The 144,179-nt window shown below is 39.2% G+C and overlaps 1 long non-coding RNA gene across 3 annotated transcripts; it reads right to left on the bottom strand.

Annotated features, from left to right (window-relative positions):
* Positions 1 to 46,183: 46,183 nt before the first annotated feature.
* On the bottom strand, positions 46,184 to 130,710 carry LOC109028244 (uncharacterized). Of its 3 annotated transcripts, XR_010130225.1 has the most exons (7): positions 130,593 to 130,710; positions 125,820 to 125,863; positions 120,666 to 120,785; positions 118,356 to 118,478; positions 117,249 to 117,354; positions 49,980 to 50,123; positions 46,190 to 49,093 (listed from the first exon to the last, which is right to left on the bottom strand). It is a non-coding gene; the product is annotated as an uncharacterized lncRNA (long non-coding RNA). The 3 variants fall into 3 exon arrangements; XR_010130224.1 differs by having other exon boundaries at positions 46,184 to 49,093; positions 125,820 to 130,710; XR_010130226.1 differs by lacking the exon at positions 120,666 to 120,785 and having other exon boundaries at positions 125,820 to 130,710.
* Between the last annotated feature and the right edge of the window lie 13,469 nt (positions 130,711 to 144,179).

The raw sequence follows: 144,179 nt of genomic DNA, 5'->3' as shown, positions 1-144,179 counted from the left end.
TCTCGAAAAACTACAAATAATTCTACCATATAATCTAGTAATCTCACCACTTAGAATTTATCCAAAGGAAAGAAAATCATAATATTGAAGAGATATCTGCACTCCCATGTTTATTGCAGCAGCAGCACTACTCACAATAGCCAAGTTATGGAATCAACCTAGATGTCTAACAAGAGAAAAATGGATGAAGAAAATGTGGTATATATACGCAATAAAATACTATTCAGTCATAAAAAATGAGTGAAATCCTGCCACTTGCATCAACATGGATGGAGCTAGAGGACATCATATTAAGTGGAATAAGTCAGGAACAGAAAGATAAACACTGAATATTCTCACTCCTATGTGGAAGCTAAAATAAGTTGATCCCAGAAGTAAAAAGTAAAGAAGAGGATACTAGAGGCTGGGAAGGGTAAGGAGAAGGGAGGGATAGGGAGAGATCTGTTAAAGCAGGGCTTCCCAGCCTTTTTGGCACCAGGTACTGGTTTTGGGGACAACAGTTTTCCACAGATGGTGGGTGGGGGATAGTTTCAGGATGAAACTGTTCCACCTCAGATCATCAGGCATTAGATTCTCATAAGGCACACACAACCAAGATCCCTTGCATGTGCAGTTCATAATAGGGGTTGTGCTTCTACGGGAATCTCATACCACCACTGATCTGACAGGGTGGAGGTCTGTTGGTAATGCTTGCTCACCCACTGCTCACCTCCTGTGTGAAGCCCGGTTCCTAACAGGCCACGGATTGGTACCAGTCAGTGGCCCAGGGGGTGGGGACCCCTATTTAAGGACAGAAAATGACAACTAGATAAAAAGAATGTGTTCTATGCCACTGTAGGATGACTCTAGTCAACATAATATATGTTTTCAAACAGCTAGGAGGATAGGAGGATATTGCATATTTCCAGCAGAAATAAATGATAAATGTTTGAGATGATGGATACGCTAATTGTCCTGATCTGATTACCATACATTATATGTATCAAAATGTCATTATGTACCCCATGAATATGTGTGACTACTGTCAATTAAAACAAATAAACAAACAAACAAAAAAACAGACGAACAAAAACCCTTTGGAAACAAACCTGGAATGATCTATTAAAGTTGAAGATAACACATATCCTATGACCCAGTAAGTCTATTCTTACATATATACCCAACAGAAACCCATGTAAATGTGCAACAGGACACTTGGACAAGTAATCTATTATAATTCTTTCTTATACAGTAAAAAAAAGGCAAATCTAAACTATACTGTTTAACAACATGTAGGAGAAAAAGAAAATAAGGACCACAAAAGGCAGGATAGTGGTTACTGATGGAGAAGAGAGATGAGGTTATCAGCAGGAAAGGCATAGGGGAGACTTCCAGGATGCTGCCAATGTTCCTTTTTCTCATCTAGGTTGGGGCCAGCATATCAGTCAGGGTTCTCCAGATAAATGGAAATAATAGAATATCTATCTATCTATCTATCTATCTATCTATCTATCTATCTATCTATCTATCTATCTGTCATCTATCTAACTAGATATGGAGAGAGATTTATTATGAGGGAATGGCTCACACATTTATGGAGCCTGAGAAGTTCCACAATATGCTGTCTGAAAGCTGGAAACCTAGGAAAGCCAGTGATGCAATTCCAGTTTTAATCAGAAGGCCTAAGAAGCAAAGAAACTAATGATGTAAGCATCAGTTCAAGGATAAGTGAAGATGGATGTCCCATCTCAAGCAGGCAGGCAGGAAGAAAAAGGAACAAATTCCTCCTTCCTCTGCCTTTTCTGTTCTATTCAGGCTCTCAGGAGATTGGATGATGGCCACTCCCATTGGAGAGACCATCTACTCCTCTGAGTCCACTGATTCAAATGCCAATCTCATCTGGAAGCTCCCTCACAGATACACCCAGAAACAATGTTTAATCTGGACACCCTGTGGCACACTGAAGTTGACACATAAAATTAACCATCACAGTCGGCAAATTTCTTCTGAAAAGGGTGAGGCGGTAGTTATTTTAGGCTTTATAGGCCATATGGTTTCTGTCACAACTACTCAACTCTGCCATAATAGCCTGAAAGTAGACATAGACATTATGCAAAAGTATTGGCACGGGTGTATTCCAATAAAATTCACTCACAAAAAATGGCGGTGGGGTGCATTCAGCCCATAGGCCATATTTGTCAACCCCTGTTAAAGGTAATGTGGGTGTGCTGTATGCAATTTGTATATGACATATGTCACAAAAAGAAATGAAGGACTCAGACCTAAGAAAGAAATTTAGCCCAAGTGCTACGCTTGAGGGTTGTAGAGTCAGAAAGCCAGAGGGTGACTTGTGCCTTATCTACTCACATTATGCCTTGGGCATAATGTACACCTGTGAACTAGAGTCATGGTAGCACCCATCTGTTTTGAGGATTAACTGATGAATAAGGTTAGGTGTTTAGTAAAACTCCTAGCACATATTAGCTCAAGATTTTTTTTTTCCTCTCAGATAAGAGGGTCATTAAAGTATGTTCAACCATACTTACCAAGACTTTAAGGACGTACTAGTTTCTTGCTGTAGGCAAAAATTAGCTCTTACAGAAGAAATTTATGGAAGAATAGAAAATATACATAATCCCTTCTATACATAACGTGGAAAAATCACAAGTAAACATAGTATGCTGCCTACTATTTCTTGGAAAGCATTTTTTCCTTAGCATACTTAGGGTGCTAAGCAAAGGACTTGTAAAAAAATATTAAAATGTATTCCATATGTAAATTATAAGAGGAGAAAATAGTGTGAAGGGAAAAGTTCACTCCTGATTCTCAAACCAGAATGACTATGCTTTATTCCTCAGGGAAGTCTTATTGAAGGGGTAAAACCTGACCATTTACAAAAGGGTAGGCTTTCATAGTAGGCAGAATAATGGTCCCTGGGGTTTCCACATCCTAATTCCCTGAAGCTGTGAATATGTTACCTTAAGTGGTAAAAGCTGTAATTAAGCTAAGGCTCTTGAAATGGGGAGAATAGTCTGGATTACCCAGGTGTTTTCAATGTAATCATAAAGCTCTTTATAGGTGAAAGAGTGACGCAGAATGCTTGGAGCCAGAGAGAAATTTGAAGATGCTATGCTGCTGGCTTTAAAGATGGAGAAAGGGGCTCCAAGCCAAGGAACATAAGGTCTTTAGAAGCTGGAAAAGGCCAGAAATGGATTCTCTCCTACAGCCTGCGTAAGAAACACAGTCCTGCAGTCATCTTAACATTAGCCCAGTAAAAATCATTTCAGACTTCTGACCTTCAGAGCTCTACCATAAACATGTGTTGTTTTAAGCCACTAAGTTTATGATAATTTCTTACAGCAGCAATGAGAAACTAATAGAACTATATAATGGATAGTGTGTTCAGTTGGGCTAAATGTAGCTCCTGAAACTGCCCTGCCATTTTATTGTGCATTTTTATAATTTATCCAAAAAGTGCTTATTAATGACCTCCTGAGTAACAGGCACTAGAGTTATAAAGATGAATAAACTTAGCCCCAGTCCCCAAAGAGCCTACAGTATAGCAGAGTTGGAAAACTGTCTAGAGTTTCTGCACATCTTGTGAGCAGAGGTACTGGTTGCCTTTGTTCAAGACTATCATTTCAAGGATTTCTGTCTGTATAATGAACAACTTTGAATTGTAAAGATAGTATCTCCCTCCAGAGCAAAGGGCAGACATGCTTACAGTTCAATGGGAAAGCTTCAGGATCCCTAAGCTCAAGGTTCCTGTCTTGACAGGCAACCTTGACAAGACTTGTGTGAATATATCATCTTGTCCTCTTTGTGTCACCCTGTGGAAACTGGGATTGGAAAATCATCTCAAGAGATTGCTGACACTCTGGCTGCTGCTATTGCTGCGTAACAAACTTCCTATTTTTCTCTAATCCAGCTATTTCGTGTCTTCTTTTAGCATCCATGATCTGTAGTAGGTTAACTTGTTAGTTTGCAAATGGAAAAATCTCACATCCTTCACAGTTCTTAACAAATAGTAAACAAAACAATGCACACATCTTTATGAACGTCATGGGTCAGGGTCTCCTAAAAATGTTTATAACAGAAATGGAAAAGAAAGAGGTACTATGTGTATTAGGTACTTTATACATATCCTTATTAAGTTTTCATACTACTCTGTAAGATTTAACAGCCATCTAGATATCCTGTTTACTTATGATTCAGATAAGAATGGCCCACCACACTCCAATTATCTCCCCCATTACATGTCCTTAAGAAAATCCAGGGCACCCAGAAGATTCCAGAGCAGTGGTTTTTTAAGGGAAGTAATTTACCCCCGATATGGTTTGGATGTTTGTCCCCTCAAAATCTCATGTAATGCAATCCCCCATGTTGGAGGAGGGGCTTGGTGGGAGGTGTCTGGATCATGGCAGCTGATCCCTCACGAATGGCTTAGCCATCCCCTTGGTGATGAGTGAATTCCTGCTTTAGTAGTTCATATGAGATCTGGTTGTCTAAAAGAGTATGGCATCTCCTCCCTTCCTCTCTTGCTTCTGCTCTAGCCATGTGATATGCTGACTCCCCCTTTGCCTTCCACCATGATTGTAAGCTACCTGAGGCCCTCACCAGGAACAAATGCTGGTGCCATGCTTCCTGTACAGCCTGCAGAACCATAAGCCAATTAAACCTCTTTTCTTTATAAATTACCCCATCTCAGGTATTCCTTTATAGTGACACAAAAAAGACAACTACACTCTCCATTTGGCAATGACTGAAGATGCTTTTGATAGTCACAACTTAAGGTAGGGGTATTAGTGGTATCTAGGGTGTCAGGAATACTGCTAAACATCCTACAATAACTATGACAGCCCCCATAAATACTCATCTAGTCTGAAATGCCAGTAATGCAGAGGTTGAGAAACTCTGCCCTGGAATAATATCATCTCTGACTCTCATTTCTGCCTCCATTGATATCTTTTGCCTGGTTTTTTATCCACTAATGTATTTACCTCATCTTGGCATGTATCCAAATTTCCATCTCTCCCTCCCTAAAATAAGGTCATTACCAATGTAAGCCTATTGCATGGAGGAGAAATTTTACTAAAGATTTATAGGTATGAGGTAGGAGGTTACAAAATTATATCAAAAGCAAATAAATTGAAGAGCATATTAGACAGCCCTGCTGTTAATGTCCTATTACTCCCTGCACCTCTGGACTCGGGCTTTCTCACTGCCCATAATAACGGTTGCCCATGTCAACTCATGCAATGCCTTAGGCTTTCACCATCTTACTGGTTCCAGTCTTCATATATCCCCTTCCTAGATTGTACCTAGGAACTCCAGGTTCCTCTCACTCTATTATGCAGCAACTATTCAATTCTCTCAATTCTCTGCATCTAAACTCAGCTTGAAGCCTTTCTTTAGGCTGTCCAGTGGTTTTCAAATTTGAGCATGCATCAGTCATACACAGCTTGCGGGCAGGGGCAGATTTGATTCTGTAGGTGTGGTTGAGAATTTGCATATCTTAAAAATTTCCAGGTAGTGTTAATTTCTCTGGTCTGGGACAACACTTTTAGAACCACCATGAAACAAACAAACAAACAAACAAAAAACAAACAACAACTAAACAAAATACACAAACCCATCCAAACAATAGAGCCATTATTTCTGTAGCAGGATAAAAAAACCCTGCAGAAAACTTGACATGAATGCCTTTCTCTTACCTTGATCCATGCACTTCAGAAGACAGTAGTAATTCTGTATAGCATTTGCCACCCTTCTCAGTTATACACAGAAGAGGAATTGGGGGCTCAGAGAGGTTAAGTAACTAGGAAACTATGACCCAGAGCCCAGGTCTGTTGGATTCCGAAACTCCTGCCTTTTGTAAACGAAGATTAGGTGTTTGCAAGTGGTGAAATGGGATGTGAGAAACATTCCCCACTTAGGATCACGCACAATTTGTTCAATGGTATGAAGCAGGTTTGTGGTACAATTCACAAATATATCTCAGGAGTTTATTTAAAAATAGTTCATATTCAGTAATAGGAGTATGAACCTTCACTGCAATGTTTCATTATAAGTAATTTCTCAGGAAAATTATGATAACAATGCCATCAAATGAATGGCACTTGACAAGAAGCTGTGAAGTTGTCCTCAATGACAACCAGTAAATCTATATATGCTACAGCACACAGAATACCTATAACTGGTAGATCTATAGATGTTAGTGTGTGGGAGAAACCCGGCCTGAGATGATTGATGCCCCTACAAAACCTTTGGGAACTGAGGCATAATTGCCCTCACAATGAAGACTGAAGGAGTTACAAGATGTCGAGACTTCAGGTGTATTTTTCAGAGAAAAGAGCCTACTGATGCTCCTTCCTCTTGTTCCGCGAAGAAACAAAGGTGAAGTTTATGTTTGCTACTGGAGCTTTAAGTTTACTACTTGGCTAGTGTGGTCTAATCCTGGCTGGGAATGCTGCTGGTGAGATCTCATCTTCACAATTCAGAACACGGTACTTCTTGGAAAGTACTGGTTTCAGAACTGCCTGAGATGTTGCTTGGGGATTGTTTTGTCTTTATTCCTGACAGATTGCTGTATCAAATCAAGCTTATACACAATGTTGACTGCTAAGATAAAAAGCAATTCTTGTGATCATAAAAAAGTCTGTCTGCTGGGCAGAAAGTAAAACAAACAGCACAGAGGTGCTTGATGATCACAGACGATGGCCAATAAGTGATCATTTGTATGAAGTACAGAATGCAGTGTATTTGATGAACATGATGTTCTGCATGCATCCGGCCATAATTTAGGAGGTATTTGCTCAGGTATGACTTTGGATGTGCACTATATGCTACATAGAGTCAAACACACTGGCTTTGGTAAGGCCTGAAATATAAATTAAACAAAAACACAATGACTAATAACAGTGATGCTCCCAACAGGCTTTCTTCTTCTTTGGAAATTTCTTAGGGTCTGGCTTATTTCGGTGAACACAGTGACCACATTTTCGACTAACCAATAAAACCCAGAGCAGAGGAGAGGATTATACATGAGTTTCCATGGACAAGAAAAGTCAGAGATGAAGTACGGTAAAAAAAAGGCATGGAAAGATAAAAATTGAGAAAAGTTCAGGGTAGAGGTGGGGGCATAGTATTTTCCTGTGCTTGCCATAACACAGTACCACAAACTGGGTGGCTTAAGCAACAGAAACTGTCTCACAGTTCTGGCAGCTAGAAGTCTGAAATCTAGGTGTCAGCAAGGGAGGTTCTATCTGAGGGCTGTGAGGGAGAATCTGTTCCATGTCTCTCCTCTAACTTTTTGTGGACCTGGCCATCTCTTGCCCGTTACATGGTGCTTTTCCTGTGTCTTCACATTGTATTCCCTCTGTGCATATCTCTGTGTCCAAATTTCCCCTTTTAATAAGGATGCCAGTCACATTGGATTAGAGCCTATGCTAAAGACTTTATTTCAACTTGATTAACTCTGTAATGACCCTATCTCCACATAAGGTCACATTCTGAGAGACTAGGGGTTAGGACTCCAGCATATCTTTTTTTTTTCTGGAAAGTGGTGGAGAATAGAATTCAACCTATCACAGGAAGAAAGAAAGAACTGTGGGTAGGCAAAACACTGAAGTCACACTGCACCTTTGTGCAGTGCCCAGTCTGCACAACTGAACCCTACAGCCCTACCAAAATGGTTCTTTGAACTCCATGTCCCCAGTTTCTTATAAGACAGAATTCTCCTTTTTAAAAGCTGGTAAAATAAATGGAAGTGCCATGAAGAATTTGCTAGGTTTTGGGTTACTAAAATTATTGACCTCTGCAGATTTTTATTTTGCTTTGTATGTAGCCATAGGGGACACCATTAAATGAGATGAACAGTACTATTTACCCATCAGTCTCATTTCCAAAAGTAAAAAAAAATAAGCCAAATTGACAGATTTTTAACATTCATAGGTCCTATCATCTCCTATATGGTAGACATGTGTATTAGGTCATTCTTACATTGTTATAAAACCTAAGACTGGGTAATTTGTTTTTTACAAAAGAGGTTTAATTAGCTCACAGTTCTGCAGGCTGTATAGGAAGCATAGTGGCATTTCCTTCTGGGGATGCCTCAGGAAGCTTCCAGTCATGGTGGAAGGCAAGGGAGAGCAGGCACATCACACAGTGAAAGCAGGAGCAAGAAAATGAGGGAGGAGGAGCTACACGCTTTTAAATGACCAGGTCTCATGAGAACTCATTCACTACCATGAAGACAAGCAGGATGGTGCTAAACTATGCCTGAGAAATCCACCCCCATAATCCAATCACCTCCCACCAGGCCCAACATTGGGAATTACATTTCAATATGAGATTTGGGCAGGGACACAGATCCAAACTACATTAACATGTAAAATGAAGAGAAGTCTGGGATTCCAAATTAGCTCTTCTTGGCTCCCTGCTTTTCAACTACACTGCAAAAATGGAGAGAATTTTATGGAAAAATAAATATTTGTTTTTAAAATGTATTTGAAATAATTAAAAGGGTCCATAACCTGACTGAGAGCCCAGACTGAAATGGTAGAGCCACACAACAGAAAATAATCTTCCTCTCTAGGTTCCAAAGGAAACATATGTGAAAGAGTGCAAAGGAAACAGCTGAGACCAACCTAGGTTTGTCAAGCTTTTCTTGTGTTTGTTTTATTTTCCAATTTCTTTGTAAAAATTACTAAAGTCATAGATATTTGTTGCAAAACATCAAACAGAACACTTGTGTCAATGAAAAAAAAGCAATTTTTCTTCCTCTCTCATTTTTAGTCCATCTTCCCAGGAAAAGATCACTTTCCCAGGTTAGTCCAAATACTTCTAAACATTTCCCTGCAAAATCTATATATTATACAGGTATGCAATTTTGTGTTTTACAAGCGAGATCATGATATATGTATCATTTTCTCGTGCCCATTTTAGAAAGTATGGCTAACACCCTAAGAAGAAAGTAAGAGTAGAAACCTATCCATCCCCTACACTATGTCCCAGAGAAAACCCAGTAGTGGTGGGTATATTTTCTCATTATCTATTCTCTGTTCACACACATTTGTTTTGTTTTACTTATTCTTGATCCTCTCAAGTGCTATCCTTTTTTTTTCTTGTTGTACAAGTAATATATGCTCATAGGAAAAGTAAAATTTGGAACATGAGCAAAAGAAGAAAATAAAAATCATCTCAAAATCTACCTTTCCTAAACTTTAGTCGTTGTTTACATTTTTGTGTATACCACAAAGACATTTTTCAAGTACTTCAATTTAAACAGAAAAGGATAAATACCACGAACAAATCTCAATAGATTTGTTAAAAGCTCAATCCAGTTTGGGTTATGTATACAAGACATCTACATGTGGCTTTATTTTTGTCTTGACTCAAAAGGGGAGAAAGGGTAGAGGAGTTTTCACAGCTTAATATCATCACAGAATCAGCATTTAGGGAAATTTGTCATTTTCTTCCCATCTCTTCACTTCCAGCTCCATCATCCCCTTCCCCCCTCCAAGAGCTTTTCAGAGAATGTGACATTTGCTGCCTTTTCATCCCTCAGAGTTGTTTAAATTTGTTTTTTTTTTTAAATCAGATTAAAGCAAAACGTACTTAATAGCACTTCCAGATCAGAAGTGCAATTTCTTGCTTGAGAGCAGGGTGTTTGTCCTCACTGGCATTTAAGAGTCAGATCTCTGTTGAGCCTCTCTTAACACCCAGAATTACAGTCTTGAATTTTCCTCACACATCTTGTCAGGAAAATGTTTCAGGGGCATTAAATAATTACTACTGATTTACACCAACATTTTTCTGGCTATAAATATTTGTTACTTAAACATTTTCGGAAAATAAAGAAAATATAGGAATGAAAATCAAAGTCATCCATAATTCCACTTCCTTGTGATAATCATTGTTACTTAACATTTTAGTGTGTTTCCTGTCAAACTTGTTTTTATGTGTATATATATATACACACACACATTTTAATCACAATCTATACGTGAGTTTAACAGCTATGTGGACTTTTATGTTATAGCAACTACTATTGTGAATGCTATTGTTTAAATAAAAATTTTAAAACTCAGCCACATTAAAAAAATCTCTCACCAAGTATTAACACGTCTTTCATCAGTTTATTCCTATCCTGATTACCTTGATTCAATTATTCTTATGCTCCTCATCTTGGCTTGTAGCCAAAACCCTAGAGCCCCCAGGTAGGGTTTCAAAGACCTCAATAGACTCTCCTTTCCATCTTTCAGACACAGACTTTGATTTTTTGTTTTTTGTCTTACTCACAGTTTTGGGAGGTTCATTTTGTTTTTCTTCTGCTTTTTAGCAACACCAGCCAATCAAAGGTGTGTTTGCCTTTGCAGGGGTCCCATTAAACTTCTAGTTCCAAAATGGACTGCCTCCCTGCCATGACCTGCAAGGTGGCAGAAAATATGGAAAGCTTAGCTTATCTCTGGTCTCTTTATCTCTCAATTACCTATTTAATCCCAACAAATTTTATTGCGTGTCTATGAACCACAGGTTTCTGTAGGCACTGGGCTACAGCAGTAATTAAGGTCCCTACCAGCCTAGTGCCTCTTGTCCAAAACGCTGTGCTGCTTATTCCACTGTAAGCTGCTTAAAAGCAAGATCTATGTCTGTCCCATCTGGGCATCCATCAGCTCCTGGCAAAGTTCCTCTGTCACGGTAGTAACTTAATTCAACAGCAACTGGCCAAATTAGGGAGTGAAAAGCATATTGCTTAAGAAAATAAATCAGTTGGGCCGGTCACAGTGGCTCGCGCCTGTAATCCCTGCACTTTGGGAGGCCGAGGCAGGTGGATCACGAGGTCAAGAGTTCGAGACCAGCCTGGCCAACATAGTGAAACCCTGTTTCTACTAAGAATACAAAAATTAGCCAGGTATCGTGGCGTGTGCCTGTAATCCCAGCTACTCGGGAGGCTAAGGCAGGAGAATCGCTTGAACCCGGGAGGCAGAGGTTGCAGTGAGCCGAGATTGCACCACTGCAGTCCAGCCTGGGCGACAGAGCAAGACTCCGCCTCAAAAGAAATCAGTTTTGCCACAGTCTTCATAGATTTATTTCTTTGACTGTGGGCAAATCAGTTCTGGTAAAAATACAAACTTCTCTAGCAGGAGTAACATATGAAAAACGTCTCAGCCATTAATAGGTTAGTGAGAATACATTTTCCGGCCAACTGACTTCCAAATTTGAAATGGGAGAGAAAAAGGAGAGAACATCTGCTTTGGATCATGAAGGGGTGTTTGGGACAAATATGGGAGTAATTTGGGAAACCCAGGGATCAAAATATGGTGCCTATCAGGGTCAAAGTGAGGGACAAGAGAACTTAAGAGAATCAACTTTACAAATTTCACAATTCTATTCTATTCAAAATTCTTACAAAAAGACAGAAACCAGAAAATATGAGATATGTTTTCAAAGAGCTTCCAGCAGTAACTAAGGAAGTGACAAATCACATGCCTGGATCCATTTGGGAGCTGGGAGACAAAGACAAAGTGAATGAAGTTTCTTCCCCTCCAATCCCACTGCAAAGATCCTGCCCTACAAACACATATCCTCACATTGTAATATATTTTCAGATTTACAGAAAGTAACCTAGTGGGAAATTCTCTTTTAAGCAATATTTAGTTGCTTGAAGTCTTGGTTTTATGAAAGCCAGAATGTTGGCAAACTGAGAAATATGATCAATGGGGTAGAAGCCACAGCTTGGAGGTAAGCTGAAATGTGATGGCCTTTTAAATAGTCCCTGTAATTTCTCCTTAATTGAGATCCTATTTGTTAATCATTCATGTAAACGTTAATGGAAAACATGCAGAATCAATTTGCAAGTACTGGCATTCATTTAAAAATCTATAAAGGTAATTTTACTATAGTGACAAAAACACACAATTCGCAATTACAGACCCTAAATATATATAGTTTTTAAATTTGGAACTGAATTGACGTGAGAACTAAGAGTATTTAAAAAACTAGGTAGAACAAATTTCAGCCCATATCTGGTAAATTTCCAGAGGATTTATTGACTTGCCAACTTAAAACTGGAGTTTCTTAGATTTTACGTTCCTTTTGGAAGTTTTTGACCGTCTTTGGCTGGTTTGTAGCCTTTCGTTTCAAGTGGCCTTATCTCAGTGTCCAAAGCAAGAAAACAGATAATGAAAGAAAAGCAACATCTAGAATTTTCTAGAAGACATATATGCATGTACATTCATTCACATAGGTATGATAGACAAGCAACACAAATAGTTTTATATTGCATTTATTAAAATAACTTAACATAGTTTAAGTAGGGTATCTATTTAGAGCATCAGACTATCTAAAATTCAAATTTAATTACTTTGTTTCCCTACTTTAAAAATATAGGGATCCCCATTGAATTTGGATTAAAGTTTAAATAAATGGCATACTATATCCATCATAATCTATTATTTAGCCTTATCTCCTAGGCAACCACCATCCTCACCATGAGCCCTAGGTGCCCTTCTTTTCCTGGCACAAAGGGCACTTCCTTCAGAAAGTCTACAGGAATTTCCATATTGGGCCTAGGGCCTCTTCTCTCTATTCCCCCATTACCGTCTGCATAGCTGTCTTATTCATTAATGTTACTAATTATACTATAATAATAGTAATTAATATTATTTAATAGTAATCTGGTTCCATGTCAGTCTTTTTCTCCAAACTGTATGTTCTCCAAGTATGTGGACACAGCGGCTCTAGGACATAGCCCCTCACAGTGTAAGTTCAAAATAATTACTTGTTAAACTGAATAGAACTACATTTATTAAAACACTTATTGTATATAAGTGGATAAACACTACCCAAGTGGAGTGGACACTAAGACGATTTTCCCGACACTGGGCAAATTCTCATTTGGATAGGCCACCTGTCAACATGTACACCTGAGCTAGAATAAAGAAGGACTGGGGACAGGGCAGAACTGGAACTGACAGGTGCCATGTTTTTCTGTTTCTTCTCTTGTGTCTTGCCCTTTTATCTCTCCTGCTTCCTGTACCATTTTTCACCTCAACACACATGCACTCTCAGGTACCCACCACGGTAAAATGGTCAACTGCTCATTAGACCAACTCTTGTCTTGAAAGTGGGAAGGATTTAAAGGCTGACTGGCTTATATGCAGAGCTGGCTTAGATTAGGGGACACATTTAAATACCTTCAAGAGCTAAGGAGGAGAGGTAACTATGTGAAGAGTATTTGTATTAGTCCATTTTCATGCCGCTGATAAAGACATACCTGAGACTGGGCAATTTACAATAGAAAGAGGTTTAATTGAGCTTACAGTTCCACATGGCCACAGAGGCTTCACAATCACGGCAGAATGCAAGGAGGAGCAAGTCACATCTTACACGGATGGTGGCAAGCAAAGAGAGAGCTTGTGCATGGGAACTCTCATTTTTAAACCCATCAGATCTTGTGAGACTTATTCACTATCATGAGAACAGTGCAGGAAAAACCCGTCCCCGTAATTCAATCATCTCCCACTGGGTTCCCCCCATGACATGTGAGAATTGTGGGAGTTACAATTCAAGATGAGATTTGGGTGGGGACACAGCCAAACCATATCAGCATTGAACTCAGATTAAAAAAACAAAAATGTTTGCAAACCAAGCCAAATAGGACTGACTGTATTTCACTGGCTGGCTGCTAGTTTGGGACCTCTGGCTTTAACTATTAGTGAAGCTCCAACAGTGGACTCAGGAGCCAACGGCTGGGAATTCACATCACAAATGTAAAGAATTTTAAGGCAGAATGCATTGAAAGAAAGAAAAATGAGGCCCTGGCATAAATATGGTTGAAAAGATATGCCTCCTACATATCAAATAACCTTCGATTGAAGGTGGTGGTGAAACACACACAAATACATACCATCTCAAAGACCAAGGCTTCTGGGCCCACATGCTTGTAGATCTAATCATGCTGGTTCTCTATTTTGTTAATTCTTGATTGTCTATGTTTTTTTATAGGGCATCATATGTAAGCTGAATGGGCTAGATACTGGGGTGGAGAAATGAATAGAAATGATTACTGTCCTCAATGACTTAATGGAATTGTAAAGGAAGACAGACATTTATATTTTAAAATGTACTAAAATGTTAGAGGGAATAGTAAGGTCTACAGAAGAGTGTCATTTCCACCTTAAGAAGCCTCCCTGAGGGGATAAGCCTTCTGCTGAATTTTTACAGATGAATGAAGTTTACTAATGAGATGGGGGGGAGGGCACACAGAGACAGAAGTTTGAACACAGTTGCTTAAGCATGAAAATGCCTTAGAAGAATGTGGGGGAACTATGAATAGTTCTGCAGAGCATTAGAAATATAGAGAATGATAAAAACTAGAAAAGCAAACAGAAAACAGATAATGCAGGCCTTAGAGGTCAGACTACAGATTTTGAACTCTATTCTATTTTTTTTAAATGAGACTATTTGAAAGTGTGGCAGTATAATTTTATGATTATTAATTTGCATTTTCTATTTATACCTACCCAATCCACTGCAGTCTCCTTTCAAGAAGACAGCCTGAGCTTTTCTCTTCCCTTGCCCTGGAGCTTTGGCAGGGCCAAAGGAGAAGTTGTTGGAAGAACAACGTTCTTTGTGCATGTGTTCAAAGACTCTGTCTTTGGGGGAGATTGTGCTCAGTATCCTGGCTGGGGAGAGAAGAGAGAAGAATGCCTGGGAGGGAGAGACAGGAGAGAGAGACGTTTCTTCAGGTAGAGAAAGGACTAAGGTTGGCAGTTCACCAAAGAGTCAGGGATGCAAACCTGGTGACCTAGATCGTGAGAACTCAGAGAGGTGATTCAGAGAAGCCTACCCCAGGCACTGCTGCTTCTTGCTAGGCAAATGCCTCAGTTGGCACAGTAGCTATAGAGATGTCAACATGTCAGATGCCATGTAGGTTTGGAAAGTGAGGCTATCAGTGGCATCTATGACAGCACATTAGAAGCTACGTTCATTTTTTATGGGCATCATGTAAGGTTTCTGGACTACTCTAGGCAGAGGGAAGAACTCCCATTAAGTACTGATGGAATTTTCTGCCAGCTATAAAAATTGGGTCTTAGAGTTAGATTTAATTTGATTTTTAAAAATGTGATATCTTTAAAATCTGTAGGATAAAATGTATGTATTCACCACAAAGTCTTTTATAAAGGAAAATAACATGAATGGGCTTGAGTTGTGACAGGATAATGTTCGAGAAAATTCACCTGGCATCCATGAACTTTATTGCAATTTGGGAATCAGATTTTTCCAGAAACTGAAAAAGGTGGATGAGGGACCAAAGATGAAATCCACAAAAGAAACAGAACGTCAGTCTTTAAGAAAGGTCAGCCCCTCCCAGATGGAAGAAGTATATTCTAAAGTCTGTGCTTAAGGAATGAGAGCTCAGAAATGGAGACCAGCATTGGTCCCACTCTCAACAGCTAAGGAAATGATGACACTAGTGCAGCCTTCTCCACATCAGTTCAATCTTACAGATATCTGCGTCCACTAAAATACATTTTAAAAGTCTTACATGTGATAATGGATCTAAAAAAAGCACCACAGTGTCCTAATCTATTTTCTGTTGCTATCACAGAATATCATAGACTGGGTAATTTATAAGAAAAAAAGTTACTTAACTCACATCTAAAGACTAGGAAGTTTAAGACCATGGTGCCTGCATCTGGTAAGGGCCTTCGTGCTGCATCATAAGATGGCAGAGAGCACAAGCAAGACAGCCAGTGAGAGCTCACTTTTATAACAAAGTCACTCCTGTGATAACAAAGCCATTCCTGTGATAGTGACATTTATCCACTTGTGAGGGCAGAGCCCTCACTAATCCACTAATCCACTCATGAGGGCAAAGAGATTAAGGTTCCAATACATGAACTTTTAGGGGACACATTTAAACAATAACACTTAGTATTATTGGATCCAATCCGTGCTTTCAGGGATAAAGTACTGTTATTCCTATTTTACAGCTAAAAATATGAAATCCCAAAGAGATTACAATTTTTTAATTAAATTATTTTTTCAATAAATATGGACTGAGCTCCACCATATTCCAGACACTCTGATAAGAAGAGTTAGGAGAATTCTAATGATGGGAAACAAATATATAAGTATTGATAAGTGGTATAGCGCGTCTTGTACTTTTCCTTTGAAGTGTCTCTTCCCCACATAACCTCATTATCTCTGAGAACTTTTCACTCTCTGCTCAGTACTGACCTCTGGCAGACATATTTTTGTGATTTAATGCAACATTCTTCTTTTAATTGATTGTGTCTGGCATCATCACTAAACTGAAGAGTGGCCAGCTAAATTCTCTCTTCAGGGAATTTAGAATTGGGCTTGAGAAACAGTCAGTCTGAGCTGGTCTCTCAAGTCAAAGACAGTTCTAGTTAATGATTTATTTCTATGAATTTCATCAAAACTTTTAAATTAATCACATAAAGTTGTTCAGAATAACTTATCTTTTTAATATCTGTAGCATCTCTGGTGGTGACCTCTCTCATTCCTAATATTGGTTATTTGTGCCTTATCTCTTTTTTTTCCAGATTGCCCTTGCCAGAGATTTGCTAATTACGTTAGCTTTAAAATAAAACAACATTTGGTTTTTTCATCTTCTTTATTTGTTTTTGTTTCTATTTAATTAAATTCTGTTCTTATCTTTATGATTTCATTTCTTCTATTTCTCTGGGTTTATTTTACTGTTTTTCTTTCTGAAGTTTTGAGATGGATACTTTGCTCATTAATTTTTAACCTATCTTCTTCTCTAATACAAGCATACAAGGCTATAAATTTCTAAGTACTGTTAAAATTGCCTCCTGTATGGTTTGAAACTGTTTTGTTAGAATTAAGTTGAAAAAGTTTCTAATCTCCCTTGTAGTTCTGCTTTGAACTTTGGGCTATTGAGAAGAGTATTTCCTAATTTACAAATATATAGAAAAATTTCCAGATATCTTTTTATTACTGACTTCTGGCTTTATTTCTCTCTGGTCAGAAAACACAGTTTTAAATGCTCGGAAATTTGTGAAGACATGCCCAGACTATGGTCAATCTTTGTGAATGTTACATGGTTGTTTATAAAAAAACAAAGGTATTCTTCAATTCTTGAGTACTATATTCTATAAATATGCATTAAGTCAAATTTCTTAACCATGTTGATCTTCTATATAGTTAGAGCTTTGCTTTTTGCTTTTTATTTTGGTCCTTTTTGTTTTGCAAATTCCCAAATGAGGTGTAATGTTAAAAACCTCCTAATATGATGATAGATTTGCTTATTTCTCTTTAGATTTTGTTTTTTTCTGTTGGGAACAGGCCCCTCAAAATCTGGCCATAAGCTGGCCCCAAAACTGGCCATAAAAAAATTCTCTGCAGCACTGTGACATGTTCATGATGGCCATGATGCCCACACTGGAAGGTTGTGGGTTTACCAGAATGAGGGCAAGGAACACCTGGCCCACCCAGGGCGGAAAACCACTTAAAGGCGTTCTTAAACCACAAACAATAGCATGAGTGATCTGTGCCTTAAGGACATGCTCCTGCTGCAGATAACTAGTCAAACCCATCCCTTTATTTTGGCCCATCCCTTTATTTCCCATAAGGAACACTTTTAGTTAATCTATAATCTATAGAAACAATGCTTATCACTGGCTTGCTGTCAGTAAGTACGTGGGTAAATCTCTGTCCCAGGCTGTCAGCTCTGAAGGCTGTGAGACCTTTTATTTCCCACTCCACACCTCTATATTTCTGTATATTAAATCTATATTTGATTTAAAGATAATTTTGTCTAATATGAATATACTTACACACTTTTTTCTGATTGTTGTTTATATGATACATATTTTCTATTCTTTAACTTTTTAACCTTTCCATATCCTTTTATTTCGGGTGCATCTCATAAATAATACATACTTGGATTTTATTTTTTAGTAACCCAGTATAACAATCTTTCTTTTTTAGCTAAAGTAATTGGTTCATTTACAATTAATATAATTAGTCACATACTCAGATTTATGTACCATCTTATTGTGTGTTATTTATCTTCATCTGTTTTGTTTCTTTTTGTCTTCATTTCTGCCTTCTTTTGTATTAACTAAGCATTTTATTCTTATTTCCTTTTGTTCCTGAACTTCCTTCAAGGTTATATACTCTACTCATTTAATGTGTAGGCTACAATTTACAATATACATATCTATTTACCTTATCAAAATTAAATTTAATCAATACCTTTACCATTTCCCTTACAATATCTTGGAACTTATTAATTCAAGTAAGTACTACCATCTCCCAACTAAAATGTTATTTTATATAGTCAATTTTTTTGAATATTTTACATACTACTACTTTCTTTTCTATTCTTTCCTACTTGCATATAATACTTTCCATTTTAGATCACTGTTTTCAGACTAATGACCATCCTTTAAAATGTCCTTTAGTGAATATCTATTAGTGACAAACTTTCAAATTTTTGTTAGAATTAAGTTTAAATGGTTTCTAAACCTTTTGTTAGAATTAAGTTGAAAAGGTTTAAAACCTTTTCAGGAGGTGAATTAGAAACCTTTTCAACTTAATTCTAACAAAACAGTTTCAAACCATACAGGAGGCAATTTTAACAGTACTTAGAAATTTATAGCCTTGTATGCTTGTATTAGAGAAGAAGATAGGTTAAAAATTAATGAGCAAAGCATCCATTTCAAAACTTCAAAAAGAAAAACTGTAAAATAAACCCAAAGAAATAGAAGAAATGAAATCATAAAGATAAGAACATAATTTAATTAAATAGAAACAAAAACAAATAAAGAAGATGAAAAAACCAAATGTTGTTTTATTTTAAAGCTAATGTAATTAACAAATCTCTGGAAAGGGCAATCTGGAAAACAAGAGATAAGGCACAAGTAACCAATATTAGGAATGAGAGAGGTCACCACTAGAGATGCTACAGTTATTAAAAAGATAAGTTATTCTGAACAACTTTATGTGATTAATTTAAAAGTTTTGATGAAATTCATAGAAATATATCATTAACTAGAACTGTCTTTGACTTGAGAGACCAGCTCAGACTATCTCTCAAGCCCAATTCTAAATTCCCTGAAGAGAGAATTTAGCTGGCCACTCTTCAGTTTAGTGATGATGCCAGACACAATCAATTAAAAGAAGAATGTTGCATTAAATCACAAAAATATGTCTGCCAGAGGTCAGTACTGAGCAGAGAGTGAAAAATTTTGTTTCCCTTACTGTTGAAAGACATTGTAGATTGGTAAAGAATTCTAAGATTGGACATTATTATTTTTCTGCACCTTAAGGACATTGCTCCACTGTATTCTAGCTTTGATTTTTATTCTTCCTAGTCAGCTGTCAGTCTGTTACTCCTAGAGGGTAATATATAATTTTTCTCTGGATGTTTTCAGATCTTATCTTTGTCTTTAGTATCTTACAGTATTTCTATGCTGTGCCTTAGTGTAGATTTATTTTTATGCATTCTGTTTGGAACTCACTGGGCTTCTCAAAAACAAAAAAAAAACTATAGATTAGGCATTCCATCAATTGTGGAAAGTATCCCATCATTATACTTTCAAATATCGTCACTATCAGATTCTCTTTCCTTTCTTCCATGAAATAGAATTAAAAATGTTTTTTATGTATTTTAAGCTTTCTTAAGTTTTTCTTCAAGTCTTTTAATCTCACCTTCCTTTTCCTATTTTATATTCTCTCTGTGCTTCATTGTGGACTTTTTTTTCACATTTATCTTCCAGTTAATTAACGCTCTCTTCAGCTATAACTAATTTACTGTTTAACCTGATGACTACGTTTTAAAATTTCAAGTATTATATTTTTCACTTCCAGAATTCAGTTTGGTTCTTTTGAATATATTCTTGGTTATTCTTTATAGTTTTTTTGTTCCCTATAGGTAGTCTTAATTTTATATCTTATAATTTAATCAGAGTAGGCCTATTTATTTACATTGTGTCTGTTAATGCCAACATCTGAAATATTTAAACATCTTTGCTGTTATTGCTGTTCTTCTTTTTCATGAAGCATTATTTGCTTATGTGCTTAAATTTTTGTGTTTGTTGCATACTTTCCTTGGAAAATTCATTTCTAGGAATTCTTTTAAGATTGTGATAAAGGCACATTTTTCTCAGAGAATTTGCTTTTCTTTTGCTATGAATCCGTAAGTCCTATCAACTTGAGATCTTTTTTTTTTTTTTTAAGAGGAAGATAATGGTTGTGATTTCTTTGGACAACCTGGGTGATTTTAGGCTTTAAATCTGCATAAAGTAGTTTACTTCTTACCTGTTCTTATTTGAAAGTATAGTCATTGGGCATTATAGGAGATTACACATTAGACTCCCTAACTTGAGAAGGTCTGGCCATTATCTTCTATCCCTATTGTATGTGATCTCAAAATACTTAGACTCAAGTTTATTGTATGTGGAAAGTGACATCAGCGAAATGGCAGAATATTTTCTCTGGCTCCAGTCTAGAGAAATTGAACTAGCAACTAACCACAGACAAGAGTACCTTCGTGAATATCCCTGAATGTGTGAGAGAGGCTGAGACACCCACTTGGACCACAGAACTGAGAAAGGTACATTCAAACAGCAAGAGTTTTCACTTTGACTACATCATCTTTCCCTCAAGCCAGCACAGCATCACCCAGCACATCACTCCTGGGCCCATGGTTTCTACAGTGGGAAAAGAAAGTGGGAAGTAGAAATTCAGTTTCCTCACCATTCCCCCTGTGAGAAACATTGAAAGTTTTGTTGGGGCTAGACCAGGTGGGCTCAGTTAAAAAACAAAGAATAGGGGTAAGGCTCACAGCAACCAATGTGCAAATCTTGGCAGTGGCTCTGCATTATGGCAAAAGAAGGCATTCCACTAGAAAAACTAGCCAATAGCAGCACTCCACAAGAAGCACAGCTGACAAGTCTGCCAGACTCCAGTCCCTACTTAGCTTCTCCACCCAGCCCTGGTGCTCTGCATAAACCTTCTCTAGATTGGGGGCAAGTGCACATTCATGAATATCTGTAGAAGGGAACATCTGGCCATGCCAAACTCCAGTGGCTGAGCAGCAATCCTACATACCTCTGGCGCTTTTCTTAAGCCTTCCTCAGGCAAGGAGGCAAGTGCAGGTCCTGGAATATCTGTGGAGGGGTGCATCTGGCCTGAACAATGCCAGTAGCTGAGTAGCAACCTCACTCAGCCCCCAGTGCTCCCATTAAGTCATCCCTAGGCCAGGAGGCAAGGGCAGATTGCAGATTAGTGACTATCTGTGGAGGGAAGCATCTTGCTTCACCCAACCTCTGGCCCAGCACATCCCAAGTGGCCAAGGGACAACACCATCAATCTTCAGTGCTCTCTTTAAGCCTTCCCCAGACAGGGAGTCATGTACAGGACCTGGAATATCTGCAGAGGAAATCATCTGACCCAACATAGTTTCAGCAGCTATGTAGTACCCCACCAAGTATTGGCACTCTGCTTTAGACTTTCCCAGGCCAGAAGGCAAGTGCAGGTCAGCAATTACCTGCAAAGAAAAGTATCTGATCTTGCCCAACTCCAGCTGCAAGCAGTGACCACACAAAGCCTCAGTGTTCTGCTTAAAGCTTCTCCAGGCCAGGAGACAAGTATGCATATATGCACATCTGTGGAGCAAAGCCTCTGGCCCAGTACATCCCAAGTGGCTGAGCAGTAATCTTTTTTTTTTTTTTTTTTTTTTTTTTTTGCTTAGTTGTCTATGTACTCATCATTAATCTCTACTCTTAGCCAGTTGTCTAAATCTACTCTTAATACATTCAGACACATAAGATACTAATTTCATCTTCTTGAGTAAACATTCCCTAGAGACTTCCAACCTCTTTCAATCTGGACAGATTGTCCTTACTGCTCAATTGTCCTTTCAAGAGCTCTCTTTACCATTACCCAGTGGATTCTATTTTCCCTCAATCCTGTATGAATCTTCTGTTTCCTAATCTTGTGTTCGTTTTGGTGGAGTACATCTTTGATTAATTTTCTGAGAAAAAGGGCAGGTAGGCACATATTTTGAGACCTTGAATGTCTAAAAATATTTTTAACCTAACCTCATATTTGATTCATAGTTTGAGAGGGCAAATAACTTACAGGTTATTTAAATATTTTTTCAAATATTTGTGGCATTTTTCCTTTGTGTTCAATTCCTATAAATGCTCATATATTTTTGTCTCATTCTTACTCCTAAGGAGTAACACTTTGGGTTCCAACAGAAAATCTGGAGTGATTACTGCAATCTCTCATCTTTGGTGAACTATAACTTTTGTCTCTTGTGACCACATGAAACTGCTAAAAACTCTGCACAGCTTCTCAGCCTCTCAGCTACTTATCTGTACTTAGGTTTTCAACCTTTTAGCTACCATTTTCTTTTTTTTTTTTTAATTACACTTTAAGTTCTGGGATACATGTACAGAATGTGCAGGTTTGTTACATAGGTATACATGTGCCATGGTGGTTTGCTGCACCCATAAACCCGTCATCTACATTAAGTATTTATCCTAATGTTTTCCCTCCCTTAGCCCCTCACCCTCTGACAGGCCCCAGTGTGTGATTTTCCTCTCCCTATGTACATGTGTTCTCATTGTTCAACTCCCACTTATGGGTGAGAACAGGTAGTGTTTGGTTTTCTGTTCTTGTGTTAGTTTGCTGAGAATGATGGTTTCCATCTTCATCCATGTCCCTGCAAAGGACATGAACTCATCCTTTTTTATGGTTGCATAGTATTCCATGGCATATGTGTGCCACATTTTCTTTATCCATCTAAAATTGATGGGCATTTGGGTTGGTTCCAAGTCTTTGCTATTGTGAATAGTACTGCAATAAACATGCGTGTGCATGTGTCTTTATAGTAGAATGATTTATAATCCTTTGGGTATATACCCAGTAATGGGATGCTGGATCAAATGGTATTTCTGGTTCTAGATCTTTGAGGAATCACCACACTGTCTTCCACGATGGTTGAACTAATTTACACACCCATCAACAGTGTAAAAGTGTTCCTATTTCTCCACATCCTCTCCAGCATCTGTTGCTTCCTGACTTTTTAATTATCACCATTCTAACTGGCATGAGATGGTATCTCATTGTGGTTTTGATTTGCATTTCTCTAATGACCAGTGATGATGACCTTTTTTTCATATGTTTGTTGGCTGCATAAATGTCTTCTTTTGAAAAGTGTCTGTTGATATCCTTCACCCACCCTGTGATGGGGTTGTTTGTTTTTTTCTTGTAAATTTGTTTAAGTTCTTTGTAGATTCTTGATATTAGCCCTTTGTCAGATGGATAGATTGCAAAAATTTTCTCCCATTTTATAGGTTGCCTGTTGACTTGGATGATAGTCTCTTTTGCTGTGCAGAAGTTCTTTAGTTTAATTAGATCCCATTTGTCAACTTTGGCTTTTGTTGCCATTGCTTTTGGTGTTTTAGACATGAAGTCTTTGCCCATGCCTATGTCCTGAATGCCTAGGTTTTCTTCTAGGGTTTTTATGGTTTTAGGTATTACATTTAAATATTTAATCCATTTTGAGTTAATATTTGTATAAGGTGTAAGGAAGCAGTCTAGTTTCATTTTTCTGCATATGGCTAGCCAGTTTTCCCAACACCATTTATTAAATAGGGAAACCTTTCCCCATCACTTGCTTTTGTCAGGTTTGTCAAAGATCAAATGGTTATATATGTGTGTTATTATTTCTGAGGCCTTTTTTCTGTTCCATTGGTCTATATATCTGTTTTGGTACCAGTACCATGCTGTTTTGGTTACTATAGCCTTGTAGTATAGTTTGAAGTCAGGTAGCATGATGCCTCCAGCTTTGTTCTTTTGGCTTAGGATTGCCTTGGCTATACGGGCTCTTTTTTGGTTCCATATGAAATTTAAAATAGATTTTTCTAATTCTGTGAAGAAAGTCAATGGTAGCTTGACAGGAATAGCACTCAATCTATAAATTACTTTGGTCAGGACGTACATTTTCACAGTATTGATTCTTCCTATCCATCAGCATGGAATGTTTTTCCATTTGTTTTTGTCCTCTCTTAATTCCTTGAGCAGTGGTTTGTAGTTCTCCTTCACATCCCTTGTAAGTTGTATTCCTAAGTATTTTATTTTCTTTGTAGCAATTGTGAATGGGAGTTTGCTCATGATTTGGCTCTGTGTCTATTATTGGTGTGTAGGAATGCTTGTGATTTTTGCACATTGATTTTGTATCCTGAGACTTTGCCGAAGTTGCTTCTCAGCTTAAGGAGATTTTGGGCTGAAACGATGGGGTTTTCTAAATATACAATCATGTCATCTGCAAACAGAGACAATTTGGCTTCCTCTCTTCCTATTTGAATACCCTTTATTTCTTTCTCTTGCCTGATTGCCCTGGCCAGAACTTCCAATACTATGTTGAGTAGGAGTGGTGAGAGAGGGCATCCTTGCCTTATGCCGGTTTTCAAAGGGAATGCTTCCAGCTTTTGCCCATTCAGTATGATATTGGCTGTGGGTTTGTCATAAATAGCTCTTATTATTTTGAGGTATATTCCATCAATACCTACTTTATTGAGTGTTTATAGCATGAAAGAGTATTAAATTTTATCAAAAACTTTTTCTGCATCTACTGAGATAATCATGGTTTTGGTCACTGGTTCTGTTTATGTGATGGATTACATTTATTGATTTGCGTATGTTGTACCAGCCTTATATCCCACGGATGAAGCAGACTTGATCGTGGTGGATAAGCTTTTTAATGTGCTGCTGGATTCGGTTTGCCAGTATTTTACTGAGGATTTTCGCATCAATGTTCATCAGGGATATTGGCCTGAAATTTTGTTGTTGTTGTTGTGTCTCTGCCAGGTTTTGGTATCAGGATGATGCTGGCCTCATAAAATGAATTAGAGAGGATTCCCTCTTTTTCTATTGTTTGGAATAGTTTCAGAAGAAATGGTACCATCTCCTCTTTGTACCTCTGGTAAAATTCGGCTGTGAATCCATCTGGTCCTGGGCTTTTTTTTGGTTGGTAGGCTACTAACTACTGCCTCAATTTCAGAACTTGTTATTGGTCTATTCAGGGATTCAACTTCTTCCTGGTTTAGTCTTGGGAGGGTGCATGTGTCCAGGAATTTATCCATTTCTTCTGGATTTTCTAGTTTATTTGCATAGAGGTGTTTATAGTATTCTCTGATAGTAGTTTGTATTTCTGTAGGATCGGTGGTGATATCCCCTTTATCATTTTTTATTGTGTCTATTTGATTCTTCTCTCTTTTCTTCTTTATTATTCTGGCTATTGGTCTATACACTTTATTATTGTTTTCAGAAAACCAGCTGCTGGATTCATTGATTTTTAAAAGGGATTTCTGTGTCTCTGTCTCCTTCAGTTCTGCTCTGATATTAGTTATTTCTTGTCTTCTGCTAGCTTTTGAATTGTTTGCTCTTGCTTCTCTAGCTCTTTTAATTGTGATGTTAGGGTGTCAATTTTAGATCTTTTCTGCTTTCTCTTGTGGGCATTTAGTGCTATAAATTTCCCTCTAAACACTGCTTATCTGTGTTCCAGAGATGCTGGTACATTGTGTCTTTGTTCTCATTGGTTTCAAAAAACTTATTTATTTCTGCCTTAAATATGTTATTTACCCAGTAGTCATTCAGGAGCAGGTTGTTCAGTTTCTATGTAGTTGTGCGGTTTTGAGTGAGTTTCTTAATCCTGACTTCTAATTTGATTGCACTGTGGTGTGAGAGACTGTTTGTTATGATTTTCATTCTTTTGCATTTGCTGAGGAGTGTTTTATTTCCAATTATGTGGTCAATTTTAGAATAAGTGTGATGTGGTGCTGAGAAGAATGTATATTCTGTTGATTTGGGGTGGAGAGTTCTATAGATGTCTATTAGGTCCGCTTGGTCCAGAGCTGACTTGAAGTCCTGAATATCCTTGTTAATTTTCTCTCTCTTTGATCTGTCTAATATTGACAGTGAGGTGTTAAAGTTTCCCACTATGATTGTGTGGGAGTCTAAGTCTCTTTGCAGGTCTCTAAGAACTTGCTTTATGAATCTGGGTGCTCCTGTATTGGGTGCATATATATTTAGGATAGTTACCTCTTCTTGTTACATTGATACCTTTACCATTATATAATGCCCTTCTTTGTCTTTTTTGATCTTTGTTGATTTAAAGTCTGTTTATCAGAGACTAGGATTGCAACCCCTGCTTTTTTTTCTTTCCATTTGCTTGGTAAATCTTCCTCCATCCCTTTATTTTGAGCCTATGTGTGTCTTTGCACGTGAGATGGTTCTCCTGAATACAGCAAACCGATGGGTCTTGACTCTTTATCCAATTTGCCAGTCTGTGCCTTTTAATGGGGGCATTTAGCCCACTTACATTTAACATTAATATTGTTATACATGAATTGGATCCTGTCATTATGATGCTAGCTGGTTATTTTGCCCATTAGTTGATGCAAGTTCTTCATAGTGTCGACGGTCTTTACATTTTGGTTTGTTTTTGCAATGGCTGGTACTGGTTGTCCCTTTCTATATTTAGTACTTCCTTTAAAAGCTCTTGTAAGGCAGGCCTAGTGGTGACAAAATCTCTCAGCATTTGCTTGTCTATAAACAATTTTATTTCCCATCACTTATGAAGCTTAGTTTGGCTGGATATGAAATTCTGGGTTGAACATTCTTTTCTTTAAGAATGTTGAATATTGGCCCCCACTCTCTTCTGGCTTGAGGGTTTCTGCAGAGAGATCCACTGTTAGTCTGATGGGCTTCCCTTTGTGGGTAACCCAACCTTTCTCTCTGGCTGCCCTTAACATTTTCTCCTTTATTTCAACCTTTGTGAATCTGATAATTATGTCTTGGGGTTGCTTTTCCTGAATTTGAACGTTGGCCTGTCTTGCTAGGTTTGGGAAGTTCTCCTGCGTAAAATCCTGAAGTGTGTTTTCCAACTTGTTTCTATTCTCCTTGTCACTTTCAGGTACACCAATCAATTGTATGTTTGGTTTTTTCACATAGTCCTATATTTCTTGGAGGCTTTGTTCATTTCTTTTCATTCTTTTTTCTCTAATCTTGTCTTCATACTTTAAGTTGATCTTCAGTCTCTGGTATCTTCAATCGATCTTCTGTTTGATCGATTTGGCTATTGATACTCGTGTATGCTTCACGAAGTTTTTGTGCTGTGTTTTTCAGTTCCATCAGGTCACTTATGTCCTTTTCTAAACTGGTTATTCTAGTTAGCAATTCCTCTAACCTTTTATCAGGATTGTTAGCTTACTTGCATTGGGTTACAACATGCTCCTTTAGCTTGAAGGAGTTTGTTATTACCCACCTTCTGGAGCCTATTTCTGTCAATTCATCAAACTCATTCTCTGTCTAGTTTTGTTCCCTTGCTGGCAAAGAGTTGTGATCCTTTGGAGAAGAAGAGGCATTATGGTTTTTGGCATTTTCAGGCTTTTTGCACTGTTTTCTCCTCATCTTTGTGGATTTATCTACCTTTGATTTTTGCTCTCGGTGACCTTTGGATGGAGTTTTTGCATGGTCATCCTTTTTGTTGATGTTGATGCTATTGCTTTCTATTGTCAGTTTTTCTCCTAGCAGTCAGGCCCCTCTTTTGCAGGTCTGCTGGAGTTTTCTGGGGGTCCACTCCAGAACCTGTTTGCCTGAGTATCACCAGAAGAGGCTGCAGAATAGCAAAGATTGCTGCCTGTTCCTTCCTCTGGAAGCTTCGTCCCAGAGGTCACCTGCCAGATGCCAGCTGGAGCTCTCCTGTATGAGGTGTCTGTTGACCTCTGCTGGGAGGTGTCTCCCCATCAGGAGGCATGGGGGTCAGGGACCCACTTGAGGAGGCAGTCTGTCCCTTAGCAGAGTTCAAGCACTGTGCTGAGAGATCCACTGCTGTCTTCAGAGCTGGCAGGCAGGAATGTTTAAGTCTGCAGAAGCTCTACCCACAGCCATCCCTTCCTCCAGGTGCTCTGTCCCAGGGAGATGGGAATTTTATCTATAAGCCCCTGACTGGGGCTGCTCCCTTTCTTTCAGAGATGGCCTGCCTAGAGAGGAGGAATCTGGAGATCACTTCTTTTTTTTTGATGGAGTCTCACTCTGTCACCCACACTGGAGTGCAGTGGTGCAATCTCAGCTCACTGCAACCTCCACCTCCCAGGTCCAAGCAATTCTCCCACCTCAGCCTCCCAAGTAGCTGGGATTACAGGCACCTGCCATCATGCCTGGTTAATTTTTATATTTTCATAGAAATGGAATTTCACCATGTTGGCCAGGCTGGTCTTAAACCCCTGACCTCAGGTGATCTGCCTCCCAAACTGCTGGGATTATAGGCGTGAACCACTGTCCCCAGCTGAGAAGTGATCTTGAGATCTTGCCTAGTCTCAGAGCTTAGCACATGGCTTTGCTCATCTATAGATTCCAAACAGCAGTATTACCTAGTGAGAGAAGACAATCTGTAACTCTGCTCAGAGTCCAGCCAGTGATCTCATCAAACTCTAGAGCACAGCCAGCATTTCCATTTGACCTCAAAGCAGTCAGCAGTCCAGCCCAGCTAGAGAATCTGACAGCAAGGCCTGCCTGCCAGGACTTGCCACCAGCTGGGCCATCCAGAATCCCAGGCTAGACTAAACAGTGAAGGTTTATTGCTACTGAAGAAAATTAGCAAAGACTGGAAGAGGTAGCCATTTCTTCAAATGTGTAGACACTAGTGAAAGGTTTACAAAGATCCAGAGAAATATCACACCAAAAAAAGCAACTAAAAAATCTCTAATAATGGACCCTGAATAAATGGAGATCTATAAAATTACTGACAAGGAATTTAGAATGATTATCTTAAAGAAGTTTTGTGAACTGAAAGAAAATATCAATGGAAAATTAAATACAATTTGAAAAACAATTTATGAAGAAAAGTGAGAAGTTTGAAAAAGAAACAGAATTATTTTTTAAAATCAAATAGAATCCTAGAGATAAAAAATACAACAACTGAACTAAAAAAAATTAATAGAAGCTTCAACAGCAGACTTGATTCAGCAGAAGACATTATTGTGAGCTTGAAGGCAGGACATTTGAAATTATACAATCAGAAGAGCAGAAATAATGAAAAAAAAAGCCTATGTGAATTATGGGTCACTATCAAAAGAATGAACATTTGCTTAAGATTTTCAGAAGGAGAAAAGAGAAAACAGGGCCCAGAAAGCATATTTAAGTAAACAGTGGCTGAAATTTTCCCAAATCTGGGGAAAGATGACGACATTCAGGTAAAGGAAGCTCAGAGGTCTCTAATTAAATTCAACCCAAAGGGAAGTTCACCAAGACACATCATAATTAAATTATCAAAAATCAAGGACAAAAATTCTGAAAGCAATAAGAGATAAGAAAAATATCAGATTCAAGGGAGTCTCAATACATCTATCAGCAGATTTCTCAGCAGAAATCTTGCAAGCCAGGAGAGAGTGGGATGACATATACAAAGTGCAGAAGGAAAAAAAACTACCAACTAAGATTACTTTGCCTGGAAAAGCTGTCCTTCAGACATGAGGAAGAAATAAAAACTTTCCCAGATAAACAGAAACAATGTCAGTTCATCACCATTAGACCTGTCTTACAGGAATAGTTAAAGGGATTCCTTTAGCCTGAAACAAAAGTCCAAAGTGATATTCAAAACACTAATACTGTAAGGGTGATATATAAAGCAATTTTATCTCTATTACCAGGGTTGTAAAACAAAACTATCAAAAACAACAGTAGCTACAATAAATGGTTAAAAGATACAAATTACAAAAGTATATACATATTGACACTTAAATCATAAAAGTGGGGGAGGCAGTAAAAGTGTAGCATTTTTGTATGATTAAAGTTAAGTTGTTATCAGCCTTAAATAGCCTGTTATAAGTGTAATATATTTTCTGGAAGCCTCATCGTAAACACAAAGCAAAAACCTGTAGTAGTTGCACTAAATATAAAAAGAAAGTGTTCAAAGCATAGCACCACAGAAAATAATCAAACGACAAGGGAAGACAGCAAGAGAGGAAAAGAGAAACAAAAGATCTACCAAACAACCAGAAAACAAATTACAAAATGGCAGTAGCAAGGTCTTACCTATCAATAACTACCTTGAATGTAAATAGATTAAATTTTCCAATACATTAAAATTTCTAAATTTTCCACAGAGTGGCTGAATGAATAAAAGGAAAGAACAAACTACCTATATATCACATACAAGAGACTCACTTTACTAACAAGAACACACATAATCTGGAAGTGAAGGGATGATAAAAGATATTCCAACACAAATGGAAACCAAAACAGGGCAAGGGTAGCTATACTTATATAAGACTGATACTTACATCAGACCAAATAGATTTTAAGTAAAAAAACAGTAAAAAGGGACAAAGAATGCCATTATGTAATGGTAAAGGGAAAAATTCATCAAGAAGACATAAAAACTGTAAATATATACGCACCCAACATTGGAATACCTAAATATATAAAGAAATTATTAAATTATCTGAAGGTAGAGATAGGCCACAGTGCAATAATAGTAGGGTATCTCAGTACCCCACTTTCAACAATTGACGGATTATCTAGACAGAAAATCAATAAGGAAACATTAGATTTGAAGTTTATCAGATTTGATAAGTGCCCTCAAGGCAGAAGCAGCTTCCTCCTTTTTCCTGAATCTCTCTGAGTTCTGGGCTCCCAGCTTCCCTTAGATTTGGTCCTGATAATTATTTTTCCTTTCCTCTTACCTCTTAAACATTTTCAAAAGATGTTTTCTATATTTGATCATTCATTTTTAGTTCTCAGCATTAGAAAGGTTATTACAGATACCGGAAAAAGTCAAATGTATTACCAGAAAAAGAAGTCTCACTTTAACTCTTGAACGGTAATGGCGGCAGTGGCGGACCATCTGTAGCAGCTGCTGCCATCACGCCTGCAGCAGTAGGGAGGCATGGCCAGGGCTGCACACTCCGTGGAGCTGGTGGGAGGTGGGCACAAGTGGGAGCCCCGCCCCTTCCAAGTTGGGGTGGGATGTCCCCTGGGGCGGCTGCAGCCACCCAAACCATGGCTGTAGAGCCGACCTCCCACTCCAGGGAGCAGGCAGGAGCCCTGCCCTCTGAGCGCGGCTGCAGTTGCCCAAGTCATGGATACAGATCCAAGTCTCGCTGTGCTACTGGGGGGCCAGGATCAGGAAGGAGCCCTGCCTTCCCAGGTACAGACGCAGCTGCCCAAACTATGGCTGCAGACCTGGACCTCCCTGCACTTTTGGGGGCCCAGAAGGTCCCCATGCCCTTGCAGGCTCAGAGGTGCCAGCTCCCACTGCCTGGCTTCTCCCTGCTGTCAGTACCTGCTCCATCAAAGCAAAGTCTGGCTCAGCCCAGGTGCCATGAACAGCAGCGAGAGGCAGACAGATTCCTGGGTGGAAGGGGGCAGGTCCCACTGAGGCCCCACCTTCAGGCCAGGGAGGGCCTGAAGGCTGGGGGCTGGGCTGCCAGTCCCACCAACGGAATGGGAGCTTGTGGTGCCTTTTCTGGGCACCGGTGGCTGCCCATGGACCAATCAGTGCACACTTCCTCCCGTCTGAGGCCATATAAACCCTGGGTTCAGCCAGAGCTGAGCAGATGTCAAGATGACCAACAGCAGAGAGAAGCTACCCACTCTAAGGCCTTCTCTCTGCTAAGAGCTTCAGAAACTTGCAGAGACGTCGGTACTACCAGCTGCAGAAAGGCATAACCCACTCCAGGGCCTCCACTCTGCTAAGAGCTAAACATTCGTCAGGACACCCTGGCTTTGGAAAGGAGCTACTCGTTGCAGTCTCCTCTGAACTATTCTATCACTCAATAAAGCTCCTCTTCATCTTGCTCACCCTCCACTTGTCTGAGTGCCTCATTCTTCCTGGTCACAGTACAAGAACTTGGGACCCGTTAAATAGCAGGACTAAAAGAGTTTTAATACAAACAGGGCTGAAACATGCCCCTTCCTCACCATGTTGGGGGCAAAGAGAAGGAGAGAAGAGCTGCAGCCCTTTGGGGAGCCCAGACCTGGGAGCTCCCTGAGCCAGGGATGCGACTCTCTGTTTGTAGCCCTGCAGTTCCCAGCATCTCCAAGCTTCCAAGCACCACTGGCGAAAATGCTTGCAATGCACCTGGTTCTGCTGCAGCCTCACAGACAGCCGGTGCCCGTGCCGGCACCTGGAACTGCCCACACATGGCAGCAGCCGGTGTGTCTGACCATGCGCAGTGGCTGGACCTCATGCTTGCTCAGACACCCCTTGCCATTCTACCACATGGTTCACCCTTGGTAGGCGTGGGATCCAGGCCAGTAGCGTAAGCTGAGTGCAGCCTCTTAAGCTGAGTGGGCAGAATGAGCCCAGCAGGCTCAAGCAAAGGTTGGGTAAAGGCATCACTGGCCACAGAGGTTTCCGGCCAGAAAAGTAACACCCGAAGATCCTGTAACAGTCATTTAGCTGTTATTCCTTGAAGGTAATTTTTTGATGTCTTTGAAATCATGGGATAACCATTATTTCCTTAAAAAATTTCAGATATTACTTTAATATTTGTTTAGTATTTATTTATTGAATTCTATTGTTGCTATGTCTAGTATATTGAAGTTTTAAGGTTCATTACTGCATTCTGTGCTTAGTTGTTCTTAAGATTGTTTATCTTTAAAATTATATTAAAACACAGCTTTAGCTATATCTCCTTAGTTTTATTATTATTATTTTTTGAGACGGAGTCTTGCTCTGTTGCCCAGGCTGGAGTGCAATGGCGAGATCTCCACTCACTGCAAGCTCGCCTCCCAGGTTCATGCCATTCTCCTGCTTCAGCCTCCTGAGTAGCTGGGACTACAAGTGCCCGCCACCACGCCCAGCTAATTTTTTGTATTTTTAGTAGAGACGGGGTTTCACCATGTTAGCCAGGATGGTCTCGATCTCCTGACCTCGTGATCCGCCTGCCTTGGCCTCCCAAAGTGCCTTAGTTTTGATATGTCCACTTTTCATTATTATCCAGTTAACACATTTTCTAAAATTCATTGTTTTTTTTATCCTATGTGATATTTAGAAGCATATTGCTTAATATCAAAAGATTTAGGGACAATAAAGTTATCTTTCATGATTGATTTCTAGCCTAGTCTCACTGCGATAAGAAAACATTATTTAAATTGTTAAAATGTGTTCAGGCTCACTTCATGGAGAAGCATAAAGTTAAATTTGGTAAACAGTTCATACGTGTTTGAAAATAATATATTCTATGGTTGTTGGATACAGTATTTTATACATGCTCAAGTTTGTTAGACTTGTTGTTCATATGTTCACTAATCTAAACTAATTTATCTCTGCTTGTTCTATCAGCTATTGAGAAATGTCATGGACAGTTTCTATTCATGGCTGTAACAATCCTCATCTCTTGGTACTCATGTCCTTCTGTGATCATCTCCCCCTAACTGTGGATTCGACCAGTGACTTGCTTCTAAGGAATAGAATATGGTAAGTGATAGGATGTTACTTCCAAGGTTAGGCTGCTAAAAGACTCATGCCTTTTGTTGGGCTTTTGCTTGCTCAGTTTGATGGACATTGGCCCACCATATGGTGGGCTTGTTTTTGTGGGGGTTCTTATGGCAAAGAACTGAAAAAGGCTTTTGGTCAACAACCAGGGAAAAAATAAGATCCTAAGTCCAGCATTATTCAAGGAGCTGAATACTGCAATAACCACACTGGAAACAGATATTTCCCAAGCTGAGCCTTGAGATAAGATCGCCCTTGGAGAGACCTTAAGTCAGATGATCCAACTAAGCTACTACAAGACTCATGATCTATTGAAACTGAATGATCAGTATTTATTGTTTTAAGCAGCTAAGTCTTGGGACAATTTGTTCTGCGGCAATAGATAATTAATACCAAAGAGATTCAATTATAGAGTTTTCTGTTTCTTCTTTTATTTCTTTTTTTATAAATAACTTAACTGTGGTAAATATTCATAGGAGAAATTTCCCATCTTAACCATTTTTACTGTACAGTTCAATGGTGTTAAGTACGTTCACACTGTTGTATAACCAATCTCAAGAACTCTTGTTATCTTGCAAAACTGAACTCTATACCCATTAAACAATAATTCTCTAGTACCTTTCCCCCCGGCTCCTGGTAACTTTTATCATAGAGATACAAAGAGATGTATTCACATATATACAAAGTAGCAATTCTACTTTGTATCTCTAAGAATTTGACTACAGTAGTACCTCTTACAAGTTGAACCATACAATATTTATCTTTTTGTGACTGGCTTACTTTACTTAGCATAATGTCCTCAGGGTTCATCCATGCTGTAACATGTATCAGAGTTCTTTTCCTTTTTAAGACTGAATAATATTCCACTGTATATAAATACCACAATTTTATGGATATATACTTGTATATACCACATTCATCTGTTGATACACTCTTCAGTTTTTTTTCCACATTCTCATTTTTGTGAATAATGCTGAGATGAACATGGATGTAGAAATATCTTTTCAAGATCCTGCTTTCAATTCTTTTGGGTATATACTCAGAAGCATATTTAATTCTTGAGGAACCACTATACTGATTTCCACAGTGGCTGTACCATTTTACATTTTTACCAACAGTACACAAGGGGTCCAATTTCCCCACATCCTCACCAATGCTTGTTATTTTGTGGGGTTTTGTTTTATAGTAACAATACTAATGAGTGTGAGCTAAATTCTGTTACTTTTTTCTTTATATATTTTGAAAAAAAATTTTTGAAACTGACTTTCGCTCTTGTTGCCCAGGCTGGAGTGCAATGGCATGATCTCGGCTCACTGCATCCCCTACCTCCTGGGTTCAAGTGATTCTCCTGCCTCAGCCTCCCAAGTAGCTGGGATTACAGGCGTGCGCCAGCACGCCCAGCTCATTTTTGTATTTTTAGTAGAGACAGGGTTTCTCCATGTTGGTCAGGCTGGTCTCTAACTCCTGACCTCAGGTTATCCACCCATGTCGGCCTCCCAAAGTGCTGGGATTACAGGAGTGAGCCACCGTGCCTGGCCTTGAAATTCTTAATAAGAGCATACACATTTAAATTTTCATGAATGATTGACTCTTTCATAAATATAAAATATCCCTCTTTCTTTTTAATAATATTTCTTGCTTTAGAGTACGCTTTGATAGCTGCCTGATAGTAATAATGCTATACTAGACTGCTTTTCATTGATGTTTGCATGTATATATTTTTGTATTCTTTTACTTTCAAATTCCCTTTCCTTATCTTTAATGTACAGCAGATAATTAGGTTGAAATTTAAAAAAAATACAATCTGATAATCTTAAACTTTTATAGTTGAATTTATTTTTATTTTTATTGGTATAGATGGGGTTTTGCTATGTTGCCCAGGCTAGTCTTGAACTCCTGGCCTCAAGTGATCCTCCCACCTCAGCCTCCCAAAGTGCTGGCATTACAGGTCTGAGCCAGCATACCCAGCCTCCATTAATATTTAATGCAATTATTGATGTATTTTTATTTTAATCCACCATCTTCTCTTTGTTTCTATCTGTCCATTTTATTTTAAATTTTGGTTTGTTTAATGTTATTATTTTCACAATTTCTACCTGATTCTTTTCCAAATCTGCTTTGTCTTTTTTTTTTTAAATAGCATCCTCTTCTTTCACTATGGATTTTTTGCTTTAATTTTGTTATCATTTGAAACATATTTATTTATAATTTCTTGAAGCTTGCTATCTCAGTTTGGGGAAGTGGTTACTAATTCCCCATCACTCTGTCAATTCTTTTTTATGATAGATGAAGTGTTTCATTATATTATTGACTTTAATGCATGTACATTCATTTAAAATTCTTGTAGTCCTTACCTGCTATTATTTTAACACTAGAAAAATTTATTATAAAAATTTCCTGAGAGCATTGTATTTTATGATTGCATATTCATAAAGTGCTCAGCTCAAGCAGAGTTCTATACAAGCTTCTCTGTTAAGGTATGAGAGTTTGACCAGGCTCTTTGTCTATCTTCCTTTGCAAAATATAATCTCATTGATTATCACAGTCATTAAGTCTGTGTGGAATTATTTCATCTTCTTCTTCTGTGAAGCATATGGTAGGACTGTCATTCTCCTTTTTAAATTTAGGTGTGGCCACGTGGCTTGCTTTGGCCAATAAAATGTGAGTAGATGATATGCCTTTGCGGTGGAAGCTTTAAGAGCTAATGTGTGCTTCATCACATTCTTTCCATTCTCCCACAGAGACTGACAGCATTCCTGGTGGTGTTGCTTTTTTAAGCTTAGATCCCAGAAAGAGATTATGCAGAGTAGAGTTTCTAGTTGATTTACGGTTGAAATGGAGTCTGAGAAACAAATCTTTGTCATGTAAGATTGTTTTTTGGGGCTGCTCGTTATTGTAACATAATGTAGCCTTTTTTGATTGATACAAGGATCAGCGGCACAGCTTATTTCTTACTGTATTCCCACATCTTAGCACAAGGCCTGGTACAGAAAGTATCTGTGATTTGTTGAATCAAATTTGAGAATCAGAGTTCTTCAACGCCTGTGGTGACAATGCAAAGATGGGGGCTGATTTTCTGTGCCATTTGGTCTTGAGTTCTCAATACATTCCATTCATTTTTCCAGCTGGAGGGACGAAGAATGACATTTGACTTAGTCACAAATGGAAATCATTTTGTTTGGTACAAAGCCCATTGGAAAAAGGAAGACAAAGGGCATTTCTTTCAGTGGTAACCTGCTACTGCATTTCCTGTAAACACTAAATATTCTCCTCTGTTAGCCTATGAGAAATGGTGCTAGGTGGGAGAAGAGGCAAGGGTTTTCTTGTTTGTTTGTCTCTTAGCTCAGAAGAATCAGGGGAGAAATCTCTTCTAATTACAGAGTTGTGTGCTTTGGAAGGACTTTTTTATTCATTAAGTCTGCCCACTGCCTATAAGTAATCTATCTTGGAAAAGATGTTTTATTCTTAGAAGTATGAAACCATTTTTGGTCTCTGAAGCAAGATGATTGGATCCACCAATAGAAAGTCATATTCTCTTGGTCAGATAAATATTTTATGCATTTTATTTTTCAAATAAGCAGAGCAGTCATATTATTTACTATCTAAGCATAGAGACATTTGATCATGAAAGAGGGCACTGTTACCATTTATACTAGGACAACTAGCATAAAATGGTATTTTCCTGGGCAAACTATATGAACACCTTACAAATAAGGCCACTTATGAACGTAACTTTCATAACATGTAATCAAGTCATTAAGTCCCTTATTCTGAGAAGAGCCAGCTGACCAGGAGACCAAAAGGCCAAGAGAAGGAATGTCATCCTCAATTAAGCATTTCAGTGAGTAAGTCATGATTCCATTAGTTGATTGTTACTAAACTTTCTTAAGATATGCCCTTAGTGAAACCTTTTACACCAGCGTACAAATGCATGGACTATTTGCCTGAACTAGAAGGTCCTTTCCCCTCAGCAACCCCTGACTATAAGACCCAGACTAAATGTTATTTCCTCTGAAATGGCTTCTTCACCATTCCTGGATGTGGCTAGTCTGTGATAACTAGGTTTCCCCAGCACAGTGTAAACACTTCTACGGTAGTACTTTTCACATTATATCATAATTCTTCATTTATGTCTGTCTTCCCTCATGGGCTGTTCAAGGGTAAAAACTGTGTCTTATTTATTTTTGTGTCTTTCTAAGAAAAGTTTTTTTACTCAGTGTAATTGTTCAATACATTATTGAAAGAATGAATGCAGAGAACTACTTATTTAGAAAAAGAAGTTTATGCTAACAAGGCCTTCCCAGCTTGAGCTTGAGATAAAAGGAATAAAAAGAATGAAATGATTTACCAGCTGTTTCCTGATTCATAAGGAAAGAAATATGGAGTAATTCTGAGGTGGGAGGCAGGGGAGAAACAAAGCATAGTTCATTTTAATTACATTTGGCTGTGGTACCCTTTCAGGACAGAACTCACAAAGCTGTAACTGCTAGGAGCTGTGTATGTATTGCTTAAGGGAAAACAAGATGATGTACTAATCTTTAAGATATTTTAAAAAGACTCTTTTGTGGTACATTGTCTAGAAGTGAATGTAGGTTATATCCCCTCCAGTGGTAACTACAGAAATTAGAGATGCTGAGAAATCATGTGGTCAACCCTCCTAGCATAGTATGCACAACGTCACCTGAGCCATGTTTATGTAGCTCCTGTGACTTCCCAGGAGTGTGCAGAGCTCCTAGCAGAGCAAAGAAGGCTGCTTTGGAAATCTAAAGCAGACACTTGGCTCCTACTGCTAGATGGCCTTGGTGAGGCATTGGGAATTGACAGATGTTAAATTGGCAGCACAATTCTCCAACCTGGGAGTTAAGGCTAAAGCCTGAAGTATTGAGAAGCCATATATATTTATGTAGAGAGCAGGGACCTCTCTTGAGCCAAAAGGAAGTGGGTGGGTAGGGGTTCTGTTTACTTTATTAAGCTGTTTTGCAGGATTTGGGGAACCAATTTCATTGAAGCATGTGTCAGGACAGGGAGTCATTCTCAGTGTCAAGTAGTACTGTCAATAAATAATCGCATGGGGCCAGAGACTGGTGGGATTACTTTAGGTTCTAATTCTGGACTGACACATGAATAGTTAGAAGCATGAAATATCCATGTTTCTCCCCAGGACTAGAGTTTTCATAGCTCTAGGATATAAGGAGGAGTCCTGGTGACTACAGGAGGCGGTGACAGAAGAGATACATAGAAACAGCAACATACATTTCTCCCTACACTGAGTCTGTCTCAGCCTCTACCATTCTTTCACTCTATTCCTTCAAAAATATGTTCTAAGCCCATAGTACTGTGCTTAGCAGTGCAACATTAATGGTAAAGAAAGCACTGGCTCTCAAGATCTCCTGGCCTAGTGGGGAAGGCAGCCACATAAACAGATCACCATCACTCACCATGATATGTAGGCTATTGGAAATGTGTATAGGAGGTTATGAAAATATAATGGAAGGAGTTGCTGATTCTGTGTGGTTATAAGTAGGAAGAAGTAGAGTTTAGGGAAGGCATCACATATGGCTCCCCATTATAAAACCCAACCCTCTTGGCGTGGTATTCTGGCCCTTCAATGTGTGTCCCTGCCAGTTGAAATCTCACCATCCACCATGCCTGACACCAACTCTGCTCCATCCAGAGTCTGCCTGAGTCTCAGCTTTGTCCTCTTTGTTCCCTGGCTGGAATGTTGCATTTTTCTCTACTGACCTAATCTTATCTGTTAAAAGTCAGCTGAAGTCCTACCTCCTCCATAAGTCCTCTTCTGAGTATTCTAGCCCATAGTGAATTGCCCATTCTTGACTCATTGTTTGGAATTCTACCTTGACACTAGATTTTATCTTGCATTGTGACATCTCTTATATTGCTATATAGTGCTTCTAGTATTGATTTAATACACGTTTCTCTTCTCCCAAACTAAAATTAAAGACATTCAATGGCAGAATGCATTATCTAATATTCCGTATATACCAGTGATCCCCAACCTTTTTGGCATCAGAGACTGGTTTGGTAGAAGACAGTTTTTCCATGGACCAGGGAGGTGGGATGGGATGGCTTCAGGATGAAACTGTTCCACCTCAGATCATCAGGTATTAGATTCTCATAAGAAGCACGCAGCCTGGATTCCCTGCCTGGGCAGTTTACAATAGGTTCCCACTCCTATGAGAATCTAATGCAGTGGCTGATCTTACAGGAGGCAGAGCTCAAGTGGTAATGCTTGCTGGCTCCCTGCTCACCTCCTGATCTGTGGCGTGGCTCCTAACAGGCCACCAACAGGTACCCGTCTGTGGCCCAGGGGTTGGGGACTCCTGATATAGGCCTTAGTAGAGTGTAGGACACAGTACTCAGTAGATACCTGTTGAGTAAATGAACATAAAAATTTCGTTACTTGGGAGAGATTCAGGATAAAATTGCCTCTCTCTCTCTCTTTTTTTTTTTTGTTTGCATCCAGATTCAATATGGAGTGTGAAGCCTCTTCCTGTGGCTACGAATTTGGGTAACATTAATTTTTAAGACTATCCATGCATTCCTCCATCTACCAAATATTTACCTAAGAGTTTACTATTAACCACGACTTGGTGCCGAGAAACAGGTGAATTTGCCAAGAGATGGAGTTCTCAGCTGGAAGTAATTTTTCCCCAAACTTCTTTTTTGTTTGTTTTGTTTTGAGACAGAGTCTCACCCTTTTGCCCAGGCTAGAATGCAGTGGCGTGATGGGAATGCAACCTCTGCCTCCTGGGTTCAAGCGATTCTCCTGCCTCAGCCTCCTGCATAGCTGGAGATTACAGGCATGCACCACCATGCCCTGTTAATTTTTGTATTTTTAGTAGAGATGGGGTTTCACCATGTTGGCCAGGCTGGTCTTGAACTCTCAGCCTCAAGTAGTCTGCCTGCCTCGGCCTCCCAAAGAGCTGGAATTACAGACGTGAGCCACGACGCCTGGACTGCCCTCAAAATTCTGAAGGCATTGCCCAATTATTTCTATTAGTTTGGCGCAAAAGTCACTGTGGTTTTTACCACTAAAAGTAATGGTAAAAGCCACAGTGACTTTTGTACCAACCTAATAACTTTCACTGTGACCGAAGTCAAATGCTATTTCTGGTTCTTGATATTTTATGTGAGTCCTCTTTTCTTCCTAATTGATCCTCAAAGTTTTGGGGATCCTCTATGTGTCCCTGGTATCAATGACTCTCTACCTTGGTGTTTTTTTTGTTGTTGTTTTCATTACGGTAAAATACAGATGAAATAATTTACCATCTTAACCAGTTTTAAGTGTACAGTTCAGTGGCATTAAGTACATTCACACAGGTATGCTGTTCATTTTAAATTCACAGTTTTAAGCACTTAGTGGGACCTTTCAAACTGGAGATGTATACTCTTATTTAATAATTTCATCCTCTATTTTCTCTCTTTTCTCTTTCTGGAATTTCTATTAAACAGATGTTTGATCTTCTGCACTACACATCTAACTTTACGTCCTTCCTATCATCTCTTTAATCATTTGTTCGACTTTCTGGGGTTTCTTTAACGTTTTCTTTCAGTTATTTACTGAGTGTTTTATTTCTATATTTTACTTCTCTGTTTTTCTTGCTTTGAATGTATTTTAAAAATAGCATCCCATTATTGTTTCACTGATGTAAAATGTTATATTATTCTCCAAGAATAGTAATCATATTTTTTGAAATTTTCTTATAGGCCCTTTCTTTCTTCCAAGTACCTTTTGCCTTTTTCTGTTTGTTTAGTTTGGGGTCTCTCATTTTAGAAAAGTTTTCCTTAAATATTAGCCATCCCTGGCTATCTCTTCTTGGCTAAGAATCTGTCACTAGGAAGCTGAATGGATGATCTATGTACATTGGACAGGGATGGTTTGATTAGTTAGAAACCCAATAATTTTCTCGGTGAATTGCTTGCAAATATCCGTGGGTTTTCTGTTAAGTCAGGATGTCAGCAATCTGAAAACCCAGCAGGATAGGAACAGAAGTGGGGATCTCACCGTTTACAAGGTAGGCTTTTATTTAATTACTGTGTTTTTTAGCACAGCATTCCACTATCTCCTTTGCCTCATGTGCTTAACTCTGGGAGCTCTCAGGTTCATATTCCCAGTAAACCTCTCACCTCCTCTAAGCATGATGTAGGAAGGGCATCAGGCACCACCCTCTTCGTATATAGATCTTTGACTAATCATTCCCCACCTCAATGTCTTCTGAGGACCCCAGTGCCCCTCATTTCTGAGACTTTCCATATTTTTGCAGCTTAATCAGCTTCTCTCCTCTTCAATCTTTCTCCCCTATGCTAAGTAGGTTGCCATGTGTGTATTACTTTGTATCTCCAAATTTTTTTGAAATCTATCATCTACTGTCATATTCTATTCCCATTTCCTTCATAATTTATGCTTTTTATTATCTATTATTTTGGAGATTTTCTGGATGGAGTTGACATTCACCTGTGTATTTAACTGGCAGTCCTTTTCCTTATATTGGACTTTAGCTTTCCCCTACAGACTCTCCTGAAAGTTCCCCTCACCCTTGTCTTCCACCCTACAGCCAATGCCATGGTATAAGGTTACCATATTTAGCAAATAAAAAAAACAGTTATTTCAAACTTCAGATAAACAAAGACTACATGCAACATAATCTACAAAAAACATTATTCATTGTTTTTCTGAAATTCAAGTTTAACTGGTCATCCTATTATCTTATTTCAACTTGTCTTTGTTCAAGCTGTTTTAACACCATATAGACTGGGTGGCTTATAAACAATAAAATTAAGTTCTCCCAGTTCTTAAGGTTGCAAGTCCAGGATCAGGGTGCCAGCATAGTCAGGTTTAGGGGAGGTCCCTCTTCTGGGTTGCAAATAGTCAGCTTCTCATTGTAACTTCATGTGGTAGAAAGACAGCGAGAGAGCTCTCTAAGGTCCCTTCTATAAAGGCACTGATCCCATTCATGAGAACCACACCCTCATGACGTAATTACTTCCCAAAGATCTCACCTCCTAATGTCATCATCTTGGGCATAAAGATTTCAATATATAAATTTTGGGGGAACACAAACATTCAGTTTATAATATAACTCTTCTTGGAGAGGAACTTCTCACCCTAGCTTTGGCTTCATAGTACCATAATTCATATGTCTATCACACATAATTCTTATGTCTAACCACATAGCCAGCACCTGAGTAGCCCTTCTCTGTTCTCTTACCACCACAAGAAAATAGTACTAGACATTACCTGTGGTTCAAGAGCTTCTACACTCTACCAAAACAAGATGGGTAAAATGTCTGCTCTTCACATTTTGCTTATGCTAAGCTAAAGGCTGTGAACTGCATCATTAAAGCTTTGGAGAATTCTCAAATATTTTCAACAGTAAACTGACTGTTTACTGATCAGATTTGGATTTTTAAAAAATCATGCTGTGGCGTAAAGGGTGACAAGCCTAGGAGCTGAGAGACCTTTGGATGACTATTGTAGACAGTAATTCAAGCAAGAAAAGATAGCATCCTAAACCAGGGAAGAACAGGTGAGAAGGGAGAAGAGAAAATGCAAGGAATATTAAAGAGGTATAAACCACCACCAGATTCAGAAATTGAATTACTGTGTTGAAGGGAAAGGAGGTATTGAGTAAGTGCTGAGTTTCTGGCTTAGGCAAATGATGGTAAGTAGAGCCTCTCACAAAAAAAAAAAAAAAAAAAAAAAAAGAAATTCAGGAGGACGAGAACAGATTTAGGGGAGGAGATTACCATTGTTTCTCTTCTAAATGGTTCTCATTTACACAGCAGGAGGGGGATGTTCTTCCAGGAATTATGAATGTCTTTGGCCTTGTTCCAAACTCCCAGCAAGAAGAAACCACAAAGATACATCCAGCTTACTGAAGTCTTTTTCAAATGGTTGCTCCTATTCTGACCCTGAGCTCAGCTGCTGGAGGAAGACCTTGCATTTCCCACATGCAAGCAAGGGAGGGGCCTTCTCACATGATGGTCCTGTCTTTTCAACCAGGGGGTGACAGCTATTGGCAACTGTCAGCTCAGCAACACTGGAAATAGGCTGTCCTCATTTTGCTCTGGTGCATGGTGACCAACAGGAATGGCAGGGGCTGTTTTGTGTTCAACCTGAGTTGAAGTAACCCATCCTGGACTGAGATCTGATAGCACCAAATGGGATTGACTCTCTGGAGGGACCATTTTCTTACCAATTGAGGAGTTTGCCCCTTTGCTTTCTCTCTTAACTTTCAGATGACATCATTTGCATCAACGTCTCTTACTGCACTATCATCCACTTAGAATAATTGTCAGGAATAGTTCATCAGCTGTAAGCAGCACATCTCACTTCCTGGGGAGCTGGAAATAATGTAAACTCCTCTGTTTTTAAATTTTTTTTGACCACGCCAAATCTCGTTATTGAATCAATTGAGTTGATTGAGAGTTTAACATTAACTTTAATGCTAATTCTTTGCCCTGTTAATAGTCAAGTCAATACAGGCACCTGCTATCTCTGTTAAGCTAATGAGGCAGGAAAAAGGATGGGAAAGATGGCAGGTGAGGTCAGTTCTTCATCCCCTGAGTCTCTGTGTTGTCCAGGCAACTTTCCTGCAACTGTAAATGGCAGTGTTTTGCTTTCCAGTGTTTCTTTCCTTTGTACTGTGTTAGCAGACTGCCATTCCTTTGGGAATGGCCCCTCTACTTTGTCTTTCAAAGAGTGTGCAGGATGAACTCGAGCTAACAGTCTTATGGCAATTCCAGACATAGCTACTCCATCAATTTCTATTGTTGTTGATTCAATCTGTTTTTGAAAAAGTGTGGAGTTGGAAACACAACTTTGTGTGTTGCACAAAGCAACAAACGGTTTTAGTGCCTGGGAAAAGGGAAGGCACAGGTTTCAAGACACATTTAAAGAATGTGGGGGGTGGCGGAAGGAGTAGGCCATTCTGAAACTCGTACCTCTAGCTGAAAAATTCTAATCTAATGAGTCTATAAAGAAGTAAAAAAAGAGTTTGTAAAAATTGTAGCACTATGAATTCAAACAAACATTATTATGCCTAAGTTTGCCTTATCAGGGGAATTGTTAAACTCAAGTCAAAGGACAGGGAAATAATATATAATCAACCAAGTAGATTTTTTAAAGTGGATAGCTTAGAATACAGGATATCAGTGGAAGCAGAGACATTGCACCTTACTTATAGGAATACAGGAGAAAAATAACATTCATGCACCAATGTGGGCTTGTTGCTAGTATGTTTTTTAAACAGCCCAACTTTCATGAAGTATTTAGGGAACATAATGAATTAAGTTTAGCAGTCAAATTCTTTCTCTCCATGTGTGTGTGTGTGTGTGTGTGTGTGTGTGTGTGTGTGTGTGTGTGTGGCGGGGTGGGGAGCAGAATTATTCATTCTCTGAGCCTCAGTGTAGTCCTCTGAAAAGTGGGTGTGATTCAAAGAGAAAAAGCTGTGAAGTACTGAGCATAGTGCCTGGCACTTCCTAGCCACTACATTGGTATTATTTTAGGAAACTTGCCTACAAAGACCATGTCCTTTCTACTTCTTCTGTTCACCAGCTGAAGCACATCACACACCATTCCTGCTTCCTTTGTTTCCTTCTGGGTGGTGTTTCCTAGATCTTTGCCTCCCTTGTTTTTTGTTGCGGGCCAGGCACAAAGCCTCCTGGCTCTGGATGGTGGAGACTTGGTTATTTTCCAGGCTGCTTTGAGGATTCCCCAGGAGGACTATGTCAGAGGTGCTAATGAGTCTCTGTTTAACCATGACTGTGCACTCCCCTGGCAATTGGGACAGAGAGAAACACCTTGCACAACAATTAGCTTTTCACAGCCATTAGCAATTTGCAGTCATTAGCACCATAGAAACACTGCAAATAACACCCAGGAAGCAAATACCACTGTAAGGTGCCACAGGGCTCCTAAGCTGCATCAGCCCTCAGCAAGGCAGGAGTCTGAGAGCCCTAAGGTCCCCTGTGCCCACTTACTCCAGCAAATGGGTTTTGTGATTCAAAGTGCCTCTGTTCCTTCCCGTCATATCTTTGAAAATGGCTCTATCAAGCCCATTATTTGTTTCAGTGGGACATAAATCTTTCAGAAGAAAAGTCCAGAAGATGTAGTGCATAATAAAGCGATTGTGAATTCCCTGAAGACCAAGAATCCTAAAGGAGTCTGGAAGGAGTGGTGTGAATAATTGAAATTTGAGCGGAGTGAAACTCCAACGCAATGCAATGATTTAGCTCCAAAGCTGTTCATGGCAGCATTGCTAAATACCAGAACCACCTATATCTCTAACGGTAGGGATTGGTTAAATAATTGTGCTATACCCATTGAACTGAACATAATGCAGCCTTTAAAAATAATATTCTGGATTTTACAGGCAGATTATATCAAAAGGTTATAAAACTTTATTAACATTATTTCTTTTTTATTGTAAAATATGATATGCACCTTCTAAAATATTAGTGATGATTGTCTCTGTGTGCTGGGAATGGAAATGGATGATTTTGAATTTTTAAATTTTGCCGTTCTATGTTATTCTTCTAAAACAAGTACAGATGTATGTGTAATCCTTTTAATTAGAGAGAGGGATAAAGACAGCAGAGTGACAAGGTAAGCCCTGTCTGGTGTAGTGAGTTTAACATACCTAAAATAATTTTAAGTAAATATTTTATTGAAGCATAACATATATACAGAAAAAAGACACCAATAATAAGGACAGTTTGATGATTTTTCATAAAGTGCATAAATCCAGATACAGAATGAATCTTAAATACCATGATGGTTATGCTTGTGGCTCCACAAATGTCTGCATGGTGAACAATTACAGTAGGAAGTCAGCTGTGTGTTGAGGAGTCAGTGATGCAAGTTCATCAATTGAAAGCTCATTATGGTAATTGCATTAGTCTGTTTTCACACTGCTACAAAGAAATACCCAAGACTGGGTAACTTATAAAAGAAAGAGGTTTAATTGACTCACAGTTCTTCATGGCTGAGGAGGCCTCAGGAGACTTACAATCATGAGAGGAGGAGAAGCAGGCACATCTTACATGGTGGCAGGAGACAGAAGAGAGAGCGTGTGAAGGAGAAACTGTCAAACACTTATAAAACCGTCAGCTCTCGTGAGAACTTACTCACTATCACGAGAACAGCATGGGAAAAGCCGCCCCCAGGATCCAATTACCTCCCACCAGAACCCTCAACACGTGGGGACTATAGGGATTAATTTTCGAGATGGGATTTGGGTAGCGACACAGAGCCAAACAATATCAGTAATGCTGGAAGGAAAGGTGGTAAATCTCCATTTTACAGGTGCAGAAACTGAGTCCCTGGGAGTAAGAGTAACTTGAATCCCATAACTGCTAAATGGAGGAGCTGAGATTTATTCCCAGTCAGGCTCGGGAATCAATGCATTCCCAAGAAGAAAAAATACAGCTGGGGCAACTAGAGAAGGCCAGGGCATCTCTAAAAGCTTGATGACCAGAGAGTAGGAGATAAGGAAGAGCTGTGTCAGGGAGAGCTGGAAGGCTTGTCTGTTAGGAAGGAAGGGCAGAAAATCAGTTCCTGGCAATTTCTACAAAAATCAGACCAGTGGGGGAAACTAATAATGCTAAGTCTGGTGCCTTTGTGCACTTATATTTCATGTGGACCTGAAAGGTGGCCTTGAGGCTGATGGAGCAGAGATGCAGAGCACAAGAGCTCTGACCTCCTTCAGAAGTCATGGTTAACTAAGAAGAATGGGGTCTAAATTATTTTTTTTATTTTATTTTTTTGAGACAGAGTCTTGCTCTGTCACCCAGGCTGGAGGGCAATGGCACAATCTCAGCTCACTGCAACCCTTGCTCCCAGGCTCAAGCGATTCTTGTGCCTCAGCCTCCCGAGTAGCTGGGACTAGAGATGTGTGCAACCACATCTGGCTAATTTTTATATTTTAGTAGAGACGGGGTTTTGCCATGTTGGCCAGGCTGGTCTCAAACTGCTGACCTCAAGTGATCCACCCACTTTGGATTCCCATAGGGCGGGATTACAGGCGTGAGCCACCGTGCCCAGCCAGAAAGGGGGTTAATTTATGTTTTCTTTATATTTACTAATACATAGTGGAGAAAGGTAATACTCATAATCCTCCCACGTAGAAAAGTGGCCCCCCAAATCTTCACTGAATGATCAAACTTCTTTTCCTTTGAAATAGGTGTTCTGGGGGAACCATGCAGAGGGCACACTCTGGGCAAGGGGTGCCTCCGGAGAACACAGGATACATGTTAAGGACCTTAGGTGATGAGAGCAGAAAGTCACCTTCCAAAATGAACTCAGCTGGGGAGGGACCAAGCTTGGAAAGTTTTTATGGAAACCGTTTCATCAAAGATATATATCTAGGAATTTTGTTATCTTAATTAACTCAGAGGTAGCACTATACTATGCTAAGAGGACTGGGTGTAAGACTTGTAATTACCTCTCTTTAGGCCATTAACCCTATTTAGTTACTGTAAGCTTTTCAAGGATTGAGGCCGTGTGGTTGGTCATCTCTATATGCCCAATGCATAATAATGTGCCTGGTAGATAAGAGACATTAAACAAATGCTTACTGAATGCATAAAACATGTGTCCTAGATATTCTAGGCTAATACCACTTTAAATAGTCCACTGATTATGTACACTGGTTTGAGTTCAGAAACATTGATCATCAGAGAGTTAGGTCTGAATGTGACTGATGGAATTTCCGGGAATTTCCAAGAGATACTTCTCAGCAGTAGCCACTATACCAGCCATTTTTCATATTCCTCAATCATTCATTCATTTTAGTAAAGGTAGAATCAGACAGAAATGAAGAATACTCCAGAAATGAAGGAAGCGAGAAATTTATAGAACCTGAAATTGGTTCCTGGTCTTCATATTTCAGCAACTTCAGAATTTTTTTTAAATCATCTAAGACCTTTTTAAACAGTCATTTATTGAAGTCTTACTAAGTAGCAGGCTTATACTCAGTGCTAAGAATACAAAAATCAGTAAGACAGAACACACAGATCGGAAAATAGATAAATTACAATCCAAGTTGGATAGTGTTTGTATTATGTAGGATGTCTTCAGTTGCAAGTAACAGAAAAGAAATAATGGCTAAAAAAAAGAAATTTTTAATCATCTCACAAATCATGAAAGACTAAAAGTAGATGGTTCCACATTGGTCCAGCAGTTCAATGATATCATTAAAAAAATCGAATACTCTGTCTTTTCACTATTCTATCCTTTGTCCTTGGCTTATTGCCTCATGGTCACAGAATCGTTGCTGTAGCTCCAAGTAACATGTTTGCACACAATTGCATTTAAGTCAGGCAGGAAGGAACTTACTGTTTCTCTTAATAGCAGGAAACAAAAATCTTCTGAGATAAGCTGACCAATAGACTTTTTCTTTGGTCTCATTGGTTAGAACTGGATCACTTGCCCATTCCCAAATCAATCATGAGAAAAGGGGAATGGGATTGCCATGGCTGGCATAAGCCAATGATGCTTTATTCTCTCAGGCTGGAGGAAGGGGCTGCATCTTCCTTGAGCATGTTTCTACCACCTAAAAAATTGGATCCTATAACCTAAAGAAGGTGAAAAGAAGAGCAGAGGAGAAGTTAACCAACGTGTTTGCCACAGGGTTAAGCACAGAGTTGAGTGAATCAGTGTACCTTATTTTTTCTAATTTGATGCCAAATCTTCAGCTCCACCTCCCTTCCCTAGCATAAGGCCAACAGCCCAAGGCTACAAGAAAACCTGGCCTTTCCCTGACACTGCCTTGGCCTTGATTGCCTCAGTGCGGAGAGTAAAACAAGCTGTCAGACTCAGCTCCTGTCCTATCTTTGAGCTCTAATAACCTCAAGCTTTTACAATTCCAACCAAGTTTAAAATTCTAGCTTGTTGATGTGAGTGGGAGTTTGGAATGCTGGAGGGGAAGGGTGAAAGTCAGGTCAACAAATGAGATTTGAAGTGGTTTTCCTTCCTCAAACGCAAGCCTCACATCAGGACTCTGAACTCAAATGGCCTCTCCTGAATGAGAGGCAGGGGGACACATGTAGGGAAGGCCAGGAGAGCCCAGTCATGGGTGTAGCTGAATGTTGTTTCAGAGAAAAAACAAGATTTCTCTCCCTGAAGACCACTGGGTACTACTTTCAGAATTTACGTAAGAGAGAAATAAGGTGCGATCTCAATCTGGGGAAGAAAGTTAAGGAGGTGATTGGAGGAGGACTCTATGGAGGATGTGGCTTTGTTCAACACATCCGTAGACACTGGTTTTACAAGGCCACAATTGATATGCTACTGATACATAATAGATGATATGATTGATATGATACAATATGATTTAATGTAATACAGTAGTATAGCAATTCAATATAATGATACCAGTAACTAAAATTCATTGATCATTCACTGTGTGATTAACACAATGCAATGTATTATCCTTACAGGACTACTCATAATCATACTTACAGGCAAGTTTCATTATAATCCACAGGCTGAGCAAAGTCACTCTGTTAAACGGTGGACTCAGGACTCAGGACTGCAGGGCTGTCTGCCTCTAGAACCCTCCTCTTCACCATTTTGCTATTTTGCTTCCATTTGTCTCTTTCCTACCTGGGTGTTAATGTATATAGTAGTGAAAAGACCAAGTGGTGACTACAGACAAAGACACTCTGCAAGGTTAAGTGAAAAACAGCTCATTGGAATAAATATTTCACTAGCTAGAAAAAATGAAAGAAATAACACCAAAAAGTTATTTTAAATGTTCAGAGAACAAAATAGTTAAAAGTTTCTTGTTTTAAAGAGTTCAAGAAAGTAAAAAACATAAGAGGAAATACAGTATTGATAGGAATTATATAAACAGATGAACTTCTTTCTCCATCATAGAATGCATGAACATTTATGTGTGTATTGTCGAGATTTTGCAATTCCCTTGTGGTTTTTTTGGCAGTCATTCTCTAGCCTATATAGTTCACTCTTTTTCTAACTAACTCAAACACTCACTTTATTCTTTCATTCATTCATTTACCTAGTCATCCGTCAGATGTTTATTCAGTATCTTCCACGCACTGGGTACCAAGGAGGATAATGGAAGCTTAAGAATAAAGAAACACTGTCTCCTGCCTTAAATGGGATGGAATTTAGTATGCTCAAAAGGCAATTTTCCCCTTCAGATCCCCCTCAGACTCACTCCATTGCCTGTGAATGGTCCTGTGCAATAGAGAGAACTCCTTTAGCCCTCTGGCATGTGGCATCGCCATACTGCAGGGAGTTGCCTATCTCTGATTTAGGACTGGAAGTGGAGGTTCAGAAGATGAGAAACTGTGGAGAACAGAGGACACTAGATATGTTCCCTGTCTGTCTGATTGAAGGAAATTCTGGTTCAGGAACCCCCTGGGAAGTTCTATGACTTCAATATCCTGTGCGATTTTGAAAACATCAAAGCTTCCTGGAATTGATCAACCCATCTTGGTTCCTTAAGATTTCCCTTCCACCTACTGGGAGGCACTAAGCTAAGGGTAGGGTAGGTACATGGGCCAGTGTTTATTTCCAACCCCACTCTAGAGCTAACCTCTGCTACTGGGTGCCTGAAACCACATGCCTGATTGTAGCCTTTGGCTTGACTCAAGAATCCTAATGAACCTCTCCAGCACATTTCTCTGTGTACTGGAGAACCAATGATGAACACTATTCTTGAAACATCTCTAGAATTGTCCATACTTCTTTTCTGTATGACACCTCTTTTCATTTGGTTGTTTTCTTTTAAATTTTATTTTGCTAAAATTCATAGTGAGGTAGGTTTACATTCTCACAAAATATAATACAGGCAATCAGGAGATAGTCTAGGAGCCTCTGTTAAGGCTCCTATTACACACAGCCCCCAAGTACTGGGACCCCTTCAGACAATCTCATTTTTAGGAGGTGTTCCCAATCACTAACAATGGCCTGTGTCAAAATGGCTCCCCATAGTGATAGCCAACGTCCTGAGAAGTTGTCTATGTCTCGGGCAGCTGGTTTCTGTAAGGGGTATCCAATTATGATGAGGCTCCAGGAAGACGTATATGGGTGTGATGAGAAGGATGATGGAATGGGACCCAGAAGACACCCCACAACCACTATCACCAAAGCCTGGACATTTGTTCCTGCCCATTTCTATGCCCATATTTCCTCCTTTGCAAAATAAATAGTTCAGACTAGAAGAGGCCTCAGGTCCTATCGAGCTTAGACGATTTATGACCTTCTGAGCACTGTAAGTGTTATCTGCTTTGGCAGTTTGCACTAAGAATCGGACTTTAGAGATTTGGCACACTCTGATGTTTGTTCAGTTGGTAAGTGTGCTCAGTTTTTGTGGCATGTGTCTACAAAGCACAAAAGCCTTGGTTTCTCTGGACTTCTGAAGTGCAAGAGATTGATAGCAATCCCAGCCCAGTCCCAGGTAGAGACGCAGAAACAACTCTGTGAAAGGTTACTTTGGTCTCTATGGGAACCACTCTGTGCCCTTGACAGAGAAGACAGCTTGGGGAAGGGAGGCACATCCGAGAGCTCTGAAGCCTGGGCAGAATGCCCCATGGGCCCACAATGCCACATACCTGTGAATGGAGAGAAGGGAACAGGCAGTCCCAGTGTGCATATTTGGAATCCAAAGTCCTATTTGACCTTAGATATTTGGAAGTAGGTGGGACCTGGAAATGCTAACACCCAGAGGCCGTGCAGTGTAGTGGAAAGAGAACTGGCTTTGGAATCAGAGGTTCTGGTTTGACTCTCTGCCCTTACTAGCTACGTGACTTGGAGCAGGTCTCCTAACCCTGCTGAGTGTGGGTTTTCTTGTCTGTCCAGTGAGAAGCATTAGGTCTTTCCTGATGATCTCACAGGGCTGATGTTTCTGGTTACTTTTCCTGCACACAGTGTACAACCCCCGCCCCCCGTGATGTGTCAGTCACAGTCTAACAACAATATTAAGGAAGGATAATGATAAAGTTAATTTTTGTGGAGAATATAACATTGATGATATTGCTACCCACTGTTGCATTCTTAATATGTACTAGGCACTCTGATAAGGACTTCAGAAACATTAATTCATCACCTGAGATCACATGGCTGGTAGATCACATGGCAGAACTAAACTCAGACAGCTCTGACTCCAGAGCCAAGGTCTTAACCCAGTGCGTGGTTCATCCCTCCTAAGCCAACAACCAGATTTCTTCCAGTCCTGGCTTGTAGAGTGAGAAAGATGTACTGGCTTGTCTACTCACATATTAACAAATAAACAAACAAATAATTAAGCAAATCCGTCAAATCCTTTAAAAGAGTCAAACACAGCAACTTTGGAAAATCATATGTTAAGATATTTATGGATCAGATTAAACAAATAAATAAATGTATGAAAAAAATGTGATTCTATTTTCACTAATGGTTAACCAACATTGCTTATTGCCTATGTATGACCTTTTCTTTGGCTTGTATCAAACAGGTATTTGTCCCACCCATCCACCCAGCTAAAAAACAAGCAAAAAAAAGTACTGAACATCTTCTCTGTACCAAATATCCATGAAGTGCTCAGATTTAATGGTGATTGAGGTGTTTCTGCCCTCAAGCATCAGTCTAACCAAAGATACAGACAGAAAATTCAGTAGAGTATGACAGTGCTTTGATAGGGAAGTGAACAGGGTACTAAGGACAGACAGAAAATAAGAAGTTAATTCAGTCTGAATATGTCAGAGAAAACTTCCCAGAAAAGGTGACAGCTAGGTTGAGTGGGAGTCAAACTGTTGGTAGGAATGGACATGGAGAGGAGAGAAGGGGAAGGACATTTGGGAAGTGGGAGTGTCTTATGTGATGGACAAGAGGCAAGAGAAGTGTGACCCACTCAGAGAGCCAAAAGAAGTTCACAGTGGCTGAAACATAGAGTCTAAGGACTGGAGAGGTGACAGCTGAAACACAGGCCATATCATGCAGGGCCACATAGAGTTTTGACTTTTATTGTAATCACACTGAGAATTAATTGAAGGGTTCAAGCCAGGGCCTAAGGAGTGGGTCATAATCCCATTTGTGTGTTAGGAAGATGACTCCGGCCACAGCATGGAGAATGGGTCTGTGAGGGGAAAAAGGGGTGGCTAACAGAACACAGGACTAGTTACAGAGTATTGAAATAATCCAGCCAACAGATGAAGATGACCACCCACGTACTGCCAGTGAGAATGGAGAGAAGTAGATACCACCTGAACACTTAGCAGAACGAGGCACGTTTAGCAATTGAATGAAGGTAGGGTGAAGGAGGGCATGGTGTGAAGGATGCTGTGTCTGCTGGTCCCCTCAGTCCCTGAGCAAAAGGACTGATTTTTTTTTGGTTCCAGGTTCTTTTCTGGTTCAGATGACATTGCTCTCTGTCCCCTAATTTTTGACCCTTCAATCCATACTTTTTGACATCTCTCATCTGTTCTTTTGCCCCATATTTCCTTCCACCTCCCAGTACATTAACTAGGGCAATGTGAACTGCTGTATCAAAGCCAAAACTCAGTTGTTGACACAATAGAAGCATATTTCTTGCTCATGTAAGAGTCTTCTCTGGTCAATCAGAGGCTTTCTTCCATATGTGGGTTTAGATAGGAGGCTTCCTTCTGTTGCATGGTTTGCCATTCCCTAGGGCCTGAGTTCTCAGCATTTAGATGGTAGAGGGGCAAGAAGGTGGAGAAAGTATCTTTATTACTTAAAACCCCACCTACACCTCCATTAATAAGAACTTACCACATGAGGGAGGGAGCAGAAAGTTTTGCTTAACAGCAAGCCACCTCTGTCACACCCAGCCTGCCTAGGTTTTAACTCCTTTTTTTCTCTTGTCTTTATTTATCTCCTTCTCCTACTATCTGACAGTTGATCACTGGAATGGTTGTAAACATCTTCATTCATCTGGTTTTGATATAGAAGGAGGATGACACTTCTCAAATGCATCAACAACAGAGAAAGAATAATTCACAAACTACTTATCACAAGGTAAACCCATGATCATTTTTCTTCTACTGAGCAAAGAACACCTAAGAGACAGGAGACCTGGCTTCAAATTCTGGCTCCATCAGTAACTTACAGCATGACTTAAGCAAGAGACTTCACTTCTATGGACCCCAATTTTCCCATCAGTAAAATGGATGGAGTGTGTTACACTGATATTTCTCCAAGTGTGTTCCATAGAACATTAGGTTCATGAGGTGCTCTTTGAAAAACTCTTCTATGGTCAAATAGATTTGGGAAATACTGTGAACTTTAACCACTGCTTTGAGGACAGCTGAGGCTCATGACAATAAGAGAGGCTCTGATAACTCCTATGCTAAGGAAATCTGCTAGACTTTAACCTGACATTTCCTAATCTTGAGAGGTGAAATTTATATATTCAAGTATTAATCTATGTTATTAAACTGTTTTACCACTCATGAATTGGTCAGTGGTACAGAGAAGCTCAGATTCCAGTGAGAAAAATGAATTATCTCAGTAACTAAGACTCAGAGTAAGGGAAAAAGAGAGAGAGCTGAGGACTGACATGGGGAAAAGGAAACCTTTTATGCATTGAGAAGCTGCAGGAAATCTTTCATGCACTGAGAAGCTATGAGAAAGCTCTGCACCAAGCCAATGTGTCCCTCTTCTATGTGGGTGACCTGCAAACTGCCAGCGACTAACCCATGGAACTTTGAGAGTCTGGATGGAAGTGATGTTTATCATTGCCCATGAGATTCTGCCTAAACCTCTCACCTGTTCCAGATGGACCATCTCCTGTAGACAAGCTACTGACGTAAAGGTCCTAGACACTCATAAGTCACTCAGAACAAAAAAGGGATTTGGCCACCTTTTGAGGGGAGGATGATAATGAGAGGAAACGCCTTCAGATCAAGGTGGGGCAGGTATGGCCAGTTGGAAATTCCCTTCTGAGCCAGGAAAATGGTGGTGATTTCATTTCTATTTATGTTGTTTAACCATGAGACATTGTAGTAGCTAATGTTTCCTTATACCATATTCTCATAATCACCTAGATCGTTTGCAGCTAGGGTGTCAGTACCAGAAGCTGGCAGCTTCTCTCTCAACTATCTCTCTTTTTCTAAGCCTGAGGATATTTTTTTAGCAGAAGCATGTTCTACAGCAAGCAGACACAGTTCAGAAGTGTAGGAAAATTAATACCTCCAAAGGTAGTCTCCAGCCAGAGGGAGATGCAAACTGGTGGATACAAGCCTCCGTCTCCCTGTACTCGTGTAGGGTAATTTTGAAGTATACTCTACTTTTTTCTGAGCATCTTCAGCAGAGCTGAGCTCCAATAGCCTATATTAGTAGTTCAATTTTTATTGCACCTTTCATTGGCTTTTCTCCTTTCTACGTCTTAATTTCTCCATTTCTCCACTTGTATTTCTTGAGATAAACACCCAAGTAAACTACCTGAAGCCAAAACTGTGTATCAAGTTCTGCTTTGGGGGAAACCCTCACAAAAATAAAAACTTTTTCATGTGGCACTCCTTAGGTAATCATAAAGTTCCCTCTTGCCCTAAACTTCAATGCTCACTCCTTTGGTCACTCTCAGTGGCCAACTCTGAGCCAGTCCCCATTTCACCAGGAGTGACAGAATGAAGACAAGTTTGACCACATTTGGATTTTTTTTTTAAATTATACTTTAAGTTCTGGGATACATGTGCAGAACGTGCAGGTTTGTTACATAGGTGCGGGTTTGCTACACCCATCAACCCGTCATCTGCATTGAGTATTTCTCCTAATGCTATCCCTCCTTTAGCCCCCCACCCCCTGACAGACCCTGGTGTGTGATGTTCCCCTCCCTGTGCCCATGTGTTCTCATTGTTCAACTCCCACTTATGAGTGAGAACATGCAGTGTTTGGTTTCCTGTTCCTGTGTTAGTTTGCTGAGAATGATGGTTTCCAGGTTCATCCATGTCCCTGCAAAGAACATGAACTCATCATTTTTTTTGCTGCATAGTATTCCATGGTGTATATGTGCCACATTTTCTTTATCTAGTCTATCATTGATGGGCATTTGGGTTGGTTCCAAGTCTTTGCTATTGTGAACAGTGCTGCAGTAAACATGTGTGTGCATATGTCTTTATAGTAGAATGATTTATAATCCTTTGGGTATATACCCAGCAATGGGATCGCTGAGTCAATGGTATTTCTGGTTCTAGATCCTTGAGGAATCGCCACACTGTCTTCCACAATGGTTGAACTAATTTACAGTCCAACCAACAGTGTAAAACATTCCTATTTCTCCATATCCTCTTCGGCATCTATTGTTTCCTGACTTTTTAATGATCGCCATTCTAACTGGCATGAGATGGTATCTCACTGGACCACATTCTGATTTTAGCTCTCCTTCTAATTACTTAAGGTTAAAAATAGTCTTTACTGCAGTGAACCATTTTTCCAGAGAAGCCCAGAGCTTGTGAGAAGACCAGGGAGTTGTGAGCTGGTTTCTGGGACATTTTAATAACTTAAAACAGAAGTGCACATATTTTATTAAACATCTTCCAATTATCTTTAATTTTTATATATAACAGCTTTGCTGAGCTTTAACAGCTTTATATAATTCATATACAGAACAGTTCACCTATTTAAAGTGTAGAAGTCAAATATTTTTAACATATAGAATAATGTACAACCATCAGCATAATAAATTTTAGATCATTTTCATTACCTCCAGAAACCAATTAACCAAACAAACAAAAAACCCATACAATTCACAGTCTCTCTCCATTTTTCTGCAAGTCTCCTAGCCATAGGCAACCATCAAGTGACTTTTCATCTCTATAGATTTACCTAATTTGGACATTTTATATAAATAAAATCATACAATGTGTGGTCTTTTGTGATTGGCTTGTTTGTCTTAACATAATGTTTTCAAGGTTCATTCATGTTGTAGCATGTATAGTACTTTATTTCTCTTTATGGCCAAATAGTATTCCATTGTACAGATATACCACATTTTATTCATTCCTTCATCAGTTTATGGACACTTCGGTTGTTTGCACTTTTTGGCTATTATCAATAATGCCGCTATGAACAGTCATGTACAAGTCATTGAGTGAACATATGTTTTTATTTTTCTTGGATATATACCTAGATGTCCAATTGCTAGGTACCATGGTAACTCTATTTTTTGACCTTTTTAGAAGCTGCCAGACTGTTTTCCAAAACGGATGTAACATATTCTATTCCCATTAGCATTGTATTAGGGTTTTAATTTCACCCACACTGCTTAAAAATGCCTTTTTAAGGCTGGGTGCAGTGGCTCGTGCCTGTAATCCCAGCACTTTAGGAGGCTGAGGTGGGCGGATCACTTGAGCTCAGGAGTTCAAGACCAGCCTGGCAAACATGGCAAAACCCTGTTTCTATTAAAAATACAAAAAATTAGTCAGGTGTGGTGGTGAGTGCCTGTAATCCCTGCCATTCTGGAAGCTGAGGCAGGAGAAACGCTTGAACCTGGGAGGCAGAGGTTGCAGTGAGCTGAGATTGCACCACTGCACTCCAGCTTGGGTGACAGAGCAAGACTCCATCTCAAAAAAAAAGCTTTTTAATTATAGCCATCCTAGTGGGTATGAAGTGGTATCTCATTGTAGCTTTGATTTGCAATACCCTGATAACTAATAATGTCAAGTACCCTTTAATGTACTTACAGGCCATTTGTATATCTTCTTAGGAAAAATGTCTATTTCTATTCAATTTTTAAAAATTTTATTTATTTATTCTATTTCAATACCTTTTGAGAAACAAGTGGTTTTTGGTTACGTGGATAAGTTCTTTAGTGGTAATTTCTGAGATTTTGGTGCACCCATCACCTGAGCAATGTACACTGTACTCAATGGGTAGTCTTTTATCTCTCACCCCTTCCTACCTTTCTCCATGAGTCCCCAAAGTCCGTTATATCATTCTTATGCCTTTGTGTCCTCATAATTCAGCTCCCACTTATAAGTGAGAACATACAATATTTGGTTTTCCATTCCTAAGTTACTTCACTTAGAATAATGGTCTCCAACTCCACACAGGTTGCTGCAAATGGCATGATTTCATTCCTTTTTAAGTCTGAATAGTATTCCGTGGTACATATTTATCACATTTTCTTTATCCACTTGCTGATTGATGGGCATTTGGGCTGGTTTCAAATTTTTGCAATTGTGAATTGTGCTGCTATAAACATGTATGTGCAGGTATCTTTTTCGTATAATGACTTCTTTTCCTCTGAGTAAATACCCAGTAGTGGGATTGCTGGATCAAATGGTAGTTCTACTTTTAGTTCTTTAAGGAATCTCCATACTGTTTTCCATAGTTGTACTAGTTTACATTCCCACCAGCAATGTAAATGTGTTCTCTTTTCACCACATCCCTGCCAACATCTATTATTTTCTGATATTTTGGTTATGGCCATTCCTGCAGGAGTAAGATGGTATCACATTTTGGTTTTGATTTGCATTTCCCTGATCTTTAGCGATGTTGAGCATTTTTTCATATGTTTATTGGCCATTTGCATATCTTCTTTTGAGAATTGTCTATTCATGTCCTTAGCCCACTTTTTGATGGGATTGTTTGTTTTTTTCTTGCTAATTTGTCTGAGTTCCTTGTAGATTCTGGATTTAGTCCTTTGTTGGGTGCATAATTTGTGAATAATTTCTCCCACTCTGTGGGTTGTCTGTTTACTCTGCTGATTCTTTTGCTGTGCAGAAGCTTTTTAGTTTATTGAAGTCCCATCTATTTTCTTTTGTTTTGTGGCATTTGCTCTTAGGTTCTTGATTATGAAGTCTTTGCCTAAGCAAATGTCTAGAAGGAATTTTTCAATGTTATATTCTAGAATTTTTATGGTTTCAGGTCTTATATTTAAATATTTGATCCATCTAAGTTGATTTTTATGTAAGGTGAGAGATGAGTATCCAGTTTCAGTCTTCTACTTGTGGCTTGCCAGTTATCCCAGCAGCATTTGTTGAATAGGGTGTCCTTTCTCCACTTTATGTTTTTGTTTGCTTTGTCAAAGATCAGATGGCTTCAAGTATTTGGCTTTATTTCTGGGTTCTCTATTCTGTTTCATTGGCCTAGGTGCCTATTTTTATACCAGTACCATGCTATTTTGGTGACTGTGGCCTTATAGTATAGTTTGGAGTTGTGTAATGTGATGCTTCCAGATTTGTTCTTTTTGCTTAGTCTTTCTTTGGCTATGCAGGCTCTTTGTTTCATATGAATTTTGGGATTGTTTTTTCTAGTTCTGTGATGAGATGGTGGTATTTTTATGGGAAATGCATTGGAACTCTAGATTGCTTTTGGCAGTACCTCTAGATTGCTTTTGGCAGTATCTCTAGATTGCTTTTGGTAGTATGATTATTTTCACAATATTGATTCTACCTGTCCATGAACATGGGATGTGTTTCCATTTGTTTGTCTCATCTATGATTTCTTTCAGCAGTGTTTTGTGTTTTGTGGTTCTCCTTGTAGAGATTTTTCACATCCTTAGTTAGGTATATTCCTTGGTTAGGTATATTTGCAGCTATTGTAAAAGGGATTGAGTTCTTGATGTGATTCTCAGCTTGGTCACTGCTGTTGTATACACAGCAAAGCTACAGATTTGATTACCTTAATTTTGTATCCTGAAACTTTGCTGAATGCATTTATCAGTTCTAGGAGCTTTTTGGAGGAGTCTTTAGGGTTTTCTAGGTACACAATCATATCATCAGCAAACAGCAACAATTTGACTTCCTCTTTACTGATTTGGATGTCCTTTATTTCTTTATCTTGTCTGATTGCTGTGGCTGTGATTTCCAATACTATGTTGAATAGAAGTGGTGAGAGTGGGTATCCTTGTCTGGTTCCAGTTCTCAGGGGGAATGCTTTCAACTTTTCCCCCATTCAGTATTATGTCAGCTGTGTGTTTGTCATAGATGGCTTTTATTGCATTAAGGTATGTTCCTTCTATGCTGATTTTGCTGAGGATTTTAATTATAAAGTGATGCTGGATTTTGTCAAATGCTTTTTCTGCATCTATTGACATGATCATGTAATTTTTGTTTTTAATGCTATTTTGTGGTGTATCACATTTATTGACTTGCACATGTTAAAGCATCCCTGGTATGAAACCCACTTGATCATGGTAGATTATTTTTTTGATATGCTATTGGATTTGGTTAGTTAGTATTTTGTTAAGGATTTTTGCATCACATTTGTCAGGGGTATTGGTCTGTAGTTTTCTTTTTTTTGCTATGTCCTTTCTTGGTTTTGGTATTAGGGTGATACTGGCTTCATAGAATGATTTAGGGAGGATTCTCTTTTCTTCTATCTTGTGGAATAGCATCAATGGATTGGTATCAATCTTTCTTTGAATGTCTGATATAATTCAGCTGTGAAATCATCTGGTCCTGGACTTTTTTTGTTGTTATTGGCAATTGTCTTATAATCGTTTCAATCTCTCTGCTTGTTATTGGTCTGTTCAGCATTTCTATTTTTTCCTGGTTTAATCTAGGAGGTTTGTATATTTCCAGGAATTTATCCATCTTCTCTAGGTTTTCTAGTTTATAGGTATAAAGGTGTTCACAGTAGCCTTGAATATTTTTTTGTAATTCTGTGGTATCAGTTGTAATATCTCCCATTTCATTTCTAATTGAGTTTACTAATGTCTTCTCTCTTCTTTTCTTGGTTAATCTCGCTAATGGTCTATTAATTTTATTTATCTTTTCAAATAATCAGCTTTTTTGTTCCATTTATCTTTTGTTTTCTTTTTTGTTTCAATTTCATTTAGTTCTGCTCTTACCTTTGTTATTTCTTCTGCTGGGTTTGGGTTTGGTTTGTTCTTGTTTCTCTAGTTCCATGAGATGTGACCTTAGATTGTCTATATGTGCTCTTTCAGACTTTTTGATGATCATTAAGGAATAGGTTATTTAATTTCCATGTATTTGTGTAGTTTTGAGGGTTCCTTTAGAAATCAATTTATAGTTTTATTCCACTGTGGTCTGAGAGAGTAGTTGATGTAATTCCAATTTTTAAAAATTTATTGAAACTTGTTTTGTGGTCTATCATATGGTCTATCTTAGAGAATGTTCCCTGTGCTGATAAAAAGAATGTATATTCTGCATTTGTTGGGTAGAATGTTCTGTAAATACCCATTAAGTTCATTTGTTCTAAGGTATAGTTTAAATCCACTGTTTCTTTGTTGACTTTTTCTCTTGATGACCTGTCTAGTGCTGTCAGTGGACTACTGAAGTTCCCCACTATTCTTGTGTTGCTGTCTATCTCATTTTTTAGGTCTAGTAGTAATTGTTTTATAAATTTGGGAGCTCCAGTATTAGGTGCAATATATTTAGGATTGTGACATTTTCCTGTTGGACATTATATAATGCCCCTCTTCATCTTTTTCAACTGCTGTCGCTTTAAAGTGTTTTTTGTCTGATATAAGAATAGCTATTCCTGGCCGGGCGCGGTGGCTCACGTCTGTAATCCCAGCACTTCGGGAGGCCGAGGCGGGCGGATCACAAGGTCAGGAGATCGAGACCATCCTGGCTAACATGGTGAAACCCCGTCTCTACTAAAAATACAAAAAATTAACCAGGCGTAGTGGCGGGCGCCTGTAGTCCCAGCTACTCGGGAGGCTGAGGCAGGAGAATGGCGTGAACCCAGGAGGCGGAGCTTGCAGTGAGCTGAGATTGCGCCACTGCACTCCAGCCTGGGCGACAGAGCCAGACTCCGTCTCAAAAAAAAAAAAAAAAAAAAAAAAAAAAGAATAGCTATTCCTGCTCCCTTTTGGTGTCCATTTGCATGGAATATCGTTTTCCACCCCTTTACTTTAAGTTTATGTGAGTCCTTATGTGTTAGGTGAATCTCTTGAAGAAAGCAGATACTTGGTTGGTGAATTCTTATCCATTCTGCCATTCTGTATCCTTTAAGTGGAGCATTTAGGCCATTTACTTTCAGCATTAGTACTGAGGTGTGAAGTACTATTCTATTAATCATGCTATTTGTTGCCTGAATGCTTTGGGTTTTTAAAATTTTATTGTGTTTTTGTTTTACAGATCCTGTGAGATTTATGCTTTAAGGATGTTCTATTTTGATGTATTTCAAGGATTTGTTTCATGATTTAGAGCTCCTTTTAGCAGTTCTTGTAGTGCTGGCTTGGTAGTGGCAAATTCTCTCAGCATTTGTTTGTCTGAAAAAGACTGTATCTTTCCTTCACTCATGAAGCTTAGTTTCACTGGATACAAAATTCTTGGCTGATAATTGTTTTGTTTAAGGAGGCTGAATATAGGGCCCCAATCCCTTCTATCTTGTAGGGTTTCTGCTGAGAAGTCTGCCATTAATATAATAGGTTTTCCTTTATACATTACCTAGTGCTTTTGCCTCACAACTCTTAAGATTCTTTCCTCATTATGACTTTAGGTAACCTGATGACTATGTATCTAGGTGATGATCTTTTTGTGATAAATTTCTCGGGTGTCGTTTGAGCTTCTTGCATTTGGATGTCTAGATTTTTAGCAATGCTGTGGAAGTTTTCTTTGATTATTCCCTTAAATATGCTTTCAAAACTTTTAGATTTCTCTTGTTCTTCAGGAATATCAATTATTCTTAGGTTTGGTCATTTAACATAATCCTAAACTTCTTGGAGGCTTTGTTCATTTTTTATTCTTTTTTCTTTGTCTTTGTTGGATTAGGTTAATTCAAAAACCTTGTCATTAAGCTCTGAAGTTCTTTCTTCTGCTTGCTTGATTCAATTGCCAAGACTTTTCAGTGCATTTTGCATTTCTGTAAGCATGTCCTTTATTTCCAGAAACTGCCATTTTTTAATTTATGCTATCTATTTCACTGAAGATTTTTTCCTTTGTATCTTGTATCATTTGTTTAAATTTCATTAAATTGGACTTCACCTTTCTCTGGTACCTCCTTGATTAGCTTAATAATTGACATTCTGAATTCTCTTTTTGGCAATTCAGAGATTTCATCTTGGCTTGGATCCATTGCTGGTGAGCAAGGGTGATCTTTTAGGGGTGTTAAAGAACCTTGTTTTGTCATATTACCAGAATTGTTTTTCTGGTTCCTTCTCAGTAAGGTAGACTATGTCAAAGGGAAGACCTGGGGCTCAAGGGCCACTGTTCAGATTCTTTTGTCCCATTGGGTACTCCCTTGATGTAGTGCTCCCCCAATTTCCCCAGGGATGGGGTTTTCTGAGAGCCAAAGTGTAGTGATTGTTATTTCTCTTCTGGATCTAGCCATCCAGCAGAGCTACCTGGCTCCAGGCTGGTACTTGGGGGTGTCTGCACAGAGTCCTGTGATGTGAACCATCTTCAGGTCTCTTAGCTGTGGATAGCAGCACTTGCTCTGGTGGAGGTGGCAGGAGAGTGAAATGAACTCTGTGAGGGTCCTTAGTTGTAGTTTTCTTTATTGCACTAGTTTTGTGCTGTTTGGCCTCCTGCCAGGAAGTGGAGGATCAAGAGAGCATCAGCTGTGGTAGTATAGGGATGATCAGGCAGTGGGCAGTGTCCTAGAGTTCCCAAGGAAGCTCTTTGTTTTTGGCTACCAGGGCAGGTAGAGAAAGACCATCAGGTGGGGGCAGGGTTAGGTGTGTCTGAGCTCAGACTCTCCTTGGGTGGGGCTTGCTGTGGCTGCTGTGAGGGATTGGGGAGTGGGGGTGTGGTTCTCAGGCCAATGAAGTTATATTCTCAGGGGGATTATGGCTGCCTCTGCTGTGTCATGTATGTCACCAGTAAGGAAAGCTGACAGTTATAGGCCTCATCCAGCTGCTATGCAGCCCAAAATGCCAGTCTCACTCCCACCATACCCCCTCCCCAACACCACTGGGTTGTTTCCAGGCAGCAGGTGAGCAGGGCTGAGAACTTGCCCCAGGTTGCCAACCTTCTGGCTATGAAAGTGAGTAGGGCTTTCAGGTTTCACACCTCCTGCCTGCCATGGCTTCTGTGCTGTGTCTGCACTCCAGATTCATCCCCTCTCCCAAGTTATGTCCAGGAAACTTTGCATTCAGTTGAAATTGTTACAAAGTTCAGCTGGAAGCTTCCCTCTCTCTGTGGTCTTTTTCCAGTTCCTCTGGCAGCCCTCCCCAAGGACCTCTGTGAGACAAAGTCAGAAATGGCTTCCCTGGGGACTGTGAGAACCCACGGGGCTCTTCCTGCTGCTTCTTCTATCCCTGTATTTTGCTTGGCTCTCTAAAATTGTCTCAGCTCCAGGTAAGGTCAAATCCTTCTCCCCCGATCTGGACCTTCAGGTTCCCCACTGAGGGTGTATGTTTGGGAGCAGATGATCCTCCTTTCACATTTTGGGCATTCACAGTTTTTGGGCTGTCTCCTAGGACTGCAGGAGCAACCTGCTCCCTTCAAAGTGTCTGTGGATCCTCTTGGCTTTCCTGGTACGTTCCTGCAGCAGTTCTTGGAGCAAAAGTTCATGATGTGATTCTCCACATAGTGCTCTGTCTCTCCAAGTGGGAGCTGCAATTTGGTCCTGCCTCCTATTCACCATTATCCTAACCTCTCTGATATGAAGCTTATTTTTGCTGGATACAGAATTCTTAGCTGACAGTTATTTTGTTTCAGGAGGCTAAAGATGGAATCCCTATCTCTTCTGGCTTGCAGGGTTTCTGCTGAGAAATCTGCTGTTAATCTTATAGGTTTTCCTTTGTAGGTAATCTGATGCTTTCGTTTCACAGCTCTTAAGATTCTTTCCCTTGTCTTGACTTTAAATAACCTGACGACTATGTGCCTAGGTGATGATCTTTTTGTGATGGATTTCCCAGGTGTTCTTTGAGCTTCTTGTATGTGGATGTCTAGATCTCTAATAAGGTCAGGGAAATTTTCCTCAATTATTCCTTCAAATAAGTTTTCCAAACATTTAGATTTCTCTTCTTCCTCAGAAACAACAATTATTCTTAGGTTTGGCCACTTAACATAATCCCATTTTTTTGGAGGCTTTGCTCATTTTTAAAAAAATTCCTATTTCTTTGTCTTTGTCTAATTGGGTTAATGTGAAAGCCTTGTTTTTGAGCTGTGAAGTTCTTTCTTCTACTTGGTCTAGTCTTTGTTGAAACCTTTGAGTGCATTTTGTATTTCTCTAAGTGTGATTTTTATTTCCAGAAGTTGTGATTGTATTTTCTTTATGATATCTATTTCTCTGGAGAATTTTCCATCCATATCCTGTATTTTTTAAAAGTTTCTTTACATTGTTTTTCACCTTTCTCTGGTGCCTCCTTGAGCAGCTTAATAATCAACCTTCTGCATTCTTTATCTGGCAATTCAGAGATTTCTTCTTGGTTTGGATCCATGGCTGGGGAGCTAGTGTGATCTTTTGCGGATGTTATAGACCCCTGTTTTGTCATATTACCAGAATTACTTTTCTGTTTCCTTCTCATTTGGGTAGACTATTTCAGTGGAAAGGTCTGCAACTAAAAGCCTGCTGCTCAGATTCTTTTGTTTCACAGGGTGATCACTTGATGTGGTGCTCTCCTTCTCCTAGGGATGGGGCTTTCTGAGAACAGGACTGCAGTAATTGCTATGGCTCTTCAGGGTCTAGCTACCCTGCAGGGCTATCAGGCTCCAGGCTGGTACTAGGGAATGTCTACAAAGAGTCCTGTGATTGATTCGTCTTCAGGTCTCCTAGCCATGGATACCTGAATCTGCACTGACAGAGGTAGCAGGGGAGTGAAGTAGACTCTGTGAGAGTCCTTGGTTGTATATATGTTTAGTGTGCTGGCTTTCTCAAATGCTGGCTATGCTAGCAGTGAAGTTGTCATGTGGACACACTCAGGACCTCTGGTTAGCCAAGATGTTTCAGACAGTGAAATTAGCTATTGTTTTCTCCTTCCCGGGATCAGGGTTATTCTGCCATGAGGTGCTGTAATAGCCTGAGTTGGTTGGCCTCTAGCCACGAGGTGGTACTTTCAAGAGAGCACCAACTAAGGTAGTAGGGAGATCTAAGCTTGCCCTAGGTTGGCCAGGGTAAGTCTTTTGGTTTCTCAGGCAATGGGCTGGGCCATAAGGCTCCCAACAGATTCTATCTTTTATGTTCAGCTATTTGGTCTAGTAGCAGACCAAGAGAATTCTCTGGGTCAGAGCAGGTAGAGAATTACCATAAGGTGGGGACAAAGCTAGGCAGTTCTGCGCTCAGACTCTCCTTGGGCAGGGTTTGCCATGGCCATTGTTGGAGAAGGGAGGTGGTTCTCAAATCAATGGGGTTATATACCAGAGGGGATTTTGGCTGCCTCTGCTGTGTCATATAGTTTGCCAGGGAAGTAGAGGATAGCCAGTAGTGAGAGGCTTCACCCAGCTCCCATGCAGTTGGTGAGGCCTGTCTCACTCCTGCAGCGCCCCACTCAGGCCTTGCTCCATGCTGTCAGCTTCCCCATTGACAGAGCAAGTACAGCTTTTGGACCTCCTCACTCCCCATCTGCCCACTCTGTTGGCAGCAGCTCCTGCACCCATATCTGCAGAAGTTCCTGTTTGTCCCCTGGATTCTGCTCAAGAAAATGTGTGCCCAGTCAAGACTATTACTAATTTCAGTTGGAAGCTTCTTTTTCCTTGTGAGCCCTCCCTAATTCCACTGGCTGCCTTCCTTGTGGGTCCCTGTGAGATATAGTCAGGAAGGGCTTCCCTGAACTCAAACTGGAGACTGGAAGTGCCTTCTAGGCACTGCTTCTACTTATTTTTATTTTATTTTATTTTATTTTATTATTATTATTATTTTTGAGACAGAGTCTCACTCTGTCACCCAGGCTGGAGTGCAGTGGTGCAATCTTGGCTCACTGCAATCTCTGCTTCCCGGGTTCAAGTGATTCCCTTGCCTCAGCCTCCTGAGTAGCTGGGAAGCTGGGATTACAGGCATCCACTACCACACCCAGCTAATTTCTACATTTTTAGTAGAGACAGGGTTTCACCATGCTGGCCAGGCTGGTCTTGAACTCCTGACCTCAGGTATCCACCTGCCTTAATGTCTACTTTTATATTTCATGAGGTTCCCTAAATCTGTGTCAGCTCTAGATAAGGTTAAATTCTTCTCCTGTGATCTAGATTTTCAGATTCCCCAGTGGGGATATACGCTCTGAGGAAGGTTTTCCACCTCTCACACTTTGGGAACTCACAGTTTTTTGCCTGTCTTGTGGAATTTGCAGTGGCCTGCTACTTCTTTCAACTGATCTGTGAATTCTTTCAGTTTTCCTGGTACATTCCTGCTGTCATTCTTGGAGCAAAAGTAAGTTCATGATGTGAGTCTCTACACACTGTTCTGTCCATCCAAGTGTGAGCTGCACATTAGCTCTGTCTCCTATCTGCCATCTTGTCTCCTCACCCTTTGTCTATTTTTAATTTTTTTATTATTGAGTTAAGAGCTCTTTATCCCTTATCAGATATATGATTTGTGAATATGTTCTACTATTTAGAGGATTATTTTTTAACTTTCTAATATGGTTTGGCTTTGTCCTCACCCCAATCTCATCTTGAATTACAGCTCTCACAATTTCCTTGTGTTGTGGGAGGGACCCAGTGGGAGATAACTGAATCAAGGGAGCAGTTTCCCCCATATTGTTCTTGTGGTAGTGAATAAGTCGTACGAGAGCTGATGTTTTTATTAGGAAAAACTCCTTTCACTTGGCTCTGACTCTTCTCTTGTCTGTCGCCATGTGAGATGTGCCTTTCACCTTCCATCATGATTGTGAGGCCTCCCCAGCCATGTGGAACTGTAAGTCCATTAAACCTCTTTCTTTTGTAAACTGCCCAGTCTCAGGTATGTCTATCAATCAACAACATAAAAATGGACGAATACACTTTCTTAATGGTGTCCCTAGTGGCTCAAAAACGTTTCTTTTTTAACTTTTAAGTTCTGGGGTACATGTGCAGGATGTGCATGCTCATTGCATAGGTAAATGTGTGCCACCGTGGTTTGCTGCCCATCATCTAAGTATTAACCCATCACCTAAGTATTAAGGCCAGCATGCATTAGCTATTTTTCCTGATGATCTCCCTTCCCCTGCCACCTCCTCCAACAGGCCCCAGTGTGTGTTGTTACTCTCCGTGTGTCCACGTGTTCTCATTGTTCAGCTTCCACTTATGAGTGAGAACATGTGGTGTTTGGTTTTCTGTTCCTGTGTTAGTTTGCTTAAGATAATGGCTTCCAGCTCCATTCATGTCCCTAGAAAGGACATGATCTTTTTCCTTTTTATGGCTGCGTGGTATTCCATGGTGTATATGTACCACATTTTCTTTATTCAGTCTATTACTGATGGGCATTTAGGTTGATTCCATGTCTTTGTCATTGTGAATAGTGCAATGAATATACATGTCCATATATTTTCATAACAGAATAATTTATATTTCTTTGGGTATATACCCAGTAATGGGATTGCTAAGTCAAATGATATTTCTGGTTCTAGGTCTTTGAGGAATTGCCACACTGTCTTCCACAATGATTGAACTAATTTACATTTCCACCAACAGCGTAAAAGCATTCCTATCCCTTCACGGCCTGGAGAGCTTTTGTTGCTTCTTGATTTTTCAATAATTGCCATTCTGACTGACATGAGATGGTATCTCACTGTGGTTTTGATTTGCATTTCTCTAACAAACAGTGAGGTTGAGCTTGTTTCATATGTTTTTTGGCCGCATAAATGTCTTCTTTTGAGAAGTGTCTGTTCATGTCCTTTGCCCACTTTTTAATGGGGTTGTTTATTATTACTTAATATATAATTTTATGTCTTTTAAAGGAGCTGAGAGAGGAAAAGAAAGCAAGCATATCAACAGAATATACATTCTTCTCAGCACCACACCGCACCTAATCCAAAATTGACCACATAGTTGGAAGTAAAGCACTCCTCAGCAAATGTAAAAGAACAGAAATTATAGCAAACTGTCTCTCAGACCACAGTGCAATCAAACTAGAGCTCAGGATTAAGAAACTCACTCCAAACTGCTCAACTACATGGATACTGAACAACCTGCTCCTGAATGACTACTGGTTACATAACGAAATGAAGGCAGAAATAAAGATGTTCTTTAAAACCAATGAGAACAAAGACAAAACATACCAGAATCTCTGGGACACATTCAAAGCACTAAATGCCAATAAGAGAAAGCAGGAAAGATCTAAAATTGACACCCTAACATCACAATTAAAAAAACTAGAGAAGCAAGAGCAAGCACATTCGAAAACTACCAGAAGGCAAGAAATAACTAAGATCAGAGCACAACTGAAGGAAATAGAGACAAAAATCCCTTCAAAAATTCAATGAATCTAGGAGCTGGTTTTTTGAAAAGATCAACAAAATTGATAGACTGCTAGCAAGACTAATAAAGAAGAAAAGAGAAGAATCAAATAGACGCAATAAAAAATGATAAAGGGGATATCACCACCGATCCCACAGAAATACAAACTACCATCAGAGAATACTATAAACACCTCTATGCAAGTAAACTAGAAAATCTAGAAGAAATGGATAAATTCCTCAACACATACACCCTCCCAAGACTAAACCAGGAAGAAGTTGAATCTCTGAATAGACCAATACCAGGCTCTGAAATTGAGGCAATAATTCAATTTTGTTTGAGTAGCTTACCAACCAAAAAAAGTCCAGGACCAGATGGATTCACAGCCGAATTCTACCAGAGGTACAAGGAGGAGCTGATACCATTCCTTCCGAAACTATTCCAATCAATAGAAAAAGAGGGAATCCTCCCTAACTCATTTTATGAGGCCAGCATCATCTTGATACCAAAGCCTGGCAGAGACACAACCAAAAAAGAGAATTTTAGACCAATATCCCTGATGCGTTCATCAGGGATATTGTTGTTTCTATGCAAAAATCCTCAATAAAATGTTGGCAAACTGAATCCAGCAGCACATCAAAAAGCTTATCCACCATGATCAAGTGGGCTTCATCCCTGGGATGCAAGGCTGGTTCAACATATGCAAATCAATAAACATAATCCAGCATATAAACAGAACCAACGACAAAAACCATATGATTATCTCAATAGATGCAGAAAAGGCCTTTGACAAAAGTCAACAACCCTTCATACTAAAAACTCTCAATAAATTAGGTATTGATGGGACATATCTCAAAATAATAAGAGGTATCTATGACAAACCCACAGCCAATATCATACCGAATGGGCAAAAACTGGAAGCATTCCCTTTGAAAACTGGCATAAAACAGGGATGCCCTCTCTCACCACTCCTATTCAACATAGTATTAGAAATTCTGCCCAGGGCAATCAGGCAAGAGAAGGAAATAAAGGGTATTGAATTGAGAAAAGAGGAAGTCAAATTGTCCCTGTTTGCAGATGACATGATTGTATATCTAGAAAACCCCATTGTCTCAGCCCCAAATCTCCTTAAGCTGATAAGCAACTTCAGCAAAGTCTCAGGATATAAAATCAATGTGCAAAAATCACAAGCATTCTTATACACCAATAATAGACAAACAGAGAGCCAAATCATGAGTTAACTCCCATTCACAATTGCTTCAAAGAGAATAAAATACCCAGGAATCCAACTTACAAGGGATGTGAAGGACCTCTTCAAGGAGAACTACAAACCACTGCTCAATGAAATAAAAGAGGATACAAACAAATAGAAGAACATTGCATGCTCATGGGTAGGAAGAATCAATATCGTGAAAATGGCCATACTGCCCAAGGTAATTTATAGATTCAATGCCATCCCCATCAAGCTACCAATGACTTTCTTCACAGAATTGGAAAAAACTACTTTAAAGTTCATATGGAACCAAAAAAGAGCCTGCATGGCCAAGTCAATCCTAAGCCAAAAGAATAAAGCTGGAAGCATCACGCTACCTGACTTCAAACTATACTACAAGGCTACAGTAACCAAAACAGCATGGTACTGGTACCAAAACAGAGATATAGACCAATGGAACAGAACAGAGCCCTCAGAAATAATGCTGCTTATCTACAACCATCTGATCTTTGACAAACCTGACAAAAACAAGAAATGGGGATACAATTCCCTATTTAATAAATGGTGCTGGGAAAACTGGCTAGCCATATATAGAAAGCTGAAACTGGATCCCTTCCTTATACAAAAATTAATTCAAGATGGATTAAATACTTAAATGCTAGACCTGAAACCATAAAAACCCTAGAAGAAAATCTAGGCAATACCATTCAGGACATAGGCATGGGCAAGAACTTCATGTCTAAAACACCAAAAGCAATGGCAACAGAAGCCAAAATTGACAAATGGGATCTAATTAAACTAAAGAGCTTCTGCACAGCAAAAGAAACTACCATCAGAGTGAACAGGCAACCTACCATGAATGGGAGAAAATATTTGTAATCTACTCATCTGACAAAGGGCTAATATCCAGAATCTACAATGAACTCAAACGAATTTACAAGAAAAAAACAAACAACCCCATCAAAAAGTGGGCAAAGTATGTGAATAGACACTTCTCAAAAGAAGACATTTATGCAGCCAAAAGACACATGAAAAAATGCTCATCATCACTGGCCATCAGAGAAATGCAAATCAAAACCACAATGAGATACCATCTCACACCAGTTAGAATGGCTATCATTAAAAAGTCAGGAAACAACAGGTGCTGGAGAGGATGTGGAGAAATAGGAACACTTTTACACTGTTGGTGGGAATGTAAACTAGTTCAACCATTGTGGAAGTCAGTGTGGCGATTCCTTAGGGATCTAGAACTAGAAATACCATTTGACCCAGCCATCCCATTACTGGGTATATACCCAAAGGATTATAAATCATACTGCTATAAAGACACATGAACACGTATGTTTATTGCGGCACTATTCACAATAGCAAAGACTTAGAACCAAGCCAAATGTCCAACAATGATAGACTGGATTAAGAAAATGTGGCACATATACACAATGGAATACTATGCAGCCATAAAAAATGATGAGTTCATGTCCTTTGTAGGGACATGTATGAATCTGGAAACCATCATTCTCAGCAAACTATCGCAAGGACAAAAAACCAAACACCGCACGTTCTCACTCATAGGTGGGAATTGAACAATGAGAACACATGGACACAGGAAGGGGAACATCACACACCAGGGCTTGTTGTGGGGTGGGGGAAAGGGGGAGGGATAGCATTAGGAGATATACCTAATGTTAAATGAAGAGTTAATGGGTGCAGCACACCAACATGGCACATGTATACATATGTAACTAACCTGCACGTTGTGCACATGTACCCTAAAACTTAAAGTATAATAATAAAAAAAAAGAAAGCAAGCATATATTTTTGGGGGGTTGTTATATTAACCAGCTAATTTGCTATTTCTTGTTCATTTCATCTTTTCCTATAGTTTTCAGTGAGCATATGGTGTCCTTTCCTTGCTATAATACAGCTTTGTCCACCTACCTCCTTTCTGCTGTTATGATCAAGTATATTATATTTCTACATGTTATAGGCCTGCAATATAATTACACACATATTGCTTTATACCATATTTTTTTAAGTAAGTTAAGAGAAAGGAGAAGAAATATGCATTTATGCTATCTTTCATAATTACATAATCACCTCTCTTAGTGCTTGGTTTCTTTATGTAGATTTAAATTACTGTGGTCACTTGCTTTCAGCCTGAAGAACTTCCTTTGCTATTTCTTGTAAGGCCATTTCTGTATTGTAGCAGCTTTAGATAGTGGTTTTTCTCCTTTTCCTGTGCTTGTTCATGTTACTTGCTTATTTATTTAGTAACTTGGGTAGGGTATTTTATTAAGTCCATTTCCCATGCAGTGTGAAGCCTCTGATGACATTATTATGAGAGTTCAGTCTTGGGCATGGGCATAGTCATCCTGGGATGACCGGTTTTGGCAGGCTCTCTTTGTCTCTATTTCTTATCTGTCTCCTAAACTGTATGTCTCTGTAGCACCACATCCAGCTGTTAAGCTTCATTAATTGCTGGCTGATGACTCCATTTTTTAAAAATAATGTGCTGGTGCATAAATTGCTTCACACTCTGATCCAATTAAATTTGGGTGTCTTGGCAGGGCCAGGATTTGAGGGTTTCTCTGACCACAGAAGGACTCATCTTAGAGTTATCTCTTCACCTGCTTCTGTCTGGTAATACAGCTCGCTTATAGTTTTGCTTGTTGCTCTCATGGAGCTACCAGCCTCTCCTTAATTGCTTATTACCAAAATCTCCATGGTCCTTGAGAGTTCCTTTAGGACTGAACTTACCTGCACTTTGTTCCAAATAAATTCAATTTCTTCGGGGGAAGCTTCTGCATCTTATGTTATTTTGACTTGCCTCTTCATCTGGCAAAATCTCTGAACCACTGCTCTGGAGATGACAGCAGGCAAAATCACCCACTTCTCTTGGAATACCATGTTTCATGAACTGAGCACTGAGCAGGGGCAGTAGCCTCTGGTCTTCTCAGCTTGCCTCTTCCAGTATGGAATATTCTCCTTATGAAAAGATTGGGGTTAAGATAATTTGGCCCAAGTTTTATTACCCTTCTGTACCTAGAGTAGAACCAGTGAAATTATAATTGGAGCTGGGTAGGTGAATGAAGTTCCTGATGTCTTGGCTACACTTGCCTGGAAACTAGCCTTCGTAACATGCAGCTAGGAGAGGATAAAAAATGTTGGCAATCTCTTTATCCCAGGAGAATACTTTACCACTTGACTGGTAGCTTAGAGGAAAGGGAGCCCCTTTGGAGTGGGGCGTCTATCATGCTGAGCTTTAGGGGTAAGGGTAAAGGAGGGAGTGGATAGTGGCATACGTGACACAGGATCTCACTGTTACTACCAAGATTTAGTATATTTTATTATTTTCTTCTTTGTTTAATTTCAAAGTACTTAATTGAGAACTAAAGATTATATGTATTCAAGGTGTGCAATGTGATTATTTGATATACATGTACACTGTGTAATAATTGTCACAATGAAATTAATCAACACATCCATCACCACTTAGGCTGTACACTAGATCCCCAGACCTCATTCATCTTTTAACTGAGAGTTTGTACCCTTTGATCAAATATCTCCATTTCCTCACCCCCAGCCTCTGGCAACACTATTCTACTCTCTGTTTCTCTGAGTTTAATTTTTTAGGTTTCACATATAAGTGAGATTATACAGTACTTGTATTTCTGTGTTTAGCTTATTTTACTTAGCGTAGTGTCCTCCAGGTTCATCCATGTTGTCTCACAGATGGCAGGACTTCCTTATTTTTTATGGTTGCCTAATGTTTCATTGTACGTATACATACACATACACACACCACATTTTTAAAAATTAATTTATCTGTCAATGGACAATTGGCTTATTAGGCCAAGGGGATATGCAGAAAACAGAACCCCCTCATGTGTAACCTTCTGCAGGCCTAAATTTTTGTGGGATGGACAAGAACCCCATTGTGATGGTTAATACTGAGTGTCAACTTGATTGGATTAAATGATGCAAAGTATTAATCCTGGGTGTGTCTGTGAGGGTGTTGCCAAAGGAGATTAACATTTGAGTCAGTGGGCTGGGAAAGGCAGACCCACCCTTACTCCGGGTGGGCACCGTCTAATCAGCTGCCAGCAGAGCTAGAATATAAAGCAGGCAGAAAAATGTGAAAAGACTAGACTGGCCTAGTTTCCCAGCCTACATCTTTTTCCCATGCTGGATGCTTCCTGGCCTGGAACATCAAACTCTAAGTCCTTCAGTTTTGGGACTCAGACTGGCTCTTCTTGCTCCTCAGCTTACTGATGGCCTATTGTGGGACCTTGTGATCATGTGAGTTAATACTTATTAAACTCCCCTTCATATATATATATACACACACACATACACACACACACACACACATACATACCTGTATCTATCTCCTATTAGTTCTGTCCCTCCAGAGAACCCTGACTAATACACCTATCCTTAGCTGAACTAAGGAAAAGTCCTGCAACAATATGTTTTGCAAATATTTTCTCCCATTTTGGAGACTGTCTTGTCATTTTGTTGGTTGTTTTCTTTGCTGTGCAGAACTTCTTAGTTTGGTGTAGTCCCACTTGTTTATTTTTGCTTTGTTGCCTGTGCTTTTGGTGTGCTATCCAAAAAACTATTGCCATGGCAATGTCAAGGTGCTTCTCCCTGTTTTGTTTTGTTTTGGTTTTCTAGGAGTTTTATGGCTTAAGATATTACATTTAAGTCTTTGATCTATTTTAATTTATATATATAGTGTAAGATAAGGGTTTGACTTTTTTTTTTTTTTTGCATCTGGATATCCAGTCTGCCCAACACCATTTACTGAAGAAACTTTCCTTACATTGTGTGTTTTTGGTGCACTAGAAAAATATTAGTTGACCATATAGATCTTCTTGAATAAATATGTCTTCATTTCCTGTATGCCCTTAGGAAATTTACAGAGACTTTAAATAGGTGCTAGTTTTAAAAAATAATTTTCACCAGTTAAAGCTGTTTTGTATGGGAGCAGCTTTGAGCTCCTCACACTGTCATTCCAGAAGTCGTATCTCTCCAATTATCTGTAGAAGAAACTTAACTGATTAGGGTAAAATAAACAAATTAATGTAAATGCAAAGAGAACAAACCTGAAGTCTAACTAATTTGGTCATTACTAGTAATTATTATTTACAGATAGATTTATTTGTAGTTCACTAACTGCAAACTTGCTTCATTTGTGTGCTGTAACTCATTAATCAGAAAGCTGCATTGAGTGATGGGACTCTAATGTGGTTTGACTTTTTAAATAAATTTCAAGATTTGAATATCAAATTTCAGTGGAGCATTAAATAAGCACTTTAGGGGATGGAAGAATTGGTGATTATATAAAGCAAATACTTCAGTATCTTAAGTTTCAGTGTGCTTATATACCCAGGTTTTAGTATGTCTGCACTGTACCATATCTTATGTTTGCAGGATTAGCATAGTAAGAAATTATGTTATTTTATAGAACACACAGCCTCTGGTTTAATTAACTAAGAAATATTTATAGAGCGCCCTCGGTCTAGAAATTCAACAAATGTAATACAAGATACCTATCTCCAAGAAGCTAATTATTGAACTGTTAATATATTCTCCAAACACATCAAAAATAATTTCTAAGATATAATAGTTTAAAAACAGATGAGTGGTGCAGATGGATTAAGATGAAAGTGAGGCCCTTAAAAGTTGAAGTATTTTCTGTTAAATCACTGGCTTAAGATTATAGCAATCTTTTTTTCCCCTTTTTGTTGGAAGTCTTCAGTTTTGATGGGGTACAGTGGGGAAGGTTTGTTTCTGCTCCATGCAGTGTTATCTGGGGAGTGGTAGGTAGTGGATAATGATTAACTGATGACTGGAGAATTTGCTTCCAATACAGCTCCCTCATGTAACTATTTAGAATTACTAAGGAATTTCTTGGATTCTACGTGAATCTTGATTTGTTTAGATGCTCCTGTGCCCCACGAAGGGAGAGTCTGAGAGTTTGCATCATCTCATCTTTATATAATCTGAATCCAAATACTTCTAGAAGAGAGAAAGTAGTTTTCTTTTTCTGTCTCCTTGGGAGACAGAAAACCTTAACCTTGGAGATTAAGAGAAGGTTGAGTAGTTCCTGGCTTCAAGCAATTAAAACAAGGCTGAGGGGGCAGCCAACATTATGGCACTGAGTGGAAATTTTCATACGAATTACAGTAATTTCCTCCAAAGAACTATGTGGCTTTATTAATAGTCACCTATTAGGTAGCCAAAGCTACTAGAGACTGTAGTCCATAATGGACTATGCTGATGATTTGCCTCAGAAAAAGTGTTTGCTGCCAAGGGGTTGCATTGATAGGAGAGAAGGCAAGGGGTGTCAGGAAGGTAATTTAGATGAAAGCCACCACTTCTGAGAGCAACGACTACTGAGTACCACATTGCAGGTACTCAAAATATAATAGCCAATATTGTTCTTTCCTGTGTGAATTAGAAACTGATGAAACTCCAAGGCCTCTAACCAATTATTGAGCCCTTGAATTATGTCCTGCCTCTTGTATTCTTCTAGAAATCATCTAGGGGAATGTAGTATGGGAAAATTATTAAATAAGTACTAGAGGCAGGCCCTGTGCCTGTGAAAACCAGCACACTGTTACATAGAGAAGGACTTGGAATCAGTCCTAGCAATTTCATGAGCTCTAGAGACCAGCATTCCCATTTTATGTATTTCCAGTGATAACTGCAGGACACATCATTAATACACTGGTGAAAGAATTGTAGTCACAAAAGATTTGGTTTCTGGAAAAGATTTTCAACATAAGTTTCCTTTACCTCATGTATAAAAGATGTAAGCCAAATTTCTCTTTTAAAAATCCTCTGCTTGGTTTATTTCCCCTTGCCCAGCTCTATGTGTAATAGCTAATGTTTTGGGGGATCACTTTGCAATTCAAAATCTGAGCCTTTCAAAGATGCTTCTTGATCTGATGTTCCAGGTGGCCTGAAGAGGAAATGGACTTCAAGTGATTGTTCGTGGCTTTGAAAGGTCATGATCTACTTCCTGCAGTAGGTTTAATGTGCACCTGAACTTTGGCCCTCACATTTTTCTGATTATGGAACAAAATCATATGACAGTGGCAAGTAGCTCATTCTCACGCGTATCCAATGTTCAATCAAGGCAGGGTTCAAAGCTGATGGGCACTTCCGTGATTGGCATTTCAGAAGTGCATTTATTTCAGTCCTACACTGCATTTCTTACTTAACTCCAGCGTCAAAGGAATTTGAACAATTTGGCTGGTGGGCACAAGGGAAGGTTATGCCTCACTGTATGTATAATCATTTACACACTTAGTGCTCTCAAAAATGTGTCATTCTTTCACAACTCAAATTTTGCATGATTTATCTATAAAAGATAAAGAAATTGACATATTTCAAGAAAATATTGCAAGAATTATGGATGTGAGCATTTGAAGCATCATTATACATTAAAAATCCATAAAGTTTTCAGAGATACTGCTATTTTGGTATAGCATCAAATCATTGTTCTAATAAGGAACACTTTGAACATTATGAAATATTATTGGTATCTAGAGTTTGGTGCAGATAATACAATTAAAATGTTTTTATATTATCATTTATACACTCAATCTCGATGACGTAAATTCTTTTTATTATATATCCTGTTTGTTTTTTTTTATTTCAATAGGTTTTGGGGGAATAGGTGGTGTTTGGTTCCTTGAGTAAGTTCTTTAATGGTGATTTCTGAAATTTTGGTGCACCCATCACCCAAGCAGTGTACACTGCACCCAGTGTGTGGTCTTTTATCCCTCACTCCCCTCCCACCATTCACCCCAAGTCCCCAAAGTCTATTGTATCATTCTTATGCCCTTGAGTCCTCATAGTTTAGCTCCCACTTATGACTAGGAACACACGATGTTTGGTTTTCTAGTCCTGAGTTACTTCACTTAGAATAATGGTCTACAATTCCATAATGAAGTAAATTCAGATGTTTAACTACCAAATATTTATTAAGAGTCTGTTTTGTGTCAAGCCCTGAACTAGCACTGCATTTTAATGAGGTCTCATTCTAGCTGTATGTACAGACAACAAATTTTATACACACAGATGCAATAATTAGATTGTTACACATGCTATAAGGGAAAGAGTGTGCAGGGATGATGAAGTTTATGAGGTGATCTACTTTAGATAGAACAGTGAAGGAAGAACTCCCTAGGACTTAAGTGAAGTCACATATAAGGTGAGAGCTGAAGAATGAGAAACCAGCCAATTTTTTCACTTTGTTTTGTTGGCTTTTAATTTTTGTAGGTATATAGTAGGTGTATATATTTGTGGGGTACATGAGATATTTTGGTAGAGGCAATGCAATACATAATAATCACATCAGGGTAAATAAGGTATCCATCACCTCAAGCATCTATCCTTTGTGCTGCAAACAATATAATTATACCCTTTCAGTTATTTTTAAATGTACAGTTAAATTATTATTGACTATAGTCATCTTGTTGTGCTTTCAAATACTAGTTCTTATTCATTCTAATTTTTGTACCCATTAACCATCTCCACTTCTGCTAACCCCTTCACCCCCACTACCCTTCCCATGGTTCTATGTTTTCTCACATATTATATAGGGGCAATCATAAAATTCACTTAGCATCATTCTGACACTCCTCCTTGCTCATACTTCTGTAGTTACATTATGTAGTTCCTCAGCATGCCAAACTCTTCCCTTGCCATGATTCTATGTTGTTTTTCCTCTGCCTGAAACACTTTTCCTGCTACTCTTCAAATGGCTGGCTTCTCCAAAATATCAATGAAATAAAAACTTCATTTTTTGAAAAGATAAGCAAAATTGACAAACATTAGCTAGACTAAGAAAAAAAGAGAGAGGATCCAAATATGTAAAATCAGAGATGAAAAAGAAGGCTTTCCAACCAATACCACAGAAATTCAAAGAATCATTAGTGGCTTCTACAAGGAAGTGTAAGTCAATAAATTTGAAAATCTAGAAGAAATGGATAAATTCCTAGACACATACAACCAAGATTGAACCATGAAGAAATCCAAAACCTGAACAGACCAATAACATGTAATGAGTTCAAAGCCATAATAAAAAGTCTCCCAGTAAAAACAGGCCAGGACCCGATGGCTTCACTGCTGAATTCTGCTGAACATTTAAAGAAGAACTAATGCCAATCCTGTTTAAACTATTCCAAAAATTAGAGGAGGAAGGAATGACTTCAAAGTAATTCTATGAGGCCAGTATTACCAGGATACCAAAACCAGACAAAGACACATCAAAAAAAGAAAACTACAAGCCAATATCCCTGATGAATATTGATGGAAAAATCTTCAACACAATACTAGCAAACTGAATTCAACAACACATTGAAAAGATCATTCATGATGACCAAGCATGATTTATCCCAGGGATCCAAGGATGGTTTAACCTACATAAATCAATCAATGTAATATATTTTATATCAACAGAATGGAGATCACAAACCATAGGATAATTTCAACCGATGCTGAAAAGGTACTTGATAAAATTCAACATCCCTCATGATAAAAAAAAACATAAAAACTGGGTATAGAAGGAACATACTTCAACATAATAAAAGCCATATATGATAAACCCACAGCTAGTGTCATACTGAATGGGGAAAAACAGAAAGCCTTTCTTCTAAAATCTGAAACATGGCAAGAATGCCTACTGTTACCACTGTTATTCAACATAGTACTGGAAGACCTAGCTAGAGCAAACGGACAAGAGAAAGAAATAAAGGGCATGTAAATTAGAAAGGAAGAAGTCAAATTATCTTTGTTTGTAGATAATATGATCTAATATCTGGAAAAACCTAAAGACTTCAAATTGAGCCTTCTCTACAATTTGACTCTCTCTCAGTTAGGTCCTGGGACTAACTTTTAAGCCAATAGGCCTTCTGCCTATAGTAATAAAGGGTCTCTTTAAGTGCTGTCAGAGAGGTCTTTTGGTTTTGGGTACATTATGTCCTGAATTAGTTCATTATTCTTTGCCTAAAAATATTACAGAGGTATCTCTTGAGGCAGATACTTTGCAAGATGATAATATTCCTTCCTCAAGATTTGTCCCCCTCCCATCATGGCATTAACCTTGTTGGACTGGTTAATATTAACCATAAGCAAACTGATGTAAAGTAACTTTTCAAATACTGTTTCCAATTTCTATATCCAAAATGTTTCCATTGCTCAATACATTTTTGAAATTCCATTTATGAAAATATCTCATATTTGTGCAGTGCTTATGTGGCTCTGAATGTCTATAATATTACTTTTTGTGATGGATGGATGATTAAAAGATTTTTGAAGTCCAGAAATAAGATTAGATTTGCACAGTACTTACTGTGACCTTTACCCAAATAGGTCCTTTCAATGACAGTAAAATTTGGTAATTTAATTCTTAAATGTCCTATTCATGTCAGGCCATTAAGAAGTCATTTTTTTTCTTTCTGACCCACCTCCTAGCTCTGCTGTAATACTGTCAAGGTCTCCTGGGATAGTTGCTCTGTTTTACTTGTAAGAGCTGTACATTTTATTGTTGGATGAAGTGATTCATCCACATGCCAAATACAAGCAAAGTTCTTTAGCATGACAGATGTTACACAAAGAGAGAAAACACTTGGAATAAATGGCAACATACAGGTGCAGCTTCCTTTGGAACTTTTCAAATCCAGAAAATACTGAATTAGGGAAAAAAGAGTTTAGTGCACTCAGTTTGTAGTTCAACCCATTTACTAGATTATCCTTTACTATACCAAATAATATTGAATAATCAATCTGCATAGCCCCAAATGGCTTCAGAGAATAATGGAAACATATGTGGGTCACCTGTGGAGTAACACGTTTCTTAGAATTAGAATTGTCCCAACTTGCTTTGTGAGAGCAGGAAGCACTCAATAAATACTTGGTGAAATGAATCCAGGTCAGACTATGCCCCCAGTGCTGGGATACAAAGGTAAATAAGACACATTCTACCCTGGAGGAGCTCAGAGTTTGGCAGAAAAATCAGAGATGCTAACAAAGGAGGATAATAAAATATGATATAAGCAAGGTGCTGTAGGAATCTAGTAAAGGGGAAGATTGTTAGGTGGAATCAGGGTTTGCAGGAAAGGTGATGCCCTTCAAGATCCGCTAGGTAGAGAAACAAGGGGAGATAGGAAAGAGAAGAGGGATTTCTAGGAAGCAACTATGAGGTTTCAATGAGTAAAAGCACTGAGTATTTTCATGAGATTCTATATAGTTTGGTTTGAAGGAAGCATGAAGGTGCTAAAAGGAGGACAATAAATTCGGTCTAGAAAGCAGGTTGAGGTCAGGTTGTGAAAAGCACCATATATGATTTATGGTGCTTTTGTGACCATACCCAAAGGAGTTTGGATTTCATTTTCCCCATGGAAAAGTCAGTTTTTAAATTTCCATATTGCCTACAGGACTAGGTTTTCCAAAGACTATTCCTGGCATGCTAGTTTTATAGGATGTTAGTAAGAGTTATACCAAAACACCTATGCAGGTTTTAGTTGAAAGGGGAAGGATAATTGTCTGGCACGGGCAGTATGATACAGTGGTTATGAGAAATAACATTTATAGAGAATTTTTTTCTGAAACATGTACAGTCCATCCAGCTCTTAAATAGTGTAAGTTAAGCCAAACTCAACTGCATACTTAAACCCAATAGTCTGCCTCTTCCTAGAATGGATTTTACCATTCTGCTCTTCCACAAGATGAGAATGGCCTATGCTGAGAATTGTAAGAAGAAATGGTTTGATTCAACATTTTTGAGTGCTATCTTCAAAGAGCTGGTTCGTCTTTATCTTAGTGTGTAGGTGCTGTAGTTGATTGTGTATCTGTTTTTGCCATAAACACTAGGAAGCTTAGAGCCAAATTTGTGTCTCCCTACCAACAGAGGATCCTTAGAACATTCATTTTGGGGTAATAACTAAACCCAGGATTTTTCTGACTTAAACCAGTTATATTCCCTTTGCTACAATGCCTTCATCTATTTATTTGATTCTATTGCAAGCATTTTGCAACCTCTCTCTGATCCTTTTGTGGGGGAAAAGCTGAGCTTAAGAAATGTAATGAACATATATCACTTACCACAGCATCTGGCATACAGTGCCTACTAACTAAGGATTTGTTTTTAATATGATGATTTTTTATCAACCCCACCCATTTCATTTCACAGTCCTCCCCTATTGACAGAAGATGAAAAGAAGCATATCTGACTATCAGAAATGTTTTTCAAATTCTACTTTCATGGTCTCAAGTTCCATTAAGCACATTAATAAATAGACAAATATTAGCCAAGCAATTACTGATTGCAAGGCCCTGAGCTTTGTGCCATGAAGGAGACAAATCAATAAGTCAAAGAGGTAAGTGGAGCTTCTGATCTGATTAGGGAGGTATGATATTACTATGTGTCTCAGGATCCTCATCTGTAAGATGGGAATAATAATATAACCTACCCCATGGAGTCACTGTAAGAATTCTGACTTCATACATGTAAAGTGCAAATATAGTGCCTGGCACATAAGTACTCAGTTAATGTCATTTATTTCATTAGTTTTTATTACTGTAAATTATCTTTGTGTGCAGGCAACACCAGAATATGCAATCATTAGGGGCTCTGTGTTCAGACATAGGGGAAATTACTTCCAGCTCAAGCCATTCAGGAAGGCTTCCCAGAAGTGGTAGGATTTGAGTTAGTCTTGAAGGATGGAGAGAATTCAACTAGGCAGAGAGAAACGTGGACATTGATCCTTGTGGGATCCCAATTTAAAAAGGTGGAGGAGGGGGATATCCCCTTGGAAGAGACCTCTCGAAGGCAGGGGATTCATGAAGGGGGCTAGTAGGTGGCAAGCCAGGCAAAGGCTCCTGCCTCCTCTTCCCTAAAGGCTCACACCATCAGCAATGACATCCTGCCTCTTCATGGGCCCTCCCCAACCATCCCCAGAAAGAAAATTGGGTGCTATTTTCTGAAAAACCTCTGAGCATCCTTCTGCATCCTTTAAGTACCTTTTAGTCATTAGGAAAATTACTTCATGGTGTGGTAATTATAGGGCGCTACAGACACCCTGTCCCCTGTCCATTCTCCCACTAAATTCCTACACGCAGACTGAAAAAAACTATGATTCTATTTCAGGCAGGCGAGTGCTTTGGAAAGAAAGTGCAGGAAATGTGAAATGAGAAGGTGGCAGCAGAATTCCCATCTGTGCAGACATTGAAAGTCCTTTATTACAGAATGTGAGAGAGAAATCCGGCAAGTTGTGGCAGTGAAGGCTGGACTGGCTCCAATGTGCAGGCTGCAGAAGGCAGCTGCCAAGATGGCTGAAGCTATCTCAGAGACAAGGGTTCCAGGCTTCTTATCCACATTTATCTGTTTGTTTAAAGAGAGAAAATGTATATTTTTTAAATATCCCATAGTCTGATATTTATAGACCTCTTAAAATTTGGAGGAGAAAAACTTCACCAGCTCAAAGACGTTAATTTGGATAATTAAGCACAATTCTTGTAGCAAGAAGAGGAAAACTACTTTTAAACTGCAATGGTGATATGTGAATCAATAAGGTCTGTGACAGATTTGATTGATGTGTGCAAGCCAATAAGCTTATACCCACTGAAGACAGAAGCCTTAAGAGCTGACGGATGGAGATAACAAGAAAAGAGGAAAATTCCAATTCTAATTTGATTATTTATACCCTGAATTATTCCAAATTATTTGCACTTTCTGAAATTCAAGTTGAGAAATCAAACTATCCAAAGAACACCTGCTGACACAATTGAGCATCACCTTTCTTAAAGCAAATGCTACACTCTGTCTAGGAAGATGGTTTTTCTTTTACTTTTCTTTTCTACCATCCAGCACCATTCTGAGTGGGGAAAAGAGCATCAATCAAGCTGGCGATGGACTTGAGTCAAACTCACACTCTCCATTTCCATCACTATCCTAAACGCCACAGAGAAATATGTTTCACAAAGGGAACTTTCCTCAATTAAAATGTTACAGAAGTATAAAATACAGACACATGCATAAATCATAAACATACAACTTGATGAATTTTTACAGTGTAATGATGTCCATGTATCCAGCACCCAAATCAAGAAATAGAACATTACTGGGGTCCCAGTTGCCCCCTATCAGTTACTCTATACCTTCAAGGTAACTACTCTCATGATTTCTAATACCATGGATGCGACTTTTGCCTGCTTTTGAGCTTATATGAATGGAATTATACATCATTGACTCTTTTATGTCTGGCTTCTTTCGCTCAACATTATGTTTGTGAGATTCATTCATGTTGTTGCATGTAGTTGTAATTCATTCAATCTCATTGTTGTATAGGATTTATTTAAAGTGACATGATTTACTATCCATTCTACAGGTAGTAGACATTTAGATTATATTCTGTTTGGAATTAACTCAAGTAATGCTTGTGTAAACATTCTTGAACATATCTTGCAAATATTAGGATTATACCCATGAGCAGAATTGCTGCATAGAGTTTTGAGTGTTTGCTATTTACCGAGCTAGGCTAGATGCTAGAATAAAACCACAAAAAGACCCAGTCTCTGCTTGCAAGGACCTTGGGATCCAGGGAAGGACAGAGATGACTGACAAATACTATTCCATGTTCATAGGAGTTATGCACAAGAGTATCTTGGGCTGGATGGGGGTACAGTGGAAGGTGGTGGAGTCAGGCGAGGCTTTCCAGTGGAAATGACACTCAAATGGACTTCTGAAGGATAAGGAGGCATTGGCCAGGGCACAAAGTGCAAGGGCAGAAGGAACAGCATGTAGAAAAGCAGAGATGGGTGAGAAAGCAGGTCAAGTCCAGAAACCTCCTGTTATGCCATAGAAAGAGGTGGGAAATGTGTGGTAAAGATTAGGGCTGAGTAGATAAGTTGGGGTCCTATCATGAAGAACCTTGTTCACCGTCTAGGAAATACATACATAATCCTGAATGTGATGGGAGCTACAGACAATTCAAGAGACATGGAGTGACCAGATCCACTCTTTCTGGTGGTTATATGGAGTCTGGACTGGAGAAGGAGAGCCTACAAGCTAGAAACTGACGAGAATGCATGCTTTGTCTGGAAACACGAATGAGGTATGGTATCTTAGCAAATAGAAACTAGGTAATTCTATGAGGAAAGTCTTGCTTTGGCCCAATATCCAAGCCAAGAATCTGGATGGCTTCTAATGGAATACAGAGTGTTGCAGGGAGAGGGGAAAGGAGCAAGGGAGGTGTGTGTATGTGTGGGTGCCAAGTTTCAATGTGCAGAAACCACACACAGTAATTCATGCAGAAAGCTTTTGGGGCCAGCAGGCCACCTGCTGACATCCAGACTGGTGCAGGCAAGGAGCCCTCTGCTTGAAAGCGGAAAGGGAAAGCATATGTGTGGGGAGTTCAAGCCAAAAAGCAAATTCACTACAACATGAGTCTGCAAAGTGGTGCCAAGATCTCATAGCAGCTTTCCGTCCCCTCTGGAGACCGAGATGGAATGCTGAGTGGAGATGAGCAAGGTCTAATCCTGCCCAGCTCCCTGCTGGAGTCACAAGATGATTCTAGAAAGTCTCGTTGTCACTGATTGAAATAATAAATTCAGTAGGAATATTTTATGTAAATTTTCCTAAAGTGGTGGCTTGGTTGCAGCCCAGAAAGTTGATGTTAGGACTAAGAATGGAAATTTGATATAGCAGGGAAGTGGGTAAAATAAAATATGACAGAAATATGCTACTTTATTAAGTTCAATTTTATATTTAAAAAATAAAATTATTTCTAGTTTTTATAAGTATAAAATTGGTAATATATTAGAAAGTATAAAAGTTCATGAGAGTTGAAAACATTTGCCCCAAATTCTACTGGCCAAAGAAAACAAGTTGGAAGAGATGTCTTCTTGCCTGCCTGCCTTTCATCCTTTATTCCTTTTCTTTCTTCCTTCCTTTTTTTCTTTCTTTCCTTATTTTAATGTATACATTCCTACATAGTTGTAATTATAAAGCAACCTTTATCTTTTGCCATAATTGGCATAATCTCATTTTATTAAAAAATTTTTATGACCTAAGTTTATATTTTATTTTTATTAAAATATTACAATTTCATTGCAAAATGTAAAAGAAAATGCTATGCAAAAAGCAAAGAAAATAAAAACCACCATTGTCTCTACTACTCAGAGATAATCATTATCAATTCTCACTACATTTCTTTCTTGATATTTTATGTGTTCTTGTCAACAATTTAACAAAATTATTGTTTTTTATATTTAATTTTGTAATTTTTATTATTGCCTATGTATTACGGACATCTTTTCTAACTGTATCCCATTGTATAGCATCACATTTTATTTAAATAATTCCTATTTTTGGACACAAGATATCCCAATTTTTCATAATATAAGAAATGCTATTCTTGTCCTAATTTTAAAATATATAAATATAAATACACACACATACGTACACACACACACACAGACTTCCCATGGAATTGCTCAGCAAAAAAAATTTACATGAATTTTTAGGGCTTTGGCTACATACTACCAAGTTTTTATCTGGAAAGTACATACCAACTTATACTACCAGCAGCAAAGTAATACCCATTTCTCTAAAACTTCACCAACACTCGCTATTATTAATCATTAAAGAAAAACTATGTGGTATTCTGGTGGGTGACAATGAAATTATGTCCTTTATTACTAATGACGTTAGATATTTCTTTATGTGTATATGGCACATTTTTATTTCTTCTTTTTTTGAACTGCCTGTTCAAAGCATAATTTTTATACTGGCATAGTTCTGTCATGTGGATATACCATTGTTTATCTAAGTATTCTCTATTCAAAGGGGAAAAGCAAAGTATATGTTCGAGGAGTTCAAGCCAAGAAACAAATACATTACTATATGTGTCTGGAACAATATAACAAGATCTTACTGCCTTCCAACCCTTCTAGAGACTTCCAGAGTTTTGCTCGTCATATATAATTCTGGAATGAACATCTTTGAATACAAAGGGTTTTTGTATGTGTATGTTTGGGGTATTTAAGATAGATTCCTGGAAATATTGCTACTAGTTCAAAAAGTATGGCTATTATGAATATACTAATTGTAACCAGTATTACTTTAATGCAGAATTATCCTTTATTATAGCAATTATATAAACAACCATTAGTCTGAGAACAGAGGTCTATAAAGGCAAAGTAGACTAACTTCTGGTACTAGCAGGTCAAGGTGTTCTTTTGTATTTGATATGAAATATCAAATAAGATAGGAAGCATATCTTGCCAAAGGTTCCACAAGCATGGGGTCATTCATTCATCTCATCATACAAACACACAGGATTCTGGAGTTATTAGCCAGAACAACATGTCCTTCAATCCTAATCATGCGTATGTTAGTGAAGACAGAAGCAGAAATGGAACTGTGAGGTCAAAGATGTTTGTACCAACTCCTTTTCCTTGTTCTTTTGGGATCAACTTCTGGCACTATGTAGCATGGTTACTCTAGAAATTATTGGGAAAAAAATGCTTTAGAAATTATCCCTTCATTTTTTTAATGGGAGAGGCTGGGAAGTAAATTTAATTAAAGCCTTGAGATCAGTGTGTGAGTATACGCACATATATATGTGCTTATGTATATGGTGGTAAGGAATAAAAGAGTTTTTGCATTGTATTTTAATGTGCTTTTCAGGTGTTTCTGATGTTTGGTCAGACTTGTCTTCTGGTCGCTATTGTGCTGATGTCCCCTGTTATTCTAATAATTGTCCCTTCATATATCGTCTGTCTTTTCTCTCCACTTGCTCTTCAACTAGAATTCCCTTATCTCCACTGTTCTGCTCTTCATATGATGCATCTAGCTGTAGATTTATATATTATGCACAGGACTCAGTGTGCTTCTTCAATCTGAGAATCTGCTTCTGCTTTTTATAATTTCTGGAAAATTCAATCTGCTTCTGCCTTTTATAAGTTCTGGAAAATTCCCAGCCATTTTCACTGAAAATATTGCCCCTTCTCCATTTTCTGCTTTTGAAATTTCCATTAGACCTAAGTTGTGACTTTTAGTTTAATCTTCCATATCTCTTGATTTCCCTTTTGGATTGTAGCCCTCTTTATCTTTCTCTGCAGCAGTTTGGGTAATTTCCTCAGATACACCTTTCATATCACTAACTCTCTCTTCAACCATGCCTGATCTGCTTTTAAAGTTGGCCACTATGTTTAACTTTATTCATGATTTTTCATTTTGAATTGTTCTATTTGGTTGTTTTTCAGATGTTCCTTTCTTTTTTAGCCCTATTTTTTTCAAGAGAGTTTTTATTCCTCTCTTTATCTCTTTAATGAGTGTAAATATATTTAATTTCTAGACAGTTTTAGATTGTTACATTATCTCAGGTTCTTGAGGGTGCTACTTCTCTCACATGTGTCTGCTGACCCTCCCTTATTTGGATCTTTTTTTTTTTTTTTTGGTTTGTTCTTTTTCATTGTGAACTTATTTTCAGCTAGAATATTTTTTCCCTGTGGCATCCCTGTGTACTTTAAGATGTGGTAGTATCATTTTAGACAAATTTTACATTTGATTCTTCTGGAAACTCCAGTAGTTTTACTAGCTTGAAGTAATTATGACATCTACATTAATATATTCATTTGAGATTCCTGTACTATGCAAATAGTGTAAAATTTGGATTCTATACCTATGCACAGCACAGATTTGTTTTCAGAGACAGAGTCTTGCTCTATCACCAGGCTGGAGTGCAGTGGCTCAGTCATAGAAGACTACAGCCTTGAACTCCTGGGCTCAAGCGATCCTCCTGCCTCAGCCTCCCAAGTAGCTGAGACTATAGGTGCACCACAAAGACCAGTTAATTTTTTTATTTTTATATTTTGTAAGGATGGGGTCTTGTTGTGTTGCCCAGGCTGGTCTTGAATTCCTTGCCTCAAGCTATACTCCCACTTTGGCATTTCAGAGCTCTGAGATTTTGTAAAGATTGGGTCTTGCTATGCTGCCCAGGCTGGTCTCGAATTCCTGGCCTCAAGTGATTCCCCCATCCTGGCCTCTCAAAGCTCTGGGATTACAGGCATGAGCCACCATGCCCAGCCAGCACAGGTTTTTAAATTTCCATTTATTGTGGGGAACTTTTTCTCATCCAGATATCTAATCAGTGAGAATTTTACCAGTTGCTTTCTAGTACACGAACAATGTGTTTTGTAGTCCCCTTGTATGAGGGAAGCAGGTCTTCAGTTCTAAGTCCTCACTTTTCACAGGCCCAAGGTTAAGTCCTTTATTGTGTATGTGTGTTAAAGGCTAACCCATAGCTGTTAGATCCTATAGCCATGTCTAATATCCTCTGTACTGTTCTGGTATCAGCTCATGCATTTACCACATTGACTATAAGATTCTTCCTTATCTGTGGCACGTGGACATTTCCTCTTTTCTTTTTTCTTTCTTTTTACCTGTCTGTCTCTGTTTCAGCTACGTATGCAAAATAGTTTTATTTTATCCAGCAGTTCTGTGTGCCTCAGCACATAGAAGAATTTCAGTATGCTAAGTAGATGGAGCTAGAAAGCTATGTCAGTCAGGTTTGTAGACTACTGACTGGTGCAATAGAAATACATGACCTTTGGAACTGAAACCTGAGACTGAGCTGTGATTTCACCACTTACCATCTGAGTAAGCTGTGCCTAGTCATTCAACCTCTCTAAGCTATATTTTTCTCATCAATAAAAAATAGATAATGTTAGTATTGATCTTCATTACATGGTTTTCCTTATTGCTCTAAATTCACTTTTATTTAAATTCAAACCATTTTCTCCATCCCAATTCCTAGAAAAGCGAGAGAAGATTGCAATTTTCTTATATATCTTATTCAATATTTTCCCTTATTAAACAAATATGTTATGAAGGAATAAAGCAGTTATCGATTGAATGATCTTATTACCTTTCCTCAATGTACTTTTCACATACCAATGGACTGAGAAAAACTCTGATAGAAAAAAGACCTAAAATAGGAAAGAAATGATAAATTCCATTTCTTGGTAAATATGCAAGGATGGGGTTGGGGTGGAGTTACATTTCTGTGGAGTTTCACCCCTCACAGTTTTCATCTCTCTTTCTCTCCCTGGAGAGTGCAAATGAGTGAAACCTTATATTGGTTTAGACGTTCTGCTTGGATACATGTTTAAGAGCCAATAAATCTGTCAGAGTAGATTTCAGGCTGAGACAAGGTGAATGGCCTCACAGTAATTCTGCCAGCACCTCAGGGTACCAGGCAACATAAGCAGAGAGGTCACCAAACGCCTGCTCACCCCATGCCCAGGCGCAGAGATATTCCACATAGGAATATAAGGACCTTTCCCAAAACGTTGTGTTTGGCATGTGGTAAAATTCTTTGTCAAACAGCAGAGCAGTCCGATAAGAAAACAACAACAACAACAACAACAACAAAAAACAGAGCAAAAAATGAAGGCACATAGAAATAACAGGTCCTCTTAGTGATTCTGGTGGTTTGTAAACTCCACGTGAAAGTTATTATTTATCATGGAAGGCAATGTGGAGGTGTACACACCCAAAAGCTATCCACTTTTACCCCATAGACAGACTTACACAAAAACACTAGGTTGTCCATGGCAGTTTAATTTTTTTGTTGTTACTTTCTATAGCTTGTTTCTAGTAATGAAGACCTATAGGTACTGATCTATAGGGATTGCAAAATTAAGAAGCCAATTCCACCAATTATTCCACAGTGTGCCTTATAGGCAACAAGCCAAGTCCTACTGCATAGGACTTCCTATTGGCAATTTTTTTATATCTAACTTTTAAAATATGAACAGATAGCCAAGAATTATCTGACATTTCAAGAAAGCCTCCAGCATAAAAGATAGAGACATCAAATCAGAAGACAGGAAGAAAGGAAACTCAAAAGAAACAGAGACAATATACCAAAGAAGAAAACTTTAATCAAACTATGTTTAATGATCTCAGAGGTATAAGATAAGCTATTTATCCTTAAAGTTAGGGTGCTAGTAAGAAAAAAAGAGAAATAAATGAAGCTTATTGTTTAAAAAATAAAATGTTCTTAGAAATTTAAATATGATAACTAAAATTATGTGTGCATGTGTGTGTAAGATTTGGAAAATAAACGTAAGGAAATATCTCAAAACATTAAGAAAAAGTAGAAGGCAAATCAGAAGAAACTAAAAGTCCAGTGCAGCAGGCCCAACATCCTACCAATAGGATCTAGAAAAAAAGATGTCAAGAGAAAGATTATGGGAAAATTTTTTGGACCTGAAGAACATGAGTCCCCAGATTGAAAAGTCCTATTCAGCAACTAGCACAATAAATGCAAAAAGACCCAGCTCTGTCATAAAACTTCAGTACACCAGGAAGACAGTAAAATTTTCAAGAAAGGAAACAATAGGTCACATACACATGATCAAGAATAAAATGGCAGTCAATACTCAGTACTAGCAAGGAAAAATACAAATGTTTTCTGACATTTAAGATTTAAGAAATCTTGACCCATGCACATTTTCTCAAGAAGTCTTCTAAAGGATGAGCTTCACCTAATGCAAGAAAGACAAAACAATATCCAGAAAATAAGGAATCAACACAGGAGGAAGATGAAAGAAATTCCCTGGACAATAATGAAAATAAGTCTTAATATGATAACCGTACATAGGTTTAGAAAACAAGCAACACAGATACAACAAGAGTCCAGAGACATATGGAGGAAGAGCTCCATTAAAAAAAATTCAACTAATTGGATTAGGTGGTACAGCTGCTAATATAGGTAGTTATACATTGAGATACTGTATGTCTTGTGCTTGAGAACATGAGTGCAGGAGTCAGACTGCCTGGGTTCAAGTCCTGGCTCTGCCACTTACCATCTTATGTGAGCCAATTAATTTCTCTGTGCTTCATGCTTCCCATCTGTGAAATACAGATTATAGTTACATACCTTATAGAGTTATTATAAAAAAATTAAATGTGACACTGATACTGTGATGAAAACAGTGTCTTGAATATTGCTGGATGCTAGGGGAAGCAAAGACAGTAACACGTACAGAGAAAACTAAGTCATTTTTTTAAATGAGTAAACTACCAGCTCTAGGAAAAAGGATAATTGAACAAGAAAGGAATTGTAATGATAGTATGCTCCTTGGCTCAGCAGAAAATATTTCCATTGTTGGAATGATGCAAATCCTGAAAATTGTGATGTAATAAACTGGAAGGATAAAGGAAGGAAAAAGGGACTTAAGGGAGAAATCATTATCTACCATAATAGAAGTGCGCAGAGCTGGTATTCTATTTAGAATATGGAATTCGATATTAAAATAGATGGCTAAAGACATCTGAATTAATCCTCAAGGAACAGGACTTGGTTAACCATGGCATTTGGTTAGCATAAATAAATAAATAAAGAAGGAGGCAAGGAAGGAAGGAGTACAAGCGCTGCTGCAGTGATTCTGAAGCACGAAGTTCTAAGAGAAGCCTCAAGATTGTAGGTCATGGTGGAAGTGCCCACTGTGGAGTCTGCACTGCTAGGAAACATTCCCAGGAAGGGAAGAACCTTCTATTCCACGAACCCGTAACATGGGTCTCCATTACCCTGAAAGGGTTTTTCCTGTCTGGAAAAGGAACCTGCAGAGATAATCTAATTGTGAAGGAGGGAAAACTTTTTGTTTTTACCTCTTCTACCTAGAACATGAGTTAAGTTTGGCTTGACACTACAATCACCCATTAAAAAAAAAAAGAAAAGAAAGAGTACATTTTGGTTTGAAATAGTATTTCCTAAAACAGCAAGTCACAGTGCTAAAAATTGACATTTAAATGCAGGTAACTGACATATAAATAAAGGGATAAATATCCCTATTGTGCTCTGAAATTAAATGAATAAAAAAGGATTCTGCCAAATAATCATTAAAAAGATGAAAGAGAAGGCATGCAGGTTGCCTGCATAAGGATAACACTTAAGTGAGGCCTGAATTTGTCTGAGCTGCACACGATGTTTCAAAGCTATGGCAAGCTGTGAACAGCCTGAGGGTTGTGAACATCCAGCTGTCATGACACTTTTCTACATTAGTGACCCATCACCGGGTGGCGCCTCCATCCTTGGGCAGGACCTGTTGAGGTCCTCAGCACTCACACTGTCTTTAAGGGCTGCACAAAAACCACAAGACAAGCCAGCATGGAGGAAAACAACTTATTAGGCATTTTCCTGTCTGGGGTACAGATGTGTTTGGATTTCAATGAAGGAGCTGAAACTTCAACAGCTGAGCTAGAGACAGCTGTTCCAGAAACCCAGAGGGAGACCTAAATGTCTTATTTTGTGTTGTGTCTTGGCAACACTCCTTGCTATTGCTGACCCGTAGCAAAGGGCCAGTCCTTTGTGATAGGCCTTGAGGCGATCATATTTCCAGCTGTGTCAAGAAGAAGTAGTGTGACACAGTCACAGGAACTCCTTGCTTGGGTCACAGAAACACCGAGACACCACCTAACCATGAAATCTCACACAAAATATAAGCAAGTAGATATTTTATGACAGCTATGGGAAGTGACGATTTTGTAAGAAGCAAAATAAATGCAAATGAATTTTTTTTTTAACATGTAAAATTCTGAGCCAAATGGCTTTGGATTTATAATTCCCAGGGATTTTGGTGCTTTCAGTAATGAGCAGGAGCATGGAGTTTGGGGGGGTTTAAATCCTTTAAGTGTTTCTCTATAAAACCAATTCATGCCATGCCAGCTTTTCTGTCCTAAAAAAGTATTTCAGTTTACTTTCTCACTTTTTCCCCTAGGTTAGAGCAATGTTTTTTTGTTTTTGTTTTTGTTTTTTTTTAAAAAAGCAGGGGCAGGGGAAGGGGAGAGATTGAGGAAGGGAACAAATACTTATGAAGTTCCCATCCTGTGTGGGCATCATGGGAGAAACTTTGTCCACATAATCATAAAAATTCTCATAATTCTAAGCCAGGAATTATTATTATGATACCCATTTTAAACATAAAGAAACTGAAACTCACTGTAAAACATGTTTAAAATCACAAGGCTAATGTGAAGCAGAGCTGAGATTAAAATGAGGTCTGTTTGAATATTAAATCTATACCTTTTCCCCATAACTGCATCCCAGTGTTCATTGCAGCTTTATTCATAGTAGCCAAGAGATGGAACCAACCTAAGTGTCCATCAGTGGATGAACTGATAAAGAAAACATGTTCTATATACACAACATAATACTATTCAGCCTTAAGATAAAAGGAAATTTTGTCATTTGTAACAACATGCACAAAACTCGAGGACATTATATTAAGTGAAATAAACCAGGCACAGAAAGACAAGGCACCATCTCACCTATGTGTGGAATCTAAAAAATTGAAACCCCTAAGAGCAAAGAGTAGAATGGTGGGCACTGGGGGCTGAGGGAAGGGTGAGTGAGGAGATATTAATCAAAGGTTATAAAATTTTAGTTAGACAGGAGGAATAAGCTCAAGAAATCTATTGAATAACATGGTGACTATTGCTATTAACAATTTATTGTACACTTGAAAATGGGTGAGAGTAGATGCTAAATGTTATTACCACATACAAAAAAGTAGGTGAGACAATGCATATGTTAATTAGCTTAATTACCCATTCCACAATTTACACATATTTCAAAACATCATGTTATACATCATGAATGTATATGATTTTAGCATACATATACATACATACTAAAAATTAATAATTATTACTAAAGGAGGTATAAATAAGTGAAGAAAGAAAGAAAAAGAACTATGCTCTTTCCTTTTGACCATGTTTCTTCTCATAAATGTCAAACACAGACCTTTGCTTTCTCTTATGCAGTAAGGCAGCGCTGTCACTAACAGAGGTAACACATTCCTTTTATTCATGTAAGCCATGTAGGATAGTCCATAAATTAAAACTGTGAGAATAATTGTGCTTATCTCCAGTTTATCAGTTAAGATTCCTGCTGTGACATATTTCTCTCTTTTGCCAAATATTCTAAAATCTTCCTTATTCATTGCTTCTCATCTTGCCCAAGTAAAATTGGCAAGCACTGTTATCCTCACTTAATGACACAAGTTACCCAGGGAATAGCCTGGATTAGAAGCTATGATGCCCACAGCTTATGGATAAGCACTCCGAGTCTTCTATCTGGACTCAGTGAAGAATTCAGAGGTCTATTTGGTAGAAATTCAGTTAAGAGTCTGGCAGATTTGATTATTTCAGAGTCACGGTTTCCAGGACACACTACCTTTGCCTGTTTTCCTTCTCTGATTGCTTCTTTTTAGACGGAATTTTCCTATTCCCCTAACCTTTTAGAATTGGTATAACATACAGTTCTGGTCCCAGACTTCTCCCTGATTATTCTCTTTCTTCATTTAGCCAAAAAGTATTTGAGCTTCTATTACATGTACATGTCAACTGCCTTTTGACTTACAGGCCTATTTCAGCTCCTACTGTGGGTCTACCTCCTGTTAAACAACAAGCTCTTCCTTCAGTGTCCCTCAACCCTAAGGGTGATAGCAGCTTCTAGCTGGTACTAATTGCTAGGCTACTCCCTGCTCCTTGTAGGGCTTTCCAGCTTCTCCACTATCCTTTTAACCAAGTATCTGTATTAAATTCAATCTGTATGAAAGACCTAGGAGGCTACTTTCCTGGCTGGATCCTGATGGGCACAAACAGACAGCATTCTTAGTTACAAACTATAGAAACAAACTTTGGCATTTTGGCAGGAAAGAAATGTAAAGATATTGGAGAGCTCAAAGAATCTCTAAGAGGATCAAAGAACCAGGCTGGGAGACCACAAGGGAAGGAGCAGTGCTCAAAAATCTCAAAGTAGAACTGTTCCAGCAAAGCCACCATTACTACCATGCTCCATGTCTTTGGTTGCACCACATGTCACCAACACTGGATTCTGGAAGCTACCATTCAGATTGTTGTATCTTCCACCATCTGTCAACAGAATCAATTCTGGGCTTTCCTACCTCTTCACGACATTAGCTTCCAGTTTAGAGACTGAGGTGGGTATGCCTGATTGGCAAAGTACAGGTCATGTGCCTAATCCTGGCTGCAAGGACAGCTGGAGATGCAAGTGTATCTGACATTTTCAGTTCCTATCATGGGAGATGGGCTCTTCATAGGCAGTGACATTCCCTAAAAATAGTACAGGGATTTAGATGCTTAGGGGACATTTTATTTTGAACAGACCCTGAGACAAGGATTGAAGTATAAATGGAGGAGGGGAGATCCCAGGAATCACTGGTAAGGAAGTGGGGGAAGTAAGACAAAAGAGAAAACAGTCAATGGACAGTAAATTTTTGACCAGGTTTCCACTATGGGTGACTAGAATTAAATACCACTGGGGAGATTCTGGGAGTCAGTGTAGAACACACACCTTGGAGCGGTCCCACCCAAGGGCCAGGGAGCTGGTGTACTTATCCACCACCTGTTATCTGACACTGTTGAAAGCATCTGGGAGGCAGGGTTCATTCCCTCACATTCCCAGCCTCTCTTCCTCTTGCATCAGCTGAATGGGCCTCAACATTGATAGGAAACTTTCAGACAAATAAATGTAGGCACCGGCAGTTGAAAGTTGGGCAGGTGTGATCTGGAAAAGAAAATGGAGGTGGCAGGACACCCGCCACATCTGCTGCAGGAGATAAGATCCACAGGGACCTGGAACCTGGGAGCATCAAGGGTACATCAGTAAGCAAGAGAGAAGCATTCCTGGCCTCACTAAGCTGGTGGCCTCCTGGCTCAGACATGTGAAAAGGAAGTCCAAACAGTGTGAAAGAGCAACAGAGGCAATACAGGGAGCTAGAGCTACACTTCTGCTCTCCAAGACCCACGAGCATAGGGGCAGCATCCTAGTCATTTTTCAACCCCATTGCCTATAGTAGTATATATTCAATACATGTTTTCTGGCCCTACACTGAATTGTCAGGCACATTCCTGATGCATTGTATTTATTGTCTCTGACTATTACCCAATAAGGAAGATGTGCCCCCATTTTACAGTGGAGGAAGTTAAGGCACTCCTAATTCCTCCTAACTGCCTTACTACTAACATCCTTCATATCTCAGCTTTGATGTAATCTCTCCAAAAGGCCTGCCTGCACCATGTGCCCCCATCTCCAAGCTGAGGTTATCTTTATCACAGAACTTATCCTCTGTTTTGTAATTGGCAACTCATTCTCATGAATTTTCATGAGCAGAGCTCTTTAAGAGCAGGAACTGTGTCTGTGTTGTTTAGCAATGTATACTCAGCATCTAGGCTTATGCTGGCACATTTAATTTGCACCAATCATTTTTTGAATGACTTGAATAAGTGACTAAGGCTCAGAGACATTAAGTAACGTGACCAGTCACAAAGCTAAGAGGTGACACAGCTGAGGTTTGAACTTTAGTCTGTCTGACCCCTAAATCTCTCCTACATTTTGCCGAGGGGTAAGCAACTTAATCCATTTACAGCAACCAGAAAATTTAAGTTGGATTAAATGCTTGTATTTTAAGCTCAAAAGTAATGGGTAGGGAGTCTAAGAACTCATAATCATCGGGTTGAGGAATTACCAAACAGAACTCTGGACCCAAAGCTAGAAGAAGGTTCCTAGAGGATAAGACTCCTTATCCAAACTTTGCCTGGGCTGGACAACATTTAAAACTCTCCCTTAATTTAACATTTTAAGATTCTAAGGTTTTTAACCAAATCTCGTGGTAAAAGGAAAATTTTTCCCTCTAGCACCAATAACTAATCGACCTCATCAGCTTACTAAAATAACTTTAAAATATTAGAGATAATTTTAAGGCACCTGATATGGTTTTTTATGCTCCTTTAGACATTGCAGAAAAGTCATCTCAAACTCACACTTGTCAGACATACACAGAGCCACATTCAAAATAAAGAGGATGGGGGAGATACTGGTTTGGAAATCAAAGGAATTCTTTTTCTGCCTTATTTATCCAGACAATATTCTCACTCCTTCATTTTTGCCAAGTCAATGAGAGCTATCCATCCTCTAAGCATGCATTTCCCGCAGACCCTCAATTCTAAAATGGCCAAGAAGTAACATCGATTCAATAACAGCCTTTTGGTACTGGGGGTGGGGATGGGAGGTGGAGGTAGGGAAGTGAGAGATGAAACAGACAGGAAACACTCAATGAAATGTTCACTGAAATTACAGTGCACACATCCTGATTTCAGAATGCTAACATGCAGCACTAAGAGAGCCTTAGAATTGAAAAAACATGCTAATTAAACAGAAAATTGTCAAATGATATTTATAAAGTGCCTACATATTTTGTCCAGATGCTATTTCTAGACATAACTAAAAAATAGTGGGAACAACAAAAGGAAGTTTCACATAAATTACATGTTTTGAGGAGGTAAAATGCATTTTTAAAGTTCCTTGAAGAGTTTAAGGTGTTCAGATTTGTTTCTGAAACTAGCAAATTGAAAAATTACCAAACTAATCAATACATATATACATATATAATAATGTGGGTGCTTGGATAATCAGTGTGAGCTTTCTTGGTAAAAGCTGAAGTAGGGGTTAATTTCTACTTTAGCTCTTTCTTCTGGAGAAAAAATATGTCTGTGCCCCATCAGCTTTCAAATGAAAATCCACACACGCAGCAAATCAAATTAACAGTTAATCAGTCATCCCTTTGACTTGATCACTGATTCAGAAACTCAGAAGTGAACACTGCGTTGTATTTCATCTGTTTTTTGCCACTTCACTAGTTTCTAGCCAAGTCCTGCCACAGCACTTATCAACAAGACTGAAATAACAGCCAATAGCAAAACACCCTTGTGAAAGGATCAGCATTTCATGAATCCCTCAAGGATCTCAATATACAATCCAAGATATCACAATGAGAATCAAGAGCAGGAGAAAAACACTTTGATTACCAATTTAAAAGAAGGTGTGAAAAAAAACACTAAAATCAAGAATACATATACGAAACTTACACGGTGTAGCGGAGGGATACAAAATGTATGGCACTGATACTCTGGTGCCCACTCTTATGCCCACGGCTAAGCCCCAATCAACCCCAGAGCCAGATGCAGCCTCAGAATCTCTCTTAACACATTTCTTCAAAAAGCCACTCCAGATAATTGGCCCTAGAATCAAGATAGAATTCTTTGCTCCTGCCACTGAAAACTGAATTATTTCAAGCCATGAAGGCTCTCATATATATTGGAGATTGGCTACATTGAGCTACTTAGTCATCTTTAAATGTACTGTGAAACTTCAAGCCCTGTGCCTTTGTTTTTTCTGTGTCCTACCTGGAAATATCTTTTCTCTACTTCTCTACTGGTGGAAATCTTATTTTTTGTGGCTCCATGCAACAATTTCCTCTTTTGTGAAGTGTGCCTCATTCATTGCCTCTAACCATAATGAATTGTTTGTAGTTGTTTATTTATTCCACGAGTTTCAGTGAGAGGTACTTGGGCAATCTGAAAGAAATATTATGACCAAATAATGATAATAATAATCACTATCATTATTATATATAACATATTTATGTAAAAAATTCATTTCGGTCAAAACACAAAACTAAAGAGGAAAATGATAAAATTTATGAACTGGAATTCCTTTCCCTATTTTTAAAATAAAGCTGTGCTTCTACTATAAAGTGAGTCAATATATAAAAGTTTAGTGTTAACCTGCATCCCTATTGTAAAATGTAACAAGCAGACAAATTCAAATATAATATCACTTTGTCCTGGGGTATAAAAATTTCTATCAATGCAGAATATCTTACACCACAAAAATTATGTCAAGGGTTAGCAAATATGTCTAGTTCAGCTGTTCCCACACTAGACTGATAACTCAGAAGCGTTAAGATTCTATATTTGAAGAATATAGATTTCCTAAGTCTCATACTTAGCATATGAACAAGATCTTTAGGGTGTGGGGCTCAAGCATCCATACTTTTTTTTTTTTTTTTTTTTTGAGATGGAGCCTTGCTCTGTTGCCCAGGCTGGAGTGCAGTGGCGCAATCTCGGCTCACTGCAAGCTCCGCGTCCCGGGTTCACGCCATTCTCCTGCCTCAGCCTCCCCGGTAGCTGGAACTACAGGCGCCCGCCACCATGCCCGGCTAATTTTTTTTTTTTTTTTTTTTTTGTATTTTTAGTAGAGACGGGGTTTCACCGTGTTAGCCAGGATAGTCTGGATCTCCTGACCTTGTGATCCGCCCACCTCAGCCTCCCAAAATGCTGGGATTACAGGCGTGAGCCACTGCGCCCAGCAAGAATCCATACTTTATAAAAGCTCTCTTAGGTGAACTGGCGAACTGCTAGTTTGGCTATCTTAACTGATGATTTTTATAATAAATGTCTGAGCTGGGGACATTAGTAAACATCCCTTACAAGTATAACATAAATGAATATACACATTCAGGCACACAATATTTGGATTCCATTTATGTTGTTAATTTCAGGGAAGACATAGACTGTCAGTTCATTCATTTTGCTATTTTGGCATTGTAATTATGGGAGAAGGGCTGCTAAAGGTTTCCAGTCTGACAATTTTCTGAAGAATCAAAAATTGATTTATCTTAAGATAAATGTTTCATGTTTGTCTTCAATCTAAACAAGAAAACATTTGGGGGCAAAACTTTGTTAAAATTCAATTTAACTGATTTATCTAACCATGTATAAAAGCTGTTTTTCACATGTTAAAAGATAGTGTGAAAGTATGGGTTTTTCATTTTGTTTTGTTTTACATGTCAATATTAAAAGAGCTTAATTTTCAAAATTTCTGTTACATGATGACCTTAACTTCTTAAGGAAAACAGGAAAAAAAAAACGTGTATGTCCAAAGAAATAAAAATTTACAATAATAGTGTTCTTAAAAAGTAGAATCCCCGAAGACGTAATTTACAGCTCGTTTTGGGCTAACAATTCACACCATAAAATAAAAGGAAATTCTAATCTAGTGGACTCCATTAACGATGTTTTCTGACAATCCTCTAAGCACTGCTCTATGGCTAATCAATAAATACAGGGTGATCAGTCTCCTGTTAATGGTCTAGCACACATGCCCTAGTTGGAACCAAAGACATCAGGGATACAGATGAATGAGTTGACTCCAATTCTAATAAATAAATAATATGAGAAATGAATTCGACTTTCAGACAACACAGTAAGTTCCACACAGCCTGTAAAAAGCATAGCTGGTACACAGGAAGGACTAATGTGCATTGAAAAGAACAATTTGAAATTCCATTGCAAACATTCATTTTCATGAATTTCCTTTCTGTGCTTTATCTTTGTTTGCATTTGAGGAGTAAGCTTAAAAACAAAAACAAATAATAGAAACCTACCAGCTTCCTGGGTCAGACCAAGCAAAGGCAGACTTTCACTATGCCTGGAAAGTGTCAATTTGCCTTTTAGGTTAAAATAAATTTGACAGTGCACTGGGAAATTAATTTTAAAATCATCACTGTGCTAAGCATGGGAAAGATAATACTCCATTACTAAAATTATTTGGCTTACTATGTAAAAATACAGCTCTCATAATGTATGAATGTGGTTTTGGAGTAGAGTTGCAATTCTCACATTCAGCTGTGGCAACTAAGAGAATCTGCATAATTTTTTATATTCGCACTGCAAAATTGTGGCACAGATAACACTGGAAAGGAGGACTTATTTTGGCTATTTGCATTTTCCAAAAATGGTCACATTAATATTTCTGATTCCACATGCTCTTCCAGAACTTGTTACTTGTTCATCAAGAAGTAGAATCTACTTTTTCCCTCCTTGGATCTGGGTGATGCATTGTGACTATCTTTACTGAGAGAATGTGGAGGAAATGATGCTGTGTGACTTCCAAGAATACATCATAAAAGTTGTCTAACCCAAGCATGGTGGCATGCATTTGTTGTCCCAGCTACTGGGAAGGCTAAGGCAGAAGGATCACTTGAGCTCAGGAATTCGAGGCTGGCCTGAGCAACACAGGAAGAAATCATCTCTAAATAAATAAGTAGGCAGGGTGTGGTGGCTCATGCCTGTAATCCTAGCACTTTGGTAGGCTAAGGAGGGTGGATGGCCTAAGTTCAGGAGTTTGAGACCAGCCTGGGCAACACGGTGAAACCCTGTCTCTACTAAAATACAAAAAATTAGCTGGGCGTGGCAGCATGCACCTGTAATCCCAGCTACTCTGGTGGCTAAGGTAGGAGAATTTGCTTGCAGGCGGAGGTTGCCGTGAGCCGAGATTGTGCCACTGCACTCCAGACTTGGTGACAGAGTGAGACTCCGTCTCCAAAAAAAAAGAAATAAAAATAAAATAGAAAGTTGATACAGCTTCCACCGGGCTCTCTTGGGACACTTGCCTTTGGAACTTAGCCACCATATTATGATGCAGACAAACAGCCACATGGAAGGGCCACATGTAGATTTTCTATATAGCCACAACCACATGGTGGTCCCAGCCAACAGCCTGTACCAACCACCAGACACATGAACAAGTGCCCCTGAAGATGATTTCACCCTTTAGCCTTCTGGTCACTTCATCTGATGTCATATGGAGCAGAGACAAAATGTGCCCCTAGGCAAATTGGAAACCTGTGAGCAAAATAAATATTGTTGTTTTAAATTACTGTATTGGGTGGTTTGTTGCGTAGCAACTGAAATACATATCAAGTGTCTTGATTTTGTTTTATCTTCTCTACCATTTAAGTAACTCTTTTCCAGGAAAACAATTCAACAATCATTTCACAGTGATTCTATCTGCAATAATTCATACACGGCAGTACCTGACTCTCAGAGCTGCCTTGCATCCACTATGTGTTTGGTCACTGCTTGACCAGCATCATGTGAGAGCTATGTTTGTTCAACTTATGCAATGTAAATTCATTTTCCAAAGAATTATAAAAAGAATGCATACTCATGAAAATTCAAATTTTACAGATTTTTAGTTAAAAAAAGCCCTGTTTGTTGCCTAACCCCCCCTGAATTCTACATCTTTCAGAGGTAATTTCATCAAATCTAGTATGTATCCTTTCCAAGCCTTTTCTACTTATCTACACCTTTGCACACACACAAACACAAAACATACACACACAGACATACACCTTAAGTATATGTCTTAGACATTTTCCCCTAAATATTATGAGTTTCTTTTTGATACATTGATAAAACAAGTCTATTGATAATAAATATTAAGTAATTATAATCCAGATATTAAGAGAAGAAGCAGCAGCAGGAGGAGGAGGATGAGGAGGAGGAGGAGGAGAGGAGGAGGCAGCGGTGGTGGGGGAGGAGGAGGAAGAGACCATTTTCTGAGTTCTTACTATGGGCCAGGCACTATGCTAACCAGTTTGTGTGCACTACTCTAGTTAATATACTGCCTATTAAGTGAATACAAATCTTTAAAGAAAAATAGTTCAGAAAATAAATTCAGTACTCCCCAAATCTTATTGAGTTGCCTAGATGCATTACTATCCCCTTATACAAATGAAAAAGAATCCCAGAAAAGAAAATTTAAGCCATGTGATATGTGCTTGGAAGATGTCTGCTGCCCAGAGTAGGGTTAACGACACGGGATTCTTCAATTTTCTTTTACATAAAAATTACTCCAAAATCTAGACTCTAGGCTAGACCTCTACTCTGAATTCTAGGCCTATATATTTAACCTATTTGACACATCCACTTAGATGTCTCAAAGATTATCCAAACTCACTATGCCCAAAACTTCTGATATCCCCCTGCTGCATGTGCACACGTGCACACACACACGCAATGGTGTTCTCATACTTTCTCTCTGGCATTACTACCCAGCCAATTGTGCAAACTCAGGACTTGGCAACATATTATTGGACACTAACCCTTATTAACTCATCTTAATTTAGAGTCATAAATATCTCTGAAATCTTTCCCCTTCTCTCCATTTTTATTGCCAACACCCTAGGCCAATTTACAAGCATCTCTTATATAGACTACTGTAATAGACTATTCATCGCCTCCCAGCTTTCCATCCAGGTCAACTCCAATCTTTTCTCTGTGCTGTAGCTAGAGTGATATTTTCAAAACACAATTTCATCATTTTAATCCCAGGCTTAAAACTCTTCAATAGATAACCTCTGCTTTTGGGATAAAGATCCACGTTTTTCTCATAGCTTTTAAGCCAAGAATGGTTCATGCCTACCACTTCAAACTCAGCACATGCTCCTTTTCCTCTCACTGTTCAGCCACAAAGCCTTCTTTTATTTTCTTCAAATACACCAAGTTTTCTCCCACCACAGAGCCTTTGCATGAGCTATAACTTCTATCTGAAATGCTCCTCCTTTCCACGAGTAATCTTTTGCGCCTTCAGCTCTCAACTTAAATATCAGTTTTCCAGTGAATACTTCCAATAATTTCACAAACTAGTTTATATTCACTTATTACAGTCTATCGTAATGCCACATTTTCCTTCTTCACAGCCCTGTCATAGTTCGAAGTTGCACTTTTACTAAAGTAATATTTTAAATGTATGTCTTCCCAATTTGACTGTAAGCTCTTGGACAGCAAGGACCAGAAGTGTGCTGAAGCCAGCTCATGCTGGCTCACATTTGCTTAATGCATCCATATCTTCTTACACTGTAGAACATCGATAGCTTGAAATTGGCTGTAGTGGGAGTATTTACACCACAGAAATGGACAAATACCAGAAATCAGAGTTTTTGTTTTTGTAAAGCCAGGTGTTAAACATTTACCAGCAAGAACCATGCTTGCCTTTGCTTACTAACGTATCACCAGCACCTAGGACAGTGTCCAGTACATGAAAGCCTCTCAATAAATATCCATTAAATAAATGAATGAATGCTCTAATTATAAGTTCAGCCAGCATTCCAGTGGATGCCCTCTTGCGATGAATGTGACCTCTTGGTTTTATGAATGAGAATACTTCCAAAATGCAACTCCTATTTGTTGTTTGTTTTCAGACATTTCTTTATTTGAATAACTACCCTCTGTCTGAGTCTCCAGAGTCAATGACATAGTTGAAACATGCAATTCACTGAGAGCACAGTTCCCCAGTGGTCAACTGATCATGCTATAATACATTTAAACCTTATAACCAAAAAGGATCATCCTTTCTCCCTCACCCTTCCCTTTTTCCAGGATTCCTAGAATAACTGAGTCAATAAATGGAATAATTGAGTCAAGAAAATAAAAGAATATATCAGGAAGCGTAAATGTACTATAAATATATGTGTGTATGCATGTGCACATGAGCACACATGGGCATATGTCAATCTTTTTGGAAGAATCTACATACATAATGAATAATATATTATTTAAACAAAAATGGTGGGAGGGTTGGTGGGAGATAGAGGACAAAGTATGTAAAATGAAACATAAAAAGGATAGCCATCCAGGGTTTGTCATCTATGAAGGAAGAAAATCATACCTGCAAGATGGCTGCCTCCAAAATTAACCAACTACCCAGACAAATATAAGCAACTCATGCACTTAGGCCTAAAACAGCCAACGCAGTGTGACAATGATCAGACAGGGAACCAAGACAGTCTGAAGAGTAAAACTGTGGACATTATTTAACCCTTAAAACCTGCTCCAGGCTTCAGGTCACTGACAATAATCATGATTTATAGAATGATAGATGTCTACATGGCACTTCCCCAAATTCCATCTCTGCGTAAAATATAGATGTTTTCCAGAGCAGACTTATCTTTTCAATTAACATTTTGTGGGCTCCAAGAAATTCTATTGGGTAAGGCTGAATATGAAGGAGATGAAGGATAGCAGTATTGGTACTGGTTGATTCTCCAATCATTCTTTAAGACTGGTGAATTCCAATGCTGGGCTAACAAATGAGTATTTGGTTGAATTCTTTTTTCTTTCTTTTCCTTTTTTGTGAAATCCCAGGAAATGTTAGAAATCTCTGTTCTGTTTATGTGAAAAACACTCATTAGTGTATTATAAATAATGATGTGGCTTTTGCAAGAAATATACATCACTGCTGGAAAGTAGATACTCCATGATTGCTTGCTTCTGAGACATATCAATAATTTCTACCACAGAAAATGCAGCTTTCATTCTGGTGGCATTTCCAGAAGCAAAGGCACTAGAAAAATGCAAGGAAGTCAAGAGAAGCCTTGTATTCTTCCGTAAAAGTCAAAGAGAATGAATTAAGAAAATGTCTAGGAAAATTTCTAGCATTCCAAATCCTTTTCAGGTCAGCAAAATAAATTATCTAGACATCTTAAATAAAAGAGTAGAAAAAAATCAAAGCACAGCACATTTCAAAGTCCAAGGGTGAGTCAATATTAGAGAAACCTATTAGTATAATTCACTAAACTATAAGGCAAAAGAGAAAAACACCTTTTTCCTCCCACCCCTCTTCCCTTTCTGAACAAATCAGCCCAAAAGTCATTAGCTAGCTCCAAGAAGGAGTTGGTGAGGAAAGGGGGCATGTTGGAACATGAGTGGCATGAGAAGGGCATGTGCAGGGTATAGGACATAGAAGGTGTATAGAAAATTGGTTTTGTATAAGGCTTTGATCACATAAATACCTATCTAAAGGAAAATGGAAGTTGAGTTTCTTACTCTCAGAGAAGAGTTACAAATAAGGGAAAGGGAGAAAACTAATATAGACACATAGAGTTGTATTAGAGTAAAAGTACCAACATTAAGGCATTTTTAAAATATATTGAAGGATGGATAGACAAATAATAGGTGGTTATATATGTAATATAGAAAATCACCGACACATGAGTGTGTACACATAAACCTATATCTATTCTTTAGCTCAGTCCAGTAGGAGGGGCCTGGAAGCAATGACACCTAAAGAACAGTGAGCCTACCTTAGACATTAAATTGTCGTTTCTAAATATCATCTCTATTGAAAAGACCAGGGCTTTTTGGAAAAAATAGATGATTATAGGGCCGGGGTAAGCAGAGTACAAGATAAACCTGGAGGAGCATCTTATTTTACCAGAAAATAAGGAAGTGCTCAAAGAATGAAGGGGACATACCACAAGGACACAGAAACCAGTTTGAAGGTGCTCCCACTGGCCTAATCTAGGATAATTTGAACACTAAAATAGATAATTTCAATAATGGATCATAACTTGACAAATTAAATATGAAAGTATGAATTCATACCAATATAAATGAACAAATGTTTGAAGAAAAGTGGGACATTTATACAATCTCAAAGTAACTTTCCACAAAACAAAATGATTTCAAAGGGGAAAAATTAACTTTATGGGACAGAAACGTGACAGATAACATCTTAAGCAAGCAAATTGAATATCACCAGTAATGGGATAAATCTAAATCATAAACCACTTGGTAAGATACAATGAGAAGAACACTGTAGCCATCCTGTGATATTTGGGCCAAAATGCAGAACCTGAATCTAATAATGAGGAAATATTAGACAAACAGAAATTGAAGATCCATTTATACAACAACGGGCATGTAATTTTTAAGTGTCAAGGCCGATAAAGTTAAGAAAAGGGTGAACAATTGCTTCATATTGAAGGAGACAGATATGACAACTAAATGCAATATACAATTCTTATTTTTGAATAACAGATTTATTGAAATAAAACTTATGTCACAGAAAAGTCACCCTTTCAACGTATACAATTTAAAATTTATTGGCATATTTGCAGAGATATGCAGGAATCCACACCATCTAATTCTAGAATATTCTCATCCCTCCAAAAAGAATTCCCATACCCAATGGCCATCACTCTCTAGTTCCTCTCCCAACACCCCCTAATCTATAGGCAACACTAATCTACTTCTAGTCTCTATGAAATCTTAAAACATACTGTCAAATTGTTCAGAAAAAAACAGGTTTTTCTGTACTGTACTCACAACTTTCCTCTAAGTTTAAAATGGTTGAGAGACAGAAAGAGACAGAGAAACATCACATTCACATAAACAGATGCTGAAAGATTTTTTTTAAATAAAGTTCAGCATCTACTGTTGATTTTTTAAATTGTGAAAATGTCAGAATAAATGGACATTTCTTTAACAAATATGTATTTACTTTGATAACTAAACCAAAAAGCCAGTATCATGCTTAATAATAAAACACTAAGCTATTCCTATTAAACTCAGGAACAAATCAAGATGCCCATTATAACCACTATTATTCAGCATTGCTCTGGAATTGCTAACTAATGCAACAAGACAAGAAAAAAGGATGGGCTGGGTGCAGTGGCTCACGCCTGTAATCCCAGAACTTTGGGAGGCCAAGGCGGGTGAATCATGAGGTCAGGAGATCGAGAGCATCCTGGCTAACACAGTGAAACCCTGTCTCTACTAAAAATACAAAAAAAAAATTAGCTGGGCGTGGTGGCGGGTGCCCGTAGCCCCAGCTACTCGGGAGGCTGAGGCAGGAGAATGGCACGAACCTGGGAGGCAGAGTTTTCAGCGAGCTGAGATCGTACCACTGCACTCCAGCCTGGGCAACAGAGTAAGACTCCACCTCAAAAAAAAAAAAAAAAAAAAGATGGGATTCAAATATTAGATTTAAAAACTATTTACATGAATATGAATGTTTAGCAAGCTCACCGTTAGGTAATACATATTAGATTGGTGCAAAAGTAATTGCGTTTGTGTTTTTGTCATTGTGGCAGAAACCAAATTACTTTTGTGCTTTTGCCATTATGGCAGAAAGAGCAAGTACTTTTGTACCAATTTATTACACAAAAATATATAACTTTCCTAAAATCAAGAATAATCTAGTAGTGGAATCTCAAAATCAAAGCAATTAAATTCATGGAGATGGAGAATAGAAGGATGGTTAACTAGAGACTGGGAAGGGTAGTGCGGGAGCTGGGGGAAGGTGGGCATCATTAATGGGTACAAGAAAAAGTAGTTAGAAAGAATGAATAAAACCTAGTATTTGATAGCACAACAGGGGGACTATAGTCAATAATAATTTAACTGTACATTTTAAAATAACTTAAAGAGTATAATTGGGTTGTTTGTAACACAAAGGATAAATGCTTGAGGGGATGGATACTCAAGCCTCCGTGATGTGATTTTGACACATTGCATGCCTGTACCAAAATATCTCATGTACCTCATAAATATATACATCTACTATGTACTCACAAAAATTAAAAACAAAACAATGTTTAAAAAATAATAATCTGATAGGAGACACAATCCAGAACACATTCCAGTCATAATGAAATAAAAAACTAAAAAGAAAATCATGCATTGGGAAAATTATTTGGGATTAATAGCCTTTGCACTTAAATAACTATTATAAATCATTAAGAAAAATAAAAATGTTCTGATAGAAAAGTTTATTCCCTCAAAGAAGAAATTTAAATGGCAAAAGACAAATTTTAAAATGTTCAATCTTACTAGTTATTAAAATGCAAAATAAAACAATGGAACTCCATTTGTTTTTGTTCATCAAAGTGTCAAAGGCATTTTTTAATGAATGTGGGTGCAGATTGGTCCTGTGAAATTACTGTTAGTGATAATGCATTCTATTATTAAAACTTTCCTAAAGGACAATATGACTGATTATACTAATAAGCTCAAAAACCTTAATTATCCTGTCTTTTAACACAGTAATTTTACTTATAGGAATCTACCATTTTCAAAAATGTATATAAAATTTAGGTACCTGGTGTTTACAAACGCATTGATTAATAACAAAAAACAATCAGAGACAACATGAATGTCCAATAATAGGAAACTGGTTGAATAAATTGCAAAAATTTCAATGTGATTAAATATCATCTAGCTAATAAAAATGATGTTGTTCGAAACATGTTCACAAAAGATTGTTCAAGGCCCTTATAAAATGTAATCAATAATCAGTGCAATCAATCATCCCTATGCCTAGAAAAAAAATTGATTTTTAAATTTCAACACATTAAGAATGGTAATTTTGCTTGCTCATAATTCCTAAATTTCTAAATATTTCATAATAAAAAAATCACAGCTTCTTTTAAAAAAAATCATCTCCACAATGCTAGATGAGTCTATGGCAACCAGTGAGAAAAAAACTGGGCTTTTTCTTATCAACCAATTTCATTCTGAATCTGAGGTTTAATGTAGCTGCCAAACAACCAAGATGCTTGAGGATTCTCTGGCAGAAGTAGGGAATCAATAGCTAGATAAGTAACAAGCCCATTTTATTCTTTCATGTTTGGAGAAAGCTTGGAACATTGTGCTCAATTAAAAGAGGGGCACTTAAGGGACATGATTCCTGGGAAATGCCAGGGAGTTCTGTGTTTAACAGCTAAGTTGATGAGTAGATTTAATCCACTGAAAAGAAGGGTTAAGAGTAATATAAAAAATTTTCTTCAAATTTCCAAATGACTGTCAAGAGAAAGAGGTATTAGACTTATTCTTAGCAGTTCTAAAAATAGAACAAGAACCAACGTACAGAAATTGCCCAGATAGCTTCTAGGGACAAGACAAACTGTTCCAACAATAAGACTCACTCCACAAAGGCAGAGGAGGTGAAACACAACAGAGGTCTTCCAGCAGGGGCTTCTAATGACTCATTAGGGCTGTTGCAATATAGATTCCAGCCTTGGTAAGAGACTGTAGTAGACACGAGGTCTCTAAGACCTGGCAACTCAAAGTGCAGTCCATGACTGGCAGCACTGACATCACCTGGGAACTTGATAGAAATGCAGATTGTTGCCCCATCCTTACATCTAATTCATCAGAATCTACATTTCTAAAGAACGTGATTTATATGCACATTAAAGAGTGAAAAGCAGATGTGGAAGAGGTCTTCTAACCGTAGCCTCTCCATCCACTTGGGTTCTTGGGTTCTCCTGTTGCTACCCCTCTTTCACCTAATCTTACATGACCTACCAAATCCCCACTGAATACATAATTCATTAAAGGCAGAAGACCTGTGGATGGTTTGGAATAGAATAATGAGCTTCCAAACTAATGTAATCTGATGAATGACTACATTGCTTATTAGTGAGAATTTGGGAGGAGAGGGATTCCACTGAAATCCATTGACAGGTAAATGGATGTGAATGCAGCCACGTACAGTCTCCTTGGGCCCAATGATTCAGACTGTGTGAAGGGCTCCCACCTTCCTATGATTCTCATTCATCATTCTTACTCACCTCCTGGCAGCAACTGTAGGCTGCCCATCTACTCTTTAGGATTATCTACAGAGGAAAAATGACATTTTGCCTGCCAACCAGCAAGTGTGCATACATCAGTCCTATCCTCTAAGAAAGTCTATCCTCCTGGATGTAAACCTCCAACTGTTGGCAGCTGATAGTCCAAAACGTCAAAGAAATAAATAGTGGAAAAATAACCAGACGTCATGTATAAGTCAAGGACCAGAGCATTTAACGGTAGCTGGATGTTAAAGAATTGCAAGACCAGGCTTCACTTCTCTTGCAGCTTCATCTTCTGCCAGTCCCTAATTCATAATGCTTTATGAAGAATCAAATGCTTCCAGTGCCTAGAAATACCATGTCTTTCATGCCTTTCCTGTTACCTTCATCTGGAGGGCCCTTTAGACCTGGCTTTGCCTGGACAACTTCTGCTCATCCTTTAACACTCAGCATAGGCTTCACCTGCTCTCCTGGGCAGGAGGACAGGCTGCATGACCTGCTGCTTCTCTGAGTTCCCCCTGTACCCTGTTTTAACCTCCACTGTGTCACATAAGACCAGTTCTGTTCAATAGAAATAGAACAGGAGCCACTGGGCGCAGTAATCCCAGCACTTTGGGAGGCCGAGGTGGGCAGAACATTTGAGGTCAGGAGTTTGAGACCAGCCTGAACAACATGGTGAAACCCCATCTCTACCATAAATACAAAAAAATTATGCAGGCATGATGATGTGTGCCTGTAGTCCCAACTACTCAGGAGGCTAAGGCAGGAGAATCACTTGAATCTGGGAGGCAGAGGTTGCAGTGAGCCAAGATCACGCCACAGTACTCTAGCCTGAGCGAAAGAGTGAAACTCCGTCTCAAAATAAAAAAGGAAGGATATATAACAGGAGCCACATAAATTTAAAATGTCCAGTAGCCACATTTTTTAAAAAATCTAAAGAAACAGGTGAAATTAATTTTAATTGTGTGTGTGTATATATATATATAATTTTTTTTTTTTTTTTTTTTTTTTTTTTTTTTTGAGATGGAGTCTCGCTCTGTCGCCGAGGCTGGAGTGTAGTGGCGCGATCTCGGCTCACTGCAAGCTCCACCTCCCGGGTTCATGCCATTCTTCCGCCTCAATTTAATTGTATATTTTATTTAACTCGATATCTAACTGATCTAATTATCATTTTGACAGGTAATCGACACCACGTTAAAACAATTAATTAGATATTTTACATTATTTTATCATAATAACTTGTTAAAATCCAATGTGTGTTTTACACAAAGAGCACATCTCAATTCAAACTAATCACATTCTCAGTGCTCAGTAGACACATGTGGCTGCTGATGACTGTTGGACAGTACAGCCTTATACTGAAATTATCAGTTTCTGGGTTTGCCTTCCCTTCTAGAAAGTATGCTGCTTAAGGGCTAGTCAATGTCACATGTGTGATATCATCAGTGTATCTTCAGTGCCTTACATATATGGAGCATTCATGAAATGCTTGCTGAACTGAACTGACCTGAAGGTACTTTGAGAGAAGGTAGAATTTTAGCACCTGCTCAAATGAAGAGCAGCTTATGCATACTTACAATAATTATGATGACAGAAATGACAGATATTTTTTCTTGAATGATGTTCTATGCTTTTTAAATATATTATCTCATTTAGCCCTCACAATGACCCTACATACCATATACCATTATTATATCCATTTATGAAAGACAAAACATTCCCCAAATTATACAGCTACTAAGTGAAAGAGCCAGAACTTTTTGAAATAGAGAAAAACAAAGTAAATAACATTAATTACATGTACACTCACCCACCACAATAAACCAAAAGTTGAAAATAAGCTACTCCACATAAATTAAAAGCCCTCTCCAATATGGAAGACTTCTCTTAAATTTCATTCACCAGCTCCTGCAATATCTTTTCCAGAGCCTGGTGATCTGCTGAGTTTTCCCTTATGCAGGACCTACTTCTTTACAGATTTCTGAGCCAGACATTTCTGGCTTGGTATTTAATACCTTTCATACTCTCCTTCTATATTTGCATTCTGCCTGTCTGGTCAAAATGGCAGAGCTTTTCACAAACCACTCCAGGGACTAAAGTCACCTTTCTCAGGTCCTCATCTTCTCCCCAGATAGTGAGAAACAGCAGTGTATAAACTGCTTTCCTCTTCCTGCCGCCTGAAGGACCCCGCAGTTTCCCTCACATGGCCTGTGGGGGAGGTAACCAATAATTGTTGACATGTGCTTTTGTTTAAGGGAACTGGGCTGAACCGTGCCTAAGAAAAATGATGCAGATCTTATTTATTTATTTTTTTTTTGGTGTACAAAAATCCCATTATCTCTAAACCACAGGAACCAGAGCCACATCTGGCAAGGGAAATAAAGCTGGAGATGTAAGGAAAGAACAGATTAGGAGAAGCCTTGAAAACAGGCAGCTGAGTTTAGATCTGAAGTGGTGGGAAATAAAAATCCCTTAAGGGTTTCTGAGCATGGGAGTGATGTGATGAAAACAGTGATTAAAGAAGATGAAATACAAGCAGGACAAATTGAAGGGAGGGACTAGAGTCTGAGAAGAAGCAGTGATCTAGGCTCAGGGGAAGTGGAGAAGGCAAGGGTATTTATTAGAAAAGAGGTCCAGGATCCTATACAAATTAATTAACATATACCCACCCCTAATTCACTTTACTACCAAGTTACTACCCCATCTTTTGGTGGAGTTTTTTTTTTTTTAATGCTTTTCCTATATTGGGAAGGCAAAAATAAACCCAGGAGGAAGCAAATATTTTCATTAAAATGATAATAAAATGTCATCCCTATGAATATAAAGGTTTAACCGAGTACCCTGCTGAGCAAATGAGCTTTATCACAAGCATGTGGAACAGTGTGCTGGGCTGAAATGGATTTCAGAAAAATTTATATTACAGCCTTATTCACAGAATTAAACAAACACAATGAAAACAAAGTAGTTTTTTAAAGCAGCTTCCTGCCATGAAGGCCATATGACAGCACAGAAATGGCTGCCCTCAAAGGGGCAACTCCAGCCCGAGGGCGCACCTAACTCCTTGCCTTCAAGGATGCCAAAAGCATCCCATCCAAGCCAGGTTCTACGTGGCAGGAAGAGAACACTGACACTCAGATAAACAAACACTGTTTGCCTAGCCCCTACTCACGAAACTTTATACCATAAGCCATCTTTAATTCTGGCTGCAATTTTAAATGGTCCAGAGACTTAAAAATTACTTCCATTTGTTTAGATCTGGAAAGAGCCTTGGAAGACATCTAAACCCACCATTTAAGAATATTTTTAAGCTACACAACCCTTTTGCCAATTCAATCTAATGGATACAGAATGGATCAATATTAAAATGGAGCTCCTTGGGTAGGGACTGTGGTAAAAGACCCAGAACTCCATCTACTCATTCTCTCCCGTTCCCTGTGTCTACCTCTACCCCACAACTTACCCACACTGTGGCAGACCCCCATAACTCTCCCCAGGGCTGCAGAGAAAGGAGCCTACAAAATACGGAAGGGTCTACTACTTTTTGTGTGTGTGGTTTCTTGTGACAGATAAAAAATTGAAACCCAGAACGTTTAACACAGGACTTCCATTTCCAGCAAACTAAATAACCTGGAAAGCTTCCTTCTAGAAATACATGGAATGCTAGCTAAATACAAATATCCATTTAAATGCATAAAATGAACTCATGTAGACAAACTTATCAGTTTGAAAATGGGAACAACCTATGATCCAGCAGGTCCATGTCTATGTATGTATCCCAGAACTGTTTCTCAACTTGTCAGTGAAGATGCATCACTGGGTCATAAAACTCTTTCCTAAATTACAATGATGTATGAAATAGTCCAGGTTAAACTGAATTAGAGGTTAAGTGTGGTGGCTCACACCTGTAATCCCAGCCTTTTGGAAGGCTGAGGCGTGTGGATTGCTTGAGCCCAGGAGTTTGAGACCAGCATGGGCAATGTGGTGAAATCTCATAAATTAAAAAAAAAAAAAAAAAAAAAAAAAAAAAAATTAGCTGTGCGTGGTGGCACACACTGGTAGTCTCAGCTACTCAGGAGGCTGCGGTGGGAGGATCACTCGAACCTTGGAGATCGAGGCTTCAGTGAGCCATGATTGCACCACTGCACATCAGCCTGGGTGACACAGCAAGACACTATCTCAAAAATAAATAAATAAGTAGGCCAGGAGCAGTGGCTCACACCTGTAATCCCAACACTTTGGGAAGCCAAGGTGGGCGGATCACTTATGGTCAGGAGTTCAAGACCAACCTGGCCAACGTGGTGAAACCCGGTCTCTACTAAAAATACAAAAATCAGCCGGGCATGGTGGCATGTGTCTGTAATCCCAGCTACTCAGGAGGCTGAGGTAGGAGAATGGTTTGAACCTGAGAGGCGGAGGTTGCAGTCAGCTGAGATCGCACCACTGCATTCTAGCCTGGGCGACAGAGCAAGACTCTGTCTCAAAATAAAATAAAATAAAATAAAATAAATAGAATTAGAATTAAGTAGAAAATAAAGATAAATATTATTCTGAGAAACTTTTGTTCCATATATGCATACATGTACATAAATGTAGCACATGTATGTGCTGGGTTTCCATGTAACTGTGTGGACAAAACATTTTGAAAAATGCTATTGTAGAGAAGCTTTTGTATGTTAGGAGAAGGAAATGTACAAGAACACTCACTGAAGCATTGTTTATAATTGTGTAAAATTAAAAACAATCTAAGTGTTCATCAACAGAAGAACAGATAAATATATAGTGGTCTGTTCATGAAACAAAGCAGTTCAAATGAATGAACTACAGCTAAATCATTGAGATCTTATGCTAAATTAGATAAGAAACAAATGGTAGAATATGTGTGGTGTGCTTCCATTTATTTTAATTTTAAAAAAATGCAAAATGACAGTACATATTGTGGAAAGGTGCATGTGCATGCAGAAAAGGTCTGAAAGCATGTACATGCAAGATAGCGTTTATCTCTGGATGGAAGAAAGGGAAATGGGATTAAGAAGTCTGCAAAGAACTTCAACTATGTCTGAATCAAGCCCATCAAAATGTTAGGATTGCCTCAGACTGGGTGTTGGGACACAGAGTTTTGTTATTTCATTCTATTTTTTTATTGATTAACTTCCTATGTCACCTGTGTCCATGAACTACGTGAGTTCATTTTATGCATTTGCACATTTAATGTTTTTTAAAATCACTCACCTAGGGCCAAAAAGCTGATTGGCAGAGTATTCTAGACTAAACCGAGGGCGGGATCCTAAGTGATTCGCAGTCTAGTCTTCTTTCCACATGGCTGCCAGTTCATGATCTGTTTGCAAATGAAAGGATTTGCATCATTTAGTCCTAATCTTAGTAATTTATTTTTACCTGAGAGATGATGCTCCCCACAGTCCACCAAGGCCACATCTGCTCTGGCAAGAAAGTGCACAAAGCACATTTGCTTTGTGAAGGCTGAGCTGTTACTTCACAGCTTGTCACTTGGCTCTGTTTCCCAACTTCACTTGTGCATTGCAACAAAATGCTAAGCCACTGAAAGGTCAGTAGAGAGATGATCTAAACATGCAAAAAATATCAGCAGAGACAGAGAGAAACACAAAAGGGAGGGAAGGGAGGAAAAAACAGCTTTGAATGGGAAAATACACAAACATAAAAAGCAATCAAATTAAAATCAGAATATTACTGAGAAACCACAAAATAAGCATCAGGTGTATTTTAAATGATGAGAGTAACTTGAAAGAGTAGCATTTTTATAGCCTTGGATCACAGATACACAAACTAACAGAAGGAAGTTCGTTAACATTTGTTTTCGTCTATCTGAAGACAAAAACAAAAAGACAAATGATACCTTGGCAACAACTGGAGAATCATAACAGAGAGATTTATGGTGCTTTGGAAAAGTTCAGGGCAATGTTTTTTATCATCGGCTCCTTTACACTCTTCAAGTTATATAAAAGGCTCTTCCGTTCCTTCTTTCAGACTAAATAAATACATAATCATAACTTCCAGGTCAGCTTTAGCTTTTCAGGTGGGTGTGTTAAAGCCTTCTGCTTTGTTGAGGGGGGTGGGGGCATAGGGGTGATACTGGCAGAAAATGAAGATAACCCTTGTTGTATAAGGTCCAGAGCAATCATTCCCCGGAGTTAAGTAAACTGGGCCAGGTGCAGTGGCTCACACCTGTAATCCCAGCACTTTGGGAGGTCAAGTCGGGCGGATCACCTGAAGTCGGGAATTTGAGACCAGCCTGACCAGCATGGAGAAACCCCATCTCTACTAAAAAATACAAAATTAGCCGGGCATGGTGGTGCATACCTGTAATCCCAGCTACTTGGGAGGCTGAGGCAGGAGAATTGCTTGAACCCGGGAGGCAGAGGTAGCTGTGAGCTGAAATCACGCCATTGCACTCCAGCCTGGGCAACAACAGCGAAGCTCCGTCTGAAAAAAAAAAAAGTAAACTGTATGTGATTCTGTCTTTCGGATACCTCTCACCCTGGCATGCCCACCGAGTCCATGAACTATGAACATATTCCTTTTGTACTCCTGGTGAAAACTCAGCTCTGTGACAGAATTCCTTCGGTTGTCTCAAGAGCAAATGCAGCAGCAGCTAGTATTTATTGAGCACTTTACTCTCCTAAGTTTTTTACCTCGTTTAGTCTTTACCTTCTCAGGAAGGTACTATAACTAGCTCCCTTTTATAGATGGAAAAACTGAGATGCAGGAAATTTAAATAATATCGCTCAGGTCATCTAAAGCGACAGAACCAGGAATTGGAGTAGCCAGCGGATTCTAACAGCTTGAGCTTTTCAGTGCCACACTATTCTGGGAGGTGGTATTTAAGATAAGGAGAGGCAGCTGCTGAGATGACAGCACCAAATTATGTTAGCAGCCATGAGGCCCTTGCTCCAGCTACAGTGGTTCTAAGAGGGAAGTATTCACATGCCAATGAAGGTGAGTCACTAAAACTCAGAATCCTTTCTTTAGAATTTCTAGCAACCCACAATATCGCATCCAGAATAGGGTAGAGACTTTTAGAGCTCCTATATATCTTGCCCTACCCAAGTTATGGCTAATTTCCGCTATACCCTCAATCCCCATAGAATCAAAGTGGAGATGGACTTGGAAATGATATTGAATAAAAGGCAGAAGATTGAAGCCTGAGCTCAGGATTGCCACTTACTAACTGAATGGACTTAACCTTTCTGGGCCTTGTTTTCCTTGTGTGTAAAATGAGAAAAAATAATGCCCACTACATAGGATGGTGAGAATCAAACCAGACAGAGGCATGGGGAAATTTGATGGCACATATTGTTGACATGCAAGGATTTTTTTTCTTTGTCCTATAAGTCAGAGGGCACATTACAACCAAATTCTATAAACACCTATGACAGGGCCATGCGAATCCCAAAGAGCCTTCCTTTGCAGTATTATTATTAACCTTGGTCAGGTCATGTTCCTTTTTTTTTTTTTTTCATCTGTAAGAGGAGGGATATTAATCACTAAGGTTGCCTCCAACTTTGGTATTTTGTGGTTTTGTGTTCCAGGTGTAGGAAAACCAAACCCAGGATTTCTAAATGGCAGGTTGGGTACTTCTAGGCAACCTTACTCTTCTAAGGGGAACGATCACGTTCCTCACATCCCATCACTCACACAAGAAATCTAACATCTATTATAATTATAGTGGTTCCAATGGCCAGTAAGTTCAAGTGTTAGAGAAAAGAAAACTGGATTGTCTACCAGAGGTGAGTGGATATCCCATTTCACAGGCAACCTGTTAGATGTTGGGGTGGTAGCATTCTGACACTTGTTCTGGGTTAAGCCAGACACACAAGGAATGCAGGACATTGTGACCTTTGAGGGATCTTCTAGCCCTGTGATCTCATGTGACTGCTTCACTGATAAGTATCACTTGAAACTGATGTCAGGTATGGCCAGCCCAGGGCCCTTGCAGGCTTCCTGCCTCTCTGCAGGGTCTCTACACAGGGGACTCTCAAGCACTAGACAATGTCAACAGGGGCAGTCATAACTTGAGGGGGCAACTGGAGCGTGGTCCTGTAGCATTTGTGTGCTAGCTGAATGCTCTCCCAGTCCCTCCAGAGCAGGGCTGACCCCATTCCAAGGGAAGCTAGTCTCCTGGAGAGCGTAGGAGCTGTGGCTGAGAATGATGGATCCATTCTCAAAGGGAAAGAACACGAGGGAATCAGTCACTCTGTTCAGAGAGTCCACTACATAGACCACCCCCAGTGGTCTCACCCCCTGGGCTCTGCCAGCCTCAAGCAGGTGGCGGGACAGTTCACCTACGCAACATGAAGCCCAGTTAGCAGCCCGGAGATTCATCATGATGCCAGTAGGCTGAGTTGCTGGCACATTACCATGAGATGAGCATGGATAGCCTCCCCAGGCCCTGTGCAGTGGGAACCCACTAACAGTTCATTCTCGGTCTCCAGCAGGCCATGCTCATTTCTGCCTTGGCCGTTCCCTCCTGAAATATTTGGTCCTCAGCCTTGCACAGCTGGCTCCCTTCTGGAACTCAAGTTTCATTTCAAATATCACTTTCTTAGGCCTTCCATGGTCACAGCCTCCCCAACCCTCTATCACACACCCTGTTTTGTATTTCTTATAGACCTTTTCAATTTCTGAAGTGATCCCATTCGTTTTTCGTGTTTATTTTCTATTTTCTCTTTTAGAATGTGAGCTCAATTAGAACCAAGACCCTCTCTGTCTTCACCAATCAATCCTCAGCACCTAGAAAAATGTCAAGCAGATAATGCAGAGTCAATAAATATCAGTAGAATTAGTTAGTTAATTCTATCTAGGACAGGTGTGCAGTGGCATGAACAGGGTTTCTCTCTATGCTCTAAAGCAGTGGTGAGATTTCAAGACTCCAGGGTGGCTTGGTAGATACTTTTGAATATCTAACCATTGTAGGTGCCATCCCCTGTTCTTCTATCCCATTAAAGATCTGAGAATCATTCTCTGAGCCATAGGAGTTGGCTCCTGGCACCCGTTTTTACTATATAATTTTCTCACTTAGGAATGTTTTTGGTTGCAGGTAAAGGCAACAATAACAACAACCTATTAAAGTACACCGTGATGTCAACAAATAGGTTTTCATTTTTCTCAGATAAGAACAAATCAGGAGGGATGCTGTCCAGTGTCAGTGCGGCAATTCAACCATACAGAGACCTTGGCTCTTTCTCCTTTGCACCCTCTATTCTTAGCACACAGCTTTCCTCTCATACTTGTCACATCATGGTTACAAGATGGCTGCTGAATCACCAGGCATCATGCCTGCATTCCAGAGAAGGAGAAAAGCAAAAGGAGACAGAGCCATGTTTGGTAAATCTCTTGTTCCTTTTTATAGGAAAGACAAAAGCTTTCCCAGAATCATATCCAACTAACTTCTATTTATAACTGCTACATTAGAATTGGGTCACTATGCCACTCTCAATCAATTACTGACAAAGAAAAATGGGATTACTATGACTGGTTTAGACTATCACAATTCATCCCCTGGGACTGCAGTGGGAATGTATCTTCCCTGAGATCAAGCTATTGTCACACTCTTCTGAATAAATTGGGATTCTAACAGAAAAAATGAGAGAGACATGGCCATTAGCTATGCTATGGCTAAATGAACTAGAGTGGGGATTTGACCAATAATTGGGCCTATACAATTCTCTTTGCCAAGAATTACAGCTGAGACACAGACAGAGAGAAAAAGGCAGATCCCCTGCACCATTGTGTTTCTGAACTTTGAGATGTGGTTGCTTAAATTCTTTAAACCTTATCAGATGCTTAAGTATTTTACTACCCTAAAAGTGTCTTCTTTTCCCGAAGCAAGTTCAAGGTGGTTTCTGTTGTTTAAAACCAAAGGGTCTTTGTTATAGGAGCATCTAACTACAAACATTCGGTGTGGCCCAATCAGGCTGTGCTGCAGGGTTTATATAGGGTGTCAGACAGTCATTCACACCTCCCTCAGGAACAGCAGGGTTGTACAACACCAAACCCTCTTCTCCTCCTGAGGTGACCGGAACATTGTACACATTATGTCATCAGCCCGACAACATGCTCCTTTTCCCTTTCACCTTCAGACAGCATTTGCTGAGGTCCCAAGTGAACAGAGAGGCCTTTGGACACTAAAGGCCTGTGTTGCACAGAGGGATGGAGGTTGTACAACAGCATCCACACTAACTAGTGGAGCACTGGGACTGCTGAGATGTCACATCACAAGTCCATGATAAAGGCCAAAAACACACCGTACCTTGTGATCATTAGCCCAGTGCTCTATTTCTTTTCTAAACCACCTGATTATCTAGGTCAAACACAAATACATTCACACAGTCATCCACACCCTCTCACGCAGTCATCCACACCCCCACAATGAGGAAAGACTGTAATGTGAAAAGCCTGCCCAGCCCAGCTTAGGATTCCCTTCCTGCTAATAGCCACAAGGAATATTTTGGGGCCGATTATAAGGATTATCACTCACCTGTTCTATAAGGATATCTCCATAGATCTCTTGCTCTGTCATCTCTGAACCTGATCTAAATTATTTGTTAATGTATATCTTTCCCTGACTTACGCAAATTTTAGACAGGGTTTCTCAAAATGTGTTGCTTGCAACTTACGCGTTTTATATGAACAAATGGTTCTGTCAGATAACTTTTGGAAACACCTGGTTAAAGAAAGTTAAATGGCTTTTTCATTGCCAGACATTGCAAAGCTGTCAATATGCTAACATGCGTGATGAATATCTAAGAAAGGGATGCAGTATGTGGCATTTTCCAAATTTGTTTAATCACTTAATGAAAGTTTTTTTCTTGACATATATGAAAGGCTGATGATCTAAGAGGTGAGCTTTGGGAGACACTGCTGGTGGGGAGGAGTGCAGGGGTACATCCTAAAACCTCCTACCTCTAAGTGCCAAGAGACATATTCTGTGACTTGGTTTAGTAGGTAAGGCCCAAACTTAGGTGTTCCCTAGTAAATATTGCTAGACAGTTAGAACTGCCACTTAGCACATGGCGCCTGAGTCCTGCATTACACCTGCTATACTGGGCAGAAGCACATTGCTGTATGGGGGGAGTATACTGTGTTCTTGGACTAATCATGTTATTTCTCTCAGCATTAGGTTCCCCTCCTTGAAAATAAGCATTTTAGGCCATGTGAGAATGGGAAGAATGAAGTCATTATTGGAGAGTTTAATACCCTATTAGTTTTCTTCTGTTCCAACCTTTAATCCAAGCAATTTTGGTTGATGTGAGGGTGATAGGCCACATTGGCTTCAGTGACCTGACATGAATTAAAAACTTATCTGTCTTGTCTAGACCCACTTTCCTGAAAAGACCACTTGGTACAACATAAAAATATCCTGCCTACCTACATGCAAACATATCCCTAAATATCTGGCACTGATTCCGTTGCCTCCTAAACTTTATATGCTTCAAGCATCCCTGAACTGACAACATGATTTCAGGAGAATTAAATGCCTGGATTGACAATGGTTCTGCCAAAGCTTCATCTGTAGGACATCCAGAAAGAAAACCTCCTTTCCCTGGTAGGCTATTTTTCAGGGGTAGAGAAAGTCAAGTCAAAGAAGAGAATAACTGAGCAAACTCATTTATCATCACAATTTAATAATATAAACTGCAGTTCATAAAATAAGTCTGAGAGAATTTTGTGTCTAACTCTAAAAGTTCAACATTAACAGCCATGTGATCATAAAAAAAATCATTGTTTATCTTTATCCCCAAGAGGAGTATGTTCAGGTTATATTAATAAGGATCATAACTTCTCTAAATTTACTTTGGCCTTATATTCCCCTAAATGGAATCATTTGAAGTGTCTGAGAAAAGTTCAGGTTTTAACCACATCCCTGTCTCTTAGTTCTGTGAAAGAGGGAATGGTCTCTGTAGCAACGGGAACAAGAATATTAAAAGGCACAGTAGTGTAATATGAAAAAAATGAACAAGAGCATCAGAGGACCAAGATTCTAGTCAGTTTTCAGACAGTCGATGTGCTTAGGGGTTGGACCGTGTCCACCAAAAAATTCATATGTTGAAGTCCTAACCCTCAGTACCTCAGAATGTGATCTTTAGAAGAGAGGGTCTTTACAGGGGCAATCAAGTTAAAATAAGGTCATTAGAGTAAGCCCTAATCCAGTATGACTGGTGTCCTTATAAGAAGAGGAAATTTGAATACAAACATGCAAAGAGGGAGGATAATGTGAAGAGACACAGGGAGAAGATGGCCATCTACAAGCCAAAGAGAGAGCTCTGGAACACATCCTTTCCTTACAGCCGTAGAAGGAACCACTCCTGCCAACCCTTTGACTTGTGGATGCTCCATCTCCAGAACTGTGAGACAGTAAAGTCCTGTTGTTTAAGCCACCCAGTTTGTGATACTTTGTTATGGCTACCCTGACAAATTAATACAGCTGTTTTCCTGGGTAAGTCTTTTAATATCTCAGGGTCTCAGTCTCCTCATCTATAGCATTAGGGGGTAGACGGCCTTTGAAATTGCTTTTATCTATAAAGGTTAGTGATCAATGATGCAGGTAGCCTCTCTTCAATTCTCTTGAGATGTACACAAGTACCGTCTTCTGAGAAAAGCTTTCTGTCTTATCTATGGATCAATGGATTATAGATGGGTTGAAACCAGCTTTGATTATCCCATCTGGCCACCCTAATTTATAATTCAGTAATGACTTTAATAAGCAAAATAAGGAGGAAAGGAGGCTCGCAGTTACAAACTGTGAGCTACAAACTCACAGTTCATCTCTTTTCACAAGGAATTCATCATCTGGAAAAACTTACTTCTAACAGATTCTAATGGAGGTACTAGGGTGGGGCTCAGGCAAAAAGATCAATAACATATGTAAATTTTATGATGTTGTTCTCCATGGCGGAACCTCTGCCAAGCAAACAATAAAAGCACACACTTTGTGCTCTCTTCACAACCCATTTCTGGACTCTCTGCCACTCAAATGTTTATCATGAAAGAAAATGTGTTTCAGGCACAACTATTAAACTTCTGAGTGTTACTATCCTGTTCCATCTCAGCAATAAAACAGTTAATAACAAGGACTTTTTGCAACATTTATCAACCTCTCATCCGCATGTATCATCTTGGTAAAATCCCCAACTATTAATGCTTCTTCAAAGCCTGGAATATAGTATTAATGTCAGAATCATAATGGGTAAGAGGAACATTTTGGCAACAGAAATTGTAATTCTAAATGCTGTAAAACAGAACTAATGTTCTAGCTCCCCTTCTCTGTACCTCATTGAATATATACTTTCCTGCCAAAGGAAATAGGGAGATAAGCATCCTACTCTATAATAGAATTATATCATTGCAAACCAGGGTCACCTTCTTAAGTAGCTGAACAGCTGGCTTAGCATCAAGTATACTAAAACAAAACTCAACATACTTTGCAAACATATATCCACCATTTAAATGGACAGTGCTTGTATCAGTCAGGATCCCAGTGAGACAGAACACTCATATTAGGATAATTCAGAGAAGGTTTATTTAATAAGGAACTTTTTACAAGGGTGTATTCAGGATGTAATAGAACCACAATGGTTTGCAGGCAAAAACCAAAGATTAGAAGCTGAAGTGCTTACACCACCCTTATGCACAAGGAGACAAGAAGGAGTTGCCAGAATCGGGAAGAAGAAAGTCATGTTGAGAGGACTGCCTAGAAATGAGACACAGCCCAAGATGGGCTCCCAAGGAGTGAGCCAGGTGAATCAATACCCTGATTTTACTTACCTCCCTCACTTCAGTTTCCTCCCAGGACACACCGTTGTTCAAACCTAATTACAGATGGAAAAAAGAGTGCCCATTAATGTGTTCCATGAGGGTCAGCCTCTAAAGACCAGAATGAGTAGATTTGGAGGGGGTGATTGGATAATATACAGCATAGTGCTAAATAACCCAACAAACTCACTGGGATACTATTTGTAAATTTCGAGAGTAGAAAGATGTCTACTCTTGTTCACCACTTTATTCCCAGCTATGTCATTCCAATACCAACGAATTCTCTGATTCTCTTGTTACCAGTGGAATGTGTCCAGGTTCTGGGCATCTTGAACGAAGAATTGGTCAAAACGCACAAAACAAGGAAGGAATGAAGGATTTTATTGAAAATGAAAACACACTCCACAGAGTGGGAGTGGGCCTGAGCATAGGGGCTCAAAGGCCCCGTTACAGAATTTTCGGGAGTTTAAATACCCTCTAGATGATTCCATTGGTTACTTGGTGTACGCCCTACGTAAATGGAGAGGATGAAGTAAAGTTACAGTCATTTACTCAGTGTACACCCTATGGAGAGGATATTTCCTGTCATAGCTGAAGTATGAATCGGCCTATGTCCCCTGCCTCTAGACCCTGTTTTCCTGCCTAACTCTGAAGCCAACTGGGTGGCAACAATTCAACTTGATTCAGACACTAGCTACCCAGAGTTAGCCTAGACCACACACAGTAAGGCTTCGGTTCCATAAGAAGCCCTCACTTTAGATGCTAGCTGTACATGATGTCTCCAGGCTACCTGCACTTCTGCCCAGTCTACCACAAATTTGGGGGTTTCCACAACCACCCCCCAGGTTCAATGGTTTGCTAGAATGACCGACAGATTCAGAAAAGCTATCTACTTTCAATTACACTTATTATAAAGGACACAATTCAGGAACATCCAAATGGAAGTGATGCATTGGGCAAGGTATGGGGCAGGGAGAGGACACAACTCTTCCGTGCCCTCTCTGGGTAAGACACCCTCCCAATATGTCAATGTAGTCACCAAACAGGAGGCTCTCTTAGCCTTATTGCTTCAGTTTTTATGAAAGCATCATTACCACATAGACAGTATTTGCTAAATCATTTCCCACTGCTGATTGAACTCAATCTCCAGCCCGTCTACCCTCTCTGGAGGTGGGGAGGAAGGCAGTGCAGAGCTGACAATTCTAACCCTATAATCAGGTGGTTGGCTTCGCTGGTGACCAACCCTTATCCTGAAGCTATCTAAGCATGGCCCTCTTTAGTCACCTCATTAGCATGCAAAAGACACTCTATCACTCAGGAATTTCCAAAGGTTTTAGGAGCTCTGTGCCAAAAACTGGGACGAAGACCAAATACATTTTTTTTCTCATGTTACAGCAACACATTGTACTACACAGGGCCTGGCCCATAACAGACACTCAATATTTTCTCATGGATGATGCAGTCTTCAGTAGGGCCACTCTAGGGTTCTTTCTTCATTCTTTCCTGCCTTCTTTTCAAGGTATTAGTGCATCCGTTAAGCCTAAATTCTACATGGTTTTAAGATCCACGTCCCCCTCTAGCTGGATACCTTAAGAAGACAAACCTAAATGGCTCCCTGAACATTAGGGCAATTCATACTCTTGACATCCCAGGCATAGGTAGACTCAAAGTAAGATCTTTTAGAAATGGAATCTTAACTATTGATAGATTAGCTTCTTCGGTCTCTTCACAGTTTCATCTCTTCCATCATCAACCACCAGGCTCTTATGTCCTTAAAAAGAGGAGGAAGCTAAGGTTGGACATTTTCTGGGGGTGGTAGGATATTTTGTCCTAATGTCATATGTTGTACATCATGCCACCAAAAAGAATGTACATTCTGGATGGTTACACAATGATATGAGTTCCACCTTATTCTTTAAAAACTCCATATGATCAACATTTTACATATTACGGGGGAAAAATAGATTTCTACCAGGAGAAAATGTGAAACCAGGAATGAGGAAAACAAAGGATGTAGCAAGGCTATTCTAAATCAACTTGAGAAAATGAAAGTGAAAAATATAAACCCATTCAGGGCTAACATATCTTGAAAATATGATGTGAAATTTCGAGACTTAATTAGGGGTAAGTGGGAAGAGTGTTGAAGTTTTGTACCTATCAGCAGAGCAAGGTGTCATTCTGATGGACTGATAGGTTTCCCTATGGCTAGTAATGGCTTTCTAACATTAACAAAATGGGCAAAGCTCTATTACCAGACTCTGGGTTCTCTACCTGAAGAGTTATCCAGTGGCATGAATGGGTCCTTTAGGAGTACATTTTTAGCCCTGCTCACACACTCATAGCCAACCTTTCTGTGGAAGTGGGGTGCCTTTCAGCCTGAGCAAAAGTAGTAAATGGATTCCTGAATTTCTTCAGTTGAGTGTCCTCTCTGGGTAATGCACCCTTTGTGCATGAGACACTTGCTTTGATCAGTAAGCACACATACCATCACTTCAGGCACTGATCAAAAAAATGCAGCCAAGAATAGACTGTGATATACAGCTTGCAAAAGTTTGCTAGAGACTCTCGATACTGGGAAAAATTGCCTAAGGCCATTGTTCTAAAGCCAGTTGATCATCCTGGTTATTTAGAACAATAACCAAGTAGGCAGGGATAGACAGGTAGGTCATTGAAAGGAAAGACAGCAAGAGAGAATGGAGTGAATATCTAGGCCCCACTCAAAGTTGTACTTAATCAAAATTTCTAAAGAGAGGGACTTTTAAAAATCACAGCCTTTCCCCCTCCCCCCAATCATACAGCAGTAAAAGGTAAATCAATTATCCTTTGCATATCTCTAAACTATACTTATCTGGATTGGGTACATTAAAATAACATGGAGAATCTTTTCCAAATATTCTGAACCTCCTCTCTTCCTTTCGTCCCACCTCTTCTTCAGTTGAGATCCACTGAGCACTACTTCTCTATTACACTCAGCTACTAAAAAGAAATATATTTGGGTCACATATCTTAATTCCCTGCTGACATACTTTAATGGAATTAATATTTAACAATACACACTTGACTTAGATCAGAAATGCCTTACACGAGTTACCTATTTGAATTTTACGTTGTTACATCTTCTGGAAAATCACAGTTTCAATCATCTGACACGTTATCCCATGTCCATTACATAAACCCTTCACAAAAATTCCATATCAGAAGAGAGGTGGTCCCCCCAGCAGAACATGTCAGTTCCTTTCTAACAGACAATGATAATGAGATAATGCAAAGCATTGCCCCAGTGTCTCAGCTGCTAGGAAACAAGCCTTTTTTTTAAAGAAATAACTGCACATATTGATAAGAATCAATGGAATGGAGCCTTGTAAGACAATGTTGTCCAATAGAACTTCCTGTGATAATAGAAATGTCCTACACCCATACTGTCCGATTCAGTAGCCAGTAGTCACATGGCTAGTGATCACTTAAAATGTGACTAGTGCAACTGAAGAATAAATTTTACATTTTATTTAATGTCAACTAATTTAAACAGCAGCGTGTGGCTAGTAGCTACATTGAACAGCATGATGGTAAGGTTACTTCTTCTTTCAGACTTTGCATTTAGTACTTACACAGAAGTAAAACAATAGAATTTTTTTATGGCAGTTTCAATTTAGGTGCAAATACTATGTTTAAATTATAAGAGTGTCACTGTCTTTTAGTAATATTGTTTGAAAGGATTTGTGCTTAACTGGCCTTGACTATAGAAGCTTGGCTGCTCCCAATAAAGAGGAAAAGTATCTCACGTCTTCTATCTAGGGCAGACTTATTTAACAGGACATGTCTCTGGTCCAGGCTGATGATAGAATTGCTGACCTTCTGCTGAATAGTGCCACCACCACACCCCACCTAAGTGATGGTGGGGAGTGGGGATAACATTTATTCTCCCCTCAGCTAGCGAGGGACCCTTCAATATTCCAAACCCACCTAGTAGAGGGAGGGCAGGAGGTGGCTTTAAAGCTTGCTTTGTTTAATTCACACATGGAGAATGTGCTCTCTGTTTAAGGAAGAGCCCAGTGTGTTTGCCAGATTTCTCAGCCTCGACACTACTGACATTTGGGTCTGATAATTTCTTTGTTGTTGGGGGCTGAATTATATTTTATTGGATGTTCAGCAGCATTGCTGGCTTCTACCCATTAGATTCCATTGCATCCTTCATCCCTCCTAGTAGTGGTAACTGAATATTTCTCCAGACGCTGTCAAATGTCCTCTGGGGGGCAAAATCACCCTGGATTGAGAACCATTGACCTAGACAGTAAGATTTTAGACTGGAGACAACTTAAGAAAGGAGACCCAATCTAGCTTAGTTTTTTTTTATGTTTGTTTGTTTTGTTTTGTTTTATTATTTTTTAAAATATCCAGTCCCTAGCAGATACCTGGTGCATGATATGCATTCAAGTAAACATTGCTTGGATGAATGAATAAAAAGCCACTGTTATATATTTTTAACCTTTAAAATATCTACGTCAGTGCCTAATATAGTGTAACAGCCAATGAACAAATGTTTTCTGGTCTCTCTTAATATTCTTACAGGTGTTAACAAAAAGCAAGAATTCCTACTAATGACTACTTGAGGAAGAAAAATCATAGGAAAAATAAATCTTTTGCATGCCTTAACGTGCATGAAGCCATCTTCCTGGCCTGTTAGGATTTTAAGCTAATAATATAAGTCTAAAAATATAGTCTTACCATTTCCAAAGGAAGTGCCATAATTGCAAGTGAAAAAGCAAGGCTCATTGACTTCCTCACCTCCTCTCCTCACCAAAGTTCATCTGGATGCTGGGTCAGTAAAATTCCTCCCTCACTGAGTGTGGGAGCCAGTCCTCTCCAGCACCAGATACAATCTCCAAGAGCCCAGGCTGCCAGCTTCCCTGCAGGAGAAAAATAGATGGCTCGGTTCAGTTTGTGGTTACTGAACCTTTAAGCTTCATTTGCCAGCAGGTAATGCTTTTATCTCATTTGTCACAATCAACCCCTGAAGAATAAATCTAATGCCTAATTAAAGCTAAACCCTCTGCACCTAAAATTTAGGAGATGTCTCATCTCCAAGTACATATGGAATAGCATGGCAGAGAGAAAAAGGCATTCCCACCACGCACAGATTTAAACCGACAATACATTTAGCATAATCTGCCCTTCACTGTCTCTTTACCTAAACTCTTTATGGCATTTTAAGCTTCTTGGACAAGATTTTCTATTTAATGGGAAATATCACTAAGTTCCATATCACTGGCTGTACATTTAAAGAACTGCTGCATTCAAACAACCAAAATCATTAAGGCGCACTGCTATTTTTATCAGGGATAAGGTCAGAGCATTTATTATAATTAAACAAAAGAGCAGAAGGAAGGAAGAGTAGTGGTTCCTACTACTCTTTCTAACAGACAATGATAATGAGATAATGCAAAGCATTGCCCCAGTGTCTCAGCTGCTAGGAAACAAGCCTTTTTTTTAAAGAAATAACTGCACATATTGATAAGAATCCTTTGAAATGGAGCCTTGTAAGACAATGTTGTCCAATAGAACCAGAGACCAATTAGAACCACCTGGGAGGTGTTCAAAAGTCCCAAGGGTCAGGCCACACCTCAGATCAATTAAATCAGTATCTCAGGGGTGATACCCAGGCATTATAAGTTTTTAAAAATGAATGCTTTGGCTGGGCGCGGTGGCTCACGCCTGTAATCCCAGCACTTTGGGAGGCCGAGGCGGGCGGATCACGAGGTCAGGAGATCGAGACCATCCTGGCTAACACGGTGAAACCCCGTCTCTACTAAAAACACAAAAAATTAGCCGGGCGAGGTGGCGGGCACCTGTAGTCCCAGCTACTCAAAAGGCTGAGGCAGGAGAACGGCGTGAACCCCGGGGGGCGGAGCCTGCAGTGAGCCAAGATCGCGCCACTGCACTCCAACCTGGGCGACAGCGAGACTCCGTCTCAAAAAAGAAAAAAAAAAAAATGCTTTATTTTAGAACAGTTTTAAGTTTACAGAAAAATTGAAAAGGTAATAATGAAGTTTCCATATATGCCACATCCATTTCCCCTACTAATAACACCTTATATGAGCATGGTACATTTCCTGCAATTAATGAGCCAATACTGATACATTATCATTAACTAAAGTCTATAGTTTATTCATGTGTCCTTAGATTTTCCCTAATATCCTTTTTCCTTTTCCAAGATTCCATCTAGAATACCCCCGTACATTTGGTTATCATGACATTTTAGGTTCTTCTTGGCTGTAACAGTTCTCAGATTTTCCTTGTTTCTGATGACCTTGACTTTTTTGAGGAATACTGGTCAGATATTTTGTAGAATGTCCCTCAGTTGGGGTTTGTCTGATGTTTTTCTCATTATTAGACTGGGATTATGTGTTTTTGGGTAGAATACCATAGAAGTAAAGTGCCATTCTCATCACATCTGATCAAGGGCACATATTATCAACATGTCATTGATGTTAACCTTGATCACCTGGCTAAAGTAATCTATGTCAGGTTTCTTTAGTATAAAGTCACTCTTTTTTCCCCCTTTCCATATTGTACCTTTTGGAATAAAGTGACTATGTTTAACCCACACTTAAGGAATGGGGGAGTTATATTCTACTTCCTTGAGAGCAGAATATCCACATAAATTAGAAGTATTTAGCACAGGAAATTTGCCTATTCTTCATTTATTTATTTATTCAATAATGTACTCACATCAGCATGGATGTATATATATTTATTTCATGTTTTGGGTATAAATTCAATACTAAAGTATTGTATTTATTTTGTTGCTCAAATGTTCCAGCTTTGGCTACTGGTAGTTCTTCTAGTTGGCTCTATGACCCTTTGACATATCCCCTTTGTTTTGTGTGTGTGCATGTGTGTGAGGGTTTTTTCTTCCTGGAACTTCCTCACTTTTTGGCATACAAGCCGCTCCATGCACACCTTCTATATTTTCTTCTGTCATCCTAGAATCAGCCAGTTATCCAAGTTGTGGTTCATTTAGCTGGAGAATAATATTAGAAACCAAGATCTTGGTGCTAGGTATACTCATTGCTACTGGGGTGTCATTAACTCTACACCCTTTCAGCTGACACAGCAAGGAAATATGTTTGCATTTACTAACCCATATCTATATAAATACACATATCTATAAATATTTCTATATGTAACCATCAATATCTATATTAAGCTAATAGGAGTTGATATGATGTCTTCAACTGTTATCCATTACCTCGTAGATGATTCCAGCCTCCTCCTTTTGCTTATCTGTAACCTCCCACACCAACAGTGAGAAACTTAGCTCTCACCATTGTCCATCTATTTACTCAACTGCTCAATTCCAGTATGCATGTATAGCAGAGTCAGAATTGCTAACCTGTACTTCCACAGGAAACAACTTTATCAGCTAGGGTAGCATGCTTGTGTTATAGGCTCCTTTATAGCCTTTAGTCTCACAGTCTCCACTCATTTCTAAAGTTGTTTAGGTCAACACCATTTTTCCTTCACACTCCTCAGTGAGGTTGTTTTAATACATTTGTAATACAGTTAGCTTATTTTGTCATAATTTTGCATTTCATCTTGGAAACCTCCAATCCCCTAAATGATTTGTTAAAGATTCGCATACATTAAAGTTCACTCTTTGTGTTATAAAGTTCTATAGGTTTTGACAAATGCATAAAGTTATGTAACCATGATTACAGTGTTATATAGAATAGCTTCACTGTCCTAAATAATCTGCTGTGCTTCACTTATTCAACCCTCTCCCCCTTTCCCTAAGCCCCTGGAAACCACTAATCTTTCTATTATCTCTATAGTTTTGCCTTTTTCAGAATGTCATTGAATTTCAATCATATTTTCAGAATGTCATTGAATTTGAATCATATAATGTGTAGCCTTATCATACCGGCTTCTTTCACTTAGCAATATGCACTTAAGATTCGTCTATATCTTTTTGTGGCTTGATAGTTCATTTTCTTTCACTGCTGAATAATATTCCATTGTGTTGATATGCCGCAGTTTGTCCATTCATGTATTGAAGGACATCTTAGTTGCTTCCATCCATAATTTTAGCAATTATGAATAAAACTGCTATAAACATTCACATACAGGTTTTTGTATGGATATAAGTTTTCAAGTCAATAACTTAGTTTTCACATTAGTAAAAATATTTGATTACTAGACAGTATGTTAAGACTGTCAGGCCTCTGAGCCCAAGCTAAGCCATCATATCCCCTGTGACCTGCAGGTATACATCCAGAAGGCCTGAAGTAACTGAAGAACCACAAAAGAAAGCCAGTTCCTGCCTTAACCGATGACATCTCTCCATTGTGATTTGTTCCTGCCCCACCCTAACTGATCAATCGACCTTGTGACATTCCTTCCCTGGACAATGAGTCTCATGATCTCCCCACCCTGCACCTTGTGACCTCCACTTCTGCCCAAAAGAGATAACCACGTTTAACTGTGCTTTTCCACTACCTACCCAAATCCTATAAAACTGCCCCGCCCCTATTCTCCCTTTGCTGACTCCTTTTTCGGACTCAGCCCGCCTGCACCCAGGTGATTAAAAAGCTTTATTGCTCACACAAAGCCTGTTTGGTGGTCTCTTCACACAGACTCATGTAACATTTGGTGCCAAAGACCCGGGACAGGGGGACTCCTTCGGGAGACCAGTCCCCTGTCCTCGCCCTCTCTCCTTGAGGAGATCCACCTACAACCTTGGGTCCTCAGACCAGCCCAAGGAACATCTCACCAATTTTAAATTGGGTAAGCAGCCTCGTTTTATTCTCTTCTCCAACCTCTCTGGCTATGCCTCCACCTTTCAATCTCTCCCTTAATTTCGATTCCTTTCCCTTTCTGGTAGAGACAGAGGAGATGCATTTTATCCGTGAACTCAAAACTCTGGTGCCGGTCATGGACTTGGGAAGACAGTCTTCCCTTGGTGTCTAATCACTGCTGGAACACCTGCCTGATTATTCACCACATTCTAGAGGTGTCTGATCACCGCGGGGGTGCCTGCCTTGATCCTTCACCTTGGTGGCAAGTACCACCTGCCCTTGGTGGCAGGTACCACCTCCCCCTGGTGGCAACTACCACCTCCCCTCTCTCCGTGTCTCTACCCTCTCTTTTTTCTAAACTTACCTTTTTACTATGGGCAACCTTCCACTCTCCATTCCTCCTTCTCCCTTAGCCTGTGTTCTAAAAAACTTAAAACCTCTTCAACTTTCATCTGACCTAAAACCTAAGAGTCTTATTTTCTTCTGCAACACCGCTTGGCCCCAATACAAACTTGACAATGGTTCTAAATGGCCAGAAAATGGCACTTTTGATTTCTCCATCCTACAAGATCTAGATAATTTTTGTCGAAAAATGTGCAAATGGTCTGAGGTGCCTGATGTCCAGGCATTCTTTACACATTTGTCCCTCCCTAGTCTCTGCTCCCAATGCCACTCATCCCAACTCTTTCTTCTTTCTCTCCTGTCTGTTCCTTCAGTCTCCACCCCAAGCTCTGAGTCCTTTGAATCCTCCTTTTCTATGGACCCATCTAACCTCTCTCCTCCTCCCCAGGCTGCTCCTCACCAGGCCAAGCCAGGTCCCAATTCTTCCTCAGCCTCAGCTCCCCCACCCTATAATCCTTCTATCACCTCCCCGCCTCACACCTGGTCCGGCTTACAGTTTCATTCTGTGACCAGCCCTCACCTACCTGCCCAACAACTTCTTCTTAGGTGGCTGGAGCTGAAGGCATAGTCAAGGTTAATGCTCCTTTTTTTTTAAGCCGACCTCTCCCAAATCAGTTTAATCAAATATAAAAACCCAGCCCAGTCCATGGTCCATTTGGCAACAACCCTTAGATGCTTTACCACCCTAGACCCATAGGGTCCAGAAGGCCATCTTATTCTCAATATGCATTTTATTACTCAATCTGCTCCCAACATTAGAAAAAGCTCCAAAAATTAGATTCCGGCCCTCATACCCCACAACAGGACTTAATTAACCTCGCCTTCAAGGTGTACAATAACAGAGAAGAGGCAGCCAAGCGGCAACATATTTCTGAGTTGCAATTACTTGCCTCCACTGTGAGACAAACCCCAACCACTCTCCAGCACACAAGAACTTCCAAATGCCTAAACCGCAGTGGCCAGGTGTTCCTCCAGGACCTCCTCCCACAGGATCTTGCTTCAAGTGCTGGAAATCTGGTCACTGGGACAAGGAATGCCCACAGCCCAGGATTCCCCCTAAGCTGTGTCCCATCTGTGCAGGACCCCACTGGAAATCGGACTGTCCAACTTGCCCGGCAGCCACTCCCAGAGCCCCTGGAACTCTGGCCCAAGATCTGACTGACTCCTTCCCAGATGTTTTTTGCTTAGTGGCTGAAGACTGACACTGCCCAATTGCCTTGGAAGGCTTCTGGACCATCACAGACGCTTTGGGTAAATCTTATATTGGAGGGTAAGTCTGTCTCCTTCTTAATCAATACAGAGGCTACCCACTGCACATTACCTTCTTTTCAAGGGCCTGTTTTCCTTGCCTCCATAACTGTTGTGGATATTGACAGCCAAGTTTCTAAACCTCTTAAAACTCCCCAACTTTGGTGCCAACTTGGACAACATTCTTTTATGCACTCCTTTTTAGTTATCCCCACCTGCCCAGTTCCTTTATTAGGTTGAGATGTTTTAACAAAATTATCCTCTACCCTGACTATTCCTGGACTACAGCCACATCTATTGCTGCCCTTCTCCCCAAACCAAAGCCTCCTTCATGTCTTCCTCTTGTATCCCTCCACCTTAACCCACAAGTATGGGATGCCTCTACTCCCTCCCTGGCAACCGATCACACACCCATTACTATCCCATTAAAACTTGATTACCTTTACCCTGCTCAATGCCAGTACCCCATCCCACAACAGGCTTTAAGGGGACTAAAGCCTGTTATCATTCGCCTGCTGCAGCATGGGCTTCTAAAGCCTATAAACTCCCCTTACAATTCCCCCATTTTACCTGTCCAAAAACCAGACAAGTCTTACAGGTTAGTTCAGAATCTGTGCCTTATCAACCAAATTGTTTTTCCTATCCACCCTGTGGTGCCCAACCTGTACACTCTTTTGTCCTCAATACCTTCCTCCACAACTCACTATTCTGTTCTTGATATTAAAGATGCTTTTTTCACTATTCCCCTGCACCCCTCGTCCCAGCTTTTACCTCGTCTTTGCTTTTACCTGGACTGACCCTGACACCCATCAGTCCCAGCAGCTTACCTGGGCTGTACTGCCACAAGGCTTCAGGGACAGCCCTCATTACTTCAGCCAAGCTCTTTCCCATGATTTACTTTCTTTCTACCCCTCTGCTTCTCGCCTTATTCAATATTTTGATGATCTTCTTCTTTGCAGCCCCTCTTACCAATCTTCCCAGCAAGACACTATCCTGCTTCTTCAACATCTCTACTCAAAGAGGTACCAAGTATCCCCCTCCAAGGAACAAATGTCATCCCCTGGCGTTACCTATTTCGGTATAATCCTCCAACAACATACACGTGCCCTTCCTGCAGACCATGTTCAGTTAATCTCCCAGACCCCAATCCCCATCACCAAACAACAACTCCTTTCCTTCTTAGGCATTGTTAAATATTTCTAACTCTGGATACCAGGCTTTGCTATCCTAACCAAACCACTTTACAAGCTCACAAAGGGTAACTTAACTGATCCCATAGACCCTAAGTCTTTTCCCCATTCTTCCTTTTGCTCTCTCTCAAAAAGGCCCCGGAGACAACTCCCACACTAGCACTCCCCAACTCATCCCAGACTTTTTCCTTACACACAGCTGAAATACAAGGCTGTGCTGCTGGAGTCCTCACACAGGAGCCAAGCCCATGACCTGTTGCCTTTCTATCAAAACAACTTGACCTCACAGTTCTAGGCTGGCCCTCATGTCTGTGTGGGGCAGCAGCCACCACTTTAATACTTCTAGAGGCCCTCAAAATCACAAGCTATGCTCCACTTACCCTCTACAGTTCTCACAATCTTCAAGCATCAATAACCTTCTCATACCTTTCACATTTATTGTCTGCCCCTCCACTCCTCCAGCTCTATTCACTCTTTGTTAAAACTCCAACAGTAACTATTACCCATGGGCCTGATTTCAGCCCAGCTTCTCACTTAGCACCCAACACAAGTCCTGAATCACATGACTGTATTTCTTTAATACACATAGCATCTTCCCCTTTTCCTCATATTTCTACTCTTCCAATTCCAAACACAGACCACACTTAGTTAATCTATGGCAATTCTTCTAAACCCAATCAATTTTCACCAGCTAAACCTGGATATGCTGTCATGTCCCATACCTCTATTATCGAAGCTGCTGCACTTCCTCCCTCTACTACTTCCCAACAAGCCGAACTGATTGCTTTAACTCATGTGCTCTCTCTCGCTAAAGGAATGCATATTAACATTTACACTGACTCCAAATATGCTTTCCACATCCTCCATAAACATGCTGACATTTGGGCTAAAAGAGGTTTTCTCACCACACAAGGCTCTTCCATTATCAATGCCTCCCTAATAAAGGCCCTCCTTAAGGCTGCTCTTCTGCCAGCTGAGGCTGGAATCATTCATTATAAAGGACACCAGAAACCTACTGATCTTATTGCAAAGGGAAATGCCTACGCTGACAGGACAGCAAAAAAAAAAAAAAAAAAAAAAAAAAGCCAATTCCTCCACACCCACTAAGATTTCAGCCCCCACTCCAGAGGGCCAGTATTTTCCTTTCTCCTCTATCACTCCCACCTACTCTTCTTCTGAAAACCTGCTCTACCAGTCTTTTCCAACTCAGGACAAGTGGTTCTTAGATCATGGAAAATTCATTCTTCCTGCCTCACAAGCTCAGTCCATTCTTTCTTCCCTTCATGACCACTTCCACGTGGGATACAAGCCTCTGGCTTGCCTTCTGCAGCCCTTCATCCCCTTCCCTTCATGGAAATCCATCCTTAAGACCTTCACCTCTCAATGCTCTGTCTGCCATGCCAGCAGCCCCCAAGGCTTTCTCAGGCCTCCTCCTTTTCCTACACATCAGGCTCATGGATTTACTCCAACACAAGATTGGCAGATTGACTTCACTCATATGCCCCATGTCCATAAATTTAAGTATCTCCTGGTTCGGTCGACAACTTCAACAGATAGGTCAAGGCCTTTCCCACTAGCTCCAAAAAGGCTACTGCAGTCATCTCTTCCCTTCTAACAGATATGATTCCCTGATTTGGCCTCCCTTCTTCTGTTCAATCTGACAATGGTCTGGCTTTTATTAGTCAAATCACCCAAGCAGTTTTTCAGGCTCTTGGTATTCAGTGAAACCTTCATACCCCTTACCGTCCTCAATCTTCAGGAAAGGTAGAACAGACTAATCGTCTTTTAAAAACACACCACACCAAGCTCAGCCTCCAACTTAAAAAGGAAAACTCTGTATATTTTTAAATGAAGAGTGTTGTTTTTACCCAAATCAATCTGGCCTGGTATATGACAACATAAAAAAAAATCAACTCAAGGGCAGAGCCCAAAAACTCACCAACCAAGCAAATAATTACACTGAACCCCCTTGGGCACTCTCTAATTGGATGTCTTGGGTCCTCCCAATTCTTAGTCCTTTAATACCTGTTTTTCTCCTTCTCTTATTCGGACCTTGTGTCTTCCGTTTAGTTTCTCAGTTCATACAAAACTGCATCTAGGCCATCATCAATCATTCTATACAACAAATGCTCCTTCTAACAACCCTACGATATCACCCCTTACCATAAAATCTTTCTTCAGTTTAATCTCTCCCACTCTAGGTTCCCATGCTGCCCCTAATCCCACTCAAAACAGCCCTGGGAAACACCGCCCTTTCTCTCTCCATACCACCCCCAAGAATTTTCACTGCCTCAACACTTCACCACTATTTTATTTTGTTTTTCTTATTAATATAAGAAGACAGGAATGTCAGGCCTCTGAGCCCAAGCTAAGCCACCATATCCCCTGTGACCTGCCTTATAGTAAGTCTTGAAGTCAGGTAGTGTGACTCCTCCAATTTTGTTCTCCTTCTTTAGTATTGTGACAGGTTTTTTTTTTCTTTTTTAATATACTTTAAGTTCTGGGATTCAAGTGCAGAACGTGCAGGTTTGTTACATAGGTATACTTGTGCCATGGCAGTTTGCTGCACCCAACTACCCATCATCTACATTAGGTATTTCTTCTAATGCTATCCCTCCTCTAGCCCCCCACCCCTGACAGCCCCGGTGTGTGATGTTCCCCTCCCTGTGTCCAAATGTTCTCATTGTTCAACTCCCACTTATGAGTGAGAACATGCGGTGTTTGGTTTTCTGTTCCTGTGTCAGTTTGCTGAGAATGATGGTTTCCAGCTTCATCCATGTCCCTGCAAAGGACATAAACTCATCATTTTTTATGGCTGCATAGTATTACATGGTGTATATGTGCCACATTTTCTTTTTCTTTTTCTTTTTTTTTCACAAGACAAAAATCCACTTCACATTTTCTTTATCCAGTCTATCGCTGATGGGCATTTGGGTTGGTTCCAAGTCTTTTTTGCTATTGTGAATAGTGCTGCAATAAATATACATGTGAATGTGTCTTTGTAGTAGAATGATTTATAATCCTTTGGGTATATACCCAGTAATAGGATTGCTGGGTCAAATGGTATTTCTGGTTCTAGATCCTTGAGGAATTGCCACACTGTCTTCCACAATGGCTGAACTAATTTACACTCCCACCAACAGTGTAAAAGCATTCCTATTTCTCCACATCCCCTCCAGGATCTGTTGTTTCCTGATTTTTTAATGATCGCCATTCTAACTGGTATGAGATTCTATCTCATTACGGTTTTGATGTGCATTTCTCTAATGATCAGTGATGATGAGCTTTTTTTTTTTTCATATATTTGTTGGCTGCATAAATGTCTTCTTTTGAGAAGTGCCTGTTCATATCCTTCACCCACTTTTTGATGGGACTGTTTGTTTTCTTCTCGTAAATTTGTTTAAGTTATTTGTAGATTCTGGATATTAGCCCTTTGTCAGATGTATAGATTGCAAAAATTTTCTCCCATCCTGTAGGTTGCTTGTTGACTCCAGTGATAGTTTCTTTTGCTGTGCAGAAGTTCTTTAGTTTAATTAGATCCCAGTTGTCAATTTTGGCTTTTGTTGCAATTGCTTTTGGTGTTTTAGTCTTTGCCCATGTCTATGTCCTGAATGGGATTGTCTAGGTTTTCTTCTGGGTATTTAGGGTTTTAGGTCTTATGTTTAAGTCTTTAATCCATCTTGAGTTAATTTTTGTATAAGGTGTAAGAAAGGGATCCAGTTTTTGTTTTCTGCATATGGCTAGCCAGTTTTCTCAACACCATTTATTAAATAGGGAATCCTTTCTCCATTGCTTGTTTTTGTCAGGTTTGTCAAAGAGCCGATGGTTGTAGATGTATGTCATTATTTCTGAGGCCTCTGTTCTGTTCCATTGGTCTATACATCTGTTTTGGTACCAGTACCATGCTGTTGTGGTTACTCTAGCCATGTAGTATAATTTGAAGTCAGGTAGCATGATGCCTCCAACTTTGTCCTTTTGCTTACGATTGTCTTGGCTATATGACTCTTCTTTGATTCCATATGAAATTTAAAGTAGATTTTTCTAATTCTGTGAAGAAAGTCAATGGCAACTTGATGGGATAGCATTGAATCTATAAACTACTTTGGGCAGTATGGCCATTTTCATGATATGGATTCTTCCTATCCATGAGCATGGAATGTTTTTCCATTTGTTAGTGTCCTCTCTTATTTCCTTGAGCAGTGGTTTGTAGTTCTCCTTGAAGAGGTCCTTCACATCCCTTGTAAGTTGTATTTCTAAGTATTTTATTCTCTTTGTAGCAACTGTGAGTGGGAGTTCACTCATGATTTGGCTCTCTGTTTGTCTATTGTTGGTGTACAGGAATGCTTGTGATTTTTGCACATCGATTTTGTATCCTGACACTTTGCTGAAGTTTCTTATCAGTTTAAGGAGATTTCGGGCTGAGACAATGGGGTTTTCTAAATATACAGTCATGTCATCTGCAAACAGAGACAATTTGACTTTCTCTCTTCCTATTTGAATACACTTTCTTTTCTCTTGCCTGATTGCCCTGGGCAGAATTTCTAATACTATGTTGAATAGGAGTGGTGAGAGAGGGCACCCTTGTCTTATGCCAGTTTTCAAAGAGAATGCTTCCAGATTTTGCCCATTCAGTATGATATTGGCTGTAGGTTTGTCATAAGTAGCTCTTATTATTTTGAGATCTATTCCATCAATACCAAGTTTATCGAGAGTTTTTAGCATGAAGGGGTGTTGAATTTTATTGAAGGCCTTTTCTGCATCTATTAAGATAATCATGTGGTTTTTGTCATTGGTTTTGTTTATGTGGTGGATTACATTTATTGATTTGCATATGTTGAACCATCCTTGCATCCCAGGGATGAAGCTGACTTGATCATGGTGGATAAGCTTTTTGACGTGCTGCTGTATTCAGTTTGCCAGTATTTTATTGAGGATTTTCACATGATGTTCATAAAATGAGCTAGGGAGGAGTCCCTATTGTTTGGAATAGTTTCAGAAGGAACAGTACCAGCTCTTTGTACCTCTGGTAGAATTCAGCTGTGACCCTGTCTGGTCCTGGGCTTTTTTTGGTTGGTAGGCTATTAATTACTGCCTCAATTTCAGAACTTGTTATTGGTCTATTTAGGGATTCAGCTTCTTCCTGGTTTAGTCATTGCAGGATGTATGTGTCCAGAAATTTATCCATTTCTTCTAGAGTTTCTAGTTTATTTGCATAGAGGTGTTTATAGTATTGTCTGATGGTAGTTTGTATTTCTGTGGGATCAGTGGTGATATCCCTTTTATCATTTTCTATTGTGTCTATTTGATTCTTCTCTCTTTTCTTCTTTGTCTAACTAACATTCTATCTATTTTGTTAATCTTTTCAAAAAACAAGCTCCTGCATTCATTGATTTTTAAAGGGTTTTTTGTCTCTATCTCCTTCAGTTCTTCTCTGATCTTAGTTATTTCTTGTCTTCTGCTAGCTTTTGAATTTGTTTCCTCTTGCTTCTCTAGTTCTTTTAATTGTGATGTTAGTGTGTCAATTTTAGATCTTTTCCATTTTCTCCTGTGGGCATTTAGTGCTATAAATTTCCTTCTAAACACTGCTTTAGCTGTCCCAGAGATTCTGGTACTTTGTGTCTTTGTTCTCATTTGTTTCAAAGAACTTATTTATTTCTGTCTTAATTTCATTATTTACCCAGTAGTCACTCAGGAGCAGATTGTTCAGTTTCCATGCAGTTGTGCAGTTTTGAGTGAGTTTTTAAATTCTGAGTTCTAATTTGATTGCACTGTGGTCTGAGAGACTGTTATGATTTCCATTCTTTTGCATTTGCTGAGGAGTGTTTTACTTCCAATTACATGGTCAATTTTAGAATAAGTGCGATGTGGTGGCGAGAAGAATATATATGCTATTGATTCGGGGTGGAGAGTTCTGTAGATGTCTGTTAGTTCTGCTTGGTCCAGAGCTGTGTTCAAGTCCTTAATATCATTGTTAATTTTCTGTCTCATTGATCTAACATTGACAGTGGGGTGTTAAAGTCTCCCACTATTATTGTGTGGGAGTCTAAGTCTCTTTGTAGGTCTCTAAGAACTTGCCTTATGAATCTGGGTGCTCCTGTATTAGGTGCGTATATATTTAGGATAGTTAGCTCTTCTTGTTGCATTGATCTCTTTACCATTATGTAATGCCCTTCTTTGTCTTTTTCAATCTTTGTTAGTTTAAAGTCTATTTTATCAGAGTCTAGGATTGCAACCCCTGTTGATTTTGCTTTCCATTTGCTTGGTGTATCTTCCTCCATCCCTTTATTTTGAGCCTATGTGTGTCTTTGCACGTGAGATTGGTCTCCTGAATACAGCACACCAACGGGTCTTGACTCTTTATCCAATTTGCCAGTCTGTGGCTTTTAATTGGGACATTTAGCAAGTTTATTTTTAAGGCTAATATTTGTTATGTGGGAATTTGATCCTGTCATTATGATGCTAGCTGGTTATTTGCCCATTAGTTTATGCAGTTTTTGCTTAGTGTCAATGGTCTTTGCAATTTGGTATGTTTTTTGCAGTGGCTGGTACCAATTTTTCCTTTCCATATTTAGTGCTTCCTTCAAGAGCTCTTGTAAGGCAGGCCTAGTGGTGACAAAATCTCTCAGCATTTGCTTGTCTGTAAATAATTTTATTTCTCCTTTGCTTATGAAGCTTAGTTTGGCTGGATATGAAATTCTGGGTTGAAAATTATTTTCTTTAAGAATGTTGAATATTGG

This window comes from Gorilla gorilla, chromosome 13 (genome assembly GCF_029281585.2).
Source record: "Gorilla gorilla gorilla isolate KB3781 chromosome 13, NHGRI_mGorGor1-v2.1_pri, whole genome shotgun sequence".
Taxonomy (NCBI): domain Eukaryota; kingdom Metazoa; phylum Chordata; class Mammalia; order Primates; family Hominidae; genus Gorilla; species Gorilla gorilla.
The sequence above is the reverse complement of the archived record's forward strand: the minus strand, read 5'-3'. Positions and strand labels throughout refer to the sequence as shown.